Here is a 117,990-nt window from a genome sequence, read left to right as displayed (position 1 = left end):
TTCTTGTTAGACAATCATTTTTCCAGAGGAACTGTGGATAAAACACTATTTTACAGAAATGTAAATGGTGCCTTTATTCTGGTTCAAATTTATGTAGATGATATAATCTTTGGTTCTACAGATGAGAAACTTTGCAAGAAGTTTGCTAATCTAATGAAAAGTCAGTATGAAATGAGCATGATGGGAGAGCTCACCTACTTTCTTGGTTTACAAGTTAAACAAGTAGAGGAAGGTATATTCATAAATCAAACTAAGTACATTTATGATCTACTTAAAAAGTTTGATTTATTGGATTGCAAAGAAGCTAAGACTCCCATGCCAACAGCCACTAAATTAGAATTAAGTCCTAATGAGAAATCTGTGGACATCTCTAATTATAGAGGCATGGTTGGTTCTCTTTTATATTTGACAGCTAGTAGACCAGATATTATGTTTTCTACATGTCTCTGTGCTAGATTTCAATCTGATCCTAAAGAATCACATCTTATTGCTATAAAAAGAATATTCAGATATCTTAAGGGAACACCAAACCTTGGTATTTGGTACCCTAAAGACTCTGGATTTGATCTAATTGGATATTCAGATGCTGATTTTGCAGGATGCAAAATTGATAGAAAAAGTACAACAGGCACCTGTCAATTTCTTGGTAACAGATTGATTTCTTGGTTTAGCAAAAAGCAAAATTCTGTATCAACCTCTACAGCTGAGGCGGAGTACATTGCAGCTGGAAGCTGTTGTGCACAATTATTGTGGATGAGAAATCAATTACTTGATTATGGATTAAATCTCTCAAAAATCCCAATATTTTGTGACAACACCAGTGCTATTGCTATAACTGAAAATCCAGTACAACACTCAAGAACCAAGCACATTGACATCAAATATCACTTCATAAGAGAACATGTGATGGCTGGTACTGTTGAAATGCATTTTGTTCCAAGTGAAGAACAGATTGCAGATATTTTCACAAAGCCTCTTGATGAATCCACATTCACAAGGTTGGTAAGTAAATTAGGTATGTTAAACTTCTCCTAATTTAGAGTGAATTTTTCTGTAATTTGGCAGCCAGAATTTGATTAATTTTGATTTATCAAAATTGAATTAATTATAATTCTGGATAAAGTCTATAATATTTCAACTGATGAACTAGTGAAATTGTTTCAACTGATGCTTGAAACAATATCCTCTTGCGTTGTTTTTCATTCAACTGATGACACCAGTTGAGGACGCCTTCAACTGATCTTCATCAGTTGAATAGGAAGTTTAAAGAGGCGCTTATTCCATCCGTTGAAAGTATTATCAGATCTGAGCCGTTGAAATTTCTTTTGTCTCTCACCTACTTTATACACACGATCGTGTGTGTAATTTTTGTAGAGATAAATAAGAGTAATTTCTTCTCAACGGTAATTTCTCAGCCAATCACAGCAATTTTCTGAGAAAGTATTTAAGTGTTTTAATTTATTTTCATTTCTTTTCATCTCACTCTTTCGAATTCTCAAAGCTCTCTTCTCTCTCTGTGCAAAAACAAGTTCTAATTTCTCTTCAAGCTTTCTCTGTAACTGCAATGGCACCAATGAAGAAGTATACTGCACCAAGTGGGTTTATTTATGAGAAGAACAACTTTGCGTCATTTGTGGATACCAAGGCTGTGGAGGAGAAGGAGTATCATAGGATGATGGAGTTCATCAAGTCAAGCCAGCTCTCTTATGCTATGACTGAAGCTCCCATCATCTACCATGAAATAGTGGAGGAGATGTGGACCTCTGCAGAGTTTAATAGTGAGAATGAAACTCTAACTTTCTCTATTAAAAATGAAACTCATTCTGTTAATGCTGATATTATGAAAGCATGCTTTAAGATTCCTGAAGATACTGTTTTATCTTTGCCTAGTGATGTTCAGTTGGTTAATTTACTTTATGCCATGAATTATGTTTTACCAACTGATGCCTTAGGTAAAATAGAAAGGAGAGGTCTTAGGAGAGAATGGAGTTATTTATGTGATGCTTTTATTAAGGCATTTTCTGGTAAAATTAGTAATTTTAATGCTCTTACTTCCCAGATTTTACAAATGCTTTACATGTACCTGACTAATGAATATTTCAACTTTGGTGGTTTGATGATCCAAGAAATTGGGGAGAAACTAGGTGATAAAACTGATAGACCTAGGAATATTTATTATGTCAGATTTCTTATGATGCTAGCTAATCATCTCAATGATAAGCTAGTTATTACTAACAAGGAAGCCAAGCTTCCCAGTTTTGTGCAGGAAAAGAGAGTCTTTAAAGACCTCTTCAGGATGAATTTATACCCCTCCTTGGAGGTGGTGTACCTGCCAACAATGGAGGCTGGAAAGCACAAAGAGGTACATGGCTTTCCTACTACTCTTTCTCAACCCTCACCTTCTTTGCTTTCTGCCATCAAGGCTGTTGAAGAGGCCCATCAACAGTCCACACAAGTGGCAAAACCTTCTAAAAACAAGTCTTCTAAACCAACCTCAGATGCCTCCCAAAAGACATCTGTTGTAAAATCCAAGAAACACAAACCTGAGGGGAGTGTGATTGGAGGTTGTGAGGGGGAGGGAAAGGGTGAACATAAAAGAAGCCCTAAGAATAAGGATGGAGAGATGTGTGTTGACCATCCTGACCACTCTGCAGTCTCCCAAAAGACTGTAGATGTTAATATGGAATTAAACTCATCCCTAGCAGCATCCTCCCAAAAGGATGTTGCTATTGAAAATAGTCCTCAACCAGGGACACAGTCAAAAAGGGGGAGGGACACCACTTCTTCACCAATAAAAGCTTATGGGAGAAAGAAGCTGAGAAGTGAAAAACTGAAGCACTCTGCACACACACAGGCATCCATTCTGGATTTTATGCCTTTAACTTCTCAAAGTCAGATTGATGTGACTCCAATAAATGTGGAGTCACAGCCCCCTTCTTCATCTCAACAAATCACCCATATTTGTGATCTTACCATTTCTACTCCTCAAACACAATCCCCAACCTCTTCTGTGGATGTGGAATTAATTCACACCACACTGGTAAATTCTCCATCTTTGGATTTCATGGAGAAGCCCCCATCTGAGATTGATCATCATCATTTTGATGATTTGTTGGATCTTTCTCATCCATTTCCTTCTTCTGTGACAGTGTGTTCTGTGGATTTTCCTTTAAAATCAATCACCACAGACTCAACTATCACAGCCTCTAAACCTATTTCTTCATTTTCTTCAACTGATTTCCCTCATCAGTTGACAAGTGTTTGTCCTTCAACTGATCTGCTTAACAGCTCTCATCAGTTGAATGCCTCTTCTACTCATGTTTCAACTGATGTCTCTCATCAGTTGACAACTGCTGGTCCTTCAATTAATTTACCTCTTTCTACAGCAGTTGATCACATGGTAGCACAAACACTTCTAGGATTGAGTGGAGTGAGCTATGGAGTGGAGAGGCAGCCTAGTGAGCTGGCAAAAGGAGAGGGTGTGGAGAGTCTGGCATTTTCTTCTAGCCAGGAAAAAGGAGAGGATAAGAGTGACCCTTTAGTAAGGGTAAGTGAGGGAGAGGTGAGTTGTGTGGTGAGCCAAGGGGAGCCCTTGATGCAAGAAAAGAGAGAAATTGAGAGAAATGCAGGTGTCAATGAAGGGTTTAGTGAACAAGAGTTTCAAGCTGAATACAGATCCATATTGGATGGTGTTTCACTAGACCCTGAGACTTTTACTCATGGGATGTCCTCCATTCAAGACTTTGCCAGATTGGACAATCAAGCAGCTGAGAGGCACCTCAATCTGATTCACACTACATCTTCAATGCTTAGAGCAAAGGAGGCATTAACAGCTCTGCCTGCCAATGCTGGAGATGATTTTCATTATGATGATAGTGATGAAGACCTCAATGATGCTCTTGAGGAATCCCTTGTTGAACAACCTACAACTTCTCTACCTTCATGGCTCTCCATGCAGTCTGCCAATGCAATTGTTGTTAGCATGGAGCTGGAAAGGCAAGCCTCCACCATTCTTCAATCACAACCTGGAAGCTCATCCTCCTCTCCAGCCATCTCTGCCACCATTGCCAGTCAAGCTCTAGAAAACCTCAAGCTTCACAAGTTTCAATCTCTTCATTTTCAGCATGAGATAGAGCATCTCAATTCTCTTATTGCCTCTGTTAAGACTGATCTGACCAAGCAAATTGATGAAAAGCTTCCAGCTCAGGTCAAATCAGCTCTTTCTGCATCTGAGCAAAAACAACTACAATTGGAGAAGCAAGTGGAAGCTCTGGAAGGAAATGTCCACACCTTAAACTCTAGAATGGATGAGATGTTGCAGCATCAAAGAATTCAGACTGGACTGCTTCAACATCTTCTTCTTGCCTCTGGTGTTTCACTTCCCAGTCCATCCCCTACACTTGCTGCTAACAAAAAGGGGGAGAAAGAATTACCAACTCCTGCAGAATTGATCAGTCAAATTCCTCCCCCTTTCCACACTGAAAGGGAAAAGCAGAAGATTGCAAGGATGAAAGAATTGGACTCCATTGCAAAGAGAGTGGCTCAACTGGGCAAGAAATCATCTACATCTTCTACAGCCACCACAGCTCAAATCTCTTTTCCAACCACAACCACAATTCTCAGGGTGATTACACCTGAGATTGTTATCCCTTTCAAGACAGAAAAGGGTGAGCCATCAATTGTGAATGAATTCAAGCCCATTCTGTTTCCAAACAATTGTGGTTACTCCAAGCCTGGGAAAGACTCAAGCTCAATCTACTTTCCACTAGCCAGGCCTGACAAAAATGAGTACAAGCTTTTGGGCCAAGAGATCAAAAGTTACAAAGACTGTGCAGATGTGGCTTTAAAAGCTCATTTTGCCATCATCTACAGAGAAGGCCAGAAGCTGTTCATTGGAACTGGCCATCCTCACTACTCATTTGCAAAAGCTGAAGAGGTGGCCAGAGAATGTGAAAAAGAGGAGTTTGAATCCCAACTCTCTTTGAATCAAATAGAGGTTGATGAAAGGTATGCTATTGAGCTGGAAGAGGAGTTGGCAGCTGAGTTTTTAAATGAGAAAAGATTGCCTCTTGAATCTTCTCCAAAGAAAAAGAGAGTCAAATCTAAGACTAAGATGCCTGAGGCAGCCAAGAGAAGAGAAGAAGTGCCAGAAAAGCCTATCTCAAAGCCTTCTTCTCCAATCAAGGATACCACAGTAGTACATCCAGATGTCAACTTCCATGATGAGCCAATAATGCCAAAGGAGGAACCAATTGACTTGGAAGATATCCCAATTCCAGCTTTTCTTGTTCAAGAATCCTCTAAGCCAAAGAAGAAAGTCAAGTCTGTGGCTAAGAGGATGGCTAACCCTCCTAAACCTCCAAAAGAACCTGAAAATCCTGATGACTATCTGATCATTGCTAACATTGAAGAAATTTCTGAGTTGGAGCTGGAGCTGGATGATCTTCAAGAAGTAAGAGGAATAGAAGCAACTTCAAAGTTACCTGAAAGATTGGTATTCTCTTACAAAAACAAGGGTGATGTCATCTGGCCTCTTCACAGAGTTCTGAATTCTGAGGGATTCAGTTCTCTAACAAAAATATATGGATCTATGAAGAGGACTGGAGGATTTACACCACCTGCAAAGCAAATGGTACTAAAGAGAATCCTTGAGATCAGGAAGGAATGGAACTCTGATGCTAGTCTACAAAGAAGGCTGAAAATTCCCTACACTGGAAAGAAAATTCATCATGAACCTACTCCAGTCATGGAATTTAGGGACAATCAAGGTGTTAGGAGATTTTTCAGACCTAAAGATCAACTCAAGGTTGCTAGCTTGAATACTCTGAAGACTCTCCAATCCAAGCTCAACAGACAAGACAGTGATGAAGAATGGTTCTACAGGATCTTTCAGAAACAGATCAATATTCTTGAAGAAAAACTTAAGTCCAGAAGAAGAAGATCTTCTAGGAACAAGTAACTGCTCAGTCTAGAGGAGCATAATCATCTGTAATCTTTTCTAACTCCAGTATTTAAATTCTGCATTTTATTTTATTAATGTTTTGTTATCATCAAGTGTAGAATTTATGTCTGCATCTTCTCCAGTCATAAATTGGGGGAGATTGTTAGGAATCAATAATTTTTGATGATAACATAAACATTTTTGTAACATGTCTTACTTAGAATCTTTATCAAATTTCAGTTGTAATTGTTACATTTCTTGTCTTTGGGAATTATCAACGGATGGGTAGAATAGGATGGCTAATTGTAAATATCCAATGCCATGTAATTTTATCTAAGTGAAGGATATTCAACTGATGAGATGTAACTGTTCAACTGATAAAGACTGGATGATGTTTCAACTGATGAAAATCAAGCATTCAACTGAAGACAAAGTATTCAACGGATAATGCTGAGGAATTCAACTGATGAGACTGGAACAGCATTCAACTGATGGAGTTTGTAATTCATTCAACTGATGAGCCAGGCATTCAACTGATAAAGTCAATAGCAGTTGAAAGCAACCAGAACCTTCAACTGATGAAGCAAAGAGCAGTTGAAAGTGACTAGAGCTTAAGTCTGACAAATCACATGGATCGAATTACACTAAAATAGACATGGAAGCCTAATTAGGAAAATAAAGAAGAAGCAGAAACATACTTATCTCATGCAGTGCAATCTGGATCAAATCAAGATGATGGTCAAAGATGAAGACATCTCAGAAAGCATGCATAAGACAAAGTTGTGCAGCATTGTTTTTAGATTAGAGTGCATTTTGTAATCTAGCTAAAAGCTTTGTAAAACTTGGAGTATATAACCAAGTTAGTAGCATCAGTTGAACTTGTTCAAATTACTTGAGAGAAAAATCTGAGAGTTAGAACTTGTTTGAGTGATGAACCAGCAGCTGTGCGAATTGTAAAACAATCCACAGATTCTTCTATATAAAATCTCACGGGTGGATCATTCAATCCACCCGTATTTTTAATACTTGGTGTTTTTCTGTGTATTGTGTTCTTAGTGTATTGTTCTTGAATCTTTTAAATTTGTAAAAGATTGTATTCAACCCCCCCCCCTTCTACAATCTTTCTCATAGTTGGTGTAAAATAACAAACACATAGCAGCTATATAGGAAACTATGCAATTCGAAACAAAAAACAGATAAAAGCTGTCGGAATATAGTTACACATACCTGAAAATCCATGATTAGTTGCTTCAAATCGTTGAATCAACAGAAGTAGGTGGATTGTAGCAGTGGGTTCTCTTGCAGCTCTTGTGTTTTCACCAGATATAGCAACAGCAGTATCTCCCGTTATGTTTAAAAAAAAGGGTGTATATATATAAATAAAAGACGCTACGGCGTGTAGCGTTTTGCTCTTTATTAAAAAAGAGTAAAACGCTACACGATGTAGCGACTTGGTCTTATATGAAAAACGCTACTAGCGCTGCGTCTCTAATGGTTATTAGGGGCGATATTATAAAATATTGTTATTATGGGCACTTATCTTTAAAATATGGTTATTCTGGGCCTTTATTCGTGTTTCTAGGGGTGGTATGTTAGTTACATTCTCAGCTCATTGTAATGTTGTTGGATCCTATCAGTTGTATTTTTGCTGGCAAAATATGATTGGTATTGCACAGTTAGGGCTGAGCATTCGGTCGGTTCGGTTCAAAACCGAACCGAACCGAAAAAAACGAAAACCGAATTGTGCTTTTTTGTAAAACCGAACGAACCGAATTATTGTTCTAAACCGAATCGAACTAACCGAATTATTTCGGTTCGGTTTCGGTTTCAGTTCGAAAAACCGAAATTTTCAAAAAGCTGCGCATCTTTCAAGACACAAGTTTTATCAAAAACAAACCAAAAGGCAAGCAACAATCTGAAGAAACACCGACTTTATATTGTGCACCAGAAAGTAAAACCCAGGCGTTTTACTTGTCAAACTCTTCGCATACGAAGAAAAAAATAGAAAAGCTCAAAGCTTTATGATAAACACAAAGCAAAGCTAGTTACTTTTCACACACACGAGGGTGATGCAGTTGGTTAGAGATTTGATTAGGGGAGAGGAGAGGCGAAGATTAGTAAACCAATCGAAGATTAGTAATAATGTATATAAAATATATTTATTTTATATTTAAACTAAAATTCGGTTATTTTGGTTTAAACCAAAATATTATATTCAAAACCGAACCAAACCGAACTTATTTTCGGTCCAAACCGAAAAATTAAATTAACCGAAATTTTGGAAAAAATAGAACCAAACCAAACCGAAATTGTTCGGTTCGGTTCGGTTTTGCTCACCCCTATGCACAGTTAGTTCAACATATTGTGAATCAGGAATTTGTGTTGAGTGTATGTAGTTGATGGGAGGTTGTAGTCGTTCGTTAAATAACTTGCGGTTGGTTGATAGAATTCCAGTGACTTTTTTTTTTCTCAGGTTGCTAGCTAATCAGTCTATATTTCCAAATTTGACGGCAAAAATTAAAATATTGCGAGAGCTATTCCGCGCCTGCAATCTAAATTAGTGATCCAATTTCAATTGATATATTTGTTTAGACTCTTCAAAAATCTAAAGAGATTGTTGAAAAATTTATGGAAGATGTCATGGATCAAGTAGATTTAGTAGAATGGTTTACAGGCTCCCATGCTCAAATTATTTCGATTGTATTGATCAAACTCAGGAACGGTGAAGTTATTAACCTACAAAAAAAATTGTGATTTTTGGATCAATTATAAATTTTTTTGAATAAATATTTGCTAAACAAAAACTCCAAGTTTAGTGTTTTTTCTGACATTGTGAGGTGTTGTTTTTAGATAAGAATGTGAAAACTACTCTAACATCACGATATTTCACTCACAAAAAAACATTATTAAATTAAACCACAATTGATAAAGCAAGATCATCAAACAGTTAATCAGTTCACAATTTAAATTAAAATATAATTAATTATGGATTTCATTATTTTATTCGAGTTGGGCTCTTTGGAGTCTTTTTTAATTAGAGTACTTGGAGACCTAGTCTACAACCATTAGATCAAAACTGAAATACACGGCAGAGATGAGGGACAGCTGTCACTTTTTTTAAAATTGAGAAACTGCCGAATAGATACGGCTTCGTACAAGACCGTATACATCGTATCTCCCCCAAATCGTTGTTCTGTGCTTATCGTCATTCGAGTGACAGTTACGTGCCGAATGTTCCCCTCATCTCACTCCCCCAAATCAAAACTGACGGTTTGATAAGATAGACACGGCCTAGAAGCAAGCGCGACATGAGTTCCGAAAACGAGACATGAGTTCAGGTCAGTGTATTTCAAATTGAGGTCATTGTACAGTGTTATAATGGTGATAACCTTGTAATAGTAGACAATGGAATGTTCGATATGTTTGTGTGTAATGTGTGTTTAGTTTGATTGGCTCTTTGTTTACTTGTTCATTGTCTCTTTGTTAATTGTTCCTTGCCTTGAAATGGGTGTCGGAGTAATTGGATTAGGCTATGATACGGGTGTTAAATGTAAATTCGAGTAATACATTCCACACTTGTAGTTGTTACCACTTATGATGTTGATTGGGGTTTATTGGAAATTAGAATTGATGCACCCTTTTTACCACTTAAGCTGCTGAACTGGGTTTATTCCTCAATTTTTTTAAGAACCACTGTATTTTGTGAAAAGAAGTTTTTGTGTACTTTGCGTGTTATGTGATCTTGTTGTTTTGTGTTGTTCCGCGATGTGCTTTTGTCACCTTTTGCTTTGGGATTTAGGTGTGAAAAATGTGTCATTAATCTAATTGCATATGTATTGTTTTTTTAGTTAGATTTCCATGTCAAACCCATGAATCCTCTGTGAAAATTGTGTTGTGCTTGTTACCCTCTCTCTCTGCTATAGTTGTACACAATCCCGTAGTGTATTAAACTGAATTGACAGTTACCAGTCAATTATCCTCCTTAATTTTCTCCTCCGAATCAAAATTACTTTCTCCTCCGAATCAAAATTCAACAATCTACGGGACAAGAACGACAACACAAATTTAGTGCAGAACAACGGTACCATAATGTACAAAACCGTCACGAAAGGAAAGCATTGGTGGGAAACAACATGAATGAGTTAGGTTTGTGTCCACCCAAATCAAATATTGGCCTTTAATCTATAAGTTTTTTGATTGTTCTGTTGTTTCCTAGTTTTGATGTTTATTTAATACTCGTTGCATGTTAGTATAGGAGAACAATGTGTGTCAATTTTATGAATTTGTTGTTCATAAAATAATTGTGGAATTAAAGATTGTTTCTTGATAAATGGTTGTTGTTTAGTGTTGATACATGCCTAAATTTGTTGTTAAAAGTTGTAACATGCTATCTCTTACATTTATGTGTAATGTTCCTCACTTGTGAATGTGTTATGTTGTTAATATTGCCCCTTAAGGGTTTGATGCTTTGTTTGGTAGATTGTATTACTAAAATTTGAAAATAGTTAATTGTTGTGGAATTATGTTTCAATTTTCTCGATGATTAGGGAATCTTACTAATTTAGTATGATAAATATGATAAGACTTTGTTTATGAAAAAATATGGTTTAGTTTACTTGCTTATTGGTGATTATTATTGATTTACTTGTTTGTCTGTGTTTAGTTGAGTTAACAGCATTAGTTTTCTCCACTTATTTACAGCTGGAATAAGAAATTTAAGGCTCATTCAGAGTCCTTTGGTAGACAACTGGCCGAAAAGGGCCGGGACTCAACTGAAGGACAATTAAAATCATTGAAAAAGCCTTTACAATCCCAAGATATCGCAATGCCTGAGGACAGGAGAACTAACTATATTAACTAAAACTAGAATTCCTGGAAAGTTAGGTTTGAGATCAAAAAGGGGGACAAGCAAAGTGAGCCAAGCTGGCGAGTATGCTGACGAAGATGATGACTTTATTACACCGCTGAGTGATTTCGGACGACTAAGCATGTTAGTTTGCAGATTCAGGGAAAAACAGAGTTGTGAGACAGTTGCATTCAGGGCTGTGAAAATAAAACGAGACAAGATAACTATAAAAAGGAACAGAGAAACAGAGGTATTAGATTTTGATATGTATGTTTTGTTATCTTACTTGTCTATGTTCATCAGTGCTGTAAAACTGAATCACATATCTCTGTTGTTGCAGGAAATAAAAAGAGCTACGATGGATGGTGGAATTGGTATATTAGAATGTAAGTTTAATATTAGAATTATCCAATGAGCGAATTTCATAGGTGCATATCTATGTAATGTCTGAATATTGGGAGACAAATTATGCAGGACAGCCAGAAAAGCTTGTTGAACGAGTTACAAGTGGTGTCCGGCCATTAAATACTAACTTGGGATTTCAACACCAAAAAAAGGGGGAAAAGGTTGTCGGATAGAGATTTTATTATACTATTGTATGATGTAGGAAATCAATGTAATTGAAAACTATGGGATTGTGTTGTTCCGAGATTTTTATTTAGTTATGCTATCTTGGTATTTCACGACAAACATGTTGACATGAAGACGTTGTTTTATTACGTTCAGAATTTGTCTATAACATTTGAAATTTGCCAGATGTTTTATTTCAGCTGTGCTCTAATTTAGAAATTCCTTTAACACTAGTTGAATTATGTTTATTTATAAAAAGGTTTCCCAGTCACTTTGTTAGCATTGAAAAATAGTGAACGATATGTCCAAGCATAAGATATTTGTGATTATTCTATTAATGATGCAGAGGACTAATTGGCTAAAACTAACAAAAGTTACAGTAGTAATCACTTGGGACCAGTTGGTAGAGCCTATAGCATTCTTGACTTGTAAACCATGTGAATTAACGATAGGCATAGTTTTGCATTTGGTTGTGCCAATAACTTGCTAAAGAGGATAAACAAAATGTGTAAGGGATTTATGTTGACCAAAGTGGCGACGACAATTAAAAGTTTCTAATTAAGGTTAAAACTTTAGAAGTTAACTTGTACACAACCAAATTTAATTCAATTATAAGAAAAGTTATATAGGAAGAAATGTTCAGGGAAAAAGAACCCAAAAAGAACTTAAATAAAATGTGATATACATTAAAATTAAGATTACACAACATCTGTCTTTTTGGTTCAAGACATGTATTGTGTTGCACAAGTTATCCACAATTGATGAACTTTTTTCCCAATCTTGTTAAGATAGTTCGCGACTACTCCAATCATGTGAATGTAATACTCCAATCCAAACCACTCTGATAGTTTTTAATGATAATGTTGCGCTTATACATATCTAGTTAGTTGGCTGAATAAATTTCACGTGAATTGTCCTCAACACCTCGGACGTAACTCATCTCCTTGTCCTGTAAAAAACAAAAAACGAAAAAAAATCAGTCTCCTGCAGATGGACATGGCTCTCTAAATTGCCCATGATATAATAACCATGATATAATAACCATCAATCAGATAAAAATTAAATTATAGATTTAAAGATGCGATTAGAATTGAATTTAGAATCAAATTGCCAAATGTGTAAACAACATAACACATGAATACTCCACACAATATCTTCTGTTTATGGAGAACTATACTCATTATAATTGCAATGATTATTCGATTAACAAAGAAACAATATATGAATGAAACACACTAACAAATTAAACTAAAGAACAAGAGATTAATACATACCTGATTGTTCTTTTTGAATAGCCAATTCCAAAATAGCAAGAGATATAAACCAAGAAGATAAAGCATAGGGACAAATCAGAAGCAATGAAAACAACTGTTGCGAGTAACTAAACACGGGGAACAATTCGTAGATACACATATTGCTGAAGTCGGGCTTATCGGAAAAACTGCCTCCTGAAATGGCGTAGTATACTGTTATAAACTTTTATACGGCGTATAGACATTCCAGGATATACATGTATATCACTAAGAGTTTTTTTAATTATAAAATGAAATTAGAGCAGCCGTTGGATTAAAGTTGAATGGAAGGCCAGGATGGAGGACTCCAATACTCCAAACAATTGAGGTCTCCACTGAACTTAGACCTATTTTATTCAACAAAATCTATATATTTGAATATCAATATATTTCAGTAACTTTGAAATAATCTCACTTACGTATTTTCAAAATTTTACTTAATCTAGAATTTTGATTAGTTATTGTCACATAATTTAGGATAATTTAAAATTTTAATATATTTTTATATGAGAAAAATTAAATATCTGGAATAGAAAATGGTCTAATGTAAATATAAATAAATAGTAAATTTTAATATCTCGACAAACCCGACCCGAGTGGAAAAAGTAAATTAGTACCCGTTTAGTATAAAGGAGTAAGTGGATGAGCTTGACAAGAAGAGAAGAGATGATGGCACTTGCAACTCCTAGCAGTGTTCTTGTCTCCCCCTCATCCTCTCTCCTCAACTCTAATCTCTCCCACTTCCCCATCCTCTTCAGGTACTCCCTCCTCCCTCCCTCCCTCTCTCTCTCTCTCTCTCTCTCTCTCTCTCATGTCTTGCTTCTTCTTGTGTTTTTGTTGGTCAGAAAGCAGCAGGATAAGATAAACCTATCTATTCACAGAAAGATTGTTGCATGCTCATGTAATCTTTCAAGACCCATGTTTGAGAATGGCTTTTCCAGAAGAGAATTATTATTGTTTGGCATTTCTTCTACAATTGCCACAGTTTCTTCCCCATTTCCAGGTTACCATTCATCCTTTTATTACTTTTATTTATGTCATGTATTCTTTTTGGGGGCATTGTTATTTGTTTTTAAATACGTAGTGATTTTGTTGGTAGTTCTTACTTGCAGACCACAATTTGGGAGATGGGAGCACTTTAGTTCATGGTTGAGTATTCACTATGAACATCAAATTTTAAGTGTTTTTGTTTCCGGCATTAGGTTTCTCAATCACCAGGGTCAATGGTTTGCAATCTTTACTAGGAAATGCCAAAATCAATATGTATATGGAAAGATGTGTTTGTTAAGGACTGGGCTAGGACGGAATGATTGAGCGGCCTTTTTTCTCTCAAACTGTATATTAAACATATATAACGGTCATAATCTCTTCAATCTAAAAATTGGCAAACTATGAAAATTCATAAATATCCTAAAGTGATTCATAAAATTTTTAAGGGCAATATTTGATTTATTACAAAATAAAAAAAGTCTTCCTATAAATATTAATACTAATTTTGTCAAAGTATCAGAGTTTGATTTGTGGTGGGGGTCGCATCCCTGGCTTTGAAAATCATCATTGATGAATTCATTAACAAACCGGAAGTTTAGCAAATTCTGTGATAGGAGCCTGATAGTCATATATTGCACAACAGTTAGCAGTTAGATGAATCTGAAATCATGATTATTTTTCATGGGCAGAAGCTATCGACCTAAATGAAATACTGTCACTAGTAATGAATTTAATTTGTGTCCATTTATGCTTAGTTTATTCTTAGGCACTGACAGTATATATGCTTCTTCTCTGTTAGCAGCAACAATTGTATTGAGTATCGTCTACTTGAATTTTGGATATTGGTTACTACTTGTCCCTTGAGCAATATGCTAATTTGTGTGCATGTACTTGTAATTTGTAAATATTTAATGATTATCAACAAATAGTTCTCCAGTGTGAGCCTTAATAAAGTTCCATTCAAGGTAATAGGAAGATGGGACATTTTAGCTGCCCAATCTTATATTCAACTTTGTACATGTATATCAAAATTTAAACTTCTTAAAAGAAAACAGATGTGTTATTATTTTGTTATTAGTTTTTGGTCTTTCTGTAGTGTTGTCATAAATCTATAGCAAGTTTATCTCTATTCGTATCTTACAGAAATCAAACTACTAACTGTTTTAGGTTATGGTGCGGAAGAAGTGATTAAAATGGTACCAGTGGTTGATGATATAAATGCTTATACCTATTCCTATCCTCTCGAGTTGCCTTCCAAGAAGCTCATCTTTAGATGGTAAGTACATACTAACATATCACATATTCATTAGAACTTATTTTTAGTTGAAATGTTTCTGGTCTGGCCTTGAAATGTCACCACCCACGGAATAAATTAAGGAAAATATCCGTCTCAGCATGGGCATTGAAGTTAATATTATAGTGTATATTAAGGTTCTAGAGTCGCCAACTTTAAATAAGATTCTAGTGCACCAATTTTGATTTGATTTGTTTGATACCTTTTCCTGATCCTGTACATTATCAAGAATCATAAAGACAAGTTTCTAAAATTTGTATGAAATTTTCTAATAGCTACAGCTGTCAGCCACTTCAATTCTATCTTCATTCTGGACAATGCTTATTCCCTCTAACTTGCAGTACCCAAAGCCAGAATCTAAAATTCTGAACCTGATATTCAAGCTTACCCAGTAAATGTAATGATTATGCATCTAATCTTATACAGTAATTAAGTCAATTTCCTCTATATTTTGCATTCCTGAAATGCAGGAGTCTGACATTTTTGCATCTATTTGAAGGGCGGAGTCCAGAAAACCTGAACGCTATTCATCAGCTGCGCCACTTTCACGTAAGTTACAAGGCCTCTGCAATTGCAACAAAATTTAGAAGAATATGTGATGTCCTTGCTATATGTCTATAATATGTTTCAAATTTGCAAGTGTTTTCTAATGTTAACTAGTATCACAAGCACTGTTTATATTTCGATGATAACTTGACGATATGTAGCACTATCAGAAGATTTGCACCACTGTATTTATATCTGAATATGTATCACTTTAAGTGTTTCCGCATCAATTATTTGGGTTTTAGTGACCTTAAAACGTGCTTATTATAACAATATCTTTGAAACATCATACAGCTGATGCACGACAACGCATTGTGTCAGAACGTGTTGATCTTATTGATAATCTCATCCTTTCTGTTTCGGTAATGTTTTTGTACTTTCACTGTACGATTTATCTGCAGATCATTGTTTTTCCCTCAAAAATTATCTTATTTTCATATTTGATTTTCATAAATCAGATTGGTCCCCCAAATTTAGTATTCCTAAAATCAATGGACAAAAGTACATGGAATGCAAAAGATGTTGCAGATTCTGTTCTATCTGACAAGTCCGCTTTGGTACGTATTCTAAATCGAGAATTTATCAGTTTTACAGTGGATCACTTGATATATAACGGCTCTTTGTAAGGATAAATGTTTCACTCAATCCTAAATCGTTTCCGCACATATATTCTTCATCTTTCATTAGTTTGTTTATAAAGATTGAGAGTCTACATGTATATTATCACCCAAAGGGTATGACGTACATAGGAGAAGGCAGCTTCCTTTTGTAACTATGAACATTATTGTGTTAATCTGATAATTTGATTAAACTATTTAAGGGTCTATAACAACTCAAACTTGCAGAAAGAATAGGTAGTTGGATTACGCGAGCCCTTATTAGTCATGTGTTAATTTTGAATGCTTCTTAGTGGATGCACCACTTCTTCTCTAAGCAAAACTTAAGCCATTAATCCTATACTCACTGACATGCTACACTTGTGTGCAGAGAGTTACGTCAAGTCAGCGAAAGGCTGAGAGTTCGATTCTCGATGCGCATTCATCTGAAGTGAGTTTAGTCATTGTGTTTTGTATTAGAATGCCAGTTTCTTATTATGGCTGTTGCAGTCCCAGATGCTTTCTGTATGCATTGTTCCACAGACACACACACACACGCGTGCACATACAAACACACACACACACACTTAGAAATAGAACTCAAGGAACCTAGAAAAAAAATGTTACTTTAAAATAAGAAATTATTTGAATGATCCCACGTTACTTACCTACTTCCAAAAACTGAATGATTGCTAGCATTATGTTTGTATATATAAATATTTTGTAAAAGAAAATATAAATCTTTTTAAATTTGAATCTTTTTAAGAATCTGATTTAGAATTCAGAATTTTGTATGAATCTCTTTTGATATTAATTAATAAGCTGTAGATTAAAAAGGAAATTTTTTTTTGGTTGCCAAAAGCTCTCTTCTTGAAATAACTTCTCTCTGTTACTCTTATCTTTTTAGGGGAGTTCTTTCTTGAGCTTTACTCAGTATATACATGCATGTAACTGAGAATATTATAAATTACTAAAATTGACGGTACTATATAAAAATATATATGGGGTTCTTCCTAAATTTGCTGATTTTTTGAACTTTCCCAAGCCTAGACAGGAGAAAATCATTAATACAGAGATTATTAATATATAGATTATCATTTATGAGGCTTTACTTTGATCTGGAAGGCACTAATTTCTTATATCTACTTGTATTAAAATTTTCTCCTTGTCTTAGGTTGATGGTGAGACATATTGGTACTATGAATACCTCATCCGCAAATCACCTACTAGATCTGTGAGTTCTCTTCCTTTCATGTAATGCCGCAGAAAAGCGTAACCTTTAATAATTAATAGTGTTGTTAAAACATTCCTGCCTAACAATGCAGGCTGAAGAATCAAATATATATAGGCATTATGTTGCTTCAACTTTTGAACGAGATGGTTAGACTGCATTTCATATACTGCTATTTGCTATTTTTCTTTTGCATATATGCACTTCAGAGGCTGTTCACTAAATATGTAAATGCTTATACAGGTTTTTTATACTCTTTGAATGCTTCCACTCTTAGTAAACAATGGAATAAAGTAAGACTTTCTTCCCTTCTGTCTTCTTTTCTTTTCTGTACTACAGATGTGATAAAATACATGCATGTTTTATCATGGCTATACTGTCTATTTATTAATCTTATTACGACTTTTTGGACGTCAGATCATTAAAACTATAGTGATGCAACATATTGTTATAGTTCTTGCTATCCTTTATTTTTTTATGTTGTTTCAACACAAGACTTTAGGAACTAAAATGAGTAAGAAGATAAATAAAATCACTAATAACTACGACAGTCCAGAATAATTATTACACAATATTGGAGCATTAAAGAGCTTAAATTTGGTTGTATATGCTCCCTTTGTTTCCTTGTATTTTCTTATTGTAGTCTATATATGTTAAGATAACTGTTTTCCATACTTGTATGGGGACATGGATGGCTTCATCACCAGCTCATTTTTTGAACTTTTGCCTTCAGTATTAATTTTCTTATTAGCAACATAAAACCATAAATTGAAGAGACAAGAATAAAAAAAGAGTATGATTAAGAACATTTGAAGCAAGCTTGGGGTGAATATTTTGGTGATTTCCTTCAGATGGGTCCTGTCTTGGAGAAAACTGTTGGTTCCTTCCGGCTTCTTCCTCCCACAGAAAGTTATGTTCCGCCGTTCAAGGATCCTTGGAGATTTTGGTGATAAATTTTTGGTATTTTGTTTCAAACAGAAGTCATTGTATATTCTTTAATATACGGTAGATGTGAAAATCCTTGCAGAAGCTAAGCTTCTAGTGGCATTCGTGTTGCAATTTTGTAGATATTGTTGATATCATAAATGACTAGCATACGTTATTTTGAATTGCCTAAAGGAGCGTATTTAATTATTTAATTGGGAATTTAAGAATTTTTTTCATTCATGAAATTAAGATGTATTCAATTCAGATTTTAAAATATATATTAGAATTTAGGGTATGTAACTAAAATTTTAAAATGTATTAGAAAAATATGATGTCATTCGATTAAGATTATCGAAAATCCATAAGCAGATAGAGTTTTTCGAATTTATAAGATTAGATGAGTGGAAAGACTTATAAACTTTACAGAATCTACACCTGTTCCGAAATGCCGATAAATTTGATCCATTATAGTTTGAAATTCTATTGGATCCAAATGAATACTTGACAATATAGTTTGAAATTCTATTGGATCCAAATGAATACTTGACAAGTACTTCCGGTTTTTATATTGTGTGACCATGAGTCTATACTAAGCCATGATTAGTGTTGAATTATATTTATTTAACTCATTTTAATTAACTCATATTTATTAATAATATTGGACCTCACTGCATATAAAAAAACTACGTCAATCAAAACAACCTAATGCAAACAACCTAAATGCATAGAATTCAACCTTTAGCATTTGCACATGACATGCACCAGACAAACTGAAATTAATAACTAAATAAATACTATTGTATTTTTTATAATTCAATTATATCACATTAAAATAACATATTTATTAATTTAAATTAAATAATATTTTATATATGTATTTTTTTCATAATATTGTGAGTAGAATTCGTGTTAATTGTCAAGTTTGATTTGTCAACCCTAAAGAACTATAACATGTCTATGTCATTATAACCGGAATGAAGTATTATTGATCGGCAAAATATTTTCCGGATACGATATTTGAGACATTATTGCTTGAAATTGTAATAAGCAGCGCAAACACCCAATATACCTGGAGTCCTGGACTCTGGAACCGCCAGAGAATACAAACGCCAAAAAGACCTTGACAAACCAGAGACACTCTCAATGCCTGCCAGAGGGAATTGACTAGACCTGGAGCATATATTTAGCAGTACAAATTTTCCAGAGAAGACAAAACACAGGAGAAAAACATTTAAATTTCCTTGGACTCGACAAACACCAGGGCCAATCTTGATGCTGCTAGATATACAATAGACAGTAGAACACATTGACACTTGATAGGTCTGAATGATCCTACTACAGAGTAATAAAGTATATTAATCTAGTACATAGAACCTGATTCTGAAGAAAGCCTTGCAACCATAAGTTGCTGAAACTCATACAAAAGAAGTTCCGCGTACAAATTAGATCAATCACCCAAGTAGATGTTAATATAAGATTTTGAACAAGATCGATGACTGCTCAAACATGATTTGAGTTTTATTTTATTTTTTTTATATAGTACTGTACCTACTAGTATGTCAGAACTACTTTGCTAAAAGTTGATGGAGATTTCACTAATGAGACTATAAACAAGCTCGTTCATTTTCTGAGCAAACAATGATATATATTTACAACATTTACATTGAATTGTGCCCTAAAGACTAGAAAAGGGAAGTAGGGTGAGTATAGTGTGACTAGCTACTGCTACATTTTTCTACAACGAGAAAATACATTACCATGGAATTCTGGCTACAAATCTCAAAGCTTAATCTTGAGATGTAGTAGAATATTCAAAAAGTAGACGTTTGTATGGAGCAGATTGCAGAAGTACTCGAAGGCGGCTTGTAAGTTTGTAAATTAAAGTCCATTGCATTGCCATCTCCGAGTCCTTCATTTGTCTAACAATAGAGGCCTGCAAAAAAAAGGGTATGTGATTTATCAACCTACTTAACATCGACACGTATCATATATCATTTAATGCAATCATTCAATAATTTATCAAATACTATTGAATTAAAAACTATCATCATACATCAATAGTCTAGCAAACTTAAAATGTTCAAAACATAATTTGTTCAGATAGTTATTCAACTTGCCCATAACTATTATATCTGTTCAGAATCTCACTAATCAATCCCAAACCTTTAAGCTATGAAGCATGGATGGACAGAAAGATGGATAAAACATGCATGACATGATAAAACAAGATGGAGGAGGATAGGTCAGATCATATATATATAAACATAGTAAATCGCACACAAATATATATATAAAAAATGTAAAAATTCAATAACAATAGTGGAAAGAGCTGGGCATTCCAAGGCAATGACATTAAAATCAAATGTCAGATATATATATATAGTACTAAGAATTGGCACTTGACTAAATCTAGAGTACCCTTGTTATTTTTAAATAACAGTACCGAAATAAAATGTAATTATACTTTTAATATATACTGTTGAAACATATTTTTAAAGCTTGCACTTTAAGCATTTATACACCAAATCCCAGTGACAGCTGTGCAAAACTTTACTAGCAAAGAAGTCTCTTGTAAATGCAGTACTCCAACAGACTAGCAACCCATGATTGAAGTTGCGGAATAAGAAAACACTAGAAAAGATAGTACTCCAACAGACTAGCAACCCATGATTGAAGTTGCGGAATAAGAAAACACTAGAAAAGATATTGAAATTAACCTGAAGGCGTTTTCCAAGCTGGACTTCAACTTCAGTTCCAAATGATATATTGTTGGCAAGAGATTTAAGAGGATCAATTGTAGGATCAACAGAAAGCAAACTAGGAATCTGTGGAGCATATACAAGCCTCCACCTTGCTTGTCCAAATTCACCTTTCCCTTCTATTCTTGGCATTAAAGTTTCAAGTGTAGCAGTAGCGAGCTTCTTAAATGCAAGCTGACCATCACCTTCCAAGATAGATTCTGCCAATTGACTTTCGAAGACTCTAGCAGCCTGACCAGAAGAAAATTTTAAATGTTACAGTGAAGGTATTACAAACTGATGGATTTGTCACCAGAAGAATACTACAGATGAAAACATTCTTACAAGACGGTACTAATATCGTTACAGTGCATACACCAAAATCGAGCATACATGCATAACATTTGTTACCTCTGTAGGGGAAAGGACGTCCTGTTCCACTGAACGTGTTGAGGTCACTACCAAACTGTCCTGCCATTTGCTAGCTCGACTCTGAATCCTAAATTGCCACTCTGATCCAACCAAAGCTAGGTCCAGCATTGGATTTAGTCCATTTTCAGGCTCAAACTTTGCAATATTTAGATGCTCCCGCTTCAGCCTCACCTAGGTAAAAAAAAGCCATTTCCAGATTATTTTCTCTAGAAAACTAAAAGCCCTTAATAGATATCATAAGAAGCCAAATGAAGATATAAGCTTTCACCTGTGTTGCAACGAGATTAACATCACCATTCTCAAATGTCAGAATGCCTCTAGGTTTAATCCATTCGGGATGAGCTAAGCCATTTAACTCAAGCTCACCACTAACTGCAAAATTCAGGATCAAAGGATAAACTATCCTCAACTCTGGTCCAAGAACAAGCTTCAAGTCATTGAGGCGGATATCAATTTTGGGCTTACTACTTACATGGCCCATTTCCTTCTCAACTTCAGCCTCTTTATCTACAAATGACACGTAAATGATCTCTAAGAAGGCTATATGGTAACAGAGAGTAACAAACTGATAATATCTCAGATTTCCCAATTCATAATCTTCATTATTTTCTCAGATTTGAATATATGACTTGACAACTATTTAATAAGAAAATCCAGGATATGTTTGTGCATTTAGCAATTCTTTGTGGGGACATCTCATAACCCATATCTACTGCTCTCAGCTTTGTTCTACATCATTAAAGCTTCATATTATTCCGTATTTTTGGCTGTTGCCATGGGTAACTAGTTGAAAACCATACCAGGTTAATCTTTTGTAACAAGATGTTATCAGAACAAGCAACTGTAGACACTAGGACTCCTTGAGACTTCACATGATATAGAACAAGGCATATGAAAAAGAGTTTTTGCATGTAATACGACTTCGAGAATTATACAAATCACATAGTTCGCATATTTTAAGTAGTGAACTGCCCAGCATTGGATAAGCATATACTTTTTTCATTGCATGGAAATTCTTTGTAATTTTAATATGTATCAGTTTTTTATGGGATCAATTCTTCTCATGCATCAGCTTACCTGATAGTTGATTAAACGGAGCACTTGAAGCAGCGGGCTTCAAATTTAGAAAGCGTGAAACATACTTTGAAGCAACCACTTGATTGTAACCACTAGGAAAATTTGATTGATTTGAAACATCCCGATTAATTTGAGCAGCTCCGCCACCCTTATCATGTGGTAAATAAGCTTCTCCACGGCTCAATTTGATCTTTCCAGATATATTTGGTTGCATTATGGAACCAGTTATTTGCAGCTGGGTGTCAACCTGACCACTACAATTTAGGGGCAAGTCAATGCTCAATGGACTTATAATAGGAAAAAGAGAAACCTCAATTACATGAGCAGCAAAATTTATATCACTGTACACGAGTGAATTCAACAAATTGGCTGTACATTAGACTATTAGTGCATGCAATGGACCCAAATGATGTAGGCCCAAAACCTGGATATATATCAAATGCAAAAGTTTTTCATATTTAAGATGTGAAAAGAGCATTATAATTAATTTCAAAATTGAATCAAGAATAAACTGCTTATGTTTGTCTGTTTTAAATATAAAATTTCATCTAAAATCTTATTTTTCCTTTGTTTTAATAGTAAATAAGCTTGCACATAGTTTTAAGTGCATCCAAGAAATACTTAAGTGCAACCAAGAAGTACTTAAAGATATAGCCTTTTTTTATAAATATGCAGTTGCATGCGCCTAAAACTATATGCAAGCTAATTCTTTTATGATGTAGTAATACACAATATAAAAGAGACATACCTTAAAATATTCTTTGCACGGACTTCTAGGTCTTCACATTTCAAGTCAATTTTATCACCAAGGGATGCCTCTGTATTCCTCAGAGGAAGGTTCCCTTTCAGTGACAGCTTTCCTTTTCTGCTCACCCTACTCTCCAGTGAATTGATGCACAATCTATTCGAATCCATACGAAGTAGGCCACCAAAGTTTGTGAGTGGTTTCCGTAGCACTGGTGAAGATACAGTTGCCCTGTGAAATGATGCAGATCCATCAAGCACTGGTTGTTCAACTGTACCTCTAACCTATATATATTTGGACAAGAAAAAAGGTGTTATATCTTATGCTATATACTTGAATCCTCGAAAAAGCTTCCACAAAGGAATACAAAGCACCAAAAGCACCAACTTGACCAACCTGAAGCATAACTTCTGCATTCCCATTTAGCCAATTGGCATATGGAGATAATGCAGTCAGCAACATCATGCCACCATCTTTAATATCAGCATCAACCCTAACTTCTCCAGCATCCAGCACATTCCAGTTTAAGCCTTTAAGACCTTCTGCTAGCTGAGTATCCCAACCTTCTTCAGTTCTATCCCTAGACGCTTTCTTATCCCCAACTTCATCTGCAGATCCTTTGCCTTTCTCCTTGGCCCAACCTGGGACCCATGTTGCTTCATTATTATCTCTTTCTATTTTGTCTTCTTCTAACACATTACCTTGTACAAGAGTTACAGGAATGCTTCCTTGAACATGTACATGACCATTTTGGATGATGGGTTCAAATTTTGCATTAAACAAAAAACGACTAGTTGATGTCAAGGAAGCAACAATTTCAGCTCGTCCCAGATCAATACCCCCCATAGCCCCATCCAGGAGCCTCACTTGCACATCACATTCTGGTTTAGCAAGACTACCTCTAAGATCCCCTTCCATGTGCAGTATACCCTTTATTGGTGCTAAAAGTTGTCTCAATGGATGAACAGCATCAGTGGCTGAAGATTCGATAACCTGCACCACGGTGGGAACTAGACTGACTGGGAAGTTAAGAACAGCAAAATGCAAATTGGTTATTGGCCCTAACAGTGTTCCATCTGCATGTATTGTGGCATTATCCTTCTGAACAAACATTTTCTCTAGACGCAAGCCATCATCGTTGCTGTACAAGCCAGCAGCTAGGACACGCTGTGTTTTGTAAGTTCCCCATTCCCATTCCTCCCCTTGGAAATCAAACTCTGCCTGATAAATAAATGGATAAGAAAATTGTTGGATAATTGCCTAATAAAAAATTTATTAGTGGACAATGCTTCAAGAACAAGCTAACCAACAAATATATAAATTCGAACTCAAATAGAAAAAGACCAAACCTTTTTTGGAGCTTAATTCATCTATAATGTTTTATCAATGCTACAAAATACATGTAATTGAGTTGTTGCAAGTCTGCACACACTCTACAAGTGACGAGCAGGCCTAAAGGAGCACTTAGATTTGCGCAATCTTTAATCTCTACAGTGATTACTGACCAATGTTCCCCCAAATGCATGACAATACATAAGCCTAAAAAGCACCAGACAAAAGCACAAAGTTTCACCCTCGTTCCAAATTTCCTGAAAAACTAGGAAGTTACATTTTTATAGTGTTTCCAATCCTTACATCTTCCAGCCTTAGAAAAGAAAAATATAATGCATTGTCTATGAGATAAAGTAACCAACACATAAAAGAGCTAATTTAATTGTTCCAAATTAATTGCCATATAATAAAATAATTTAACTCTTGAACAGTGACAAGCAGTAGATCACCAAGTAACTATATAAAACTACACATTCCTTCATCTTCCTTTAGTATTTCGCATATTTCATGGCATTGAAATGGGAAGGCACTGAATACTACATTTGAAGATATGGATGTGCCCATGCTATCGATTCAAATGAATTCTTGTAAAGTATTATACTATGACCACACGTATGAAGACTTTATTGATATTATTAGATGCTATTCCTGGTAAAAGCTAGATTCAGATTTGCTAGGCCAGGGACCGATTATATTGCTTTTGACAAGAAAAGAGTATCTACCAATATATAACTAGTCAAGGTTTATTTTATTTATTAAATTAGAGATAAATACAAAATTTTATCAACTCCTTCAAATGCTGAAACGATTTAATGATGGACATTGAGTTTATAGTTTATGTTTGTGCAACTGGGATGAGCTATTTCAGAGGTATCTACCATTGTGTCTCCATTGCCCCCACCGCTTGCGTCTAAACATCCACGCCAGCGACCTTTGAGTTCAGCTAAAGCTGGAAGGCTCAACTCCTCAAGTATCACTTCATTTTGTAGAGTGAAATGGGCCCGGAACTCCTGAGAAAAAAATATAAACACGCGAAATAGATAAAAATAATAAGGAAGAAATAGATTTTAAAGCCAATAATAATATTGTCTTGTACTTTCAACTGTTCAAGCACATATTGACTGAATAAAATAGAAGATGTTTCTCGGGGAATAATATCATACCTCAAGAAGATTTTGAAGGTTTTCAGCATATACCCCCACTGACTGCAGAGTTTGCATAAATAGGTCCTACAAATAAAGTTCAGTGTATCATGAAGATTCAACATTGTATAATGCTAAATCCATGCATCTTATATAATAGAGTAGAACTATATTTTTTAGCTTTACTTGGTCTTATTCTATATCTATAAAATATCCGAGCACACAGCAACAAGGCATAACTACACCAGTGTAAGTTCAAATCAGTATGGATCTAGTGACATGACCTAACAGGGCCTACAAGAGTATAATAATTCTCATATAAAAAATTTGGTCCAACAGATTCAATTTAACACATCTCTCTTTCAAAGAGTGCGTAAGTAACCATTTCAAAGAGAAGGGTGAAAATTAGCATAAAATACATCAATTAACAAGATAAGGTAATTTTCTACTTGGTTTAGATATTAAAATAGAGCAAATTACATAGTTTCCATTCCACCCAACTATAAAATTTGTTCACCAACGTAAAAATAAGCAACAGTTTACTGTAAACAGAACAGAACATAGCATTAGTACAGTGTGTCAAGTATCTAAATGGCAGGGATGAAAAGTTCACATACTAACATAGTTTGCATTTCACAAGTAAAACTACTGGGTGTATAGCAGATAAAACATAAAAAAATGGGGGTATAAACTATAAAGAAGAATCTAGAGGAAGAGACTATTCGACATAAGATGGAGAGAATCTCGAATTTCATTATCATATGGAATGACCAATTTTTTCTAATACATACTTACACTAAATAATTACAAGGAGAAATGAGATGCTCATAAGGACACCTGAATGACTTGAGCTTCACCCATCAATTCACTTAACTACTCTTGTACACTTTTCACTTGTAAGCTAAGACTAGGTAATAAGTTGATTGGTTGCGTTCTTTAAAGTACTTGAAAAGTTCAAACAATCAAAGAAATCCAATTCATTCAAATTAAATCACAGAAGTAACTTGATGTATGAGCATAACCACAAGATAATCTTATAGTAACTGTAGTAATGCACCAGCAATTCTAATATGCTGAAAAGAAACTTTTGTAATAAACCCCAGAGGAAACTACTGTGGGCAATGCTTGAAGAATGACTTACGAAATAATGAATCTTTATAGCTTTGTGTACTATGATATGAAGCTACAATGCAGATGAGGATACCAAGTTTTGAGAATGAAAGGAGAAGATAACTTCGTGACTCAATGAAAAGTATAATCTGAAACAACACGAGAAGAAACGAGAGTGTCTGCCCAAGAGAAAAGGAAGTGTCTATGTTTTGACAGCTCCTACTTATATGTATAAAATTCTTCAAAAAGGCTTACTTAAAAAGCCCGATCGAATGTGTAGAAATGGACTGTATTCCCATGTAAGCCAGCGAACATGGGGATAGATTAAAAGTTTGAGTTCCACTGTACCAACATACATTACAAAGATGAAGATATAAAGCAACACTCAGTTGCTCACTAATAAGTATTAAACTTAATTTGAGGAATATGATATGGTTTAACTTAGTACCAACACATAATCAATCACTTATCATAAGGTATTTACTCAGATAAAGTGGCATACAAACCTTTGATCTATACTGAACAGCAGGATCAGTACTTCTAGAAAGAAGTCTGGCAAGTGGAAGCATCTCAGCAATCTCAGCTCGAGGAACTTCTAGCCTCATTCTCCATCTACCCATAGAAGATATGACACTACCCAACTTACCAGCCATTGCTCTTCTGAGCAAGCTTCCTTTCTCCACTCCAGCAGGGATACGATCACGTGTGCCAGGCAGCACATATTCACCTTGGATTTCATATTGGCTATTACTTTGTTCCAAAGCAGCTTTTTCGACAGTAATCTACAAAAGATGGTCAACCAGAAATGAAAATGCCATATATTCAAGTGGTTGCACCTTTATAATAAATTTATAAGAAAATTAAAGCATGCATTAGAATGAAATTATACTACTGTTCCTTCCATCAATATTAAAATATAAGTTGGGAACTGAAGACAAGAAGCAAGTATAGAGAGTAGATCCTGCAAACAAAAGACAACAAAGTGTGTGCTACTGTTATAAACAACGCGATGGTCATGCATCAGGGTACAACTAAAGAATCATGACTTATATGTGGCCAATTTTCACAGTAAAGGCCATATAGTCTGCAAACTGCAAAGTGAAATAGAAATAAATGGGTCTAAATGGCAGTCTGAAGACACAAATGGATATTATATATACATATATATATATATATATATATATATATTGTTTCTAAGAGAGAGGTTTATATAATACATATTAAGCATTCCAAAAGATACACAAACTTAGTGACCCAGAGTTCTACAAGGGAGAATTCCGTTGGGGGATAGAAAAGGTGCCTCACGCCTCTTATTTCCCCTAAACTTTACATAGTTAACCTATCTATTGCTTCACCATATTTTGAAGTTTAAAATAGTTTACAACTAACAAAAAAAAAACAGCCACATCTTTCATCAAAACACAAGGATATAACAGTAGGAAACAAACCACCCCAAAAACAGGATCTTCGATAACACATTTCCTCAATTGTCTATACCATCCCCCAATTTCTGGGGCAGATACAGCTGATAGTTTAATAATATCAGAGGATACTTACCACATCCCCACTCCATCTAGCGGCCACATCTAGAGCTTCCCCTAATACGCCACTGAATTTTGGTTTAAGTACAGATAGAACACCATGACCCCTTCTTTTCTGGAAGTTAAGTTGAAGTTCCGCCTGAAGCAGATTGGAAAGAGGTTTAGCAAGTCTACGTAATGCAAGATCAGTTATAACAAAATCAGTCGGATGGTCACACATTCTAATAGGATAGTTTTGTCTTAAACATTCTAATAGGAAAGTGTAAAGAAATGATTGGATAGAGAGAGTAACTCAATATATCTATACTATACTATTATAACTGGAATGGAGTATAATTGGTCGTATAGCACTTTGGTTATCACAATGTCCATAATTAATAAAACACTATTTAATTTTAGTTAATTAATTGGTTGGATTGTCCTTAACAACTACAACACACTCCAACTCTAAGAGAATTGCTTACCCCTCCAGTTATAAAATTAATTAATTAATTAATTAATGAGATTGTCCTTAACAACTACAAACACACACTCTAACTCCAAGACAATTTCTTACACAGAAGGATAGCTAATTAATTAAAGTAATTGGTTGGATTGTCCTTCACAACTACAATCACAGACTCCAACTCTAAGACAATTTCATAACCCTCCGGTTATAAATTTAGTTAATTGATTAGTGAGATTGTTCTTAACAACTACAAACACACAACTAATTTTACATAAACAACTATTGAATTTAGATAAAGATAATTCTAAACACACAAATACTTCTGCAAATAATATATTGTTTAATATAAAATATGATTCGAAATTGTTAAATTATATTTGCTATTTACCAAATACACTTTAGCAATATTATATTTAGCAATATATTTGCTAGTATAATAAAATTCAATTATAACTCAAAATATTATATAATTAAATTTGAAATTCATACCATTCAAGTCATAATAGATAATTAAACAAAATTACTTGTTGAATTCTACCTTATCTTATTCAGCTTCATGGAAGTTTTATGAAAAACCACCGTAGATAAAGACTAAGATGATCTCCTAACACATGCTTGCATATATCTCTTCGTAGTAGAATTGTTTTAAGTAAGACATCTCACCCTCTGTATCGTACCCCGGAGTGAAGCCAGCTCCAATTCATCAAGTGGCAAATTGCGTACCTATTTGAGTTGCAAAAAGTGATGAAGATTGTAATCAAGATAAGAAAAAAAGAAAATATTCCTTTAGGTTGGGATGACAATGCAAGCACCTCCAAGCTAGCAGAATGCAGTGGTCTGTAGCAAACGTTAGCTCTTAGATGCCCCTTCTGAAGAGAAAAGGACAACATGTTGCCAATAATGCTTTCCTCAGCAATAGGTTGTGATGGTCTTACGACCTCAACTAAAAGACTTTCATCTGGTCTGCCTATAGCATCCAACTGCATCAACAGATTTTATAATTATCAATTGTTGCTCTAAAATAGACATATATTATTGAAACAAAATGTAAACTCACTACACGATCTAACATTAAACCTCCGTTAGAAGTGCAGCCACACAAACTTAAGATGTAAATAGTCCCAGTGTTTTTTCAGATACAGATCTTATATTCTGAACTTGTTCACTCTAAGATGTATTTTCTTTGAGGTAGATCCCAATATTGTGTCACTATAACGCTTCATATTATTTATAATTGTCAACAGCACTGCTACTTGCATCTGAGAAATGACAAGCTAGAATTGTAACTGATGTGATATTCCCTGTCATACTACAACAGTAACATATTAACAGTCTCCAAAATGGGTGTTATCCCTACTCCCTAATTCAAGTAATTCTCACACTATTGGAAGAAGTAGCTAGTTGAAGTGATAAAGAACGAAGCTAAAATCAATACAACATCAACAAAATGAATGACAAGATTGAATGCAGCTACAGGTGGGAGAGGAAATATAGTGCAGGCTTATATAGGACTGGTGCAGGCCAGGCTTTTATATGACCAACATAATACCTGGCTGTTCCCCAAGTCAACATCCCACTAGAAGGCATTAGTCATGACTACCATGGTTTGTATGCTTTAACTCCGATGATAACTGATCTCGACAAGTGTCACACTTAAACCTGACAGGGTGGTCCTACGCTAACCACTATCTTTGAACATCTCTACTGAAAAGGTAGTAGCACGCACAATCAGATCACATGTAAAAGCATATGGCCTCATATTCTTTTCATGCTCTAGAAAGTTATAATGATTGAATAGTGTTAACAAGGGCCAAAACAACATAATATTGGTGGCTTTAGAGGAGTAAACATAATATTCATAAGCTGTATACCGCATGATGTTACTCTCTGCCTAGACTAAATCACAAAAAAACTACAAAGAATAATATTAAGATGAGGATAACAGAATAAGCCGAACCTTGATACCCTCATGTGAAATGCTCAAGATTCCACCCAACTGAGGTGCAATCATCAATTGATTCAGTTTAAGGCCAGAGACTGAAACGTCACCAACAAGACTGTGTGCATCTTGTATAACTTTCGTAGAAAAATCTTCATTTTCCTTAGAAGTCAACACTTGCTCATTACTGATGCTTAATGGTTTGACAACTTTTCCTTGAAACTTGATTCTTCCTGTAGCTTTCAGATGTACTGGCCGTAAAGAATCAAAAGCATGTGAAGAAACCAAGCTGAAAAACTCGAAACCACGCATCCGTAAATCCAATTCCACTCCTTCCACTATTAAGGGCATGCCATTTCTCATGTCTGGCTCTATCTTATCTGGGACGTACTCATCAAGATAGTCTGTAAGGATCTTTGTGTAAAGTTCGAAAGCCACAGATGAAGAACTAACAATAATGTGATCATGTGAAATAATGATATCTCCTCGAGCATCACTGAATGATCCTTCAGCTTTAGGTGCTGTCCACTTAATGTCAAACCTTCTGCAATTAGTTTATAAGTCGATAATATATGAAACTAAATAGAGGAGCAGACATAAACACAAATCCAATCATCAGGAGTAAGGATTGGGACTTACGGCCTCAGCAACGATCCAGAAAGCTTCGTGTCCCCATTTAGGTCCCCTAATTTAAGTGGCATCAGCTGAAGCGAAGCGGGTAGATATCGATGCATGATCTTATCGAAAGATAGGTTCCCCGAAAAGTTCACATCCATTGCTGTATCATCTTCTTCACCCTGCAATAAGAAAGAGCCCAACATGAGAACTATTAACATTAACATTTTGTGAATAGCATTAACAATTAAATTTTAAAATTTGATTACTTGGTAAGACTTCCGACATACACCAAAATATTTGAACCGCAGGTTAATTTTAAAACAAAAGATTGCTGGATACTATTGGTACTATTGTTAATATAGTACCAATAGTATGAATTTGAGTTGTAAAGTACAAAGTTGCAAGTCAAAAAGAAAAAGTAGTTTTGAGCTAAGTTACCCGGACACGGGTATGGGTATCGGACACGGGTACAGATCCAAGAGTCAGATTCGTAGTTTTAGGATAATTAGGATTCGTGGACGTGGATCCGGAATTAGACTCGGGTACGGGGACTTGGCGCTTAAGCTCCACACAAGTCAAACTTTATATAGCCTCATTTATGGTACATTCATAAAAATAGTGTCTACTGCACATAAATCACATAAATCACATACGCTGAAAATTGAAGCATAAAATCAATAGAACAACGTAGAAACAAGTCATTCATTGATCTTGATCTCTATAAACAAGTTGAAACAAGACCTAAGTTTTCATTTTGACCTGGGATGTTACAAGGTGAGGTGTCCGGTTGTAATAAGAAGGATCCGACACAGATCCCATACCCACACCCATGTCATGTCCGGTGGACACGGGTATAGGCACAAAAATGGAGAGTCCGGGTGACATAGGTTTTGAGGGAGCACACAAGTAATATGTGCATGTTTTAGTAGAAACTGCAAACACATGCAGATAATCTAAATTTAAAAAAAAAAAAAAAAAGTGAATCTATTGAAACAAAATTCATGCATGTGCGCCCATTAGTTGCTTTCCAAAAAATTGGGACACACTTAACTATAATAAAGCAACATAATTATGTTAATGCAAGTGGAAATTAGGCAGCAGTACTTCTTAAGGTGATGATATATATAAGTCCTTTTTAAAGTAATGTAGTTGGCCACGAATTTTGGTCCATTGTTAAAGGTTAGTTTTTTTCCTTGCCATGCTGGACAGCCCTTGGGTTGCTGCAGGCACTCTTATGTAGTTTAATATATCTTCAACACCAAAATACAATTTTTTATATACCTCAGGACAGATCCATGCATTTCCTGCTCCACGAATTTCACCACCGTCAACGAGGCTAGCTCTAATTCCATACAAATCAGCAACCTATCACATTCATGGACACTTTGCTGAATTTAAACTAAGAATTTTAACTTGCACTTCACCCAGGCTTTTCAAAATTAGGGAATACAACTTACACAGTTATCAGTGTTGAAAGTGAAATTTGCAGATATATAGGAAAATGGAACTCGATCAACTGCTGCCACTGCACCAGCCTCTTTATTCTTCATCATTGTCTCATAGGCAGCTGATGCAGGAATATCAGAAACTGCACTTGTTATCTTCCTCGAAACTAATCCACTTCCTACAAATGTCGGAGCATCCAAGGGACCTTGGCAATTGAATACAGCTGTTACAGAACCAGCCAACTACACCGAATGAAGAAACAAAAGTGAGAAAAAATGGTTTAAAAACATGTACATAAACTCACAAAACAAAATGAATAAGATTGAATTATAGGTTTCTGGTAGATTGTTAATCTCAACAAATTCAACTAAAGAAAGAACTGATGCACATACTGGGAACAAGAAAGGCTTCATTTTAAAAGTCTTCATCAGGGCATTAACTTCAACAGAAGGGACCTGAATAGAAGAAAAAAAATTAGCAAAAGGAGGGACCTGACTACCAAAATCATAAAGTGTATGTCAAACATTCGACCCAGACCACATCCAACAAACTGGAATCCATTAGTTTAAAGCTTCAAATTGCCCTTTAAAAGCCACATAGCTCATAGCATAAGCACATTCACCTGAAACATAAGGTGAAATTCTCCTTCCTCAGGCTCAATGCCAAAGTCTCCAGAAGCTTCCAAAGGTACACTACCAAACCAACCACTAGCATTTTGTAGAAATATTCTTTGAGCACGGAAGCACAAGCTTGCTGTAATATCCTGCAAAAGGAACATGTCCAATGTTCACTTAACGACTAAGATTACACAGTTGTACAGATATGCACATATAAATATATAGTTATATAAATCTTAGAGATGCTCCTTCATGATGTTAACGGAATGCTTCTCTGTGGGGCACGTGAACGAAAAATGAGTTGATTAACATAATATAAAAACTTCTGAATAGCAATTAGTGATGTCTTAACTGCCATATTAAATATCAACAAACTCCTGATTATCTATTCTTTAAGAACACTCCTAAAAATTCCTCGGATTTAACATTAGAGTGTCAAATTAGCTGCCGGTGCTGCCTCTGCTTGAAAGTTAATTGTTTGCCGCATGAAAATATTAATGTAGAATTGAGCTTTTAGAATAATTCTTAGAGAAACTAGTGATACTAACAAGCTAGGTGCATATTTCAGGGTGATCTGCTTTGAGCACCATCAGAACACTATTCTGCATAATAATAATTTCCATGAACAGTAGGAGCACATAGATACATGCAAAGAACCCACGAGCATTACAGCTACATATATTAAACTAATTCAAAACCTAGCAAACATAGAACTACTAACATGACTCACTACCTAGACATGTAAAGAATGCATCAGATAAAACAAATTGAATAAACTTGCAACCTTCTGTCATAGAATTGCATTCATTTTTTCACCTAACAAGCATCAAAGTAACAAATTGTACTCCCTTCACTTATATAGTATGTGAGATGCAGGATTAGATATTATTTGAATACATTAATATAAAAAATCAAATATTCTAGCTTTCGACCAGTGCAATGCATGAGCAAATATATTCTTTTTAATTTTATGTGCTATACTTTTTAAAGTGAAGAAAAACACACAGATATATACATTATATAAACTCAACTTCTTCCACATCGATTCTTTATCTCTCCCTTAGAAGTCATAAAACACTAACAGTATTGAGTAAATGAAAGAATAGAGAATTTTCAAATTGATGAACAGTAAGTCATGCAGTTCAAATTGTTATTTGATGTTCACTTTAAATTTGCATATGTAAATACACGAAGGAAATAAACTTTATCTTTTTTTCTTTTTTTAGTTACCAAAAATCAAACTATTAGCGTCGGTAGTACTGTGTAGGGTCAAGTGTGGATAAGATCTCTCTTATCCTCATTATATAGGATATATTATAATCTAGTATAATGTGGAAAGATTTGAACCCTTGATCGTTGGTAGTACGACAACAGACCAGTTTTTGGATAAATCCCTATGCAGCTTATAAGTTATAAATAAAAACTGTGCTATCATTACCCTACGTAATAATGATATAAATCATTAACACATTACTATTCTTGACACCATAAATATAGAAAAGCTAAAGCATGATGAAGAGAAAGCAACATCAGTGAAACTAGGGCATACAAGAAATTCTGACGGAGCATCAAAGATTTGAAAGGCCAAGCCTGTCACATCAAGCTGCCCGTGAAGATTAGGAAAGACTTCTCCACTTGACATGCAAATATGGACCTGTTAAGAGAAAATATGTAGCAGTTAAAAGGATATAGAAAACTATTCATAGGAATGCTGGGAATAACAGCCGAGCAAATTTTGTCAAATTCCAATGAACTAAGAGTTCTGCAGAGAAAGTGAACTCGTACCTCTGAGTGCAGAAAAGTTAAATAATCTTAGTAACTGAAGATAAATAAATCCTCCGTGTTCAATTATTACACTGTATACTCTAATTGATCTTTTCAGAAGAATGTAAGTAACAACAGTATTTTACAGCAAAAACTACGAAGAAAGAACCCTGTATAACCAACATCTTATCATCATTAGTAATTAATTTAATCTGAGCTATTGATCTAAACAACTTTTTATTATTTTGTAGATTTAACATGGATGACAGAATTTAAATAGCAAGTGACATCAAACAAATGTCAAAAGGAGACCAATCATGGTATCATGATCTAACATAGGTTAATCTCTTCACAATAAAAGCCTTTTTTGCTTCAAGAAAGCACTCATAATATATGTTGATGATCATATTAATAAGCAATGTACGAGTGCATAGAAAAGCCTAACCCTATAGAATGCCTCTTTAAGGGCTGGTACTATTAGCATAATTACATAAATACTCAGAAGTACCTATGTTTAATCTAATTAGCGCAGCATTATTTAATATAAGGGTAATTTATAATTGCCTGTCAAATCAATAAGAACACTTTTGGTGACACCTGAGAGGAGTGGAAGTACACAACCACAGATTATACAGGGAAAGAGCAGTCTGAAATTTTTCGTCTTGTTAGTGGTAAAAACTTTGCAAAACAGAGGATTAAAAGTTTTGAGCTAATATGAGAATCTTTACAATAACAAAGTGAAATTAGAGAAGCACCTCACCGCTAGCTCTTCCTTTAGACCAGGTAATTGGGATTTCTAGTATCCTCTCAAACAGCTGCACAGAAAATATTAAAATTTTAGAACATGTTGCGCAAAGCAGGTCCCTTGCAGACTTGCGAAAAAGTAGGATGGAAAGGAAAAAAATATGCCGTCAACAGTATACAAGTTTCGTCCAATATAACACAAGATTTTAATTCACATCGGCCTTACAGGAACGAAGAGGTTCAAAACTTTCAAATTTGCATGCCATTTCTGCTCATTGACATCGACAAAAACATCTGTAGACAACCAGCCACCGTCTTCAGATGTCGCATCTGATCTCCACATCTTGCAACTGCCACTCAGCTGTACATGCACACGATCATAGTCATTCTGAAATTTTATGTGTCCACTTGCATTCTCCATCTCCCTACAAAGAAAGTAAGAATACTAACTAATATGATTACTTATACAAGGAATACTAATCTAAGTTTTGTATTATAAAAAAGACTACTCCAGCTTATCCTTGTAGCTGTCTACTAGATTTTAGATGGCGGACAAGGAATAATAAACAATTAATTGTCTTCGCATCTACCTCTAAAACCAAAGTAATTGTTTGCAATGATATAATTGAGCGATGCACTAAAAACCACTGTCATTTAGGCATCCACAATGTAAATCATCAGACCAATGTGCATTTAGTTCTGAACCTACGAGATGTACTAGGTTTTAAGTGCACAGAAAGGGTGTTAAGAAGGCACGAAAATCAAACTTTAGACCTCATCTAGCACTAGGCTTTGCCAGCATTTGGCCACTCCTAATTCTCCGTAATTTGCGTCTTTATAACCAAAAACATTGTGGGTAAATTCATTATTAGTGGCTGAAAAACCCTGGATCACATATATGTTGTAATATTAAAATTACATAAATGGAAGTACTGCAAATAAGTATAAGAAACCAAATTTTGTCATTAAAAAAGTGTTGAAGTTGTATGTGCTTCAAATATACATCTAGTGCATGTGTTATCTGTTTTTAACTGGTGAGTTGACTGCAGTCACTGCACTACAGTCTAGAGACGTATCCTGGCTCTGTGATTGTTCGTTGGCCTATGAGAATTTTGAGACTAATAATACAGTGCACTAAGAAATAATACAATGTATAAGGAAAAAAAGATGACTCCACAAGATCCTGTACTGAATATTTTGATAGTATCATAACTCATAAGAAATGAAATAGAAGTAAACAAGCAATATATAGCTAAACTACTTTAAATTAATAATGGAGCTCGTGTGTGTGTGTGTAGTATAGAAGCAAGTGCAAGTCCAGTCAAAAAGCAAGTAAACGTCAACATAGGTTGCCAACATTCTAATTTACTATAGTCTCAAATTCAAATTCCAAAGTTAGCAGGTAGATGCAAGACTAACATGCCTCCGTACATATCCAACAATAGAGGGTAAATGCTATGAGCCTATCTTATGGTATATTGACCAGTGACATACAATGCAATACAGGAAACAGATAAATTTCTTCAGAAAAAAAATGTGGCTCACCTGGGCTCGTTGTCACCATAAGCAAGTAGCATTAACACACCATCTTTAAAATGAACAGAATCCAAAGTTATTGGAAGCATTTTTTCGATACTTAAGGTTTCCCCTTCGTCAACCTTTTCAACAAGTTCTGCAACGATATCCTTAACTTTCGGGCTGAACTCTGATTTAAGACGTTGGAAGGGACGAGTAATTACTAAGGACCACGCTTCTCCAATTCCACTGCTGAAAGTATTTAAACCTGATTCCACGCTCCAAGGCCGAACGTAATCTGAATGTTGTACTGCAGGTAAAGGATCGGGGTTCAGGGATTTTGATATCTGGGATGTAGGGACTCCTTGATCTTCCGAGTTGCTTTCTTCATACTCCAGCACCTGACCACTCTGTACACTTAACTTATCTTTGCTATCCATGTGCTCATTTACTAAAGAATCTCCCTGAATATCTTTATTTATATCACAAGATTTTGTTTTCATCACACTTGCAGCATCTCCCACAGATAAGGAGCTTTTACCTCCAATTGCTCTTTCTTGAGTTGAAACAGATGGATTAATAACTTCAGAAAGAATATGGTTTCCCAAATTTTCTGTACTTGCAATTACATTCCCCATATTGCTATCCTGGTTTAAGGTTTCCTTACCAGTCAAATAAATTTCGTCAACTTCAATTATTTTATTCTCGTTATTTCTGTTTCCTCCAGTATTTAGTCTTGTAGACTGGTCCAGAGCAGCCATATCATCCGAGTTATTCAAAATAAAAGTACTGGCACCACTATTATCATCCTTGGAATTCAAAAGAACCTCTTCAAGATTCATAACATGATTACCTCTAGACATGTGATTAGGGTCTCCGCCTTGTGATATTTCCAAAAAGTATGCACGTGCTGCTGACGCACTACGCTCGAGAATTCGCGTTTTCGCTGAAATACCAGCTGCAGAGATATCTCGCCCATTAGTCCTTCTCTTGAACTTACGCTTAATAGGGCCAGGTATTAATTTAGGCCAAAATTTAATTCCTGATCCAGGAGTATTTACTCCAAACGATTTTTCTAGGTCGGCATGCTTCATATCATACTCCACACCTGCATCCATGCAGTGATGATCTCGCCAGTGCAATTTCTCATCCATGCAAAAAATAGGTTCAGAAGTTGTTAATCCTGTTGGATTGCTAGCAAATGCTTTTGTGGTACCGAACTCAGACGAACTTGCACCTCCATCAGAAAATATATACCCCATCTTTGCAGCCTCTATAGCTGCATTATCTCTCTCTTGGACCATGCGAGCAAATGCATCCTCTCTAGCAATCCTCCTGGTCTTTGTACGATGATCAATGCCTTCTTCAGTTGACAAGTGCCTCGGTACAAGTCCATCAGTGAAAGGAATACCCAACCAAGTATAGTTCTTCTTTTGCACGACTAACAAATTGGGATTATGCAAAACTGCATCAACAACAATCTTCCCCCTTCGTAAACTTGCAAAAGGAAGAACACGTAGCTTTATGGTAGGAACCTCACCACAAGAAAATTCCTCCACATGAGGCCCAAAAGAGCATGACTCTAACGTAATGCTCAAAGGTGAAATTCTTCGAACTTTCCCAAAATTAAGGTCCCGCTGAATATGTTCACTCAGTGCTTCACAAACAGAAGGCAACAGCTTGGTTTCCACAAAACTCTTAGCCTTCACCTGCCCATACCATAACAACAAACACACCCCAGAGATGACCGCGCAGAAGACAGAACACCTGACTATCAACAAACCCTCTTCCCACACCGGAGCCAACCTCGTCCTTACCAAAGTCTTACTTTTCACAAAAGGATCTTTCACACAATTCACCATCATCCCACTTCTCAACCCAATATTCTTCCACAACAACTCCACATTCCTCCCACAAAAATGCGTAAACTTAACCCCATTCGAAACCCAATCATTACTCTTAGCACGAATAACACATTTACGAGAACCCCTTCTCCCTACTCCAACCCCAACTAAATTCCCACCACCGTTTCTCCCATTTCCATAACATTGAACCGGAACCCCAAGAATCGAATTACGCAACGAGATACTCATTATTTCCAACTTCTAATTCTTACCCCCTTGAAAAACCATCCATAGGGGGCTAAGAAACTTGTCTTAGTCTTTCTTAGTCCCCATATAATTCATAAATACTCACAAGAACACTCAAGAATCTAACAAGAAACAAAACCCACCAATATAATATCAAGATTAAGTAAACCCATGAATCATATCAACATACTTGTACAAACAAACCTGAACAAGAGCCTCTCTGTTTTGTCCCACTGCACTGTATATACCTTGTATAATAGAATTCAGGCCGTATGTATATGTTCCAATGTGGCCGTTAATGTTGTTTCTCCGACCAATATTGTCCTGGTCCGAAATTGAGGATAGTTAGATTTTTGAATTTAAGGTTGTGAGCTTATTATGGGATGGAGTTTGGAATTTACAATCCAGTGGAAGTGTTGTTCTTGATTTCGACCCGACCCGAGTACACTTTAGGTGTTACGTACGTTATCTGTTTCAATGATACGTATACGCTATGCTTATACAGTTTATACTGTACATGCCGTATTCTAAAATCACGTATTTGATCGATTAATTATTACTTTATTGATTTGATATAAAATAAAGATATAATTAATTACTATTTTTATTATATATTCAAAATCATAATAATTAAATATGAGATAAAGATATTATTAATTAATATTCCTGACAAAATATTTTTTGATCAAATTAATTTGTCACTAAAATATTCGTACGCTTAGAACTTTTTTTTTTTTTTTTTTTTGAAAATGAGAATGAATCTCAACAATATGAATCAGCAGTTCACCGTGATAATTCTTTCATTCAAGAAAGCTTATTATCTAACCGTCGGACATGCAAGATGACCGGGGAAATTTAGACAATAAAACTTTAATGTCCGAAAAGAAAAACCCGTCTTCTTCCAAGAATCCTGAGAATAAAAGAAAGGAAACAAGAATAATGTAAGTCGACAAATATAACACATTATATATATTATAAAAATAAAAGATAATATATCCAATAATTAATTAATATTAAAATCACGTGTATATTGCATGAGCTGATCAAAAAATCCCACAATTATGATAACTCATAATTGAGACAATTAAGCTCTTAATTAAGGTACAATTAATAAAATATTAACGCCCTTAATTAAGACACAATTAACGTCCTCAATTAAGGCCAATTAACACCTCAAATAAGGCACATTTAACTCCATCAATTATGGAGCACAAATTACACCCTCAATTAAGAGGCACAATTAACGCCTTCATTAAGGCACAGTGAAACGCCTTCCTTTTTGAAACCGGATCGCATGCTGATCCCGGAACTACCGTCGCCGTCGTCACCCTCGGCCACCAAAATGGTATATAGATTTAAATGCATTCATTTACAAGATTCAAAATTCAAATAACCCATAAATAGTACAAATAGATTTAAATGCATTCATTTATAAGATTCAAAATTTGAATCTTTTAATTAATCTTCTAATTACTACATAAAAGTTCAAATTAAAGTAGAAGAGAAAATTCAAATTTTAAAACCAAATAAATTAAAAGAGTCAACTTGCCATTCACAAAAACTAAAATTAAGACCTACATTTACTACTATTAAAATCAAATAAATTCCAAATTTTCAAATCTAAACTAAAATCATGCAACAAAATAAGTCAATCAGAAAAATCTAATATCAAAACACGCGCTAATTAAGCGCCATTACATTACCTCCACCGTCACCGTGCAAGAACCGGAAAAACGCAAACATTCATCATGGACACTAGCGAAAACTAAAAATCGAAAATGCGAATCCAAAACTCAAAAATGTAACTAATCATGTGATATAAAAATGATTACATATACCCAATCTCCTCCGAATCAGGCAAAATAGATCAAGAAATGACAAAATAGGATACAAAACAACACATACACTAATAGATTCAAGCACACCACACCGTTATACTTAATCATGAAAATTATGAGCCACACTATAATAATATATACTGTGAATCCATAAATAATCACATAACCATAATCATGAAGTTTTATGTATTGGAAAGATCGCAACTTGTCGAAAGACTAAAAGCTTCTTGAAACTCGACAATCTTATTTGGAGGAATGGCGCGACGGGGATTGTTAAGCATGATCCGACTAACAATCGATCGTATACGATCATTGTCATTCCCACTCCACACGAAGTCATAACACGGTAACTTGATGAAGAATTGATCTTCACGTGGCGTAATCGGATACCAACTCACCGCTTTGGAATCAAACACGTCATCATAATTGGTAGAAAAATCGTACGCTTAGAACTATATTAATTAAAGAAATGTTTGTTTGTTATAAATCAACCAGGGTAATAAGTAGTTTTATAGTTGAGTATGGGTAATAAGTAGTTTTATAGTTGAGTATGAGTTGATTTAGTGTTTATAATTATCAAGAATGATTAAACTAAATAATTAATGGATACAAAGAATCTTTTTAATTATATAATACTTACATATTTAGAATTAAATTTTATAATATTTGCATATTTAGAATTAATTTTACTTAAAAATCGAGTTGGTTTGAGACTCGACTGACTCTCGTAATTAGGGTAGCAGCTGTCGATTCTCTACTTTGTAGATATTCATCCCCTCAGTGATTAAACTCCATTCACTCTCTCATCTTCTCTTTCATGTATCAGTTTTTTAATAAAATTTAGATTTAGTTATTTGACAATATCTTATTGAGTACCTTCTTATCAAGGTCATTAATCGTACGCATTTTTATTGGGTGTTAGTGTATTGTGTCTCGATATTTTTGTGTCTCTTACTACAATTTTCGATAGTTTTTGTGAGATGGATGCATACCGTATTTTGGAAGCTTTATAAGACTCATATCGATTTTATGACGGTGATGGATGTCGTAAGAGCTTATCTTTCGCAATATAAAATTTTTCATATTCTAGGGTTATTTGTTGCTCTAAAATTAGTTAATGTAACTGATAATTTTGAACATTAAGCTACAAATGATAGTTTACGTGAATGTCACTTACAGTAGATGTCAGTTACGATCAGTGTTATGAAAAGCGCAAATCGGCTCTAGGCGGTGGAAGGACCTTCTAGCGCTTAAGCGGTAAAGCGGACGCTTAAGCGGAATCTTAAGCGGGCCAATAAGCGGATTAATAAAATATAATTAAATATTTAATTTTAATATTAATATATTCAAAAATAATGTTATTTTGTGGTAAGAATTTAAATTTTTAATAATATATATTTTTTAATTTTTTAATATAATTATAGTTATATTATATAAAAAAAATATTTTAAAACTGAAAAATTAGCAAGTCAAAATCATTTTGACCGCTTAAGTACCGTTTAATCTGCTTAACGACCGCTTAATCCGCTTAATAGTCCGCTTAATTTTCAAAAACGCTTAAGAACCCGCTTAATACAAAATCGAGGCGTTTTAGGGCCGATTCCGCTTAGGCGGCCGCTTAAGCGGCCGCTTAATGCGCTTTTTAAAACACTGGTTACGATACAACTAGATGTAGTTGTTGGATTCCCAACATGCCATTGTAATACCTTTTATATTAAAGAATTTGAATATTTTATATGTTATGCAATCTAAAAAAAAAAAGACTACTTGTTTGCTCATTATTTTTCTTACAATCAGGTTCTAGTTGAGATTTGGAGGTTTGTCCGAGTTGGATTCCAATACTTATTTTATTTTTATCTTAATAAAATCATTTATTTGTCAAATTTTTATTTTATTTTATTTATATATATACTTGTATGGTTAAAATTAGAGAATTGTAATGTAAGTTTAAGTGAGTGTATGTATATATCAAAGACAATTTAACGGATTAATTAATTTTAAACTATATCTTATTTATTATGATTATTGTGTTAAATGAAATACTATATCAACTAATTTTATATTATTTTGATTATAATATTACAATATAAATATAGATAAATGATCAAATATAAACAATTTAAATAAAACCCAAGTGAAAAATTCTATATATGACATTACACATCAACATTCACTCCGAGACTAATTTTAATATGAGTTCACGAGAGCCTTGTCAGTTGTCAGGATCTTTTTGATATTATTTTTAAAAATTATTGTGTTGTTAAAAAAAATGCTTGTAAAAAAGTATTGTCATAGAAATCAGATTATTGTTTGGCATTATTTTTATATTTGTATATTTTGAGTTAAAATATTAAATATTAATGTTTTTGGTAAGTTTGATAGTGAAATATGTGACAGTTTCTCACAAAGATTGAAAAACGATTTTTTTTCCACAAGTATAGGGACCTGATTTATCTAAAAACAGTTTTTGAGGTAAAAGTTTTTATACGGATTTTTTTTTTTAAATTTACCACATAATATTCACATGATTTTTAGCAAAAAGATGTTGTTAGTATTGTAAGGGTGACAAATGGAGCCTAAAACTCTCTAACATAGCTCACATTAAGTACACATCAAGAGCCCTACTAGAACCCATCCCAATTCTCAAATGTAAAATAGAATCAACATAGTTCAGATTTTAGACACGTCCAAAAACACTACTAGAATCCATCCAATCCCCCCTGATTCATTCCGATCTTAATAAATTTATTAGGCTCATTAAAGACTCAGCTCATGGTTCGTTCTTGAAGCCACAATCCTTGCCACGCTCATCATTTTTACATGATTTTTATTAAAATATGATCTGTATATATAAATATCAAAATTTTGAAAAATAAAACTAAAAAAATGAGAAATATTAGGGATACATTATTGAATATGTAAATGGATATGGATATCACATAAGACGTGAATCGGTTGTATGCGGTTCGGTTTTTATAGGTTTTACCAGTTTCGGGATCGGTTTCGGTTTGAATTCGATTTTTTGCTAACCCCCAGATTATACGGTATTTACGCAGCGTTACTCCTAAAACACACGTCACTTCCCCAACCGTTAACACCGCCAATATTTCCTCCTCACCTTTCTCCACCATAATCTCTGTCTCTTCAATTCTGTAGCAAACTTTCCCTGTAATATTTTACAGCTAAACCATTTACATTAGGTCGCCATCTCAACAACTAACTCTACCCCTCCTCCGTTTGGTCACTAACCAACATTTGCATTTGACATTCTACTTCCCAGGATAGCTTACAATGCACAGCACTTGTTTGTCTATATAGCTCTTGCATGTTTGCTCTAGCTGGTATCGATTTTTTTGCAAGATAAATATATCATTTTGTTTTTTTTTTTAGGATTATGGTTTATGTACATTAACCCCTTTGGAATGTGTCATGCATTTTTAGATTGAGGTGGCAGGGTGGAAATCATTGAGGAAAAATGTCGCGAAAGAGGGAAGAAGAAAGACTCGAAAGGATTATTCGAGATCTTCTGAGACTCCCGGAAAATAGGAGATGTATTAATTGTAACCATTTGGTAAGGGGTTATTGTCCATTTTATGAATTGTTTTACCCCCTTGAAAAATAAGTATCTGATTTGATTAATGTAATCCCCTGCATTCTCTAATGCTTAATTTTCGAAAGTTTCACTGTAATGGATTTAAGTAATCGTTAGGACATTGTGGAGTTTCTACATATTTTTATAAGTGATATATTATTAGGAAAGTAGGTTCTTCTTGTTTCATACAGATGTTAAGGAAAATCAATATCTAGGAAGATTACTAAAGCAATGGTATGATCTTCTTTCAGGGCCCACAATATGTTTGCACAACATTTTTGACATTTGTTTGCACAACCTGCAGTGGAGTACAGTAAGTTCCTGAATTAATTTTCGATGCTCTACCATCTTCTATACATTATCTGGAGTATTAGATTATCTGCATGACCTAACTAATTGGTTGCACATATATTGTTAGTCGGGAGTTCAATCATCGAGTCAAATCAGTGTCAATGGCCAAGTTTAAATCTGAAGAAGTCACTGCTCTTCAAGCTGCTGGAAATGAGGTATTTGTGTATGTCCATCATGTAATATTATAATGGTTTTTATAGTTTCTTTTCCCATCATCTAACTATATCTCTTTATCTTGCTTTCACACAAAATAGCGAGCTAGACAAATTTATCTCAAAACATGGGATCCAGAACGTAATACTCATCCAGATGGGAGGTAGTTATTTGTTTGGTGTATCTTGATTAAAGTATTTATAGTTGATAAGAACAGTCTAATCATTAATTTCTTTTGTGCTCCAGTAATATTCATAAAATTCGAGATTTTATCAGGCACGTCTATGTGGATAGAAGATATACTGGACAGAGGAGTTTCAGTATGCATGCAATGGCAAAATCAGTAAGCTTTTTGCACCGGAAACACAAATCTTTACACAGCTTTGCTGCCATTGAGTTGGTCCTATTTAACTAAAACAAGCGTATTAGTCGATGCATTTGTCATAGTTAAAGTTTAGCAGGCCATCTCCGGTCAAAGCTATCCCGACGACTAAGCCTATTACTCATACTACAGGGTCAAAAGGGTAGCTTCAATGAGAGGCATTTAATTGAGAGGTCTGGCCTGGGTTCAAGGGAGGACTTCTATGAGAGGCGATACCACGAAAGAGAAAGTCCCAGTGGAAGGAGTGACAGGAATTACAGAGATTATATCAATGACAGTAGTAATAGAAATTATATTGACGGCAAAGATTATAAGAACTGTATTGAGGACAGAAGTCCCGATAGCATATATGAGAGATATGGAACTCTTAGGAGTCGTTCGGCTGCTCACTTTGAGATAGTCGATAACAGGAATCAAAATGATAGATATGGAAGACGATCACAAAGCTTTAGGACTTCTAGATCAGACACCAGTATGTCACCAGAACCTCACAGGATAAGGGAGGAAGCAGACAATATGGCACCAGAAACACAAAGCATAACAGGGAAGGCAAAACTTCCAGTGTTACGCCCTCTTAAAGATATAATGGGCAAGAGTCCTCCAACTCTAAAAGTCAGTGATCCCTCTAAAGCAATTAAGGCTAAGGATTCCAATGCCGCTGCTAATGATCAGGTGAGGACCATCAATGCCAATGATACTTTGTTTTTATTATAAGAAAAGACAGAAATAGTATCGTTACTTATAACTGTAAGAGGATACTGTTGCTTTATAACTCTTTGAAAATTTCCTTCTTTTCTGCTGCGTCTTGAGTGAGAAAGAATGACACTGTCAACTCTGTCATATCAAAATGTAACTGAACACGATTAAAGAGGGTCTGTAACAATAAGAAATTATTTACGTTACACATAAGTTGGTTAATATACCGAGTGACCATCTCCAAGAGCTTGTAGCTTCTTGTTAGTATCTTCATCACCTTCTTTGGTTAAGTATAAATTTATAGAACTATTCTTCTGGGGTTCACCAATACCCAACCAGGGTATAGAAACATAAGATATTGGTTATATAATACATTTACTTTAGTTTTGCCACTGGAAAATTTGTTTATATACTTTCTTAACGCAAGTTAACTGATGTTCAACAAAATATATAAAAAAGTGTTGAATTTAAGTTATATATGTGTTGATATAGGGTTTATTTATAGGTTTTCTAATGAAATGGTGATATTTTTTCAATTATTTTCAATATGGATGATTTATATAACCAATAACTAAAACGTAGTAAAAATAAAAAAGAAGTTTGTAACTTAAAAAAGATTTTACTAGAACCCTCCCTTATATAGGATCCTCTACTATATAGGATTATATATACATATATGAAATATAGGTACAGCAGATGTTATGCTTAAATAGAATAATTTGGTTATTATATATCACCAAATTCCTAGGCGTAGAGAGGTAAGGGCTGCGTGCATCTTATACCCTCCATGGACCTTCCTATGGCGGGATACAGTGGGTATTCTTTAATTGGGTTTGATTATTATCTTTATAATACTTTATCTCTATTTGAAGTGATATATCTGTTTATGTTTGCAAGTTGTAATGGTATGTAAGGCACACGGTATCTTAAAACTGAATCACTCGTACTTTTCGGCCGGTGTACCACATTCACAGTTGCATGAATTAAAATTCAAGAATCAATATAAATCTTAGCCTCAAAAAGCTGTTATGAAGCAAGTTTAAGAAATCCGACAAACTGTCTAAAAACCAAAGTAGACAAACTAGACATATCATATACAGCATTCCAATTTCCCAAGGATGAACCTTGCAGTGTAATGATTGGTAGAGCGGAAGGCTGCAATCATATAAGTTCTCATTATATTAACAACCTGCAAGAAAAGGCATGTAGCTAATCGTTAAAATTAAGCGAGTCTTTCTCATTAATAGTTTAAGCTCAGGTTATTATTCCAAGTCCTTCAGTAAAGAATCTTGGTTAGTTTGCAAAAGCTAACTAGTCTTTTCTAAACTGGTTATACTTGAACGTGTACTAGTTCATGCCCAGATTCTCAAAAAAATTGTTTATTGAGATGGTTCGGCCCGAATTTTTTATGTTTAATGTTTATCAATGCAGAAAAAATCATTCTCGGGTAGTCATGGTTCTGCTGATGTGAAGGCAGATGATAATAAATCAGCAAATGCAAGTGGTTTGATTCAGTACGACAATAATTCTGAGTTACCAGATACTTCTACTAAAGCACAAACAGAATTCAATTCTTCTGTTCAGTCTTCGATAGTGCAAAGGACTAATAATCCTCCCAGTATAAATTCTGTGGAATTTTTATTATTTGAATTGTCAGGCTTAGCAGTAGGGAATGCATCTGAAAAATCAAGCAGTAATGCAGCTACATTAGCTGCACCTGCAACTTTGTCGACTTCACCTGTGGCTTCATCCACTGAACCTGTAGTTTCATCCATCGTACCTACAGCTTCAGTTTTACCAGCAGGGAATGCAACTAAAATTTCAAGCAGTAATACAGCTTCATCAACTGCACCTGGAACTTTGTCAACTTCACCTGTAGCCTTATCAACCGAACCTTTAGCTTCATCAATTGTACCTACAGCTTCATCAAGTCCAGTAGCCTTGTCACCTGTACCCATAGCTCCATCAACTAAACCTGTAACTTCATCTATTGGTACCGCTACTACTGAAAGTGCATCAACACCAAGGACGTCAGTAACTATCTCCGGCGAGGCTGTTGCGGCAACTTCACCGCTAGAAAATGCACAAAACCATCCATTTAGCAGTTCTTATCCTGTGTCACCGGTAGCTGAAGTAGCTGAAGGAAAGGAAGTCCAGAAAACACAGCAACAGAAGCCTTCTGCCTCTCCTTCTGGAACTAATAGCTCTACTAGTCCACAGTGTGCACCAACATTTGAAGCTTTCTTTGATCAGGTGAAATAAATTTACAATAATTTATAAATCGATGCGTTAGATTTGGAGAACCATACTTTCTAGTGGAAGGAGTTATAATTTATAAATAATTTCGCATATAGCCTCTGCTTTCGTTAAAAAGCACATGTAAATAGTTAATACATTGATTTACCTACCCTGTTATTTCCTGCTTTGATTTATAAGCAATAATAATGTAATTGCCTGCAGCCCACATTTTCTTTAGCAGCACCAACTGCTCAAAAAGCTCCAGGTGATGCATCAGCTGAACAATCCACTCAGGCTGTCTCCAAAGCAGCTCAAGCTACTACTTCACCTAGAAATGAATCAAAATCTACTGGAAGAAAAGAGCTCCCAGCAGTTACTAGCAACCTGACTTTTATTGCTTTTGTGTTTTTTTTTATTTGATTATATTATTTAATAATTCAGATTTTTTACCTTCAGGAACTTTTCACATTCAGCTATCCCACATATTCTGCACCAGCTGATAATTGGCAGTTCCGTCCACCTTATGGAGTGGGACATGGCATGCAATATGCTCCTTCTCCAGTAAGGCATATGACCTGGAACAAATCTTAATAAGTTTGTATATAAATAATCTATTTATTGATAGGAGACTGTATGTATATTTTCATTTTTATAATTTGTTTTGAACCAGAGGGTGACTGCTTTTCCTGGTACTGCAAAATCATGGAACCCATTCGATCTTGGAGATGACTCCAGAGCGGTTCAAGGTGCAATGGTATGTGCAAAAAGTAGTATAATTATTTTGAATGAAGATAGGAGCCTTATCTGTTTCTAAGCTAGTACGTTCTTTGTACATAAGCTTGTATTGTGTACTTGCCAATTGCTTCGTACTTCATTGTATTTTCAATTTTCTATACTCAATGGTGATTGCTAGGGTCTCTTTCTACGAGTTGTTAATTCATCACGAGATGACTCACACGATAGGACGGGCTGTGAGGGAGGGCCATACCAAATTGTTGTAACATATCACAAATAATGGTTCTAAAAACCAAAAGCAAGAAAATAAGATGAATAGAGTAAGAATTAGAGCATTCCAGTTTAACGCATTACAGAAAGAGACGAGTATTTCTGTGTTTTTCTGCACTTTTTAATACTTATATTTCTTCATTAATGTTTCTAGTAAATTATTGAGCTGTAACCTTTCAAACCTCAAATCTTGTAAGACAGTTATCCTCAATAGAATATTTCCCGGGAGCAGTTCCACAGACATCACCTCACTCGGGATTGCAGCCTCAGCCATCACCTATTCAATCTGGACATACTCCAGAACTGCCTTCTTATAGAATGAACATGTCCGCAGGTATATTAAATCATTGTATTTGAAGTTTTAATACTTCAATATAACACATACTGCTTCGTTCCATTTATTTATTTGTAATTCATCTTCTAAATTACAATTCCAGGAGGATATATTGGGCAACTACCTAACAACATGCCAATTCCCAGGTATCTACTTAAAAAGTATTTGTTTATAAATACTTCTTGCTCACTTCCTGATAACAACATTACTCATCAGTAAAATCTTGGTTGGTACTGTGTGCATCTTTGTCTGTCATTTGAGATCCCTTATTTTGTTTCCTCAAAGCACAGATATTATTATTTTCTTTAGGGTCATCAACTTTTTTCTCTTCTCCATTTGTAGACCACGAGGAATTGGTAATTTTGGTGGTAATGATGATGGTAACACTGCTTTGGCCACATTGAACCCATATCAACATTCCACTGGTGGTTATTCAAGTAATTTAATCCCCACGGCTTCAAATTCCTTCTCATCTACTGGTGGAAACCCATTTGCATAGTGCCACAAGATGTAATCTTTTGATCTGTCCCCGTTCTTCTCGCATTAGAGAGAAGGTTAAAAAAAGAAACTGTAGTCAGGTAACGCACAGTCTACCTTGTATTATGAAATGACAGTTTCCATGCATAATTTAGCAACATCATGAAACTTTGTCAAGCTTTTATGCTGAAGGCCATTTTATTTCATGTTAAATAAATTCTGGGATAACACTAAACAGTACCTCAATACATATATCATCGTCCCTCTCACAAATACAGTCAATTGCATTGATTTTGTTTGGTACATTTGTTCTTGCCTAAAGGATTTGTGTTTTACATTGCTGCAGACCTGCAGTAACATGAAACGCCTTCTTAGTTAAACTAAAAGAACGCCAGGCTTACTATTCAGCCTTTTTTTAAATATAGACCTTTTATTTGATATTTAACTTTAAAATGTTTGATATTCTCCAGGTCCAGCTTATATCAGTTATATATGGAAGCTTGCTTGCTCCTTCTGCCACATGTAAAGTATCTTCAACGCGAAGAAATCAGTTCTAGGTTTGAGTGTTTCTGACTAATTTCCTTGTTTTTATTTAGGCATGTATACACGAACTTCAAAGCATTGCATATTGATCTTTCTGGGTAAAAAACTTGGGCAATGAGAACACCAAAGAAGTTTCAAAAGTTTGATTCTAACTTCTTTTGTTGGTTTTGGTAGCACGGAAAACATATAGTTCTCGACCACTTTCCAACAAAACTTTATTATTTCACATAAGTCTTAATTTAGAGTCTGTGGGAACAGAGATGTTATGGATTTGTGTTTAAACATACACTAGAACAGCGTTTTTTACCACCAAATTTTCTGAACTTGAGAAGTATATACACCACTAGACCACACACAAATCCTTTTGCAGCACTTGAACCCACCAAGGAAACGGCCGTGCACAAAAGCATCACAAAGGAGTCTTCTTTGGAGTTCATATCCTTGCAACACATAGCTAGCTCTATTCCAGCAAACAATAGGAGCACTCCCAATACCCCAACAGGAAATTGGTTCAAAATCTTCACCAAGGAACTACCTAACAATAAGCCTAAAGCCAACTTAGCTGCGCCAAGAAGTGCTACACAACCTCCACTCCTCCCACCAAACTTGTACTGTCCAGCTAGTCCCCCTGCTCCATGGCAACATGGCATGGCCCCAAACCAACACCCTACTAGGTTCATCACACCCACTGAAACCGAAACTGATGTTGCAGAGATATCTTTTCCCGGGAAAAGATCAGATGACAACTTACAGACTGCAATAACCGAATTTAGAACTGACAAGGGCAGCTGAGGAATTGTTCCTTTGATAAATCCATCCTTCCATGCTTGCTTAGACAACTTAATAACTCCAAAAGGTGATGGACCAAATGTAATATCTTTCACAACTTTAGGCCCTCTTATGAAGGCCAAAACCACACCTAGCAAAAATATTATAAACGCAGAAGGAAGAGAAGCTATGATCTTCCTCAACCTTCTCCCTTTATCAAATCTTTCGACACCGCCACCCAAATCATCACTCTCCTCATCATGTTCATCACCTGCCCCAGTAAAAACTACTATAAAAATGGCACAAACAAGAGCCAAGACCATCCCATCCAATCCAATCCAAGGCCTCTCCCCACTAGACTTAGACTTAGCAAAATTCTGCTCTTTTTGCACATACTTCACTGCAGTCATTGCAAATGAAAGGCCTTGTGCAAGTTGAATCCCCCTTACAACAGGTAAAGGAATAAGCTTGTAAACAAGCTGCATCAAACCTGTCACACCTAACAAAAATAAAATAGCCCCAGTACAAATTCCAGCAGCCATGACCTCCGGGATCCCAAAATCCGGGGTGGAAATGGCCACTGCAGCAATAGATTTCATGGGTTGCACCGGCATAGGAACACCGTAGATTGCACCAGTCACAATATTGTACACACCAGTGAAAACCAGAGTAGTTCCAAGATTAAGGTCTTTGGCTAATGTCAAGGCCAAGACAATAGGAATATAAGTTCCTAAGTCCCCCATGGCTCCATTGAGCTCAGACCATTTCGATCGAAAACGTAGATTGGTTTTCAGTTTTCCAGCCATAGTAGTTAAAGGGGATGACATGGGGTCGTTTGGGGTGTTTTGTGGTGGATTTCTGTTGGATTCCATGGCAGAATGTAGCAGTGAAGTTAAATGGCATGAAACATACTAATATATACACTCAAACACATGCATATTAAAGTAGTACTGTAATATGTATGGAGAAAGAGTAGAATGTATGGAGTCAAAAAGTCCCTTTAAGAGTTGAGAGGCCGTTAAGAGTGGAGAATAAGGTGGCGTGAGGTATCTTCTTCATGGTTTGCAATTTTGAATAAGATAAGCCATAAGGTGCAGGAACAGAGTTTTGTTTCTTCATGGGGCTTGTTTTAGTTATGATCTCTGTTTCTATAAAATTTTATCTATATCTATAGGTAAAATAATTAACCAAAAAATTCTGTCAAAAAAAATAAAAAAATTAACCAAAAAATTAAATTAGTACAGCTAAAAAATAGCCCAATTTTGTATGTTCATATTTTTTTTCAGATGATGTAACCGTTTGTTATAAACATAATTATTTTTATACTAATTTATAACCGGTGCAATGTAAGAATTTGTTATTCGAACTATAAAATAAAATTTTGATATATTTTAGTGGAATATAAAAAATTTCAATTAAAATTTAGTCGACCAATTAAAGTTAAAAATGAAATCATTAATTTAAATTTATCTAATCCGGTGTTTGGAAAACTAAAGAAAAAATGTCAACTCAATAGAGGCCGCTCATGTCTTTGTCAATTTATGTTTGGAAATTTAATACTATGATGAAAGCTGTGGAATCTCGCATCGAATGTGGTGACATGGTAGTACGGTGACCATTAATAGCTTTCCTGCCACTCTCTGTGATGTAAAATCATCTTGGATTTCTCACTTTTTGTTGATTTGAGAATCAGATCATGTCGTAAAAGGGAGTATTAAATCAGCTCTTTTTCACTGGTGTATCCGCGAGCGCATGCTTAAGAGCAATCCAAATGCAAGCTCTCATGACTCATATTTGATTTAAACGGACAAGATTTAGGGGTTTGGATTAAAAATCAGTCTTCCAACACAACTCCCTATCCTCTAAAAATTTTAGGGGAGAGAAAACTCATCCCCTTATTTGAGGGAGGAAAAAGTCAACCCCTATAATGCCACGTCATCAATATTAACATATACTCCCTCCGTCCCTTTTTATCTGTCCATTTTGGAAAAAAAAACACATACCAAGAAATAATTGATTGTATGAACTTTTTCATTAAATACCTCTAATTAATATCTTGAAAATGGTGGAATACCCATACTTTATGTCTTGAAAACATGAATTCAACCAAGTTTTAAATAAGTCAAGCCTTGAAAATTGAAATTATGGAGATATATTTGAAAAGCTATCACTAAATTAGTTTTGAAAGTATAAATGGACAGATAAATAGGGACAAATTTTTACTTCCAAAGTAGACAGATAAATAGGGACGGAGGGAGTACTACTCTAACTCTACCTCTTCTCACATATATTACCTTAAATATTGAATAAAAATATTAATTTTTAAATTATAGGTAACAAGTATAGGTAATACCATTAGAGTAAAACAACTTTTTGCTTACTTATATTTTAGGTAACCATTATTTTATTATATTTTAGGTAATCAATATAGAGATTACCCTCGAAGATGCTCTAATACTGAAATTTATAAATGATTACTATTAGTTTTTTTTAATAGTGGTGAACACCCTCTGTATACAATAACCACACCAATCAAAATGAGCCAATGATATACTCCCTCCATTTCAAATTAAATGTTTATAATCAAAAATTTATACAGTTTAAGAAAAGTGAATGGTTATAAATTAGATACATTAAATGATCATAATATGTGAAATGAAGTCGATCTACGAAATATAAATAAGAGATATGTGAAGTATAAATGATTTTGGAAATACAAGTTTACATGGATAGTTGAAATGGATAACTAAATTGAAACAAGTTTTTTTCTTAAAATTGAACATGTAAATTGAAACGGAGGGAGTAGAATTTAGTGCTTAATATGTGCTCATGAGCACACACTATACAAACCCTTAAAAGATTCTGGTGCTCGTTAATTATCATAATTTCTATAAAATAGTCTCAAATACCAATATCGAAGAAGATGGTCGTGATATGTTATTCTACAATTCAAAAAGCTAAATCGTCTGACGATTATCCTTTAACACTATGCGATCTAGTGTTTCGAAATTCTAAACATCAGATTGTGTTGCGTTTTGCTCCTAAAACGTCGGATCATGTTATATTTTATATAATTTTCAGACCTAAACATAACACGATATAGCATTTTCGTCAAAAAAAACAAAATTTTAGATTATTTGACATTAATAAATGTTATTTGAGATTAATTATCTTAATTATTTTGGACATCACCTGTGAATTTTGTGACATCCAAAGCTTTTCTGTAAATCAAATCACTGAAATACTTGTAAAATTATTGCTCCTAGTAACAGTTATGAAGTTTATACAAATTGTGTCCGAGTGTACTCGCGGGGTAAATTTTCAAGGCAATACATTAGTTTAATTCTAGATTTTCTAATGTGACAAATACTTTGAAACCCATACTGTCTGTAATCAAATTTAAACGATTTTCTTTTTGTGATTGATTGCACAGATGTGAAAGATTATGTTAAAATGTTGTGGTAGAATGGTTATCATGCAAATTCAAGACGGAGAGTATTGATTTAATAATGATGTCTTATACAATATTAACGGTAGAGATTGATCGATTAATTTCCGTTAAAAATTGAAAGATCCAAATCATTAAATCATTTAAAATTTGCATATTCATTTATTTTTACCAGATATTTATATCTATACGGTTGGATTTTAAATTATATATATATATTGTGAATTTGAGGCTGCAGAAACTTTTCTTAGTGTAACCTTTGAATTCTCTTTTTCCATAGAAATTTATAGTTGATCCTGAAATGCTATAATATTTGTCGAACTAAAAGATAAATAACTTATCATTTTCTCTGAGAGCACAGAGATCTACTTTCGAACCATCAGCCATGACAACTGCATTTCCTCTTTTCCCAAACTTCTTTTCTGCAGGGCCACAGAAAATCCACATATTAATTTTTACATACACAAACAGCTAGATAGGTAACTGATTAGTGTTCATTTTGTGTAGTTTATGTAATGTAAATGCACTTGTTTTGTTGCTTAAAAGCCTACAGGCACAGAGTTGCATTGCTGAAGCCAGAAAGTATTTGGACTTGCATGCATATTCTATTAATGATGCAATGTTCAGTCTGTAAATATCTCTTGACTGATATAAAATAGCTCTCACCAGCCAAGCTTAGAAGGTCTTGCATTGATTCAGGAAGATGGATCAGTTTCCCGGTTCTTTCACTTTCCGTTAATGCTTCCTTGTCGGGATGGTGCCCATGTATAATCAACCTCAAAGGGAATGTGTAATTTGAAGATGTAGTAGGATATATATGTGTTTCTGCAAATGAATATAGTCGTCGTCAAAATTTATTGTAATCGTAGCTACATATATCATCAAAGTTCAACATGGAAGAATGTGCTGTTGAGACACATTTTCTTTTTTATCTTCAAGTAATATTTATCATGTATTAATCACTCATTTATGGTCCTTTATCCTCTGGTATTTTTACGCATGTACAATTATTATTAATTTACGCAATAGACAAGTCGGGCCTTAACTTATTAACAACCTTTAGTATGTTCACTGTGACCGAAATGTGATGCTTCTTCATGGTCTTGTAATCCTGAATGCTGAAGAACATATCAAATATTGTTAGATTCTGCTTGAGTGAAACTTGCTGTTAATCAAATTATTGTAACATTATTGCTGAAGCATGTACAGTACCTTGGAATTTCCTGTACTTATTCTTGTTAGAGAAAAGTGTCACCCAGGTTCTAATTCAAAGAAACAACTAAACAAATTACTAACAAACATTTGCTTATGATGGAGTGTTAAAAGGGTGCTGCACTCTTGTCAATGTAATCTCCAGTCAGCACTCTTCTTGACAAACAATGAGCTGTGTAATTCCGTTTTTGCTTATGTTTAAGTTAATCACCTACCTGAGAAACTAGTGTATAGTGTTGCTAAGCCTAGAATTTGTCATATTTCAATTCGGGACCTATGATTTTTTTTGTGCTTCCATATTGAAGTGATGAACTGACATACTTCGCTAGAACTTTGTACCTTGTGACTCAAATTAAATTTAAGTCATCAAGTTAGAGGAATACACTGCTTTCTATTTTAAAGAAATCTCATTATCTCAGGAGATGCTGCTCAGGGAATCATGCAATTCTGATGGTTCAGGATCACATATACGATATAGAAATGTATAGAGGAGACAAGAATCTTATATCTACTGTAGATTTAGATGAATATGGTTTTCATAAATAACACCAATTCAAAGGAAGTACCTTGATATTCATTAAATCTTGCATATCAGATAAAGATGGAATTTCATCCTGCATATCCTTGTTTAGGCCCTCCAAATGCTGCACCGGAAGGTCAGTACATGTAATTTTATACATGCTGATGAATACATTATAGAAAAGAACTGATGTCATAGCAGAAAACCCTCGAGGATGTAAAATCTGAGTCTGGAACTAGTGATTATGATATTTCTGTACACTCGTAAGTTTTTTTAATTTCCAAATAGACGACAATTCTCCCACTCTATTAAGATGCCAAATCCAAAAATTTCGAGAAAAAACAAGTGGAAAATAATTGATAACTATATTCAGATAAGTTGAAATGGACTCAAACCTTAACAAAGTTGGCAAGTATTGTCTTTCCATCTCTATTCAACGGCTGCAGTGTTTGCTTAAAATAGGGATGGCTGATCCTAATTACTTGACAAAGACTCCTTGTTCTCACCGTGAAAGGTTGGGGCTCATTGAAAATTACTCCTATTTCCCCGAAGACATCACTTGCACCTAGATTAGTCAAGAACTGGAAGGCCCTGAGCTTAAGTTTGCTAACACTTCGGAAAATACATTGAAAAATTGACTAATATATTATTCATCTTTCTCTTGCTTTCTTCATTTAAATATTACCTTTATAAATCTTGCGTTGACATGCTACATAATAAATATTACATAATTTTAGAAGCTTACCTGCTCTGTTGCATTTTTGCGTATCAGAATATCCTGCAAGTTTAGACTGTTACTCACAGTGGGAGGCTAGACGCCAGATGGGCCTGTGAAAAAGATAATATATATACCAGGGTTCCGCAGGCAACAATGTAGAAATCTGTTGGCATCTCATTTTGCAAAATGATTTCAACATTGGGTGGGAAATATTCTGCTTTTATTTCTGATACCTGTTAAGAAAGGCCATGTTATTGCATGCAGCATGTATTAAATTCTCTGGAACTCTGATAACTTCGGGTTTTAAAGACTCATTATCCATATTTTCCATTACACCTATTGTAGTAATTTATGATTTCTCTATATGAAATCTGCTTTCCAGGACACTGTGGGAGTAGCCCACTTCCAAGTGCTTCATATATTCAGAACAGGTAATCTTAACTTCAAAATCTTTTGAGCATGTCATGAACATGGAAGCATATCCAAGGAATAAAGGTTTTACCATCTGCCCTATAAGCTCTTCCGAGACATTTCTGAAAAGGTAGGTGTCTTCCAAAGTGTTCCGGAAAAGATGTTGAGCAATGCTAGATCTGATTGCCTTAGGAAGATCTTGAAGAACTTCTTCTTGTTGTAATTCTGCTGTCTTGTACTTGAGCTGCATGTGTGTGAGCATTTGCTCTTTCAAACCTTCAGGAAGGCGATTTTTGCTTGCATATTGTAATAATTCATTAAAGGCATCCCTCTGCAAGGTCATTGTATGAACAAGCAAAATGAGGTAGTGTATAATTTAGAGCCAGAAGACTAAAGGAGAGCCAATGAAGCCATATATGGTCTCATGGTTATATTTTATATATTAAAGTATCATTTTCCAATTTCAGTCAAAAGTTTGAGTGTTTGAACCTATAAAGAGAAGAACAAGAGTTACCATGATAGATGTTCTAACAGCACCGTGAACTATAAGATTTGTCATGTTTCCAATTATATATGCTGTGAGGCCCATGTTGAATAGCATATAGAAAATGTTGAAGGTTTTTTCTCCTGTATTCTTCGAGTACAAGTCTCCATAGCCAACTGTTGTAAGTGTCACAATTGACCAGTACATTGAATAGGTGTAGCCTACCCAGATGCCTTTCTCTTTAAAATCCCCTAGATGATGTCCGATCCAAGTTTCTGAAGGTGTTTTGTGTTGAAAAGCTAGCCAATAGTAAAAGCATGCTGCTGAGTGCACTGCGAGTACTGTGACCTGAGATAGTTACAGGTTTAAAAGATAACTTGTAAGACTTGAAATTAATTTGAACACTAACAACAGAGTTCGCTAGAAGTATTTGTGTAACATAGTTTAGGGAAATTTAGAACCTACAGATATAAGCTTGCAGAATCTTGTCCAAAAGTAGCTGAAGCGTATGTCTTTCTCTAGCCTGGATAAACAGGTTCCAGTTAGATTCGAATCAGCTTCTAATCTCTTCATTTACCATATATATATATATATATATATATATATATATATATATATGTAAGAAATATTAGCTTTCTTAGGGGAAAACAATTACTTATAGTTGCAATTCATGGTTCTGTAGAGAGTTATATGCCTTAGATCAATATATATGACCTCTATAAGATAATGTGAGACCGAGAGACTTATGGTCAAAATTTACAAAGAACTCAATTTTTCACGGTCAATAGTTTACAATTGGAACTAAGCATATTGTATATTCACAATGTTACTGGAATTGAGCTTCTGAAGAAAGATCTAACCTGGAAAATAGTTCACTAACACGTCTAAGTCTCCAGAGCCGAAGCAAGTTAAGGAAACCAAAGACATTACTGGTATGCTTTTTACCAGAGAAACTTTGGTATATATGCTGAAATGGGAGAGTTGATGCAACGTCCAATGGGAACCAGAGGTGTGTGATATACCTAAACAGAATCATGTGCGGCTATATTATAAATGGATTTGAAAGATAAACTAATGCGGAAGTATGTATTATCTGTCTATGAGCATAAGTCTATGAATTCTTGCCATAACCTATAGTTACATACCTCATTGATATTTTCTTGTGATCGTGAATGAGCAGATAAGTAGATTTATCTACATAAGCAACAAAGAAAGTGAGGAAGATATCGATGGCAAAGAAGACGTCAACCACCAAATCAATGTACAGAAGTACTCCTGTAGATGCCTTCTTGAATGCTAGCTCGAAAGGAGATGACCATGCGGAGTAGATAACCAGCACCACCAGAAAGGTTTGCCACCACCTGTGGTACATAGACGAATTTGTTAAAAGCTTAGTCAAATGATGACTCTTATTATCAACTTGTATTTTTAATTTAGAAATACTATTTCAGAGAACAGAACTGAAAGAGAAGGAAGCAGGGTAATCAAGAAATGGTATACAAGTCACAGATTGCCAAACTACATATCTAAAATACACATATGTGTAAAGAGGCGGGCAGCTACCGATATCTACGATCATAAGGAGCAACAATATATTTTCCAAGCAATGAATATTCTTCTTGATCACCCACAACAGTTCCAAAAGCTGGCAAGAGACTGCTAGAAACTGAAGTTATAACATTAATCTCATTGTCATTTGAACCCCCACTTTTATACATGAAGTTAACATGATGTTTGGAAGCCATCTCCTGATTCTCAGCACTTGATATGTATGAGCAATAGATGTGATTAATTACTATCAGCAACAGTCATATGCTTCAAATTATGACAATGTTGTCAAAATGAAAATGCAAAATTCCAAACCATCACATGTATCTTGCATCGAAAGTAGTGTCAACAAAGATGTCTTTTTCCTTAACTTTGAGTTGTCTTGTTTTCTTCACTGCAATATATGCATCTGTGTATATATGAAGCATATATTTTCCTTCCTTTTTTATGTAGCTTCTGAAATGTATAAAGCCTCATATTTCATAATTTGTTCTTCACTATTCTTACTATTGGCTCTATCTAAATTATATTTCTTATCAGTTGTGAAGTTTCAATGAAAAGGGTTATAATATAGCATCAGAATCAGTGGACTTCAGTGTTGATCCTGATACAGTTGCGGTGTTAAACTACTTGAGCTTATTAACATCTATAAACGTCGGAAAATTTCTCAAATCAAAGAGAAGTACATCTGCTATCTTGCTTTGGTAATTCTTAACAAATAATATGTATGACAGGAAAAAAAAGACACCTCTTTAACTGTTTTTCACAAAGTGCTCTGACAATTTGAGTCCCTTCCCGGATTTGGCTTCAGTTGTTTCTGTATCTTAATTATCTGCACACAAAGCCATTCATAAGCAACAGAATCAGATCAGACTAACTCAATGAAGCCGTCAAAACCTCATCACATGAACATGTATTTCTCCATCCTCACACCTCGATCTTCATTTTCAAACTGATTGAGCTCCAACTCCACTGTATCTGACCCATGCACTAAGATTTAGAGCTAACTCAACAGCAATCAAATTTAGCACTTTTCAAGCACACTCCCCCAACTTTACAGGGCACGTCCTTCCCATTGCAATAGCAAGAGCATGCAATGCTTCCTCTATTCATTCTTTCACAAAATCGTCCCATTAAAAAACCTAATCCCAAATTTCAGAAACAAATTGTTTGTTTCTTTCTACTCCAAAAACAAAAGCTCCGAAGCTATACTATCAAGTCACCATTTCTTATAAATTTTTTGTTTACATACACAACAATGCTAAACCAATTATACATGACATTCGACATTCCTTAAATTTATCGAAACACGATCTGTGTGCAACAACAATACCAAAGCAAAAAACAATAAAAACAATTGTTATTGCAAAAGGTCCTGGAGACGCCGTTCCAATTCATCCAAACGAGAACTCCAGTCGCTTCGAATTCGCAAAGGCTTGACAGGAGGAGTCTCAACACCACTGCTAGTAGAATTCATATCCGTTTTCGCTTTGGAATCAGGAGCTGGCCGGAGCAGCTTCTTTTTCTTGGTATTATGTTTACGAACAGTGGCTCTCTGTAGAGCCCTCAGTATATCAGACCCACTCGGCACTTGAACTCCGCTGTCTCCTGATTGGAAGATTACAGTGTCTTCGGGTTCTGGCGTTGGGACTTGAACGTCGTCGTTTTCGTCGTCGTCGTCGTGGAGGTTGTAATTGAAATTAGTGTTCTGGCGGCGGGAACGACGGGGCTGGAACTTGGCGGAGACGAAGAAGATGCGGCGATTGGAGGGTTGAGTAGGAGTGGTGCTGTCAAGTGGCCATGGTTGGAAACTTCCTCTGCACGCCCACATCTTCTCCTATCTTCCAAAGCTTACGATTTGGATAATTTGATTTAAATACTAACAATAATCAAAACCAAAAATTATTTTTAAGTTATATTTTTCTTTTAAAAATCGGTCATTAGAACTAATTGATTATCAGAATTAATCGATGGACATATCAATTCAAGATTTATCTGCAGTTTTATCATAAATTTTTTGGATAAATCTGAATTTTTTTAATCAAATTGAAGTATAATTGATAAATTAGTTAAATTTTTTTATTTTAAAGATTAATCGAAAACTTTAATATATTGACCTTTTTTTATCATAATTTTAAGTAATAATGTATTAAAGATCGTATCCGAAAAATATGATTCCAGATATAATTTTATAACGATTAACGTTAAATCATTTAGTGTTTATTTTTATTTTTACTTTTTTTTTATTTTTAAAAACAAAGATGCTATCCTGTTCCGGCTGGGTCGGCTTGTCTGGGACTTGATCTTGGCACTAGTTTAGCGTTTACCTTTTTTCAGGTCAAATCCATAAAACAAATAGTACCTAGGCACTAGCTCTTGATCATACAAAGTTATGAAGTAACATTAGTTGTCTAACATTTGAAATCCAAAACCCATATAACATTTCGCTAAAATTATACATCTTGTTTTATTTTGTTATTATATGTCTAACAGTATATAATGTTGTGTTTTAGTGTTATTCATGGTCATATTTTCAGAATATGATTTTTAAGACATTTTAACTTTCAAATATGTTATTTAGGATGTCTCGACCCCAAATTATAATATTTAAGACCTTTTTCTAATTATACACAAATTTATAAATTTAAAAAAATATTATATGATGATAATTCGTACTGAATTTTCTTGTTCAATAACGTTTGTTTATTTATTTAGACCACCCATCATCATCTAAATTCTCTTGAACAGGTAATCTTTCTCATGTTGCCATGTATTTTCGGTAAACGTTCATTAACTTATGGAAATACAAAAGTTAAGATTCAGTCCGTTCATTTAGATAAGATTATGTTGAAACTAACGGGGTGTATTCGATTGGGATTTTAATGCATTGTTTTTAGTCTATGGATTTTCATGGATTGTATGGGATTTTGATTTTTTGCGGATTCTTGATGAAATGTTCCAGAGTTGATAGGATTTAGGTACAATGCTTCAAAATCCCATTGAATTTGGTGGCATTTCACAAAACTTAAAATACACTGAAGAATGCCACAAAATCTATCATTTTATGAAATGAAAAAAAATCCATCAGCATTTGAATACCATCAGATTTTAATGGATTTTAAACAATCCCAATTGAATACTATCGGATTTTAAAGCATAATTTAAAATCCCAATTGAATACCACTAGATTTTGTAGCATAGTTTAAAATCCCAATTGAATACCTCAAGATTTTAATGGATTTCAAACAATCCCAATCGAATACCCTCGGATTTCATGAATGCAAAAAAATGCTTTAAAATCCCAATCCAATTAATGTTGTATTTGAGTGTGGTGAATGGAATGGAATAATAACTGAAAATTAAAAAAAATGATAAAAAAGGTAAAAGGAAGGACTTGAGAGAAAAAAAGGAATGAATGTAAATTTTGTATAAAAAAATATTTCTTCTGTATAAAATAAAAATTAGGTAGAAATTGGTATGAGATGGGATAGAACACACCTTCATAAAATTAAAGTGTTTGAGCTCTCATCCTTGATGATAAGAATGAAATTACAGAAGTAAAGAAATTACTAAACATTCAAATAAATTTAAATTTCAATCTGTTTCCTCCATTTCATTCATCTCAACCAAACACAACAATCTCAACCAAACACAACAGTAAATAATTTTTATTTCACGGACTTTTTGAACAAAGATTGTCACTGTGCATTATGAAACTGTTTCATAAATTAAGATGAACAAAACTGTGGGTAGTTCAAGGAATCTATTGATTCTAAACTAAGATTGGCCTATAGAAAAAGAGTGCAAAAGCAATTAGCTTTAATACAAACATTTTAGGTTATGTTATTCTGTAGTACAAAACTATATTAATAAAACTGAATGAGAGTTGCCTAAAACCTCAGTACTATGTCACATAATATAATTAATTATTTACAAAACTATTTGAGCACTCCGGCAATATTTGGCCAAAATGCTGTTACATCTGATACTGAGTGTACAAACAAGGACTCTATAGCTGTAATGATAAAAAATTGCATGATTGCCGGCTTATGGGATCTAATGGTTCCCTGGTATAAAATTACAGCTCATATGTACACAATGGACAACTGCCAAAAAAGTTCCATATACGCTTTGAATATTAGAGGACGTTCAAGAACAGGATTAATAGCAATGGCTGAAATTGAAGGGCCCAGAGATGCACAAAAGAACCATGGTGCATACTGAATCTAGGCCCAAACAGCACTCGTTAGCAGTTAAGGTCTATTCAATTTATAGACCTTCCCATTTATCCATGTTTGTTGAAAGCTGCACAACAGTAACCTTCTTGAATATTGCACAGTGCAGAGCATTAATATTTGATAGTTGACTCTCATCGAGTAATTTACATGTACTGAGCTAACCACTGCTTGCACATATCAAGAACAGGAAGAGCATTTGCATGCAATGCCTGCAAAAAGAGAAATATGTATTTATAATGCAACTCTTCAGGCTCATATAACCTAGATGCAAATCACTTGAAACGTTATATTTAATTTCCGAAATTGCTAGAAAAAGCAGTAAAGAACATTTGTTTTTATTCTGCAATGTTAATGTAGTATTATGACAAGAACTAACAATGAAATGTTATTGCTCTCACCTAATTTTCTATACTGGGGTTATACTAGGTGTGCAACAACTCAATAAACTAATCATTTTTTTATTGGTTTGTTAATTAGTTCATGCAATTTTAAAGAGAAAACTTTAGAGAAGATATACCTGATGTGCAACATATTGAACGTCTGCCACACTTCCACTTCGAGAAGCAATCTGGAAGGCACTCTTAAGACGGCCACAGACAACACAAGCCAACACCTTCCTGCAAGATCGTAACAGGAAATATCAGAATTAATAACAATAGGAAACAATGTTGTGAAACACAATAACATTCTGCTAAAGCAAACATTATACTGCTCCGCCACCAAGATGTTAAACATTGGAGCACTCTTTTCAATTCAAGGTGTGTTCTCGAAGAACATGACGAGAGCAGCAACTCAATTACCTGTGACTACTAGTCAACATGTCAATGAGGCGATCTGGTCGTTCCTTATGTTTATTAGCGTAGACATTAATTGCTGCCCCTAAAACCTACAAAAAATAGGACACCAATAATGGAAAAGATCCCAAGACTTAGTTTAACATGGAACAATCACATTTATTGCATACCATGTAAACATACTAATCAAGTGAACAATGAAGAGAAAAAGGCACTACTTGACAATAAGGTCCAGTTAGGATCACCAGAAAGACAGATAGCCTTTAACACATGTACAATTTACTTGTGAGTAATAGACTGATTAGAGAGAAGTCTACTTAGTACATATAGAACAGAAAAGTATCACTGCTATAATTTCTTAAAGTATAACTATGTTCCAAAATTCATGTAGTACTTTATAAGAAAACATGAATAACCCATTTTCATTCCCATGCCTTCCATCTGAAAGTTATCAGTTCAAAAGATATCGGGCAAACAAAAAGAATAAGACTTGAATCTTGCATCCATTAGAATTCACGAATGGCTTGTAAGATACTAAAAGAATATAGAGATGCCACCAAAAATATTAAAAACCTGGTCCCATTCATCATCTTCAATTGTGCCTTTAATGTTTCTGAAAAATTCTGTCAGTTGCCCTCCCTTTTTCCGCTCGGCAAGTGATGCAGCCACTCCAGCATAGATATCAACAGCTGGGAAAGTATTTTCTTAGATTTAACAGGATATCGAAGCTAAAAAACAATCATATTATAATGCCTTTATAGCTGCAATTGTCTACCAGGAAGAGTGAACTCATATATCACTTGGAAGGCCAGGTCGAAATTCTTCTCCACCAATGCCTCAGCAATTACACACCTTCTCCTGCATGGTTTCCATGAATATAATTTAACTAACTGTCTAGACATCTTAGGCAACTTCTTTGCTTCTATATGTAACTTATATTTATTGAGATGTTCCATGTTCATATATTTTAGAAAAAACTACTATCCAGGTAAGTCAAACTCATAAAGTGTCTGAAAAACTATGTACATAGTCCCATTTGATGTGGGAGTCTGTTGCACTGGATTCAACCTTTATATGGACTGAATATAACTGGCTCCCTTAAACTCTGATTTTCTCACTCACTGTTTGAGCAATGTGTCGCCACTGATCAGTAACACTAATTTTATAGCAAAAAGGTTCCATTGTTTTAATAGTATCTGGTGTAGGCAGTTTAGTGTGTATTACAAATGTAAGTTGTGTCTTCATAGTCGATCAAAGTTAACTTGTTGAACATTATTAGTTTTGTACTAACAATTTCCCAAAGTAACATGGGATAGAAGCATTGTTATTGAGTCGACGATTAGTCGGGGAGTCGGGCAATATAATAAGTCGAGGAGCGACTGGATACTAGTCCACGGGTTTTACCCGACCCGACCTAATTAGGGTTTTTTTTCACTACACTTACATGACAATATGACATAGAATAGAGTTTGCACCTCTCTTAAACTCATCTGCAATGGCGACTTCATCTCTTTCTCAGTTGGCGGTGGAGGCAATCCGGTAAGCTTTTCTCCATTTATCTTTCTTTGTTACTGACTCCGTCTCGTATGTATATACATACATACACACACGTGTGTATATACACGCTGGCCACTGTACAGTTTTTAATAACAGTTTTAATGTTTTTTTTTTTACTTTTTTGTATCTTTTGTTTTAAAAAATTACATTCTGATTGTTTTACTCCCTAAACACAAACTTAATACCCCATTTAGCTTTACCAGACTAAAACGTAAATGGAAAAACAATTAAAAATGAGCATGCTATGTGACACCAGACCCTTGTTCCTATCCAAAAATATTGTAGACCCTTGTAGGTTATGTATTGCCAAACCCTAATTTGATATTTGGTGTCTTTTTACACAATCTACAAGGGTCAACGATATTTTCAGAGGAACAATGGTCTGACGTCACGTGGCATGCTCAATTTTAAATTGTCTTTCCATTTATATTTTAGTCTGGTAAAGTTGAATGGGGAATCAAGTTCGCGTTTAGGGATGGCATAAAATCAGAATGTTTTACAGTAAATTCTGATTGTTTTACTCTGTTTTTTCCTAATGCTTTGTTTTTCTCCTTTGTTTCCTAAACTGTCCTAGACACTCCTGGACAGTGCATAAACTTGTGATTTTTGCTCCTGTTTCCTGGACAGTGCATAAGTTCATTTGTATTAGTCTTACTTCCGTATTAGTCGCTTATGTATTGTTATATGTGTTTCTTTTATTTTTATATGAGTTGAGTGGTGGGATGCTTATAGAGGTCGTGCAATTGAGCTTCAATTATTTGCAAAGCGTGTTGTTGGTTTATGTTATTCATCTTTTGTGAACGGAACTGTAGTACATTTGAATTCGTATGTGCCAACTGATAAATTTTCTAATTAGTTATCAAGTATTAGTAGTTGCAAATTTTAATGTTGATGAGGATGTGGAAGATGACTGTGGTGTACCTCCCGATCCGATTCATCCTTGAGGAATACTCAAGATGGAGGTGAAGATTTCCATGACTTTGAGATGGATGATTATGTTTGATTAGTTTATTTCACTCATCTATTCTGTTTTTCTTAGCTTAGGGATGCTTGACTTTTGGTATATGAACTAATTGTCCATTACTTTTTATTTGAAATATGAAATTAATGTGTTTTATCTATATTATATAATCTTTACTATATATATATATATATATATATATATATATATGTTAGATATAATTGATGATTACTGATGTTCTTAAGGTTTGTTTTAGAACAGGAATCATCAGAGTTTAAACTGGAAGCTGATCAGAGTTTAGCAAAGTCTGACAGAGTTTAGCAAAGTCTGACAGAGTTTAATAAAGTCTGATCAGAGTTTACATAGTCAAGACTCGACAGAGTTTACACGTGGAAAGAGCTCAGAAGCGGATATACTTCAAGGAAGGATAGAAGCTGAGGAGTGATTTGCTGACTATGGAAACTAAACAGAAAACTGGAGCAATCTTTGATTGATAGAATTCATAGCTGATTTATAGGATATCAAATCAGAGATTGATTTTGTAACTGTGTCTATATAAACACAGATTAGGGTTACTCTATAGGAGTTGAGTTATCGAGTATATTGTTAAGAACCCTAGCAGCTCTTAGTGATACAATATAAATCACTGAGAGAGTGTTTGTAACCTTCAAAGCTTTGTGAATATAAGAGTTTACTGCTTTCAATCTCTTATATTGTCTTACTGTGTTACAGATTGTGATAGCTATATCAGATTATATAGTGAATTTATAGGACCTAACAAGTGGTATCAGAGCCAGCTCTGTTAAGAATACTACAGTGAGATCTTAAACACAATCATGTCTGAAAAATCACAAGCTTCATCCTTTAGAGTTCCAATCCTTAAGGCATCTGAATATCCAGTCTGGAAAGAGAGAATGATAATATTCTTAGACTCTGTTGATCCAGAATATCTTGACAGGATCTTTGATGGACCACATATGCCCACCAAGCTCTCTGTTGGGCTTGCTGATGAACCTCAGAAGATGGTCCCAAAAGAAAAGAAAGATTATACCCCTGAGGACATCCTGTCAATTAGTAAAGACTCAAAGGTGAAACACCTTTTGCACAGTGCTCTTGACAATGCAATGTCTAATAGGGTAATTGGGTGCAAAACTGCTAAACAAATCTGGGATGCTCTGGAAACCAGATGTCAAGGAACTCAGGCCATTAAGAAAAACAGAAAAACAATCCTTACACAGGAGTATGAACACTTTGACTCAAAATCTGGTGAGTCCCTGACAGATCTGTATGACAGATTTGTCAAACTGCTGAATGACTTATCTCTGGTGGACAAGGAATATGATCTTGAAGACTCAAACCTCAAATTCCTTCTAGCTCTTCCTGAAAAATGGGATTTGAAAGTCACTACAATAAGAGACAATCTTGATCTTGGAGAAATGTCTCTTGATGATGTTTATGGAAGATTGAAGACCCATGAACTTGAAATGGAGCAAAGGAGCAAACGTCATGGAGGAAAATCAAAGTCTGTTGCTCTGAAAGTTCAAGAGGAAGCTGCTAAGAGCAAAGGAAAAGCTCATATCACAAAGTCTGACATTGAGTCATCAAACTCTGATGACTCAAACTCTGATGTTCCCTCAGACTCTGAAGAAAGTGACGATGAGATGATGCAGTTAGCAGCATTGATGGTGAAAAGCTTCAAGAAGTTGGCCTACAAAAAGTTCAACAAAGGCAAAAGTTTTTCAAGAAAAGACAGAAACTCTGACAGAGTTTATGACAAGAAGAACTTTAAAAAGAATGAGGGCAAAGAAGGAAAAGCTGGAAAAGCTGACAAGTATACCTGTTTCAACTGTGGTGAAAAGGGACACTTTGCATCTGAATGCAAGAAAGCCAAGAAGGAAAAAGAAAAAGCCTTTATCACCAAGAAAGGAAACTGGACAGATACATCTGATTCAGAAGAAGAAGTCAATTATGCTCTGATGGCAAACACTGACAACAACTCTGAATCTCCTGCTAAGGTACCTCATTCTACTCTTGCCTTTGATACTGAAGATATAACTGAGTTAAGATTGTTTCTTAAAACTTTGCATACCAGCTTTAGAGATCAGACTTTAGAAAATGAAAGATTAAAATCTGAAACTCTAAGTGTAAAGAAAAGAAATGATTATCTTGAAAAAGAATTAGTTCAGATGTTGGAAGTTCAGAAAGAAAGAGATGATGCTGTCATTATCAAAGATGAATTATTAAAGAGGTATGCATCTCTTCAATCAGAACTTGCTAAGGAAAGGGAAATTATTAAAACATGGACTAATTCAGGCAAAACTACTCAGGATATCTTAGGTAGTGGAAACTGGAAGAAGGGACTAGGTTACACTGATAACTCAGAAGCTGAGTCATCAAAAACAGAGTTTGTTAAAACTCAAAAACCTAAGGTTAAACCTGTTAAATTTGTTGTTGAATCCTCTAAGAATAAACAATGTAGACCAAAATCAGAGATTAACAACAATTTAAAATCTGAAAAGCCCAAACAGGTTAACATAGGACTGATGACTCAGAAACAGCTTAAACATAAGCTTAAAGAGGTAAAGTCTGATGACAAAAACAAGGAGCCTAGGAAAAATAGAAATGGCAAGATTGGAATAGACAAGAGTAATAACTACATGCCTGTTCCAAATGCACCTAGGAAGACATGCCATAACTGTGGTAATACTAATCATCTTGCTAATTTTTGCAGGAAGAACAAGGACATTAACTCTTTACCTACAAAGTCTGGAGTTAGAAAAAGTAGTATTAGATATAAACCACAAGATCCATGTTTTCATTGTGGTAGTTTATGGCATTCTATTTATACTTGCAAAGAATATCATAGTTTGTATTATGATTATTATCAATTGAAACCTTCTTTGAAGAAGTTTAATAAAAGCTCTGCAAGTACAAAATCTGTTTCTAGTACAAACTCTGTTGCAAAGTCTGTTAGCTCAAACTCTGATAATAATACCGCTGCAAAAGCTAACAAACTTAATAAGGCCAAGGGATCCAAGCAAGTCTGGGTCCTTAAAACTAACAATTAGTGGTCTTTGTGATTGCAGGGCAACAGGAAGAATATTCTAGTCTTGGACAGTGGATGTTCAGGACACATGACTGGAAATAAGGCCCTGCTGTCAGAGTTTGTGGAGAAGGCTGGCCCAAGTGTTTCTTATGGAGATGGCAACATAGGAAGGACTCTGGGATATGGCAACATCAATCTTGGAAATGTCATCATATCAAATGTAGCTCTTGTTCAAGGGCTGAAACACAATTTACTCTCTGTCAGTCAGATCTGTGACAGAGGATATCATGTTGATTTCTATGAAGAACACAGTGAGATAGTAAGCAAGTCAACAGGCAAAGTGGCAGTAACTGCTCACAGACATGGAAATATTTATGAAATCCACTTGCCTACAAACTCTGAAGGAAAAGCAATTTGCTTGTCTACAAGGATCTCTGCAGAAGAAAGTTGGAAATGGCACAAGAAGCTTTCACATCTAAATTTCAATTCCATAAATGAGCTTATAAAGAAAAAGCTTGTGAGAGGACTCCCTGAATCACTACTGACATCTGATGGATTGTGTGATTCATGTCAAAAAGCCAAGCAGAGAAAGACATCTTTCAAGAGTAAGACTGAATTCTCAATAAATAAACCATATCATCTTCTACATGTTGATCTATTTGGACCAGTCAATGTACCATCCATTGCAAGGAAGAAATATGCTCTTGTCATTGTTGATGAGTATACTAGATACACATGGGTATATTTTCTTCACTCTAAAGATGAAACAGCCTTGCATCTGATGGATCATGTGACACAACTGGACCATGGATCTGAAGACAAAGTGAAGATCATTAGAAGTGATAATGGAACTGAGTTCAGAAATTCAACAATGGAAGAGTTCTGCAAAGAAAGAGGTGTAGTGCAACAATTCTCTGCACCTGGTACACCACAGCAAAATGGTGTAGTTGAAAGGAAAAACAGGACTCTTATAGAAGCTGCCAGAACTATGCTTGATGAGGCTAAATTGCCTACTTATTTCTGGGCAGAAGCTGTTCAAACAGCTTGTTTCACTCAAAATGCAACCTTGATTAATAAGCATGGCAAGACCCCATATGAGATGGTGAAGAAGAAGAAGCCAAATCTAAAGTATTTTCATATATTTGGGTGCAAATGCTTTGTCTTGAAGACTCATCCAGAACAGCTTACCAAGTTTGATCTAAAAGCTGATGAAGGCATCTTTGTAGGATATCCTCTGATAACAAAGGCCTTCAGAGTCTACAATCTAAGAACCAAGGTGATCATGGAATCCATACATGTGTCATTTGATGACAAGAAAATCATGGGCTTAACTGATATGGATAATCATGAAGAACTGCATTTTGAAAATGAAGAAATATTCTCTGATTCGATAAACTCTAATGAGCAGTCAAACTCTGACTGTGAAAAAGATACAGCAAACTCTGATGAAAATTTACAAGTTCATGATGATGAAGCACTTGCTGAGGGGGAGCATCAGAATGTTTCAGACTCTACTCAAGATTCATCAGAGAATGCTGACTCAAACTCATCAGAGAATACTGATTCAAACTCTGATAGCACAATTGTAGGGGGAGCTACAGAGAATAATCATCAGAATCAGGAGAGCATGGATCAAGGGGGAGGATCCAATGATGAAAATGGTCAACTTCCACATGCAAGGAAGTGGACAAAATCTCATACACCTGATTTGATTATTGGAAATCCAGAAGCAGGTGTACAAACAAGGACAGCTACAGCCAATGAGTGTTTACATCATTGCTTTCTGTCACAAACAGAACCCAAAAAGGTGGAGGAAGCTCTTCAAGATCCTGATTGGATTCAAGCAATGCAAGAAGAGTTAAATGAATTTGAGAGAAATAAAGTCTGGACCCTAGTACCAAGACCTAAAGACAGATCAATAGTTGGTGCAAAATGGGTGTTCAGAAACAAAACTGACAGTGAGGGTGTCATTACAAGGAATAAAGCAAGGCTTGTGGCAAAAGGGTATTCACAACAGGAAGGTATTGATTATGATGAGACATTTGCTCCAGTTGCAAGATTGGAGGCAATTAGAATCTTTCTGGCCTATGCTGCACACAAGAAATTCAAAGTATTTCAGATGGATGTCAAAAGTGCTTTTCTAAATGGGAAACTGGATGAAGAGGTATATGTTGAACAACCTCCAGGTTTTGTGGATCCAAAACATCCAGACTATGTCTACAGGTTGGACAAAGCACTTTATGGACTAAAGCAGGCTCCAAGGGCATGGTATGAAACTCTAGCTCAATTTCTTCTTGAAAGTGGATTTACTAGAGGTACCATAGATAAAACTCTGTTTTATTTGAATCATGGTAATGATCTGCTTTTAGTTCAAATCTATGTTGATGACATAATTTTTGGCTCCACTAATGCTAAACTCTGTCAAAGATTTGCCAAGCTCATGCAGTCTAGGTACCAAATGAGCATGATGGGGGAACTCAGTTATTTTCTGGGTTTACAAGTTGAACAGACTGAAGATGGGATTTTTATAAATCAAGCCAAGTATACCAGAAATCTTTTGAAGAAATTTGGTATGCAAGACAGTTCTGCTGCAACTACCCCTATGGCAACAGCAACCAAACTAGACAAAGACACTGGTGCATCAGTGGATATCACAAACTATAGAGGCATGATTGGATCTCTGCTTTATCTGACTGCAAGTAGACCAGACATCATGTATGCCACATGTCTATGTGCAAGATTTCAGGCAGATCCAAGAGAGCCTCATCTGATTGCAGTAAAAAGGATATTCAGATATCTCAAGGGAACAACATCATTGGGATTATGGTATCCTAGAGAATCAGATTTTAGTCTAATTGGATACTCTGATGCAGATTTTGCAGGTTGCAAAATTGACAGGAAAAGCACAAGTGGGAGTTGTCAATTTCTGGGTGGAAGACTAGTTTCTTGGTACAGTAAGAAGCAGAAGTCCATCTCAACATCAACAGCAGAATCAGAGTATATTGCTGCAGGCAGCTGTTGTGCTCAAATTCTTTGGATGAAGAATCAGCTGTTGGACTATGGGTTATCCTTCTCTAAAATTCCTATTTATTGTGATAACCAAAGTGCTATTGCTATGACAGGAAATCCAGTTCAACATTCTCTGACAAAGCACATCAGTATAAGATATCATTTTATAAGGGAGCATGTGGAGGAAGGAACCATTGAACTTCACTTTGTTCCTACTGAACAGCAGCTAGCAGACATCTTCACCAAGCCATTAAGTGAAGTAACTTTTACTAGGCTGGTGAATGAGCTAGGAATGATATCAGGAACTGAGTAAACATATTGGTTAGATCTTTAAAATTTAAATTGTTAAATTTACCATATGTATTACTCACACATCTGCCATGATATACTCTGATTGATAAACTCTGATTGATATTCTCTGATGATATACTCTGATTGCTTTACTCTGATAACATTCTCTGATAACATTCTCTAAATCTTGATAAATGATCTCATTTTTATCTTCTCTGAGACAAAACACCTATGAAGATACCATGAAGCATGTTCTGAATGAGTAATCATGAATCTCAGCTAAGTTCCTTAATCCTGATCTCAATTTTGTGCTACACTAGTTCACACTATGCATGCTGATATCATTGAGACTCTACTACTTCACATATCTTAATTATAAGTGAGACTGATTAATTTAAATTTTCTCTCATATACTAGACAGTGACTATAAACTCTGATTTTTTTTATTACTTGAGACAAAACCCCCTGAAAAATAAGCATGGTACTCCTTTGAGATCTTAGATGTTAATATGACAGTGACTGGGAAGAACCAAACATTTGCTGGTATTAAGTAATTGCTTAGATTTTATAATCTATGGTGACCAGTCACAATCTCTGATTACTGGAGAAATACTAATGCAATAGTATATTTAAAGGTCGTGCCTCACTTACACTGAGAAGCGTCCTTGATGTAAAAAAAAAAAAAAAAAAAAAAAAAAAAAAAAAAAAGGGGGTTATATTATTTTATCTGAATCATCAGAGTATGTCTCAGTCTAAATTTTGAGAGTTTGCATAAATTATTTTTGTCTACCTTATAATTACGAAATTGTGAAATTTTATATTCTCTGATTTAACATGACAACACACACATTTCACAGGCACATTATTGAGCTATGGATTTTAGAACAAACTCTGATTTATTGATGAATATTCTGAAAATTATGTCTTTATTCTGAGGTTTGTAGAAATTTATTTTCTTTGACTTAAATCTCAGAGTTTAAAATTCGAGAGATTTGATCTTGATTTTTATTTCAAATATTCAGAGAATGTGAAGAGAATATGTTTCAAACGGATGTATTATTAGTGGGTTTACATGCACAACTTTTTAATAGGAGAACGTGTAATCAGCATTTATTACTGCGCATGTTTTACTGCACTCATGATGATTACTCTCGTTTCTCTATACCACTAACATTCATCTACCAGTTACATTTTGACAGGTGTCTAATTGAACAAAAAGCCCATGCGTACTCAGTTCAACAAAATCTGAAGAGTTTTTCAGATCAGATTTTATTATTCAATTTTACACTTACTCTCTACTTTCACTTTCTAACCAACACTCTTACACTCTGTTCTCTGCAAATTCAAATCTTCATCTACACACTTCCTCAAACATCTTCTTCTCATAATCTCTGATCTAATGGCCACTACAGCTTTTATCTTGGCAGGTGTTGAATTTGTTCCAAATAACTATGCAGCCATTCTTGACACTGCTGAAGCTCCAAGGGATTATCATCCCTTTCAGCGATTCTTGGCACAGAGTGTCATCGGTACAGCTCTCACCGCTCCTGCAAGACTTTCAGGAAGCCAAATCATCAGCTTTTGGAGGACGGGTACATATGACAATGGTGGTGCAGATGGATCACCATCAATTGTGTTTTCCTATGACGGGGAGGAGTATGCAGTTACTCCAGCAACTGTTCGTCAGGCACTCAACTTGCCGGAACATCCTGCATACATTACGAATGGAGATGCAAATCTCAGAACGATGATGCTTGATTTGGGGTACTACGAATCTCTGGATAAACTGGGTCAGTTGAAGCGTCCATGGCTCAATAAGGAGTGGAGTTTTTTCTTTGATTGCATTACTAGAGCTTTCCAGAAGAAATCTACCAACTGGGATGCTATTCCAATGGACATGCTCCAAATCGGGTATTCTCTGATCTATTCTACTGCTTTTGATTTTGGTAGATTAGTTCTTAGAAATATTGGTGAAAGAATGCTTGAGAACAGAAAAGTCATTTATTTCTCAAGATTTTGTCAATTGTTGTTTAATGCCACTGTTGGAGAAGTGGATTTTGATGCTGCAGATGAGATCAAGCCTTTTAAACTTCATAAAAGGGCTTTTAAGGATCTCATATCTAAAGATGAGAAGAGACCAGTTCTCAGGCCTCTGCAAATCCCAGCTCCATTCAGGGCAAGGCTGAATCTTCCTCAGGAACCACAACCACAGCCTCACCAACCCCAACCACAACCACAACCTCAACCACAACATCCAACCTCTCCCACAGTCACTAGAAAATCCAGATCATCAACTACAAAACCATCCAAATCAACAAAGTCTGATGACCAACCCTCTACAACAAAAACAAGAACCTCTGTTGATACACAAGTTCTACAGACAAAGTCTGATAAACCAACAAACTCTGAAGCCCCAAACTCTGATGTTCTAGTAAACTCTGAAGCTGCTTCTCCTCCAAAGCAGAAGAAAAGAAGAAGGCTTGTTGCAGAATATGACTTTGATGATCTTGAACCTGCACAAGATGTAAACTCTGAACCTACACCTACAACAACCAATGAACCTGCTCAGCCTAGTCCTCAACAAAAACCAGCTAGATTCAAAAGAAGGGCACACAAGCCACAGAGAGCCAAGATTCCAGAATCTGAAATTACTGATTTCACTATCCAAGAAGAGCAAACACCATCAAGTCCAATTCCTGTTGATCCTTCTCAAGCTCTGATGGTGGAACCTCTTCAAGCTGTTCCTATCACTGATGCCACACCATTATCTCCTACAACATCTCCTAAAGCAACTTCTACAGCATCTGCAGTAGATGAAGAAATAGAGTGTGATGCACAAGCTACAACTGAAGCTGGAGCAAATTTGTCTGATTCTCAAACTCCATTATCTGATCATGGTCCAATTCCTCAATCTCCAATGAAAATTCCTGAGGATGCCATTGTTCATGATACAGCTCCAGAGAACTACAGGTCTGATGTAGTTGATGAAACTGACAAAGTAGCTGTGGAAGCCTTACAATCTCTGGCTCAGACTGGTGAAGAGCCCATCAAGTCACAGTCTGAAGATAAAGGAAAATCTGCTCAGGAAAATGTGGAGAAAGTTGCAGATCCTGTTCCTGCAGATGAAAAAGCAAACTCTGATACTGAGGATGATACCAGTTCAGATACTGACAAGGATGACAATGCTGAAATCCCTTTGTCACAACAGAAATGGGAGTCTACTAGCCAGTTCAATGCAAGGCTACAAACTCTGAATACAGCCTCTGAGCCACTCCCAAGGGATCTTCAGGTTGATCCACCAAATGAAGTCTGGGATAAACTCTGGTTGAGTCACCAGCACTCCTTGGAAACACCTAAAGCTGAAGAGTTCTTAGCTATGGCAGAGAAGAAAATTACAAACTCTGATGTTATGTCAAGCCTCAAGGGCACAATTCTATATCTGAAGACATTTCATCCTGCTCATGCCCAGACATCTAAATCCATTGATAGTCTAAGAACAGAGGTGGCAAAGGTCAAGGAGACAAATGACCTGGAAAAGAAAAGGACCATCAATCCTATGAAAGAAAGTGTACAGAAGCTGGTCACTACAAATGAATCTCTTAACCAAAGGATGACCTTGATTGAATCCAATCAAGAAAAGATGTCCAAACAGCTTGAAGCTATCCAAACTTCACTTTCTCTGATCACATCCATTCTGATTCCTGATGAGGATGATGTCAAAAAGGGGGAGAGAGTAGCTCAAGTCAAATGCAAGTCTACTACTCAATCTCTGAAAAGGAAGAAAAAGGATGATGATGATGATGCTGATGATTTTACAAAGCACAAAAGATTTCAAGCAGGGACTGGTGGAAGAGTTTCAAACTCTGACAGTCAGAAATCATCTAAGCAAAGCACAAAGTCTGGTCCAACTCACAACATCACATCTGGATCTAATCAAAGACCAGTGACTGGATCAGACAAACCCATGACTGATGAAGAGCTTGCTAGATTGGTTTTTGAACAAGAAAATCCAGAAGCAAATTTGGATTTGGAGTTGATTGCTGCAGAAGAAGAAGAACTAAAGAAAGAACATGCTGAAGCAGTAAAGTCAGGAAAAATCCAAAAGCCTGCAAAGTCAACTACCAAGCCAAAAGAAAAGGGAATATTGATCAAAGAAGCTACTGTTGCTGATCAGAGTTTACCAGTCAAAAAGGTATACTCTGAAGATGAATACACCTCCAAGGGTAAAAGCAAAGTAGATGAAAATCTGGAGAAAGGCTGGGAAAAGAAGAAGCCTACAACCTCTGACAAGGATCAAGTTGTGAAGGAAAAGAAAACAGAAGCTGCAATCTCTGACAGAGCTCATGTTGCAGAACCTCAAAAAGAAAGATTGACCTCTGACACAGCTCAAGTCAATAAAGAAGCAAAGAAAGACACAGTCTCTGACAAAGCTCAAGCTGTGTTCAAACCAACAACTACACCACTGGCTGGATTTGCAAAACCTACTCTGATGACTGAAATAAGTTTTGAAAAAGGCTCAATTAAACCATTTTCTCATCAAAAGGCAGGAAGAGATAAAGGAGGGCTGGGATCCAAATATGAAAAATTTGATCAGAGTATAGGATCAAGACCAGATGACCCCTCATCTCTCTGTGCTCCCAAGACTGGGGTATTGCAAGACAAAATGGACAAACTTGATTCAGTCCAGTTGGTAAAGAATGACAGAGGAGATAATATCCTTATCTACTTCATGTCTGATGGAACAGTGTTTAGAGTGCTTGAAGCAGATCTATATGCTAAACACTGGGAAGAATTGAGATATGTATCATACATATTTCAAGTAAAGAACAAGTCAGGACAACACATCTCTAACCTGCTGAAAGATCAAATCAGAAGAAAGATGGGGATTACAGGAAATAAAAATGCTGGACCTTTCATTCCTAAATATCTCAATCATAAAGGACAGCTGGTGGAGATGAAGAAAAATTCAGCAAAGATTGAAACGATAGGTGGAATCAGAACTCTTGCATTTAATGAAGAGTCTGATAAAGCTTACAATATAAGGCTGGATAGAGACTTGAAGAAGAACAAGATCTATGATCTCAGAGCTGCAATTTATCAAACTGGAGTTTCAGATCCAGAGTTGAGAGAGATCAAGAGACAAATGATTACAGTGCTTGATGATGCTGAAAAAGAACTCCTCAGAGAGTATCTAAAGACAGCAAATGGTGTCTATGCAGCTAAGGAGTAAAGTATCTGTAAGTTTTAAAAGTTTTCTGTTATATAGTTAAACTCTGTTGCATTTGACTTAAATGTTTTGACATCATCAATTATCTGTTAACTTGCACATAATTTACTCATGCACAAGTTGGGGGAGATTGTTAGATATAATTGATGATTACTGATGTTCTTAAGGTTTGTTTTAGAACAGGAATCATCAGAGTTTAAACTGGAAGCTGATCAGAGTTTAGCAAAGTCTGACAGAGTTTAGCAAAGTCTGACAGAGTTTAATAAAGTCTGATCAGAGTTTACATAGTCAAGACTCGACAGAGTTTACACGTGGAAAGAGCTCAGAAGCGGATATACTTCAAGGAAGGATAGAAGCTGAGGAGTGATTTGCTGACTATGGAAACTAAACAGAAAACTGGAGCAATCTTTGATTGATAGAATTCATAGCTGATTTATAGGATATCAAATCAGAGATTGATTTTGTAACTGTGTCTATATAAACACAGATTAGGGTTACTCTATAGGAGTTGAGTTATCGAGTATATTGTTAAGAACCCTAGCAGCTCTTAGTGATACAATATAAATCACTGAGAGAGTGTTTGTAACCTTCAAAGCTTTGTGAATATAAGAGTTTACTGCTTTCAATCTCTTATATTGTCTTACTGTGTTACAGATTGTGATAGCTATATCAGATTATATAGTGAATTTATAGGACCTAACAATATATATATATATATATATATGTGGGTTATGATCCGCTTAGAACCCTTAGCCTAAGAAACCTTAGAATTCTTAGCTTTACTTCTAGTATTAATTAGGGTTCTATAGCTGCAAAAAAATGTTGTGTTCATGTATTATATTTTGAAATTATTTTTGAACACACACAACGATGCAAAAAACATGTATTTAGGTTGTGTTCACTTGGAGTGAATGGAATGGGGGGAGAATGGAATAAATTTTGTACTCAAAAATGGTGTTGATCAAAGAAAATGTATACAATTTTCATTCCTTCAATCATTCCATTCCTACTATTTTAACTAGAATTCTATCCCACATGTTGTGGAAGGAATGCTCATTCCATCTCTACATCATATTTCTTTACAATCTTTATCACAAAAAAATTGAACTCATTCATATTTAGTCACTATTAGCTCTTACTTTCTTCTTTCTCCATAAAATTTATATATAATTTTTCATTCCATTCTCCCCTCATTCCATTCCATCCAAGTGAACAGAGCCTTAGATTTAGATCTTGAAAATCTATTTAAAATTTAGGGTTCTGCAAGGTTCTATTTTAAGGATTGGTGCTCTCTTGAGCGCGACCCTAAACACACACACATACATGTATATCACGACTTGACTTTTTTCGACTAAGTTGGGCGACTTGTCGACTAGTCGATTCCAAGGTATCCGGGCGCCGTAATAACCATGGATAGAAGTAAACAACTTAGTCATACACCACAAACCTGAAAGTTTCTGGGTCATTTGGATTTCCAAATAAAGAGTGCTTCCACTGTGATCCATCTGCATCATGAAATGATTTTACAACATCCACCTGCAACCAAGAAGCATCCTCAATGCTAAGGTACAGATAAAACAGATTGAAAAATCAACCAATGCAAACCCTTTAACATTATACATAAATGTAAAAAGCTTGCACTCATGACCATGACCAACAAGTATATTTTCCTGCTCATCTAAAATCCAAAACTACCAACACCATCATATGTAGACCAGAACTCAAGCCACTTTTGCAAAGGCATTCTCACATTGATGGATCTTCGTGTATGGATTGACTATCTAATTCTGCTAGCATGTATCGATCTAGTGAGAATATGCATGCTAGAACATCATGCACACTTACGTCGTGATTCAGGTCATCTTTAGGATCAATATTATCAGTTTGTCTCTAGTACTCCTTCCCGTATGACCCCTTTAGTTTGTACTCTTCATGACTCTTTCCCTATATCTAGTCACTCGGCTTGCAAAGAAAACATAGATTTCTTGATGCTTACTGACACAAATTTTCATAATTGAGGAACCCATGTTGAATATCTTTTTTAAGCAAGTCATCTAACAAACTAACAGATAGCTCACTTCAACTTCAGAACCACTCCTAGAGTTTATCAATTTGACATAAATACTATATGAATAATTTTAACTTAGATCTGTAGGCATGACATTAACTGACTGAAAAATTCTTTTTCAATGCTTAAAATGTGTTGTTTTGCTTTAAATTATTTAATACTTTAAATACCTAACCTGTATGGCTAAGCGAGCAGAGAACTTGACAAGTCCTTCCTCAGAGAGCTTAGAGAGCTTTTCTGATGCACTTTTGCCACGGACGCCTTTGGTCACAAGTTTTGTGGAGTCTCCTACTTTTGATCGTGCAGACAAACCTTCATCAAAATGCATCTACACCAGAGAATTATAGATAGTAAATACGATAACTAGCACAAAAAACTAGCAACTGGAAGGACTGATGGACTAGTGGCTGACCTTGGCATGTTCCAAGTGTGCTATAGCTTCCTCTTGAGAAGAAGAGTTCATAAATAACTGAATGCAGCAAAGCCCAGCAGCCACATGGTCCTTCTTGATAACCTGGATTATCATACAAGTTCAAATCAAAGAATTTCCACATGAAAAAACCAACACATTGTAGCCTTAAAAGTTAAAGTAAAAACCAAAAAAATAATGCAAAATGAAGAGGGCCTTTTGCATTATTCTTTTTTAGAGAATATATCAGTATGTATATGTATATGTGTGTGTGTATAATTGTATATACACAAGGTCCTTCTCCACTACAAACCTCCTTAAAATACAAACTAAAATAAAAAAAATCTAAATCACATTGAAGTATAACACATATGGAATGCAAATTGATCGTTGGGAGATGAAGAAAAATACAGGGAAGTGAGATTTCAGAAAAAGCTCACCAATTGACAAAAAAAATCAAATTAAAAACAGAGGAGATTATGTTAGATCATGTGTAAAGGTGTATTTTAATTGTGTGGGGTGACTTATAGGGGGTCATTAGATTAGATTCATTTAAGGGCTTGTATTAAGTTTGTAGTTTGTACTCTAATTAGGTTTGTATTTGAGCAATTGCTTATATAATATATATATATATATATATATATATATATATATATATTGCATCCATATATCCTAGTTGCTGCTAACATTCTCCAGATAACTTGGATATGTTCAAATATTCAAAAGTGAACTCCTGTATCTGAACGGAGCACAAGTAACATAATCAACATAATGCATTTTTCCTGGGAATATGTGTGTGTGTGTGGCGGCAGAGCAGCCGTTTAAGAGGCACATTCATTTACGGTCACAGAGTCTAATATGTTACTCAGCTATCCAGCATAACAAAAAAATTTAAATCCTTGTTAAAGAAGAAATAGGTCAGGTAATGTGCATATACTAAACTAGTTCAAAGCCCTGGCAAAAAACTAAACCCTTTGTATTTATAGTAAATTTTAAACAAAATATTGAAAACCAATTATCATTTTATGATGGTCAGAATTTACAATATTAGCAAAAGATTAAGCTAAGGTTTTTGAAATGTTTATAACAAGATGACTTATCATATCTGTTTAAACTAAATTTCTTTTGAAAACTCTTCTACATAGCGTTTTATAATTTTCCTCTTCATTGTCGATTTACCAGCTCAAAAGATCTCCTTTTGGAGTTTATGCAGTATGCACTCTTGTTGTGTACTGAAGCACCTCCAAACAGAACCCTAAGAAAACTAAACTTTTTCTTACAGGATATTATTGATAAGCAGAAAATGTAAGGTTAGACACTTAGACTAGTTTAATTATAGCTGAGGTTGAGAGGGGTGGTTGCCCATATTTGATGATGTAAAAAATCTTGGCAACTTTGACTTATGCTGACATGTACTTAACCAGACAGATACATATCATGATGTCAGCTACATACATATAAAAACGGGACCTCTTGCTGGTTCTTTTTAAACTATTGAAGTTAATCTTATCCTTCATAGAGATCATAAACCTATTATTTCCAGCTTTTCTCATCATGCAAAATAACTCTTGCATCAGATACATTCATCAAATTAAATAGTCTATGTTGTCTACTTGCTTCTTTAGATATTAGATGTAAAAGACGGTAGAGTTCAAGGAAATATACCGTACCTGGAAATTGTATAGAAAATTAAAATGCTTATGAGTTTCACAATAGGTACAGATGCGAGCAAGTGCGGCCACTGTATGCTGATTCACAGACACATCTTCTGATGCCGCTGAAGACATTCTTGATGACAATACTTCTTCCAAAACAGGCATTGCACCATAAGCAACACACAAATCACACAAGTCATCAATAATTCCATAATCAGTAGCCAAAGGGTCTGGTCTCTGAGGGGAAGATGATGAAGTAACCAAGCCAAGTGATGATGGTTGGGGAGGAGAAGGAACAGCATTCGGAGGAAAGAACAAGAAGCAAGCATCTTTGAAGTGCCCATGTTTGAACATAAAGCTAAGCAAATGCTGTCGTGCATACTGCAAAGTAGAAGTATAAGAAGTTACAACCTCGCATAATTATGGTGCTATGATGAAGATCTTAATAGATAACCACCACTAGCACTTAGTAACATAAATGGAGTAGTAAATATGGGTCATGTTCAAGAGAGAACCATTAGAGAGAGAACCATAGAACCCTTACCTTATTTCTAGTATTAGGTAGGGTTCTGCAGCAGAACTTAAGTATTAGTTAGGGTTTTACGGCAGAACTTCACATGCAAAAAAATGTCAATATCTATGTATTATATTTTAAAATTATTTTTGAACACACACAACGATGAAAAAACATGAAAAAAACATGTATTTAGATTTAGATCCTAAAAATCTATTTAAAATTTAGGGTTCTGCGGCAGAACCTTAGTGGTTCCATGGTTCTATTTTAAGTACTGGTTCTCTCTTGAGCGCGACCCTAGTAAATATTGTCAGTTGTTAATAGATAACAATAGATAATAGCCACAAGGGACTGCAGGTCCATAATAGATATCACAGCAAGAAAAATGTCGAAGCTTACATCCTGTAGATAGTTAACACATTCGGCATATCTAATGCTGTCTAAGTTACTACGAGGTCCATCTTCAAAATCTGAACTGTAATTCGTATTATCATTTGCAGCTTCTTGGGATCTCCTGGATCTTTCCGAACGAGGAAAGGTTGATGGCATGTACAAAACATTTAGATAAGAATCGGCAGAAAGAGAATCATCCAATATTGCTGGTGCGCTTCTAGCCAAATGTTCATACCTGCATTACAAGTACAAAGAAAGAAAGAATTGCATTATACAACTTCCTGTGAAATACAAATTAATCATGATACATATTATAAAAGCCCTATGAGATTAGGGTATGCTACATTAGAAAACATGCTGTGCTTCTGTCTACATAAATACAGTACAAGAGCAAGCGTTCTTTCTGGATAGTGCACAATTATTTGTATGCTGCCAATCTGCCTGATTTCTGTGGATACTTCCTCACTTATTTGTATGCTGTGCTGTGATTTCAAATATATTTATTCTGTATTGTTACACAACCGTGAATTAGCTCTGTGTGATACTAGCTTTTAAGATAGATAGTCTAGCAAATGTTTAGCAAACCAAAATTTTATTTTTACTATAGCATTTATATCTCTCAGTGAGCAATCTCAATGTCTCTTGCAAATTAGACATAAAATATTGAAACACGGAATTTGCCTTACATGGAACGCACAGAAGAAACGTCAGCTGGTGGACCTCCTTCAATTGTATTAATGATCTCCAGAATCGCAGGTGTAGGATCACCTTTATGCAATTGAAGTGCTTGCCTACAGATCATCGTATTTTATCATAATACAGAATACATATTGAAAAACCAGAAATATAAACATTGTAGCATTTTGGATCCAACATACTTGAATTTAACGCGTGCTTGTGCATAGTGTTCCATCCGAATCAAAGCATGACCCCAAGCATTCCAAACAGGGAATATATCGATCTAAGTTGAGACCAGAAAACGAATTTCGGTTAATTGAAAATGAAATCACGAGCAAATAGATAAAAGTCTCGGTAGTCTTTGATAGATATACCTTACACTTCCTGCAAGTATATACAGCCATGCTGTATCGTTCATCTAAAACCAGCCGGTCCCTTAAATGTTCAGAAGACCCCTTATCAGCAATATCATCAAGGGAGACAGCTATTCCAGATCCTAGAAGGCTTTGAAGGAGCTCAGCACGTCTTAACCACACATCTGCTTGTGACAAAACTTCAGAAAGTTCATCAGTTGACTGACTGCCCACACTAGAGCTGCCGGCATCAGAAGATGCATCATCAATATCCCTATTTCTTTCCAAGTTACTTACAAAGTCAGTACTCCCAGATATTTTCCTGAGCTGAGATTTTGCGAAAATAAGTCCCTGTATATTCACACATGTACCTCGTATTAGTTTGTGTACATGCATTTATGCACACACATTCAGCATTAGTCTGTCCATATGATCTTTAATATTGGTATATGCTGCTTCCAATCAAAATATATATTCAAAGGACTGAAAGCATACCTGAACAAATGTCTCAGTAGCACGATAAGCTCGACCAATGATTTCCATTGATGCATTCTCTGGCAATTGCTTGGAGCTCAAGACATTTTTCATCTGATTAATGCACAACTCCATAGCACCTTTGGCTGATACAGTTTCATCCGAACACAAAGAAAGCAGTGCCTATAAGGTATAAACACAAAAATAAACCTACCTAGTTAAACAACAGCAACTTGGAAGCATAGTAAGCTATTGAAGTTCTATCTGTCTATTAAAAGTTTGATGTGCCTTAAAGACAGCAATGCAACAACATGAAAGAAACAGTATTTGATTTCTGCAGACCCTGACATGCCTATAATGAAAACATGTCAGGCTGATTCCACTATACATAATGATACATTTGTGGTACTTTTTAGTTTCCTGAAATGAAATCCAATAAATTTCTCTTGAAAAGTGACCACTAAGATTTACTTGGCATGCAATAAGTCCACAACTGCATAACATACACATATTACATACAAAAAGCAATAATAAACTTTAATTATCACAGATATCACATATGTAAAAAAAACACTTTAAAAAGTGAAAAATGACCCTCCAGCAGTTTTCCTTTTTTAAGGAAGTAGTAGCCATAATTACATTATTGGCCTCTATGAACCATAACTGCATCTCTAAGTTTCCGTACGTTAAAGGTCCACAATTGTATCATTTTGTTGATTTTCATTGTAGAACTTTCTAAAAAGAATTATTAACGTATCCTTTTTGCTAATTAGTATTTTTTATTCTTAGTTCTAAAACACACATAAATCGGAAATAATGGCATGACCAGAACACCAAGGAACTATATATTCTACCTTGAAGAGAATGATGTCAGGGGCACTTTCATATCGATGAGAAGAACGAACTCCTTCATCCTTTATAGGATCACCGGTTAGCATCCACTCCTCGGCGATAGAGACAGAAGGTCGTTCTTGACCATCAGTAGAGTGTAATGAAGCACCTTCTTCCTGGATACCAGTCATTGCCTCCCAAGCAACTCTTTCAGATTGTGGTAATCCAGAGGTTTTTCTTTTTCTATAAACATCTTTTGGAGCAGTTTTATCAATAGTATTACGCGGTGTCCAAGAAAATGCTCGTCGCGCCTCTTTTTGCAAGTTACTTAAGCCATTAGTAAAAGACGATTTTGTGGGTGTGCCTGTTCTCGTCTTCTGTTTTGGTCTTGCTCCTGAAAAAGGTATCCTATGCTCTCGGGATGGAGAGGATATACTGACAGCTATAGCTTTCGCAGCATAAGCAATCAGGCTGCTATTATCTCTCAACGAAGGAAATTCTTTAAGTATCTGCGCAAAAAGGTCGAGAGAAGAATTGTGTGAACTTCCTACTTAAAAACTTCAAACATAAACTCTCTAGTGATTCTAAATAGTGTAGCCAGGGTACCAGTGAGGCCGACTGAAATTGTTTCCGCATCAAAAGAACCTCCAGAATTAAATGAGGGTGCTCATGGAGGGAAGAGCACCTTTGCTGCCATGGTAATGGCAAAGCAGCCAACACACGAAGACCTAATGCCCAAGAGTTGAGTCTAGAAACTTCAACTTCTGACAATTTACCATCCCTTCTCTTCAAGAAAAAGTGAACCTACACCGAGAAAATTAACAATTAAGCATCAAAGATCCCAGATCAATCAATTGCATACTCTTTGAAATGGTAATTTAAAGCAAAAACATTACTACTAAAGTGCGAATCATCAATCATCACATTACAAGGCAACAAACAGGGAGATCGAATACAAGAACCTCCCCAGAATCACTTACGAGAAGCTGCTTAGATCTCAAATTGGGCAAAAGCTGCATTGCGCCCATCGCAACTGGTAAAGCATCATCAGTATCACGCAAGGACGAAAGAAAGCGTGAAGCTTCTGCTGGACCGCCACCATTAAGCGGATCTGCTGTAAGAAGTTTTACAAGCTGACGACCCTGCAGCTCCCTCCTTAAATCGATCGATAGTCCTGAACTTTCAGCTACCTCTAAAGCTGCTGAGACAGCTCCTTTTCCAGCCAGTCTAAGAGCAAGACCTTCAGGATCTTCCTGACACTCTGCCTCAACCTAAAACACTCAAGATAGTTTTAAAATTTTATGGCAACGAAAAAATAACCATGAACACAAGTAGTATGGCATATAAATAGTAATAATTTATTAGCCCCAAAAGTCGATATCATATGTCCACCTCTTGCCAACTCTCATGTAGATTGTCAACGCGTAATATATGTTTGTATCTCAGCAACGATTGCCGCATTGAAACAACCTATATTACACCAAAGTAGTCAGTAAACATTATGGCCAAGTACCACATGTTTCCTTAATTAATCAATAAACACATACAAATTAACATTTGATACAGTTGAAATCAATTGTGACCACAGTAAATGGTTTCAAATAGGAGGGAACTATTCTGATCAGACACCTCTTTCTTAATAGGATCACTTTCAATCAAGTGGCAACTGCACATAGTAAGAACATCCAAAGCAGCATCCAGCTCCCAGCTGTGCAGATATCTGCAATAGAATCAGACTACAATTAGCAACAGATTTCTTACCACAAAAGAGTAGCAATCAAATCTAACAGCAGGTGAACAGGGGAAATCCGTAAATGGTCATAAAAGACCCCAATTCTTCTTTTGGATATATACCATGATAATGAACACACAGGAAAAAGAAACATGATGAACCCGAAAAATGCGACACAACTGAAATATGAAAAGAATGGAAGTTGCCATATTTAACTTTCGTGGCCCTCAGTGGGACCTTAGCAATTAGCACAGTTATGATATACCTTCATAAGTTACTAATAAGTCAAATCAACTTGCACATCTCTCAAATAGTCATGTTCATATTTAATTAAGAATCTAACAGTCAGTTTGAAGAAGCCTATCAAAATAAGTTGCAGGATATATACATATATTACACCTCTACATACACATACACACACACACACACACACACACACACACACACACACACACACACACACACATATATATATATATATTGGAAAATTGGTTTTTAGTTTGTATTTAAGAGTTGGTTTGTATTTGATCATTTGCTTATATATATATATATATAGGGTAGCACTCCATAGCATACCATCTTCTATGAAGTTACGTAGCACACCATTATAAATATATACAGAGCATATATGTCTATTATAATTTTTATGAAATATAATTACAAAATTGGATTATTATATCCAAAACGAAGTTATATAATTTTTTTATTCCAAAAAACATCTAAAATTATGCAATATCTCAACATGATTCTATAACAAAATAATAATCATCCAGAATTATTCTGTTGTAGAATCAGTTTCGAAAATAAACTTTTTTCTTCAAATTTTAAGTGTTAAATTACTTATAATAGATATATGTTATAGTATTTTATATTAGAATCACATTTTATATGTATTTTATAATGGAATTTATAGTAAAATTGATGATTAATAATGTAAACTATGTAACTCCATATAAGAAGTACATCCCTGGAATGTTGGCCTGTGTGTGTGTGTGTGAATCAATATGCTAACATCATACAGCAACTAAAATTAATATAAGCCCGTAATATTTAAAAAACTTTATGGACGCTAGATAAATCATAAATCACAACAAATATAAGAAAAATATGAAAAACAATAAATTTCTAGTAATCAGGAACGTGCAAGTACCTGAGGGCAAGTTTAGCAGCGAGTTGTTTATCCTTTAAACGCAAACAATATTGCCAACTACTGCTCCATAACCCAGGACTAGCAAAACCTTGAGACTCTCCAGATGATGACGGATTGTTCTCACCGTGTTCAATAAGTAGCTGAAGTAAATGATCTGAAGCTCCATTTCTTAGGCAACGATCCGAAAGAGCAAGAGCATCCATTAAGTTTTCTTCATCGATTAATCTACCATAACAAATAAGATTTAGTAAATGCATATCATCTACTTTTCAGTGGTCCAAGCCTAGAGCAACATGCAAATTTCATAATGTATTAATTTCACTACTTAATGCATCAAGCATGTATGATGCATGCTCCTTTTGGGTAACATCCGAACAATAACAAAAGTAATATGATGGCGTTATGAATATATAAACTTAAAAATATGATTTTTAAGACAAACATGCATGGCATCTCGAAGTTACAAATTAAACATGCCGGACTGTTAAGGTGTGATGCACACAAACAGAAAGTATAAATTGAGTATTTAATACATATTGAACCGACTCTGTACAAGGGAACCATAGTACCTCTCAACAGCTCTTTCATAGGGCGCTTCATTTTCCCCGTCGAAGGAAAGGAAAACTGTTGTATCAACTTTGTCCCCTTCTGGCTTGAGCGAGTCGAGCAAAGGATCAGAAACAGCATTTCCTTTATTTATAATGTCTGGCAGCAGTGTAGATTTATCACTAACAGCTATCTCATCAATTTCTGATTCAGAATCACCATCATTCTCGCGGAATCGCTTAATAGAAGTTGTTGCTTCACTTTTATCTACATCTTCCCCAATTTCCTGCTCAGCCAGTACAGCATATTCTGACACTCGATGGAGGTTACTCTGCATTTGTATCCAGCGGTTCAAAGTCGGAAATCTGCCACCAATATAGAATGAGAAAACAACAATATCACCTTGATAAAAAAAGAATGCAACAGTCAGTACTATTCAACCTGTATGTTACAGAGACTAACCTTTCTGACTGGTCAAGAGCAAATTCATAGAATAACCTGTCAGCATCAGGTGTCTGCAGAACATTATTGTTCATGGAACTAATAGTGGTGTCACTATCGCGGTATAATATACTACTTCCGAAAACACATGCCAAGACAGCCCTCACTGGTGATAACTTGACAAGGTGCTTCACTACATCCAACTGAAGAGGGTACAGAGAAACTCCTGGTATGGACGAAGAACGGCTGTAACAATTTGGCTTAGCTTCTCCAGATGAAGGGGAAAGTAATGAACGTTCAGGGTAGCCATTTGGACTTGTGGGAACTACTGGGATACATGCCCATCCATGACCAGATCGAGGAGGATATACTGGAGGTACACATGCAGAAATTACTTCATGGACAAAATCAGCAGACATAATTTCTGCTACCTTTCCAGCTGCATCTGTGCTACCCCTCTCGAATACCAGACGAGTTAAAAGCTGAAATGAAATTAATACAATAGCTACTTAGTCCATTTATGCAACTTACAATTAGACATCTCTATGTTAGACAAGGCAAACATTTTATCTATCCTATCAATTTATAACCATATACATCTACTGTATTAGAAGGGTCAGGATCAGATTAAAAACCTATATGAGCTTTAGTTGTTTGTTAAGTCAACTGCTCATCTTTGTTCGCTCTACTACAGTGCGTGATATTTCCTTGTGAATGGTTTTTTGTAACACAGTATGTTTTTCACATATTATATTTCTGGGTAGCCAAATTACTTTCCCATTCTTATTAAAACATTAAGAAAATTAAGAACAAGAAACAAATTTAATATATACAATACAATATAATTCTGCAAAGATACAGAAGAGCATATAATTTTAGCTTTGGGAGTAAGTTGGTTATAGCCCTCAAATACAAGTGCACAAAATGGGGAAACAAACTATATGCAATGCTTGAAATACTAGAGCATATAGAAAGCCGTCAAGTCTGCACCTATTGCCCAGGCAAGGAATGCAGCCTACATAGATAAAAAGTTCAAAAAAAAAAAGAAGCAAATATAACACACATTCTAAGATTCTTCATTAATTTCAATTTTTGTATCCTAGCAACTAAAGCTCTTACATAATTTTTATTTAGAGGTGGTGCCAATATTGCACACGTCTTGATCACTGTAGAGTATGAATGATTACTATCGAGTATGAATATTGTGCATGAAAATATATAACCTACATCTTTGGGCCACTCGTACACAAGAGAGAAGTAGTTAAAATCATGAGTTGTATCTGCCCCATCCACTATGTCACCAATGGCAGCAATATGGAGGATAAATTGGGAGAGATATGTAGAAGACTTCACATTCAAAGGACCAAACAATCTCTTTCCGGTCTCTTTAGTTTCAGATCCAGTTGAATTTGTACCAATTTCTCCAGATGCCAAACCAGGCAATGATTGCTTGGAGACTACTAACCCCAATCCAAGGACCCCATCCTTGTCATGATTTAAGACAGCCTTCATGTCATTATACGATCCCTCCGATTTTAAAGATTTTTTTTCGTTTTCTTCGTCTGCAACGGCTCTAGCAAGATTGTGAAGCTTACCTAAAATCTCCAAAGCAACAATAGATTCTTATGAACCAATCTCAAACAGTACAAACAATATGAATAAAAATAACTTTTCCAAATAAAAATAAATAACCAACTAAGTTTTCACAAATTACTAAAGTTTAAAATTAAACTTAATAATATGGTTACCACTCAGAAACTGTCGTTTTCCCATATGAGCATCATCAATCATTTGATGTAGCATAACAAGAGCACGTTCCCTGTGTCCTTGTCGGTTCAAATCCTGTGATGAAGATAGGATATACTCCCCAGACAAGACAGCCCGAAGAACTGGTGGTTTATCCTGATAAATGGAGCTGTAAAATCAGGTACGTACAATTGAAAAGCTTGTCTACTATATACAGCATGTGGAATTGGCGACTTAACACTCAATATTTGACAGAAAACAAACTTACAAGTTACGAGTATGCAGTTATTTTTTGCAATATGCTCCTGAGATTTTTGTTTAAGGGAAAAAAAAGGAAGGAGAAAGCGCTGAACAAATTTTCTTTCAGGTGCTCCCAAGTTTTTTATACAAGATAGAAGAAAATTTTAAAATTATAGGCATGGAGGGAAATCTTTTTACTAGAATGAGAGAGCTTCTCTCCAAATCATGCAAACTTTGGGAAGAAACTCTTGAGGAGACTTTTTAAAACTCTCTCAATCTTTTTTCTTCTCTCCAGCAAATACTCTGGAGCACAACTAGAAGCGAAAATTTTTTAACTTTCTCTCCCGTTCTCTTCTTTTCTCTCCAATATCTAGCTCGGGAGCACAGTGTAAATGTGTATTAGTTTGTACACAATTAACAAGCTTTTTAAGATAAGTTCCATTTGAGGTTTATAGATTTTATCAATTTTCCACGATTTTCACCAACCTGGATGTATCTATAGAGTTATAGGATTGATGCAGGGTAAAGAGGTCATCATTATAGACAGGAAAGGGGAATCGACTGAGGACTCCTACCAGAAACAAAATTCAAATTATTACCTGTTCCAACAAATCATGAAGGTGCTTCAAAAGACGTCTCACAACAGAAATTATAGCCATTTCATGAATCTGATCCCAATAGGTTGACCCTCTCTTTGGATTACCACCTGGATAGATCTCAGATAACATAACCTGAGCCTGAAGATGAGACAACAAAATAGATTTTTTCATTAATATATGTAGGTATTACACTTCATATCACTGGGAGATTGATATGCAAGGGCCAAAACAAAAAAGTTGAAAGATTGAGAGGCAAGAACAATAAGAAAATAACCAGGAAAGTTTGCCCATGCCAACACTTTTCGACTTTCAAATAATTAAGATACATACACACAGATATCTGTAAGGCACAGACTGGACATAGTTTTTGCCTGAGGGGAACATAAATATAATAAAGTACTATGTACCAACTCGTTGAAGACATGAAATAGAATACCCAATTATTTTTATAAAAGATCAACAACTAAAGGCAAGAATAAAGTAATGCTGCATCCACACTTTACAATATCAACATTCAACACAACACTTGAGTTGATATACCTGGTCTAGAAGCTTCAAAGACACATCTGCAGATTTTGAAGAAGATGCAGCAACATCAATGCACAGCAAAATCTTGAAAAAAAAAAAAAAAAAGAATATGTCAGCATTTAAAAGTACTATACAGATTATATAAAGAAAAAGGTAAAATCTTGAAATTACTTAAATTAATAGTAAATCATTATATTCACTTACTGCTGCCAGAGGACCTAATTGGGAATGAAGAGAGGAAAAATCCAAATCTTGACCAACAGAGGTTCCATCAGCAGCACGTGACACAGCATCTTCCACCTGCCAAAAAAAAAATGAGAAAACACGAACCACGGTCAATATTAAAAAAAAATGCACAAAAATAACGCATCTACAGAAAAAATAGAATTTGCTGAAAAGAACAAGCACTAATATAATCTAATAATCAAGAAAAGATGTAGTAAAGTAGTTTTTTACGCATTACGAACAATGGCAACAATTTCAAGTTAGATAACTAGGAAAAGACACTCCTCAAAATCTTAATACTGCAACTAACAATCAGAAATATCTGAACATATCTTAAGTCGCAATTTAATATCCTCTACCAAGTTCTGTGTGTATGTGAATTGTTTTTATTAATTTACATTATAAAGGTAATTCAATCTTCAAGATGCTTATCTTCTTTGTTCATTGCAAAACTTTCTCTAATCTACAGCTAACAAGGCAAGAGTAAATGGAAAATCATACGTACAATCAGATACAGTAAACAGTATTTTAAAGGAAACTAACAGATCAGATAAAAATTCATCAAGCTTTGATTACTAATTGTAAAATATGCATAATATACACAATAGAACAGTCACCAATAAAGCTCATACAGATGTTCGTCTAAATGCACCGTCCACCCATTCAGCCAATTCAAGTGTTGCTCTATCTTCTGGTGATAATCCAAAACGATGTACAGTTTCTTCTCCAATGTCAAATTTAGCCCTTTGCATGCAACTGCACAATAGCTAAACATAAGTTTATAATCTCCGAACAGATGGCTATCGCATAAAAGGGAGAAAGTTGCCACTCATCATGGGGCCATATTGGCTATAGCATGCCACAAAATGTATAAATGATAACAATTCTATAATATGACAAGGCACGGAAATCAGAAAAATAGAGTTCTAAATAATTTATCATATAGTGTATTCAGAAAAATGATACACACACACACACACATAGTCATATATATATATATATATATATATATATATATATATATATATATATATATTATAAGCAGTACTTCAGTTATATATTTATATTAAACCCAATTGTTCATGTGCTTTAGTCTGTTAGGGTAGTGACTCGTTATTATACAGTAATTCTTGTATTAATAATGATCGAGTCCCTTCCACGGGGTGCGATCCACTGGCATTGACAATGCCATACGGTTTGACAGTGCAGCCCCCTCCAGTGGCTAAAAATGAAAATTGTAGTATTGATATGGCTAGTATATGTAAACTACATTTCCATTTTACTCATAATATATCAAAATGATTCTGTAAAGAATTGTATACAGAGTTTGCTGACTGATATCCTTGTTTCCAACTTCAGCATTTTTGTATTCTACTTTTCCAGAAATACACCGACAACATTGCCATGTAACTGAAATCAAAAAAATATAGTGAAAATCGAACTTCCTAACAATCATCACAAATGTCTGGCACACGAGAACATATTCGTAAAAATGGCCAAAACCAATGTGCTATAAAAGAAAACATCTTCTGGAAAAACATATAAAGTAGTCTTCCAATCACTTAAATGCTACAAGATCATTATAAAAGCCTATGAAAATAAAGTATAGCAACTCAAGACTGAGTATCTGTTGAGACACCTGACAGATGGATTCAAGTAATAGTGATAGTGCTATCTCTTGGCAATTACGTTACCAAGTCATCATTAGCATTTGAGATGTGAGGCAAAGTTCATGGGTTAACTATCCTTGTATATTATTTTACAGTGCCGTAGGTATTAAGTTTTCCGTATTAGAGAATGATCATACTTATGTGTTTTAAAATACAAAGCAAGTGGGTCAAAGTATAGAGAATCTAAGGAAAAAACTTTCAGCGAGTTGCATAACAAAAGACAAAGATACCAGTTTAGAACAACTATATCAGTATTTTTCCTGGCTGGGCATCAAGAATGATACTATTTAATATATTGCTTATTGCTCCATGTTTAAGGTGTGTCATTGTACAAAGCATGGAGCCTTGAATTTTTCTAGACTACTCAAGGGCCGATTTACTCATCTTCATTAATATACTTACGAATTATTCTTTAAAGATATCAAGCCTCATAAAAATACAATGTTATAACACTAAGCGATAGAACCTTTCTTTCTCGAGCCAATTCTGGCAGGCTTGTTTGACATAGCTGGCTAGGATACAGGTTGTCTAACCCCCCCCCCCCCCCCCCCCCCAAGTGCAATTGTACAGAGAGGGCAAACGAGTGTTTGGAAAATACGAATGAAGTCAAGGGCTTCCCGTAGTGGAGTGTTGATTGAATATCACATAACAAAAACACCAGGCGTACAAGGCTGCAAACATGACTATTAACATAGGCTAAGTTTACGAAAAGTTCAAAATAGACACATCAGTTCTGTGTTATTGGAATCAGGGAGCATACTGATATCATCACAGACAAGTTGAGGACTAAAACATAAGACCACAATATACGGTGTTTCTCAAGCTCCAGATGTATGGGCCTTCCCAAGTGGACGAACATGAAGCCTGTAATCAGTGGCGGATGTCCACTAATGCATGGTGTGTCACATATTTCAGAAATTTTTATTTTTCTGCAGCTACATGTCTATATAAGCAAATCAAACTTTTATCAACTTAATTCTCCAACTTTTTTATCTCCGCTTTTTAAGTTCAATTTGTGTTGATAGTTTGTATAATTTGATGATGAAAAACAAGAGATTTTTAAGATTTACAAAGTGTTGGTAAATATGTTATAAGGAAATATTATTGGAGTATGCGGTTTTGTTATAATTGCATATTCATCTGATAATTTTTTGGTAAGAATTGTTCTAGTTTAAATAAAAAACAGTAATGTGGTATACTTCAAGATTTTTCGAAATATATTAATAATTAATTTGTGAAACCTAATACATAAAAGTCTGTATATTCCACTGCCTGTATCGTGTTGTAAGGTCTGTATCACTAGGAGCTGGTTTCATGTTCTTCTATTGTGGCCTTTGGAAGCGATAGCAATGAGCACAGAAGCACCATGAAACAATATGGAAACAATATAGAAGACTCAGGAAGCTGATTAAAAAATTTTATTTCTTACGTTTTAATCTAGACTAATAATCCTTACTTAGTTATCTAATACCTCTAGAGTATGATTTGAGTTGGGACAGTAATTTAGGCTTTCATATATTGGTAGTTCAGCTTGAATTCATTCAGAGTTAATATATACTGAGACTTTTTTGTGTTGAATTAATATCTCTCTTGCAAGATCTTTTAATACCCCAGAAACCCTAATTATTACCTTGCCTCCCCCGTCGTGACGTATAAAATGTAATTGCCTAACACAACCAACATACACATAGCTTTCATGTGCCATAGAAAAGATAACAAGCTCTTTGTAAGGATCTATTTTGTATGGAAGTATCAAACACACTTATGTTATTGATGAAATGAAATTGCCATCATATAGATACCTTATCTCCTACTATGTCTTCTTCTTCCTCGTAAACTCTTTTATCCTAATTTCTATTAATTTATTTCCATGTCTCCTGCAAGTTAGTAACTTCCAGAAGCAGCTTGTACTTTTTAAACCATAAACAGTATCATTCTGCAATAAGCCATAAGGATGTTTTAGCAATCTATGCTGACTTACAGATTAAGTAGCTTTGATGGGGCTGCACGTAATACAGTTAACGCTTCCTTCCAGCTCCATTGGCGTTCAGATAATGGTAGAAGACACTGTAAGATTGACAAACGCCATTCCCAATCTTCAATAAAACGTTTAGCATGTAGGCTTCTCCACTCCAAGCCTTGTCTTTGATTAGCATTCAGTGAACTATCCTGTTCAGCTACGGCCAAAGGTAGATTCTGCTGCAATATTTTAAGTATCAACTTTGTGAAAGATACAACCATCTCGTTTCCTTCTCCGTGACTTTCAGCGTCAGCATAGTCAACGCTAAATGTATTAGGTAATTCTGAATGGCTTGCCCCAAGAGGTGTTGCTTTCAGATCATCCATATGGAGGAGGGATATAATAATATTGATCATCAATATCTGCATCACATGTAATAAATATAAATCTCTAGAGGAGACATTTACTATACAGTATACAGTAAAGTACCTAATATCAGATATTTTTAGTTAAGGGTAGTTTTTACCACAATAATGATTACTTGAAATCCAGAAAATTCTATATAGAAATCAGAGCCATATGTGTAAATGTAACAGATGAAATAGACTTAACTTTATGGGAGATCTCGACTCTACAGCCATGAGTAAGGAAAAATGTCACTGATGTTTATGTGTACTTGGATATCCAAGATGCCCAAATCTACTTGGGAGTTGGTATTGGTCTAGGGTTGTTACAGTGCAAAAATGAGAAATTGCTAAATCATTATATTAATATAAATTTAAGTCTTAACAACTATGCGACATATAAGAACTTGTGGCCTTGTGCAGCATGGTTGTACTCTTAACTCTAATAGTCCAAGGAGTGGCTATGCAGTAACAAGGTTTGCCACAGGGAAAGGGATCACATTGGATGCAACCCGATCTCTTCAGTTGTAAGCTAGTATCAAGAGAAGCTATTGTTGTCTAGTTCTACGTTTCATCTTAATTCAAATATAAATTCAAATTCATACATGACAAAGGAAGTTGATATTACAGGGAATACATGCCTTGCATAGGCATTTCTCATTCATTAAAAGAAAAAAAGAAAAAAAAAACAGATTCAACACAATACAGAAACAAGTCAAATCATATTTTTTTTTTATGGAAATTATGCTCAACCTTGCGAGGGGTAATTTTGATGGCCTCCAGGTGGCTTCTCAGGTCTTTTAAATAGCACAACGCCACTTGGTAGATTTCTTTCACATCAGCCACACTTCTGCCCATGACTTCCAGTGCACTAACAGCAGATTCCAGTGCATAACGCATGTGCATCAATTCAACATCTTGCATCCTTACAGAATCAGATAGATTTATCAACAAGTTAAAAGTGCACAACACAAATAAAGTATTAACATTTCGCAAAGAGAACTGACATTCCGACATCATACTGTACAACTTTATACAGTGATAGTCCTCATTTAACAGAAGGAACACTGGAACGGGAACCTATCTTTGGAATTTCAGTGCAGTGGTAGATGAGGAATGGATCTTTTAGTGTACACTTTACAACTATTCACAGCTCTAGAATAATTATAGAAGTCAAAAGTGCATATAATAATTGACCAGTTGGTAACACAGACGGACCTCAAGATATACAAGCTATTATAACCAATGTGTTAAAATATTCACTATTGACTATTATTCTTAAACCAGACATAAATTCAGATCCAGCGATGGATCATTGAGGTTGGAGCAGATATTATGATGAAAAGATGCTACAGAACTCTGATGGAAAGATAGAAACCATGGCACTAAGAACATGCGTACAGACCTGTTCCAGGCTGCTAGATTGGAGGTGATCGGCTGCATGCTAATTAATTCAATAGCATCTTGATATTTTATGCTTGGCACTACATCAAACAGAACCTACAATGAATAACAAAAAAAGATATAACAAACGAGATTTTATGGAAACATGTTAATAAAAATACAATCACATACTTCACCCCGTGACACATGTCATGAACAGATTCAGAATTCGATGTAAAAGGAATAATAGAGAAATAACCCTTCAGTATGTGTAGATATAAGTAACTTTGTCTAGAGAAGTCAGCTTGTGTTGCTATCATTCTAGAAGAAATTCAAAATACACTTTACATCCTCAAATTTCACAATTCACTCGACGCAAACTTTAACATTAAATCAGAACTCACTATTTGATCACATCTTATGTTGTCATTCACTCTGGGAAAAAAAGAGATCAAATAATTGAAGGACCACAATCCTAAACCAATATAATTACAAAAGAGAAGATGTATAAATGAAAAACTTCCATCTGCAAAATTACGTCACACGTGAATATATAGGGAAGGGATCATCCTAAAGAGTTCTATGGTTATTTCTGTTACATGCCAGGAAAGTCTTTGTACAAACCTATTAAAGCTACTCGCGTGTGGTCTAGTCACATCCTAGAAAAATACTGCCGAGTGCACAAGCTTCTTTAACACTCCCATATGGCCATATTGAGAACTCATTAGTTCCACATACTCATTGTCAAAGGACAAATTAGGATATGATCTTCCCAGGAATCCTTATATTTATTACATTTTTAAGGGTACGACAATATAGATTAGCAAACAGCAATGTATATGGACTATAGATTGTGGCCTGATGTAAAACAAGTTGCTGCAAGTCCACAACATGTTTAGCTTCATCTCTACCATATAGGAATGGATCATTTAATATCACTGGATGACATTACAAGGTACCGGTGGGATATAATTTCAAATTTAAGTTTTAAACAATCTCCCTTCACTGATTGGTGTCTTAATATGAAACTGTAGCGACATATCTTATTTTAGAAAGCGAATTACAGCAAACTAAAACTCTAATGTACACCGCTCCCGCACAAAAAGAGCCAATGTAGTTAACTCCTAATTTAACAATAGCATTACCACAAAGCAATAGCAACAGGAACGACACAATAACATGAGCCAACTAGTACTACATATATAGATATAGAGTCATACCCGAATAGGACTTCCCACAGACAATCTTTCCAGAACCAAATTTTCAACAAACGGATCGAAATGGATATCAACTTCATTCTGTGAAAGTTCTCTTCTCGACAACAACAACGAGGACTTCAAACTCCACGATTGGCCAGAATTGACGGAAGCAACAAAAGTAGCAAGGTCCAGTTGATAACATAGAAAATCACAAAGATGCTCAACACAAGATACCTGCCAGTTGCAATAAACATGTCGTGATCAAGTTCAGATATTTGATAGTGTAGATAAACAAGTAATAACAGCAAAAGATATAATTGATAAGATGGTTTAGTCAATGAAATAATTACCTTGTGTGAATTACCATTTTGGGAAGACTCTTCCAGCTGGAGAACCTGTGATTTGGTCGTCCATAGAAGCTGCATTAGCTTCTTTCTTAATTTGGTTTTGCCGGACAACAGATCCCAACCCATGACAACTACTAGGGGTTGAAGTCGCGGAAACAGTGAGAGAACCTATGACGAAAAATTGTAAAATCACATCTTAGAAGTTAACCAGCACATCAATCACTCCTTGAATGTGAGACATGATTGACGAATATATAGTTGTTATAATGAAATTACATCACTCGCTTCTTGAAGTTGCTCCCTCTTGACAGCAGACAGGGCAATATTCATGACAGACTCTAATACATGAACGCCAGAAACACGAGCATAATGATACAAGTCTCTCATGCACGAGTAAGTTGCCATCTTCAAAGATGACGTCGTGTCACCTGTCTCTGATTTTAGTCCAGAAATGTAATTCAGCAAACGCTCAATTGGAGGTAATATCTGATTGCTGCCAGAAGCTCTGTAAAGTTCAATCTCTTCAGCTAGAAGATCATCTTGAATAATCTGTGGAAGTGAATTCATGAGATTAATGCCCACCCAGAACAATATAACAAAAAACTCAACTAAAAAGCTCTGCTTTTACGAGTACTCCATTATTTTTGCACTATCTTTTCATTCATTTGGCTATAAAAGTTCAAATACTGAAAACATATAATTTAATAATCTAGGACTAAGAATTTATCCACCCTACAACTGGACTTTAGATTTTCTTTTCCCATGAATGAAATTGAATAATATAAACTACACTTACATTGTATAGTGTAACATCTACTTAATTCAATATATCATTAATAAGTGTAATGAATGATAAAATCAACTATTATATTAATTTGTGGATAATGATGACTTATCAATCTAACCTGTATTTACAAGCATGCTCATGAAAACAGTCACAAATTTAGTTACCAAGCTTATTCACAAGCCTACTTATCAAACTTTTTCACGAACACCAGTCACGAGCCAGCTTAACAAGCTTGTTCACTAACTATATCCATGAGCCTACTTATGAAGCCTATGAACATGTTCATCAACAATCGAATCGAACATCTTAGGCAAACTCTAGTCTTGCTGAGCTTGCCTATAACTCAAAGGTTACTATGATGGATGTTCAAGTTGATCTCACTTATGAATCGATTCTCGAACTGAATATTGGATAATTGGCATGCATCTCAGTTCATCTACAACCCACGTCTAAGTAAACACACTGAATTGGACTATAACAAAACACAAACGAGGAAGAGTTTTCTTTAGGCCATATACACAAAATTACAATTGGTAACTATACACCTCCTTGGAATGTGTTTACCTCATTCTGTAAAAAAACAGAATGACATATTTGATTATAGCATTAGTGCGCGTCCCTTAGATTCTTTAGATTAAATTTCTATTGATCTTGTTAAACTTGTCTAATGATTCGGTTTGCAAGAATAATGAACTTTAAATTGCAATTTGCAACTTCTAACTTGGACAGTTTTATGCTCATTGCTTCTAGAAATTGTTAGATTGATGTCTATGACGTTTCTTTCACAAGGGACGGTGTCACGGTTATAGTTAGAAGCCACCACACTAATGCTAAATTAGCTTGCAACTTATCCAAGAACATGTGTCGCTTATAATAGGTTTATAGTCAATCAATCTTATAAATTATCATTGTTCTTATATTGCCTTGAAGACTTGAAGGTTGCATGTTTGTTTAGTTTGGGTTACTTTCAAGTTCCAACTTTGAATTTCATTTGACCACAGATCATGACAACATAAGTTTGATAATTAGCAGGGAGCTAGTCATCAAAAATCTAACTTTTAAGTTGAGAGCTTTTGACCTTTATCACAGCCTATATAATCTTGCTTATAATACCAAATTAGCTAAAAGTTCAATTTCCGTAAAGACCTTTGACTAGTATAAAGACCAATATATTCTCGCTTCTAATACCAATACAACTATAATCAAAAAATTATTAGTCTTAAGCTTCCACTATATATATCCTCTTTATAGTTAAGATATCAAACTCTTCAAATGTAATTTCACTAGTTATATATAATTAAACTATTAACTGAAAAAACATTACAAAACATATAATTTTTAATGGTTTATAGCCGCTAGGAAGCACCGACTCAGGACACGGGGATTTATCACTTCGACTCTTATATGCATCTAATTAGTTCAGGAAAGATTTACCACCTGAATCATTTGAACAAGACGTGTGCAGGCTGAAGACAGAGCTTCCGCATAGAGTGATAACAGTTTACGCCTGATGGCCAGCCAGGCGTCTCCATATTCATCCTTTTCCAACAAAACCCTCTTGACCAGATCTTGCAAAGCCATGCTATTAAAAAAAACAAAAGGGAGGGCATATAACTGAACAAGGCCAATTGGGACAGTCTAAAACCAACAATTGTTCCTCAGAGTATTAGAGAACTTCAAAAAGCAAAGTATCACATATATAATTATAAGCTACTCAAAGAGATTATACCTCCGCTGGAGATATTATAGCATAAGCAATTTTTCCATTCCAATATTTGGCTTGTAAATTGATATAAACACTGATGATCTAGCACAAGATATCTCTCATCATTGTCAGTATTATGTGAGTCTATTTTTGCATTATCTTGCTGGTTCAATTTATAAAATTTAATTCTGAAGTGTCGAAGAAGGAGAGTAGTCTACTGATCTCTTTACCTTGATAAACAAAACCACAATGCAACACAAAAAGTACTGTGCATGATCAGAAAATTATTACGAAAGTGCATTATAATAAAATTTAGTATATGTTGTGTTTGGCTGGGGTGAATGAATTTGGAAGGAACGGGATGAAATTTGAACTATATTATGAACAATTGTTCAAAAATTTCATTTGTTCCCGCATTCTATTCTTAACACCCTATACCAGAGTTCACACCCCCATTTTGAGAAGAAATGCCCCATTCCATCCTATACCCAATTTGTTTTCAAATCTCATCATAACAATTTTGCACTTACTCATTTTACTCAAAACTCCCTCCTACCTCTTATATTTTCTTTTATATTCCATTCAATTCTCTCAAACCAAACAAGACATTGTCGATATCCAAGTATCTACACATTTAAAGCTAACCAGGAAAGACCTCTGCATACCAAATATATATATATCAATAGGCCTCCCCAACTACTGCATTTTGTCTGCCAAAAATTGACCTCTTAAAAACTAGATGCTCTTCAAACCATTGCATACCATCGCCTCGCATGTATGGGTCTACATGGGAGCAGTAACAGCCTCTCAATAATTACCCATCCTATCAAAACAATTAGTCAGAGACTAAAGGGCGGTCTAGATTGAGCAGAATTATAGGTCGGAATAAGAAAGTTTGGGGCTAGATGGAACAGGAGCAATGGAAGGGAAGGGAAAGGAACTGGGGACTAGGGTTGAAATTGAGGAATAGGCAGCGGAGGCAAATCCATGAGGGCTGGAAAAAGGCAAGAAAGCTCAATTTTCATACAACATTTTTGGTTCAGGTTGAAAGATTTAATTTTTCATCATAAAAATTAAGTAGATCCAATGTATTTAACGCTTTCAGTCCCCTCCCGTCTCCCAACATACACATGTTACTCAAAGGATTTTTTTTTCCACTTCCTACCCTCCATTTCTCAACCCTAAACCCCAACACCCTCACCCTTTTCTTTCCTCCAAAACACCTCTACTCCCCAACATCCCGATTTCCAAACTATATATCGACATCAATCTATAAAATACCATTAAGTGTCAAGCCCCGACTAATTGTTTATACACGACAAAAAATTTCAAGGGTGTTTGTGCTCTCAATGGCTAACCATAAATACGGTGCGATGGTATGATGAGATATTAAGACTTTTAATTTTTGGGAGGTTGAATTTTGGAGAACAGGGTGACTGTTGGAGGACAATGGGATATTGGTAAAAAAAAGATTTATGATGTCTACCGGGAGAATCATAAACCAACAACTTGTTCCTCAAAGTATTTAAGAGCTTCAAAAAGCAGTGTATTACATCTATTTATTAGAAAAACACGAAGTAATCTGTTAGTTCCAATAATTAGCTTGCGAACTCATTACAATTTCTTCGTCTCTACAATAAAGAAAATGAGTTTTGAATTTAGTAACAAGTGTTATATAACTTCCTCAAGCGGCTCTTGTCATAACATCTATCTATAAGCACCTATCTGTACAATGACTTCATAAAATTTCTATATTAATGATCTAGTACAAGACACCTCTCACCGGTCTTGTCATAACATCTACTCCCTCTGTCCCCCTCAATTGTTTGCATTGGGGGACGGGGGCTCGGCACGCATTCTAATGCTCTCATAAAATATAGTTTGATAAATTATTTTGAACTTATTTTCTTCTGAATAAAAATTTAGTATCTAAACTTTTATACAAAAAAGAAAATTTTGAAAAAAAAGTTATGGAACTATGTTTTATATGCGCCTTCAAATGCGTGTCGAGCAATGCAAAACAAGTGTAAAGAAATGAGAGGGACAGAGGGAGTATCTAATAAGCATATATCTTACTATGACTTCCCAAATTTGAATAATAAAAATTTAGCACAAGACACCTATCACCTCTATCAATGCCTAATTAATAAGTCATGTTCTTGTCTAATTCGTATTATTATCTTGTTGCTTGAGGTTTTTAAAGTTTATTTCTAAAGCGTCCATGAAGGAGTGCAGTCTGTTCAAATGAAAGCAGTAAAGCAACGCAACGGACGTGTCATTACTGTTATGTAAAATCAGATCAGGCAAGTTCATACATGTTTAATACATAGCTATGAATGTTAAAATCTAAGTATATACACACTAACAAACCATAAACGAATCATAAAGCTAACCAGCAACCAACTAAGCATACCGGTATCTAGACTCCTCCACTCCATGATCCAAATGAAGAAACCGAACATGACCAATCATTCCATCTTCGTCACCTTCATTTAAACACTCATTCATGGCATCCAAATGGGCTACCTGCACAACCCTTTGAATCATCCTAAACACCTTAAAATCCCCATCCACCTTCCTCCCTAACCCCAACTCATCGCTCTCGACCAACCCAACCTGCTTCTCCACATTATCACACAACGCCTCAAACATCTCCGCATTCTCCAACACAGCCTTCTTCAAACAACCAAACTCCTCTTCCTCAAACTCCACACCTACTCCCTCATCACCCTCATCCACCACACTCGGCCTCAACCTACTCACTCCCACCTCCAAAACCCTCTCCAAAACCCTAAAAACCTCCTCGTTTCCCGCCAAAACCCTATCCTCCCCCTCACCTTCAACATTCTCACCCAAACTAACACTTTCCTTAACACTGTCAGCTACTCTAGAACTAATAATCTGAACACAAAGCAAAAACTCGGCCCGCAACCGAAGCGAATCAACTCCGAAACTCCACACATCCAAACAGGGATCATTGAATTGGAGTAATTCGAGAGTGCATAGATGAGTCAGATGAGCCGGAGAAGGACAGGAAGGCGAGAACAACAAGTTATCTAATCGTCCGGCTTTGGAAACAATAGTTTGTAGAATAGAGCGAGCTAAGTTAGGGTTTCGAGATCGGAGAGTTAAGAGAGTGGCTCGAAAGGGTTCGAATTGGCCTAAGAAGAGGTGGTTTGCGACGACTCGAGAGAGAAGCTCTGTGTCTTTGTCTGCCATGATTAACTAGTGTAGATGCATGAGAGAGAGAGAGAGAGAGAGAGAGAGAGAGAGAGAGAGAGAGAGAGAGAGAGTATGTTTATTAAAATTGGTGATTAAAGATTTGAAGTGATGATGGGAGGGGGTTTGCTGGAGTAAACTGATCGGAATGAATATTGGATATTTCTTTGGCCCCGATTCTGGTATAAATATAGGCAATTATATTTTTTGGAGAAAATATTATCCTGCTGACCTTCTCTGACATCTAATTGGTAGTGCAGTTAAAAACCGGAGTGCTCTGAAAAATATGCTTATGAATGAAAAAGTGTTTTCTCTAAATATAGTTTGTCATAAATTGTTTTTCGAAAAAACTTATATGAATTTATCAGACAATTTTTCACCAAATTTTGAGGAAAAAAGCATGGGTCCTGTTCCATGATATCCATAACAACCGTGTGTCTGGAAGGGTTATTTAACACAGTGTACCGGGTCATTGAATCTATATTTTTAAGGGTTCTGATTCAATCGTATTTTTTATTGGGTGGCTATAAATATTCGTGAAACGGAAGTTTGCCTTCCCGCAGATAATATCCGCGATCCGCGGATCGAAACTTTGCTGGTCCACCCATAAAATATAGATCCAACGGCCCTCGTACAGTGTGTTAGATAACCCCTACTTGACATACGATTGTCAGGGAACAAGAGATACGATTGTCAGGATTGTTCCTGTGTTACAATAATATCTAGCGGAAAAAGAATAATAATTATAGTTGTGTACAGTATGTGTGGTCTATCAAATGATATATACCCTCCGTCCCAAATTACATGCCTTTTTGGATTTTCAAGAAATTAACTAGCGTAAAAGCATGTGCAAGGTACGGGCATCGTTATATAACAGTATTGTTTCTAATTAGAAAGGTGTTCAACTGATTTTACTGATTTGACTTGTATATTAATCATGTGTGTTGACCTCCTCTTCTTGTATGAATTTCAATTTGCGAAGAGGGTATATCAATTCATTGCAGATCATAATGCCGATAATTGTAGAGGTCTCATTTCTCGATAATTGTAGAGAACTGTAAAAAAACACCATTTTAGCATGAAATTAGATACATGCATACATTTTAGAACACATACATATGAAAGTATTCTGCTTGATTAGCCTCTTTAACGTGTTGTTGAAGTAAGATAGTCGGATTTAAACAATATCAGGCCTTTCAAGCATATCATAGAAAAAATGAAATCCAAATAAGATAACCCATATTTCAAGAGTAGGCAAAAAAAAACACAATTTATTAGTCACAAAATTCTCATCCTTAAGTCGTACTTAAATATGACATGTTATAGTAATTTGAAATACACTTGAAACGACACCAAAAAAAAAAAAAGTTATACGTCGTTAGGGGTTGACTTCAAGATCCTCGCGATCCTCCTGGGGTCGCATGTTGATGATATTTCAAAGAGAGACGTTTTACTTCACCATGATATCTTCATCTAATACATTGATTTTAAGAAAACCAGCAAGCCCCACACAAATATTTTTGACTCAAAAAAACACCATATACCCGAAATCACATTTCTTAAAACTACGAAAAAGTAACAAAAATTATCAAAACTAGTAATTTTTGCCCGCTATGCATGGTTTCTTTATGAACACTTTTTTAAAAGTCTTGTATATTTATAATAATAATAATAATATTGTTAAAGAGTTAGGTTTAAATTAAGAGTTTGTCGTTTTTGTTCACGGTCACAGAGTCATAGCAAAATCTTACTAATAAATTGTATTTGGTATTTAGGAAAAATTCAATTTTGAAAAAACAACAACCATATTTTGGTGACATGTTGTAGAAATATAAATAATATTACTTTTACCATATGATTGATGAAGAATAATTATTCAAATATATATAATATGAATTTTTTTAGTTTAACAATTTAAAAATATTATAAAGAATAAAATAATAAATAGTTTTAGATTTTGAAAGGCGACAATTCTAACTTATCTTACAAACTTGTTTTTCTTATTTTTACAAGTCCAAAATTCTCAATTATAAATCCAACCAAACAGCACCTTCGTATATTTTTGAAATTTTTTAATTTTCAGAAATCCACTTAATTAAAATTTTAAAATAACCCTCAATATGTAGTTTCGTATTATAACATAGGATTTTGGAAAACTTACATGACAAAACAATGTCTTTTCGTAGAATAAAATTTTATATAAGAAATTATTTTATTTGTTGTTTAAATAAAAACCTGCTTATGAAAGTTAAAGTTAAACTAAATGAGCTCATAATTCATAACCTGAGATAAAAACAAAAACTGTTGAAAAGTCCCAAAGTTTACATCACATTAGAACACTAATTTGGTTCTCGACTACATTCTGTGTTGCATTGTCAAGCTAAATAAGAGGACATTTACTCAAGTTGAAGGAAATACAGGTACTATCTAGCATAAGGTTTTGTTCTGCCAAAGCCATTATTGATAAAGTTGTACCACCAGCAACCGCAAAGTTTACGCCAAAGTAAAGTTTGCATTGTCTTTTAAATAGGGATTGAGAAATGGTATACCACTATACCATATCATTCAAAGAGAAACTTTTCAACTTTAAACGGAAAGTCAATGAATTTTTTATTACCAATGTAGTCGATCATCGGCAGGCGATCAGAATAACGGCCAGTAGGTCCCTGAAAATAGCTCTCATCAGAGGGAAGCCTAGAGGATGCAACCATAGGGTTCTCCGCTATACAGTTTCCGGTGTCTGAAAAAGAAGCTCCAAACTGATATATCTTATCAATTTTAGAACTTATAAATATACAAATAGTGGCAGGTTACAGATCAAGAGGCACTGCACACTGAACTTTTAATATAAAGTTACTGGACTTCATTAGAAGCAGTGCATCAAATTTAATATAGTTTCGATGCATTGCTTTCCATAAGTCCAGTGACTTAATTTGTTCTTGCCGGAAGCTTCAATGCTTTTTCTCCAGACAAAGATCTGCTCAATCAGATCAAACAAATATATTACTATCATGAAGAAAATTATATTATAAAGACAAATAAAGGACATCTACACGATCACATATCAAATCATTGCACATTTCATCTCTGGCAAAAAAAGTCATTCTTTCATTTTAAATGCAAGGTCGCAAAATCAATTTTTCTTTTCCCTTTATAGGACTACATAATGCGTAACTTAAGCATATATTTGAATTCTTGAACTAAAATTCTTGATGAACCTGAAATTCATGGACCTCAAATTGAAAACCAATATTTCCGTGAAATTGCAGTCATCTTATGGCACACAACACTTAACGTGGTCCCAACTCCTAACATATTTCTTTCCAGGAAAATTATTCTTGCTGTAATGGGTCTCGATCTAGTCTCTCTGATCCAAAACTTGCACGATCATGACTTACAAACTATCAATAGACTTCTTAACTTTTACATATTTTCTGTTTACCTTGTCATCTTTTCCTCCATTGCTGCAGTTCTTATTTGTATTGAAGAAAGATTCACATTTATCCGAGAAACTCTTCATTATGCATATAGAGCTTCTTCACATATCATCTCTTCCCTCATTGTATACCTCAAACATTTTTTGTTATCCAGGCTTTTACATCTGCAGCAATCACCATATTCATACTTGATCTCAGGAGCAATCATCTTTTATTCTGCATAATCCTTTACTCCTCGCACATCACTACCAATGCATATGTCATGCTTGTTAATTAGCGCTCTTCTTCCAAGTTACATAACAGGCTAACATTATATCAACGACCTGAACATGACATCAGGGATTATATCAAACATTATATACACTCCACTTAGATCACACCACAGACCCCAACGCAAAGCACAAATCACGACCTAAGCATTCTCCAATTGCTAAAATAACACTTGTCTAGAATTAAGAGAGTATTACATTATATTTTAGTGATTTTACTCTTTCTGTATTGAGTTTCATGGTCTATATACTATTTATTTGGCATGACATGTTCCGCTTGTGCAGCATACTTTATAAAAGAAGGCCTTGTGTTCATTCTTTCTACACATACTTATCAATCTGTTCTAACTGCACTTTCTGGCAAATCACATATAGCCATAGCAGCCATATAACCAACTCAAATACTTACACGACTTAACTACTTGCTCTTGGGATACATTTTTTAACCTCAAGTCGTAAAACAAAAGGCTCCAATAACTCTCACATAACCAAATACAATATACAATATTCTGTAACAGTTAAACACAAAGCAAATAAATTTAATACCGGAAATTTGTAAACTATGTATATCATGCATGCCGATCAGTCTGTAGGGGGGACTTCATTAACAAATTGCACTGAGAGAGATATATGCTTTTAAATATTAATATTGACCATATAAAATTACAATGTGAGCACATTTAGGAAACTAAGAACTACCTCTAAAGCAGTATTGGCATCTCTTATAGCAGTATTTGGTTTCTTCATCTTAATGTACACTGCAGCTGCAAACAATGTGGAAAGTGAAAAGTAGGCAATGTGACACAATCCAGGCCATCTGATCTAAAGCTTCAACTTGGCACATACCTCGAGCAGCGAGCCTAAAACAACCATAGCAGTTTTATAATTTATAGTATGAAATTACAAAGCTGGATAAGAACAAATGCTCAAAACTGAATTAAGTAAGAAAATTACCATCACCATTCTGTGGACAAATATTCAGAACAGAGCCTAAGAGTAAAATAGCATCAAATTAAAACCCACAATATGAAATAATACAAAATTTATCTATCTTAAAAGTTGAAGTTGTTATTGTTTTTACTCTGATTTGATAGAGCAGATAGAGGCCTTGTAGGAGTTTGATAATTCTGTTCAGTTGTGCTTAACAGACTACCTAACAAAACAATAGTACTCAGTTAAATCCTTGTACTTGAAAAATATAATGTTAATGAAAACAATGAATAAAATGTAAGCAGACCACCTAAACAACATTAAGATACAAAACAAATACAATACACAAAATGAATGTTACATTTTTATGAATATGTTCATAATTTAATGTGAATCCAAGAAACAGCCATTAAGAAAACTCACCAGTGCTAGGATTTCCCTCTTCAGATTGTTTTATGTTTTCTTTATTGGTTTCCACATTTTGCCTTCTTCTTTTCCATTTGAAACCTAAGAATAACATAAAAATTGAAAACAGTCAAAAGTAGATTGAGATGAAGGAAGGTATGACATATGAAACATAAAACAGAGGCCATGCTTCACCAGAACCATCACCTTTTGATGAAGGAAAACTATCCAGATTGAGATGATTGAAAAACCCCTAAAATCCATGAAAGAAACAGATAAACAGAAGAAATATCAAAAAACAAATCATTATTACAAACCGAGTAGTAAGAAAAAATAGAAATAAGAAACATAAGAACAAAAGCTCGTCGTGAGAACCTCCTTCATCGCAGCCCTAATGAGAGAGTGAGTTTGGAATGCTTTGTGCTGTATGTAATTTGGGGTTTTGAATTCAAATTGCAATGAAATTCAAACTGACCTGTAAGAAATGAATTGAAGAGGAAAAGATACAGCTCCCGGAGACTTTGCAGCCATGAGAAAATTGTCTCTTTGCCGAAACAATATAAACCAAAGTGTAGGAAAGCTACTCGGTGTAGAAATAGTGTAGACAGCATCACGTGATCGCAAAAACATTCAAACCACTGTGCAGTTTTAGACCGGAAGTAGTAAGTGTACTGAAAGGAGATCCTTTTTTAGTCAACAGTCAAAGTTAAAAGTGAGGTTTTTGATGGCATTTTTTGTAATTAAGTATGAAGAATTGGGGTGGAGGGTGTAAAATGCCATTGAAAATGGATTCGGGATTTATGATTTAAGGGATTCTTCAGTGAAAGGGAAAATCTAAAACCCAAAATCTTTATAAGGGAACAAGATTTCCAAGTTCAATTACTATCAAGCAAACAATTGCAAAATGAGAACATAACAAAACTTTGCACACAATCCTCACAGCTCATGGAACTAACACAACAAAACCAACAAAGCACTAAAAAACACAATGCCACAAAACATTTACATATATAAATATAGTCTCGCGCCATCTCAATAAACACGCCAGAGCAAATGTTTTGCACTTATATATATATTATTCCAGAAATTGTTAAAAGCACTCAGACAATAGTCTATAGTCCTGGTATGTCTGGCCAATCTCCTGAGAGCTCAACTGGTATGGACAATCAAAGTAATGCTCCTGCGCAAATGTGGAGAAGAGTATTTGACCTAAAAAGGGCCAGTGACAATTCTGGAGCAAAGGCCACTGAATAAATGGAAAGCAAAAGTCTGTAATGTAAGAAAAATAATGACAATCTTGAAACATTCTTGTACATTCATATAGATAACACAAGCAGACCTGTCAACCGAAACACAAACTAAGCACAAACCAAGTACAATTTAAGAAACCCGAAAACACAAGAAATAATTACAATTTACACGCACATTGATATAAATATATGCACATAAATAAACCCCATTAACTAATAATCACCAAAAATGAGGTTAAACATCAATGTGAAATTTTAATTTTATCTAAGACAAACCAGGACATGAGATGTATACCTGGTCATGACTTTCAGCATAAGCTATACACTTCTCTGTGTATCTCCTATTAGTCAAACTCCATGATATTTCCTCCATAGACCACTCTTTATCTTCCTTATTTTTCAAGTAATCAATCCACTTGTCAGGTATAGCCATTGCCAGACGATGATCAAAACCAATTCCTCCCTATACATCAGTATTTGCCTTTTCCTTTCCACTATCTCATCTCTTAGGAGCTTTATTTGTCCGATTTACTTTAGTAACAGGAGCCGGATCAGTTGGTATTCCCGGACTAACGTGGTCGTCTTCCTCCATTTGAGGAACAGCAAGATGAACAGATGTGTTGATCCTCAACTCGCTGTTAACAGAATTATTAACATCTGAACATTGTTTCAGAGCTTCTTTTATGGCACCTAGTGCAATATTATAACTTTCTTGAGATAGCGACCCTTCTTCACCCAATATTATAGCTCTACGACATAAATCATTAAAACGACGAACCTTGGATTGTACATCATCAAACTTTTCATAAATACAGCACTTGCTTGTAGCAGCATTAGTCCATCGTTGCAATATATATTTGTGTGGGATACTAAAAACACCAGACATCTGAAGAACCACAACTGCATGTCTGCAAAGATAACCTTTGTACTCTAATGAACGGCATGAGCAGCTTATCTCTGCCTTCAATTCATTCCACTCCACCATAAACTCTTCATTATCTTCAAAGTCTTTAACTATGTAAGATACTAAACCTTCATATTCTTTTTCTTTCTTTAGATGACATGCAGCTGCTCCCAAAACCTCTACTTGAAATTTTTTAAAAATTTCATGAGTGTATACTAATAATAATTGCTTTTCAAAAGGTGAAGGAGACTTCAATTCTGGTGGCTCATGCCAGGCATCAAAATCTCCTTTGGCTTGTTCTTCGTACCTGTCTTCAAGAACTACTTTGTACTGTTCCACAAAGTCTTTCAGTGAGGTTTCAACATTAATGTACTTGTCAAAGAAAGAATTTAAACTCTCAGCTCGAGAAGCGGGAGACAACCCAGCAAAAGATATACCACTTGTAAATGTGGGAACCCACAACTTGCGATCTTCATAGAGTGATTTCATCCATTCATCTTGTAGAAGGTTAAATCTGTCAATCAGTTTCCACCACCGTTTGTCAAATTGTTGTTCAGTCAGTGACTTGTATATACATTTACTAAATTTCCCCTGAGAATCATGCCATAGGTCAAGATAATTAAACTGCCCAGAAATCTTCTCCAATATATGCCATAAACAATAACGGTGCTGTGTTTCCGGAAAGACTGATGCTATAGCTGCTTTCAAGGCATTATTTTGGTCAGTTAGTATCACTCCTGGAGCTTGGCCACCCATCGACAAACACCATGTTTGCATCAACCACGAAAATGTGTAAAAAGTGTCATCTGTAATCAATGCACAACCAAACACAGTGGGCTGTACATGTTGGTTCACTCCAATGAAAAGAACCAATGGTACCTTATACTTGTTTGTGAAATACGTAGTGTCAAAAGAAACTACATCACTGAAGTTGGAGTAATCATCCATCCCCTTGGCATCAACCCAAAATATGTTTCTTAGTCGATGCTCTTCATTCAGGTCAACAGCATAAAAGAATTTTGGGTTCTCTTCCTGCATATGGACAAAAAGTTCCAGCAAAACCTGAGCATCTCCCTCCGCTAAATTCAAATTACGTCCCCTATCATGCTGATTTCGAGTATAATTCTCTAATGAACCTGTGTAGTGATATGCACCATACTGTTTGGATAATGCAGTTAAGATCTTTCTTCTTCTTGCTTTAGCATCATTCTGAAGCGGATCAGCACTTCTATGGCTCCGGAAAAAATGTGCTTGTGCCGGCAAGAGTTCATGGTTATGTTCCTTAACAAAACTATGAATGAACCACTTTCCATTTGGCCTTCTTTTAACGTGCAAGCTTGCTTTGCACCCTATTTTCGGAGATGGGCGTGGGTTGATTGCATCATCTGATTGTTGCTTGTTTCCATACCTAATACACGAAAACTTTGCATCAATAAATTCCTTTGACGCTCGGGAGCGGCGGCTACTCAATTTAGCCGTACCGAAACCCACAGATTTTGCATAATCCTTGTAAAACTCGTACGCTGCCTCATTCGAATCAAACTCCATCTCATCCTGAGGTCCTGAATTAGTGTCCCCAATAACGCCAGCAGCATCCATACTTAAACAAAATTGACAGAAATACTCAAGACCCACTTCTCATATAACATTAAATCACAAAGTCTTCAGATCTAACAGCTAAAATTAACATTAACAACATATATATATTAACACAGTCATAATATGGAGTTGAATTGGGAATTTACGTGCGGAGTGAATCTGCCGGAGCCGAGAGAGAGAGATGGAAAGGAAATTCTTCACTTTGATCTTCTTCTGGGTTTTGGTGAGTGGGCAAGCTGCGAGTATAGACACTGCGGCTGCTGATGAATTGAGTCGTGTACCCTAAATCCCTAATTTAGTGCTATTCCTAATTTAGTTTTTTTTTTTTCTTTTTTGAAGTAGTAACTAGTAGTTGCTTGGGTTATTATTTATTACTTCTAAATTGTATTTTTTATTTAAAATAATTTCTTTTACCAATTTTAAAAATAGATTTAATATAAATAATACAAATTTTTATTTATCAAGTATAATATAGAATATATTTAATAGTATATCTAATAATTATAATAATAAACTATAATAAAAATTCTTTTAAATTAGTCATATACATATTGTAATATCAAATTTAAAAAAAAAAAATGAGTCATTACAAGATTTAGGAGTTTCAACTTCTCTGATTCATTCAAACTTATAAATTGAAAGTTGACTTATTAACAAACGATACAATAAGCTGTCTGTGACCTTCACAAACAGCTTATTGACATTATTTCAAAATTACTATTAACATTATTTCAAAATTAGGTTGAATAAGAGTCTGCATTCATGCATATATTAAAGGTACAAGTGAGAAGATATTATCTATATTAAGGGTACAAGTGAGAAGATATTATCTAATTAATATTTTCTTAATATGCGTAATTTTACAAAATAGACTTGTATTGTGAACGGAGGGAGTAATATTTTTATAAAACTTGACAGTGAAATTTTGGCAAAAATTGAAAAGCGGTTTATTTCAAAATCAAAACGAAACTGTTTTCTCTAAATATAGTGTTTATGTCAGAAATTGTTATTCGGAAAAACTTCTTCCAATTTATTAGACAATTTTTTCCAAATTTGGAGCAAAAAAGTATTTCTCCCGTCTGTTACAATAATATCAGACGGAAAAAGAATAATAATTATAGTTGTGTGACGTATGAGGTCTATGAAATGATATATACCATCCGTCCCAAATTACATGCCCTTTTCGATTATCAAGAAATCAATTTTACTCATTTTTAATTAGATATTAAAATTTATATATTTAATATTTTAGATAATAAAAAGTTATATTTTAAATAAATTAAATGCAGTTGTCAATGGTATGGTATTTTTCAATTATATAATATATGTAAATTTCAGTTAAAATATAATCAATCTGACTAATTAAAAGTTAAAAGAGACATTATTTCAGAATGGAATGAATTTGAAATAAATTTTGCAAGAGATGTCATTTTATGTTGGGAAAATAAATTTTTTTGTCATCCAACTTATTATGTCTTTAAAAACTTACCACTCAACTTAATTTTTCTTCTTTTACTCACTAATGTTAAGTTGAATTTCTTTTTAATCACTAACTTATGTTCGGATTTGATTACTAGCATTATAATAATTTTTGTAGCATCATTAATACATAATGATAGTATGTAATATTTTTATGATGTGACGTATCTTTATATCTTTATATATAGCAATAATAGCATAAAATGAGCCGATAAAAAATATTAAAATAATAAAAATTAGGAAATTCATTAAATCATCGATATGGAATCAATAACTTCAAACAATTGATAAGATAAAGTCTAATTGAATGATACGATTTTTCACTATTAAAGTTTCAATCGACTAGTTCTGGCTAAGATCTCTCTTAATTTTTTCTTCATAAATTTTAATAACTTTATCTTATTACAATTTTATGTTGTTATTACTTTCTCTGTTTCTCTCATTTGTTTACAAGTTATTCTACTACTTAGCACGTACTATAATACTCTTATAAAACATAGTTTCATCGCTTTTTTTTTAGATTTTCTTTTTGTGTATAAAAATTAAAATGCTAATATTTTATCCGAAAAAAAAATTAAATAATTTATAAAACTACATCTTTTATAATCCGTAAAATGTGTGTCAAATTTTTATCATGCAAGGTAAACGCTCTTGGGACATAAAAAGTACTATATATAAAGATATAACATATATCAAATCATTAAAATATTCCAGACTACCACTATATTTTAATAATGCTACAAAGAATTAATATAATACTAATAATCAAACCCGAACCTAACTTTAGTGACAAAAACAATCTGAACCTAACATTAGTGAATAAAATAAAAAAGATTATAACTGAGTAATAAGTTTTTAAAGACACAATAAGTGAGTTACAAAAAAATTCATTTTCCTCTTATTTTACACTAGTTGAGAAACCGCGCGTTGCGGCGGCCTATAAAAATTATATTAAGGATTAAATATTAATATTTGTAGAATAAAATAATGTTGTGGCTATTTATAAAAACTATATTAACGTTTCAAAACTAATATTTGTATGATAAAATTAATTTTATATTATAAAAATCTTGATGTAATACCAATACT

The 117,990-nt window shown here is 35.0% G+C and overlaps 8 protein-coding genes across 20 annotated transcripts; 2 read left to right on the top strand and 6 right to left on the bottom strand.

Moving 5' to 3' along the window:
- The first annotated feature begins 13,265 nt into the window (after positions 1 to 13,265).
- Positions 13,266 to 18,415, top strand: LOC108206496 (psbP domain-containing protein 5, chloroplastic). The gene is made up of 11 exons (XM_017376820.2): positions 13,266 to 13,407; positions 13,495 to 13,652; positions 14,807 to 14,915; positions 15,433 to 15,482; positions 15,774 to 15,841; positions 15,938 to 16,036; positions 16,467 to 16,526; positions 17,250 to 17,309; positions 17,401 to 17,455; positions 17,550 to 17,599; positions 18,158 to 18,415. The coding sequence occupies exons 1-11, from the start codon at positions 13,292 to 13,294 to the stop codon at positions 18,254 to 18,256; spliced, it is 924 nt and encodes a 307-aa protein (XP_017232309.1). The 5' UTR covers positions 13,266 to 13,291; the 3' UTR covers positions 18,257 to 18,415.
- Positions 18,416 to 19,832: 1,417 nt separating this feature from the next.
- Positions 19,833 to 39,982, bottom strand: LOC108208816 (protein TIC236, chloroplastic). Of its 2 annotated transcripts, none has more exons than XR_010288902.1 (23): positions 37,472 to 39,982; positions 36,153 to 36,351; positions 35,938 to 35,997; positions 34,968 to 35,072; positions 33,424 to 33,564; positions 33,194 to 33,256; positions 32,813 to 33,043; positions 32,637 to 32,720; positions 31,377 to 31,534; positions 30,756 to 31,281; positions 29,611 to 29,778; positions 29,462 to 29,521; positions 28,367 to 28,489; positions 27,316 to 27,591; positions 25,721 to 25,786; positions 25,436 to 25,567; positions 23,622 to 24,446; positions 23,229 to 23,456; positions 22,481 to 22,734; positions 21,672 to 21,910; positions 21,383 to 21,574; positions 20,951 to 21,223; positions 19,833 to 20,166 (listed from the first exon to the last, which is right to left on the bottom strand). XR_010288902.1 is itself a non-coding variant. In XM_064087479.1 (23 exons), exons 1-23 carry the CDS (start codon positions 39,532 to 39,534, stop codon positions 20,020 to 20,022), a joined length of 6,666 nt encoding a protein of 2,221 aa, XP_063943549.1. In that variant the 5' UTR covers positions 39,535 to 39,978; the 3' UTR covers positions 19,833 to 20,019. The 2 variants fall into 2 exon arrangements, 1 of the variants encoding a protein (XP_063943549.1); XM_064087479.1 differs by having other exon boundaries at positions 23,229 to 23,509; positions 37,472 to 39,978.
- Positions 39,983 to 44,312: 4,330 nt separating this feature from the next.
- Positions 44,313 to 51,672, top strand: LOC108206636 (probable ADP-ribosylation factor GTPase-activating protein AGD14). Of its 3 annotated transcripts, XM_017377002.2 has the most exons (15): positions 44,315 to 44,710; positions 44,811 to 44,940; positions 45,213 to 45,274; positions 45,380 to 45,467; positions 45,567 to 45,628; positions 45,712 to 45,808; positions 45,980 to 46,519; positions 47,975 to 48,796; positions 49,004 to 49,153; positions 49,238 to 49,342; positions 49,452 to 49,535; positions 49,988 to 50,120; positions 50,224 to 50,266; positions 50,463 to 50,698; positions 51,068 to 51,672. In XM_017377002.2, the coding sequence occupies exons 2-14, from the start codon at positions 44,845 to 44,847 to the stop codon at positions 50,617 to 50,619; spliced, it is 2,439 nt and encodes an 812-aa protein (XP_017232491.1). In that variant the 5' UTR covers positions 44,315 to 44,710; positions 44,811 to 44,844; the 3' UTR covers positions 50,620 to 50,698; positions 51,068 to 51,672. The 3 variants fall into 3 exon arrangements, with proteins under 3 accessions (XP_017232492.1, XP_017232491.1, XP_063943548.1); XM_017377003.2 differs by lacking the exon at positions 51,068 to 51,672 and having other exon boundaries at positions 44,313 to 44,710; positions 49,984 to 50,120; positions 50,463 to 50,558; XM_064087478.1 differs by lacking the exon at positions 44,315 to 44,710 and having other exon boundaries at positions 44,718 to 44,940.
- On the bottom strand, positions 51,256 to 53,050 carry LOC108206637 (molybdate transporter 1). Its single transcript, XM_017377004.2, has one exon. The coding sequence runs from the start codon at positions 52,778 to 52,780 to the stop codon at positions 51,404 to 51,406; it is 1,377 nt and encodes a 458-aa protein (XP_017232493.1). The 5' UTR covers positions 52,781 to 53,050; the 3' UTR covers positions 51,256 to 51,403.
- A 2,559-nt stretch (positions 53,051 to 55,609) lies between these two features.
- Positions 55,610 to 60,978, bottom strand: LOC108207538 (potassium channel KAT3). 3 transcript variants are annotated; one of them, XM_064087476.1, is made up of 13 exons: positions 60,265 to 60,977; positions 59,847 to 60,062; positions 59,562 to 59,723; positions 59,167 to 59,224; positions 58,732 to 59,049; positions 58,309 to 58,548; positions 57,941 to 58,039; positions 57,834 to 57,866; positions 57,484 to 57,669; positions 57,135 to 57,212; positions 56,414 to 56,474; positions 56,023 to 56,181; positions 55,610 to 55,778 (listed from the first exon to the last, which is right to left on the bottom strand). In XM_064087476.1, exons 1-13 carry the CDS (start codon positions 60,444 to 60,446, stop codon positions 55,678 to 55,680), a joined length of 1,893 nt encoding a protein of 630 aa, XP_063943546.1. In that variant the 5' UTR covers positions 60,447 to 60,977; the 3' UTR covers positions 55,610 to 55,677. The 3 variants fall into 3 exon arrangements, 2 of the variants coding, with proteins under 2 accessions (XP_063943546.1, XP_063943547.1); XR_010288901.1 differs by lacking the exon at positions 55,610 to 55,778 and adding an exon at positions 56,569 to 56,618 and having other exon boundaries at positions 60,265 to 60,978; XM_064087477.1 differs by lacking the exons at positions 55,610 to 55,778; positions 56,414 to 56,474 and having other exon boundaries at positions 60,265 to 60,978.
- A 3,070-nt stretch (positions 60,979 to 64,048) lies between these two features.
- LOC108208758 (uncharacterized) lies at positions 64,049 to 106,893 on the bottom strand. 2 transcript variants are annotated; one of them, XR_010288900.1, is made up of 37 exons: positions 105,823 to 106,893; positions 103,142 to 103,286; positions 101,194 to 101,466; positions 100,921 to 101,085; positions 100,592 to 100,804; positions 99,394 to 99,488; positions 98,742 to 98,913; positions 97,606 to 98,006; positions 94,587 to 94,710; positions 93,934 to 94,029; positions 93,742 to 93,813; positions 93,202 to 93,339; positions 92,365 to 92,518; positions 91,844 to 92,211; positions 90,638 to 91,098; positions 90,199 to 90,540; positions 89,630 to 89,854; positions 88,377 to 88,467; positions 88,140 to 88,217; positions 87,728 to 88,018; positions 87,354 to 87,551; positions 86,771 to 87,256; positions 85,938 to 86,099; positions 85,464 to 85,793; positions 85,290 to 85,372; positions 85,098 to 85,202; positions 84,418 to 84,646; positions 83,520 to 83,885; positions 81,853 to 81,954; positions 81,616 to 81,768; positions 80,820 to 80,908; positions 66,757 to 66,913; positions 66,057 to 66,139; positions 65,855 to 65,970; positions 65,288 to 65,373; positions 65,005 to 65,104; positions 64,049 to 64,696 (listed from the first exon to the last, which is right to left on the bottom strand). XR_010288900.1 is itself a non-coding variant. In XM_017379282.2 (36 exons), the coding sequence occupies exons 1-36, from the start codon at positions 106,626 to 106,628 to the stop codon at positions 64,631 to 64,633; spliced, it is 7,464 nt and encodes a 2,487-aa protein (XP_017234771.1). In that variant the 5' UTR covers positions 106,629 to 106,893; the 3' UTR covers positions 64,049 to 64,630. The 2 variants fall into 2 exon arrangements, 1 of the variants encoding a protein (XP_017234771.1); XM_017379282.2 differs by lacking the exon at positions 66,757 to 66,913.
- Positions 106,894 to 108,907: 2,014 nt separating this feature from the next.
- On the bottom strand, positions 108,908 to 113,355 carry LOC108209057 (uncharacterized). 7 transcript variants are annotated; one of them, XM_064087475.1, is made up of 9 exons: positions 113,215 to 113,352; positions 111,877 to 111,922; positions 111,688 to 111,771; positions 111,416 to 111,487; positions 111,289 to 111,324; positions 111,181 to 111,194; positions 111,034 to 111,098; positions 110,071 to 110,388; positions 108,908 to 109,605 (listed from the first exon to the last, which is right to left on the bottom strand). In XM_064087475.1, exons 1-7 carry the CDS (start codon positions 113,350 to 113,352, stop codon positions 111,078 to 111,080), a joined length of 411 nt encoding a protein of 136 aa, XP_063943545.1. In that variant the 3' UTR covers positions 108,908 to 109,605; positions 110,071 to 110,388; positions 111,034 to 111,077. The 7 variants fall into 7 exon arrangements, with proteins under 7 accessions (XP_063943545.1, XP_063943542.1, XP_063943543.1 ...); XM_064087472.1 differs by lacking the exons at positions 110,071 to 110,388; positions 111,181 to 111,194 and adding an exon at positions 112,045 to 112,938 and having other exon boundaries at positions 113,215 to 113,355; XM_064087473.1 differs by having other exon boundaries at positions 111,034 to 111,194.
- LOC108209056 (protein FAR1-RELATED SEQUENCE 4) lies at positions 112,947 to 115,728 on the bottom strand. Its single transcript, XM_064087470.1, has one exon. It carries the CDS (start codon positions 115,420 to 115,422, stop codon positions 113,419 to 113,421), a length of 2,004 nt encoding a protein of 667 aa, XP_063943540.1. The 5' UTR covers positions 115,423 to 115,728; the 3' UTR covers positions 112,947 to 113,418.
- Between the last annotated feature and the right edge of the window lie 2,262 nt (positions 115,729 to 117,990).

The sequence above is a fragment of the Daucus carota genome, chromosome 2, assembly GCF_001625215.2.
Source record: "Daucus carota subsp. sativus chromosome 2, DH1 v3.0, whole genome shotgun sequence".
Classification (NCBI taxonomy): Eukaryota; Viridiplantae; Streptophyta; class Magnoliopsida; order Apiales; family Apiaceae; genus Daucus; species Daucus carota.
The sequence above is the reverse complement of the archived record's forward strand: the minus strand, read 5'-3'. Positions and strand labels throughout refer to the sequence as shown.

Bases quoted from the DNA above. Each gene is read 5' to 3' on its own strand.
- LOC108206496 (XM_017376820.2), top strand. From the start codon at position 13,292: ATGAGCTTGACAAGAAGAGAAGAGATGATGGCACTTGCAACTCCTAGC. The intron at 13,408-13,494 runs GTACTCCCTCCT...TTTGTTGGTCAG, and splicing joins CACTTCCCCATCCTCTTCAG to AAAGCAGCAGGATAAGATAA. The intron at 17,456-17,549 runs GTTAGACTGCAT...ATGCTTATACAG, and splicing joins TTCAACTTTTGAACGAGATG to GTTTTTTATACTCTTTGAAT.
- LOC108206636 (XM_017377002.2), top strand. From the start codon at position 44,845: ATGTCGCGAAAGAGGGAAGAAGAAAGACTCGAAAGGATTATTCGAGAT. The intron at 44,941-45,212 runs GTAAGGGGTTAT...ATCTTCTTTCAG, and splicing joins GTATTAATTGTAACCATTTG to GGCCCACAATATGTTTGCAC. The intron at 49,536-49,987 runs GTATGTGCAAAA...CTTGTAAGACAG, and splicing joins GAGCGGTTCAAGGTGCAATG to TTATCCTCAATAGAATATTT.
- LOC108208816 (XM_064087479.1), bottom strand. From the start codon at position 39,534: ATGAGTATCTCGTTGCGTAATTCGATTCTTGGGGTTCCGGTTCAATGT. The intron at 23,510-23,621 runs GTTGGTCAAGTT...AAATATATATAG, and splicing joins ATGCAGAAGTTATGCTTCAG to GTTAGAGGTACAGTTGAACA. The intron at 21,224-21,382 runs GTAACAAATGTT...TCTTCTGGTCAG, and splicing joins ACGTCCTTTCCCCTACAGAG to GCTGCTAGAGTCTTCGAAAG.
- LOC108208758 (XM_017379282.2), bottom strand. From the start codon at position 106,628: ATGGCAGACAAAGACACAGAGCTTCTCTCTCGAGTCGTCGCAAACCAC. The intron at 91,099-91,843 runs GTAGGTTATATA...ATTTCATTTCAG, and splicing joins TGTACGAGTGGCCCAAAGAT to CTTTTAACTCGTCTGGTATT. The intron at 64,697-65,004 runs GTATATCTTCTC...CTCTTTTTGCAG, and splicing joins TTCAATATGTTGCACATCAG to GCATTGCATGCAAATGCTCT.
- LOC108209057 (XM_017379766.2), bottom strand. From the start codon at position 113,352: ATGGCTATACCTGACAAGTGGATTGATTACTTGAAAAATAAGGAAGAT. The intron at 111,325-111,415 runs GTAAAAACAATA...TTTTACTCTTAG, and splicing joins ATCTGCTCTATCAAATCAGA to GCTCTGTTCTGAATATTTGT. The intron at 109,606-111,033 runs GTAGTTCTTAGT...CTGATTGAGCAG, and splicing joins ATGCCAATACTGCTTTAGAG to ATCTTTGTCTGGAGAAAAAG.
- LOC108207538 (XM_064087476.1), bottom strand. From the start codon at position 60,446: ATGGCTTCCAAACATCATGTTAACTTCATGTATAAAAGTGGGGGTTCA. The intron at 59,724-59,846 runs GTATGTAACTAT...GATTCTGTTTAG, and splicing joins CACAAGAAAATATCAATGAG to GTATATCACACACCTCTGGT. The intron at 57,213-57,483 runs GTTTGAGTCCAT...CTTCCGGTGCAG, and splicing joins TACTTGCCAACTTTGTTAAG to CATTTGGAGGGCCTAAACAA.
- LOC108206637 (XM_017377004.2), bottom strand. From the start codon at position 52,780: ATGGAATCCAACAGAAATCCACCACAAAACACCCCAAACGACCCCATG.
- LOC108209056 (XM_064087470.1), bottom strand. From the start codon at position 115,422: ATGGATGCTGCTGGCGTTATTGGGGACACTAATTCAGGACCTCAGGAT.